This window comes from Odocoileus virginianus, chromosome 5 (genome assembly GCF_023699985.2).
Source record: "Odocoileus virginianus isolate 20LAN1187 ecotype Illinois chromosome 5, Ovbor_1.2, whole genome shotgun sequence".
NCBI classification, from domain to species: domain Eukaryota; kingdom Metazoa; phylum Chordata; class Mammalia; order Artiodactyla; family Cervidae; genus Odocoileus; species Odocoileus virginianus.
The window spans coordinates 41800531-41913615 of NC_069678.1; the positions used below are offsets into that span (position 1 = coordinate 41800531).

The 113085-nt window shown below is 41.2% G+C and overlaps 2 protein-coding genes across 7 annotated transcripts; both read left to right on the forward strand.

The window, feature by feature from the left end:
- Window positions 1–1857: 1857 nt before the first annotated feature.
- Window positions 1858–44127, forward strand: MCOLN3 (mucolipin TRP cation channel 3). Of its 4 annotated transcripts, none has more exons than XM_070467819.1 (13): window positions 1865–2409; window positions 7949–8178; window positions 12406–12573; window positions 21106–21259; window positions 22559–22643; window positions 22718–22814; window positions 28134–28233; window positions 31226–31338; window positions 31420–31569; window positions 35038–35139; window positions 35248–35370; window positions 36486–36692; window positions 41894–44127. In XM_070467819.1, the coding sequence occupies exons 1-13, from the start codon at window positions 2334–2336 to the stop codon at window positions 42026–42028; spliced, it is 1740 nt and encodes a 579-aa protein (XP_070323920.1). In that variant the 5' UTR covers window positions 1865–2333; the 3' UTR covers window positions 42029–44127. The 4 variants fall into 4 exon arrangements, 3 of the variants coding, with proteins under 3 accessions (XP_020746985.2, XP_070323920.1, XP_020746983.2); XM_020891324.2 differs by lacking the exon at window positions 1865–2409 and adding an exon at window positions 2426–2783; XR_011487809.1 differs by lacking the exon at window positions 41894–44127 and having other exon boundaries at window positions 1858–2409; window positions 35248–36106; window positions 36486–36568.
- A 7815-nt stretch (window positions 44128–51942) lies between these two features.
- On the forward strand, window positions 51943–112405 carry MCOLN2 (mucolipin TRP cation channel 2). 3 transcript variants are annotated; one of them, XM_020891319.2, is made up of 14 exons: window positions 51943–52075; window positions 68419–68578; window positions 75105–75278; window positions 77468–77621; window positions 86058–86142; window positions 86789–86885; window positions 88817–88916; window positions 94264–94376; window positions 95569–95718; window positions 97121–97222; window positions 97326–97448; window positions 107156–107362; window positions 109124–109245; window positions 111600–112405. In XM_020891319.2, the coding sequence occupies exons 1-14, from the start codon at window positions 51999–52001 to the stop codon at window positions 111634–111636; spliced, it is 1701 nt and encodes a 566-aa protein (XP_020746978.1). In that variant the 5' UTR covers window positions 51943–51998; the 3' UTR covers window positions 111637–112405. The 3 variants fall into 3 exon arrangements, with proteins under 3 accessions (XP_020746978.1, XP_070323921.1, XP_020746980.1); XM_070467820.1 differs by lacking the exon at window positions 51943–52075 and adding an exon at window positions 52910–53053; XM_020891321.2 differs by lacking the exon at window positions 51943–52075 and adding an exon at window positions 53447–58328.
- Window positions 112406–113085: the final 680 nt, after the last annotated feature.

Sequence of the window (113085 nt, forward strand, 5' to 3'; positions counted from 1 at the left end):
TAAGTGTGTTATTTAGCCTCCATATGTTTGAATTTTTAACAATTTTTTTCCTGTAATTGAGATCTAATCTCACTGCACTGTAGTCAGAAAAGATGGCTGGAATGATTTCAATTTTTTTGAATTTTCCAAGACCAGATTTATGGCCCAGGATGTGATCTATTCTGGAGAAGGTTCCGTGTGCACTTGAGAAAAAGGTGAAGTTGATTGTTTTGGGGTGAAATGTCCTATAGATATCAATTAGGTCTAGCTGGTCCATTGTGTCATTTAAGGTTTGTGTTTCCTTGTTAATTTAGGTTTAATCCTTTTGGTTGGAAGATCCCCTGGAGAAGGGAATAGCTACCCAGTCCAGTGTTCTTGCCTGGAGAATTCCATGGACAGGGGACCCTGGCAGGCTACAGTCCATGGGGTCGCAGAGAGTCAGACTTGACTTAGTAACTTTCTTTATTTCATCTACCTGACACCAAAGCCTGGCTTTTTCTATTCACCAGCCTACTTAATTCAGCTCTTAACTAGGACTAGCACTTAGGCCTGCAAAACCCTCTAAAGTTCAGATTGTTCCTGAACAATCAAGCATTTCAAACTCCCACCATCACTGTTATGGTGGAGATAGTGCAAAATGTGGAGGCATAGGGGCATAAGAGATTAAATTCCAAATTGCACTTGAGGATTGAATGTGCCAATTATACCCTTGTGACTGCCTTGTTCATAGTACTTGGAATTTGAGTTCACAAAGAGCAAAAAATTCTTGTACCCCATTGCAAGAAAAGATATTCCCATTTATAAACTACCTATGCAAATTATTCTGGTTTCAGATTGGAAAAGTTTTTATAAAATATCTAAAAGCTTTTGATATGATTTGAGGAACGACCTGTTATGGAAATTCAGTGACCTTAATAAACTAGCTCAAAGCCAAAAAAAGAAAGAAATCAATGAAAACAAATCCAAATTGGTGTCATTAAAAGTAATCTAAGTTCCTGATTCATTAGTCCTGATGAGTTCAATTAAAAAAAAAAGAATTCATGAAGAAAAAGATTATGGTTGGAGATCTATTCTCAAAAAAGTTGTCCATGACACATTAAAGTGTCCACCCAGATAGTTATAGGGACCATTGCAATGAGATTTTACAGTGGAGGGAGAAATGGAACTCAGCTCCTAATACAGCATGGGCAAGGGGAAATTTGCAGGGTTGGGGGTCAGTGTATGGAAAATTACTAAGAGAAAATAGGGCTAAGGGGAGTTCTGGCGAAATTAACGTAGCAGGATTCTTGTTGAAAAAGAGCCAGGACAATCAGACATCACCTGGGGAAGGGTGGAAGATGAGGAACTTGATCATATATTGAGGATCATCAGATACTAGGGTGGGTGGGGGGTGTTCCTAGTTAAACTGACTTAGTAAAGTTCTTGGTAAAACTGGATTCTACAAGGAAGTGCACAGATGAGCCTAGGAGAAGGTTTCAGGAACCTGACTGAAGTCTGGCCAAGCAAAGAATCTTCACTTCAAGTATTTCCAGTCACATTTCTTTCAAGAGCTTTTCAGGGCTCTTTCAGACCCGACATCCAATTTAGAAGAGTCTAGTCAACATCCACTAATTTCATAGCAATTCTCCCAAACTGAAAGGCCTAGAGAGGGTATAAGCCTCAAGTTTGAAAGATCGTGCCCTTCCCGGTTTGTCTACAAAAATTAGAATAGAAGGCTGCTAAAGAGGACTGGGTACTCACATGCCTCCAGGCATTTGACATCCTGCCGGGCTCTTTTACGCACCCACCCTTCCCCGCAGCCCCAAGTAGAGAGAGGAAGCTAGGAGCCCGTGCCCTGGCACCGGGGCAGCGCAACTCTGGAGCAACCTGAGAAACCCGAGGAGGGCGGAGAGGATCGTTTACGCAGACGGGGAGGGGCGCGAAGGGAGTGAGGCGTCCAGAGACCCGGATGGCCCCGGGCTAGTTCAGAAGGCCTCCTGCGCTCCAGGTCCAGAAAGACCGCTGCAGAAAGGGGCGTGGGAGGGAGGGGAGCTGCGGAGGAGGGTCACGGGTTCACTCGGCCGGCGGAGGGAGGATGCCACCGCTGCTGGGCTCACATCGAACCCCGGGCTGAGCTGGACTTCAGAGGCTTCTAGAGCCGGCTCACCTGCGGCGGCCCCAGCCGCTAAGCAGGCCCCCTACCGGCCCTCTCTGGCGCCCCGCTTCCCGCGCCGCGGCCGCAGGTGAGCCGAGCCCAGCCGCACCCGGAGGCATCAGGTGTCGTGGGAACGGCGCCCGCGGCGCAAAGGGAGAGCCCGCCCCGTCTCCAGCCACCCGTGATACCCGGCGGGAGGGTCGGGTCCGACGGCGGCGCCATGGAGGGGACACAGGAGGGAGCGGGGTGCGAGCTGCAGCGGTTCGGCCCCCCGGCTGCTCAGCAGCCCGCTCAAGGTCAGTGGCGCCCCCCGGCTCGGTGGCGGTCTCCTGGTGGCACAGCCAACCTCTTCGGTCTCGGAGTGCTGTTTTATTAGAAGGAAGGGGGAGGATGTACTTGGGACCAAAGCCAGCGTCCCCGCGCGGGGAGAAAGCAGTCTCCAGTCGGTCGTGAAAGGAACTCTCGTCCTTGTCATCAACTGCGAGGCTGTTACTATTTACACGTATTCTTCGGCTTTAACTTTCTGCAGTTCTCTACAGTTAAGCCTCTCCTCGCCCTGAATAAAGAACCTTAGGCTGTTCTTTTGTAGATTTTAAGAGCAAACCCAGTATCGCGGATCGACTCTCCTGACCCGCGTCTCCACGGACCCTGCATCCTGCGCGGCGCCCAGGTGGGTGTGCAGGGTTTGAGGCGACTCGCCCTCAGCGGCGAGGGGTTCGGACAGTCTCCGTTTTTAAAAAGTGCGCCTTCAGACGGGCTTCTGTGACAGTAAAGCGAAGGTTTGTAGCGAGTTGAGCGGTCAGTCCTTGTGAATGGAACATCTTTTTCGTAAGCTTGGTGTGCGATGTGCTGAGTAAGTTAATTGTGGTTGGCTTCTTTTTCACTTTGTTCCTATGGGTTACTGTTACACGGCGTGTGGCTAGTTTGTTTATAGTTTAATTTCCCCTGTATCAAAAATAGAAAGGGCTGAATGTGAGCTGCCATTCACTAACAGAGGCTATATTATCAACAGTTCCATTAGTTTGTTACTGTTCATGTGCGAGTTTCCATGAACTGGCATGAATCAGCTTCCTTGTAAATCCCATAGACAGTGTCTTTAAATGCTGATGAAAATCTTAATACACCCTTTTGAAGAAGGAAATAAAATGTTCTTGAGTGAAAATCCTAAGGGATTATCTTTTTTCTCTCCCTATGTCTTTATCTAGGAGTTACTGTACTCAGACTTTGACAGGCATTTAAACACACACAGCAACCATACTTTAATGAATTCTGTCATAATTACTTCACTTTGAAAGTGTATTGTATTAGTACACTTTGACTCTTCCCCACATCCCAATCTCTGAGTAGAATTTTCAGTAAAAATATCACACAGAATCAGCCTTTCTGTTCTGTAAAAAAGAACAATACTGTCTGTAGTGTTTTGTGGTATTTTATTTTGAAGAAGTTTCCATAATATCAAGATTAGTCTGAGGGACAGTCCAGGATAGGTTCCAGTTTACAAAGTGACTTCTTTATCACTTTGGATAAGCTGACTATGAAGACAGTAAAACCAACCCTATCCCTTTCAAAGGGACAAAAAAAAAAAAAAAAAATTATGAAGTGCTTTGAAAAGTAAAATGTGCTATGTAAATATAAAGGTCCTCCATAAAAAGCTAATGCAAGTGATGTTGCTGATTGGGATTTGGACTTAAATTGAGATTCTGAGTTCTTTGCAGACCTCCTTTGTAAGTCCCCAGCTCACACTGCCTCTTAAGAATTTTGTTGGCTGTTTAGGAAGCTGCTATGTCTGCTGGGGCTATAGGGAAAGTAAGGCTGATGGTTTAGTGTTAGACCCTATGCAAGGGCTTTATTTTCATTTTCTCACTAGAAACACATGAAGGTGTAGATATTCTTATTCCTGTTTTGCAGAAGAGAAAACTGAGGCTCAGACAGGCTGAGTGACTTGTATACGGTCACAAAAGTGTCTCAGTGTAGAACCAGGATTAGAAACAAAACAGGATCTTTGTTCTCTACATCACATTTTTTACCTTTAACTCAATGGTTTAAAAAATTTTTTTTCATATAATCTGATAAAACTGTATCTCCCCAGGAAAATTGCCAATATCCATATATATAGAAAATTTTGCACATAATTTCAGAGTCCAGCCTGCTTTCTGAAACCTTTCCAGTGCTTTCAGGACACCCTACTCTGTCTGTTACTGATTGAGGCAAAAAACATATACATACTATATATTGGTATTATAATCTTCTATTAACAGCAGCCCTTTGAACTTGGTAGTTTTCAGTTGGGTAAAAATTCATTCAGTGACTGAAATAAAAAGAAAAATGACTTGCTATGTTCTAATTGATTCTGTAAACACCAAAATGCAATTTTTTTATAGTTTTAATCACATTCTTTTTATTTTTTAAATTTTAAAAAATTGTTTTATATTATAGTTGACTTAAAATGTTGTGTTAGTTCCAGATGCACAGCGAATTGATTGTGGTACATATACATGTATCTATTGTTGTTTCAGATTCTTTTCTCATATACATTATTACAGAATGTTGAGTGGAGTTCCCTGTGCTATACAGGAGGTCCTTGTTGATTATTTTATTTATAGCAGTGTATATATGTTGCGGCTTCCCTGGTAGCTCAGTGATAAAAGAATCTGCCTGCAGTGCAGGGGACTTTGGTTTGACTCCTAAGTTGGGGAGATCCCCTGGAGGAGGAAATGGCAACCTGGTCCAGTGCTGTTGCCTGGGAGAATTCCATGGAAGGAGGAGCCTGGTGGGCTCCAGTCCATAAGGTCTCAAGGAGTAGAACAAAGTGACTAAGCGTCTGCAGCAGGGGCAGTATGTATATGTTAATCCCAGCCTCCTAATTTAACTCTTCTCACCTTTCCCCTTTGGTAACCGTAAGTTTGTTTTCTGTGACTGGAAGTCTGTTTCTGCTTTGTAAATAAGTTCATTGTATGACTTTTTTTCCCCCTTAGATTCCACATCTAAACGATATCACATGATATTTGTCTTTCTCTGATGTCATTTAGCATGATCATCTGTGGGTCCATCCATGTTGCTGCAAATGGAATAATTTCTTTTTTATGACTGAGTAATATTCCATATATGTATTCATGCCACATCTTCTTTGCCTGTTAATATGTTGATGGATGTTTAGGTTGCTTCTATGTCTTGGGTATTGTAAACAGCACTGCAGTGAACATTGGGGTGCATGTATCCGTTCTAACCATGGTTTTCTCCAGATATATGCCCAGTACTTGGATTGCTGGATCACATGGTAGCTCTGTTTTTAGTTTTTTAAGGTACCTCCATACTGTTCTCCATAGTGACTGTGCCAAATCACATTCCCTTCAGTAGTGTAAAAGGGTTCTTTTTCTTCACACCCAGCATTTATGTTTGCAGATTTTTTGATGCTGGCCATTCTGACTGGTGTGAGGTAACATCTTCATTGTAGTTTTTTTTTAATTGGAGGATAATTGCTTTGCAGTGTTGTGTTGGTTTCTGCCTTACAACAACAGGAATCAGTCATAAGTATGCATATATCCCCTCCCACCTGAGCCGCCCTCTCAGTCCCCACAATCCCACCCTTCTAGATTGTCACACGGCACTGGGCTGAGTGCTTGTGCTGTCCAGCGGCTTCCCACCAGCTATGCATTCCACACATGATAGTGTATATATTTCACAGTTCATCCCACCCTCTCTTTACCCCACTCTATCCACAAGTCTGTTCTGTATGTCTGCATCTTTATTTCTGCCCTGCAAATAGGCTTATCAGTACCATTTTTCTGAATTTCATATATATGCATTAATATGCAATATTTGTTTTCTCTTTCTGACTTACTTCACTCCATATAACAGGCTCTAGGTTTTGTCTGCCCTCAGTTCAACTGACTCGAATCCGTTCCTTTTTATGGCTGAGTAATATTCCATTGTATATATGTACCACTTCTTTATCCATTCATCTGTCAGTGGACATCTAGTTTGCTTCCATGTCTTGGCTGTTATAAATGCAGTGAACTTTGGGGTACATGTGTTTTTTGAATTATGGTTTTTTTAAGGGTATGTGCCCATTAGTGGGCTTCCCTGGTGACTCGGTGGTAAAGAATCCTCCCGTCAATGTTGGAGATGCAGATTCTATCCCCAAGTCGGGAACATCCCTTGGAGAAGGAAGTGGCAACCCACTCCAGTATTTTTGTCTGGAAAATCCCATGGACAGAGGAGCCTTGTGGGCTGCAATCCTCGGGGTTGCAAAAGAGTCAGGCACAACTTAGTGACTAAAAAACAACATGTTGGGATTGCTGGGTCATATGGTAGTTTTATTCCTGGTTTTTTAAGGCACCTCTGTACTGTTCTCCATAGTGGCTGTATCAGTTTACATTCCCATCAACAGTATAGGAGGTTTCACTTTTCTCTACACCCAGCATTTATTGTTTGTAGATTTTTTGGTGATGGCCATTCTGTCTGATGTGAGGTGATACCTCATTGTAGTTTTGATTTGCATTTCTCTAATAATTAGTAATGAGCTTCCTTTCACATGCCTCTTGACCATCTGTAAGTCTTTGGAGAAATGTCTATTTAGGTCTTTTGCCCATTTTTGATTGGGGTTGTTTGTTTTTTTATATTGAGCCACATGAGCTGCTTCTAAATTTTGGAGACTAATCCCTTGGCAGTCACATCATTTGCAGATATTTTCTTCTATATATTTTTTAATTTTTGTCTGTGGGTTGTCTTCTCATTTTGTGGTTTCCTTTGCTGTGCAAAAGCTTTTGAGTTTAATTAGGTGCCACATGTTTATTTTTGTTTTTATTTCCGTTACTCTCAGAGACAGATCAAAAAGGATAACTGTGGCAATTTATGTCGAAGAGTATTCTGCCTGTGTTTTCCTCTAAGAGTTTAACAGTATCCAGTATTACCTTTGGGCTTTCCTGGTGGCTCAAAGGTTAAAGCGTCTGCCCGCAATGCGGGAGACCCGGGTTCAATCCCTGGGTCAGGAAGATCCCCTGGAGAAGGAAATGGCAACCCGCTCCAGTATTCTTGCCTGGAGAATCCCATGGAGGGAGGAGCCTGGTAGGCTACAGTCCACCGGTCACAAAGAGTCGGACACGACTGAGAGACTTCACTTTCAGTCTTACCCTTTAGGTCTTTAATCCATTTTGAGTTAATTTTTTTTTTTTTTTTTTTTTTTTACTTTTTGTGTGACCATTTTGCATTTATTTATTTATTTATTTATTAAAAAAAATTTTTTTTTTTTTAGTTGGAGGCTAATTACTTTACATCATTACAGTAGTTTTTGTTATACATTGAAATGAATTAGCCATGGATTTACATGTATTCCCCATCCCAGTCCCCCCTCCCACCTCCCTCTCCACCCGATCCCTCTGGGTCTTCCCAGTGCACCAGGCCCGGGCACTTGTCTCATGTACCCAACCTGGGCTGGTTATCTGTTTCACTCTAGATAATATACATGTTTCAATGCTGTTCTCTTGAAACATCCCACCCTCGCCTTTTGAGTTAATTTTTGTGTATTGTGTTAGAGAATGTTCTAATTTCATTCTTTTACAGGTAGCTGTCTAGTTTTCCCAGCACTGCTTATTAAAGAAACTGTCTTTTTGCCATTGTGTATTCTTGCCTCCTTTGTGGTAGATTAATTGACCATAGGGTTTACTTCTCGGCTTTCTGTCCTATTTCTTGATCTTTGAAAGTGCAGTTTAGAACAATGGTGCTAATTTGAAAGCAGATCTTTTCTTTGGACTCCATCAACTATCCTGCAAAAACAAAGAACATAGATGTTGCCTTTACTTACAGTTTTGTTTTGTTTTGTTTTTTTCCTCCTAGAGATGGCAAATCCTGAGGCTGCTATAAGTAACTGCAGCTCTCATGAAGAGGAAAATCGCTGCACTTTTAACCAGCATACATCTCCCTCTGAGGAACTTCTATTAGAAGACCAGATGAGACGAAAACTCAAATTTTTTTTCATGAATCCTTGTGAGAAGTTCTGGGCTCGAGGTAGAAAACCCTGGAAACTTGCCATACAAATTCTAAAAATTGCAATGGTGACTATACAGGTAGGCACCTCAGATCATGAGTTTAGTAAAGTCTTCTTTTACTAATAAAGATGACTATGTGTTTTGTTTTGTTTTTAGATTACTTTTAACTATATGCCTCATAACAATAAATTAGGAGATATACAATATTAAACTCTTCCTCTTCCATATTTGTGAAAGAAGACTTTTTTTTCCCCTAACTTGTTTCTTTTTTTTTTTTGCCCCCCTCCCCCCCGTTTCTTTTCATCTTTCATTAAATTGTGATTTTACTCACATAGTGTAACTAGATTTCAGGAAAAGAAAATTTTAATATTTTGCTTCCAGTCAAGAAATTTAGCTGAAGGTTTCTAAACCAACTTTGGAACCTAGCTATTGCCCAATTAGATAATTCTTTTTGTTCCTAGATAGTTGCCTGAAAATTTCTCTCTCTCCATAATTATTTGGATTCTCACATCCCTGTGATCATGTGAGCCCTGAAGTGGAAGAATGTGGAGCTGATTAAAAGAAGTAACATAGGTAGTGAAATATGAGACTTCATTTTAGGAGATGTTGAATCTCATTTCCTTGGCTTCTCTTAACATTTTGGGAGGAAATGATGTTTTGTGATTTTTTTATATATATTTATGATTTACTCTTGTGAAGGTAGTTCCTGCTAGTGAGAGTAATTATCTCTTGTTTAAAGCAAAAGAGCAAAAATAAAAATGCATTTCAATAGGAAAAATAGGTGATTTATTTTTTCTTAACTTGGTGAAAAATGCATATGTAAATAAATGACTGATATGTAAGGAGAATTTTTTTAAACTCTGAAATCACGCATCTTAGCTCATTATTGAGGACAAATTCTTCTCGATTGTGAGAAGCTGGCAATCATATGAAGTTGGTGAAATTCTTTTATTCATTTATTTTTTAATTGGAGGATAATTGCTTTACAATTTTGTGGTGATTTCTGCCATATAGCAATGCAGATGAACCGTAATTATACATATATCCTCTCCCTCTTAAACCTTCCTCCCCTCTCCCACCCCTCTAGGTCATCAGAGCACCAGACTGAACTCCCTGTGTTGTATACTTCTCACCAGCTATCTGTTTTACACATGATAGTGTATATATGTTGATGTTACTTTCTCCATTCATTGAAGTTGATGAGATTTTTGCCTAAGTTTCTGATGCTAGATGTTGTGTAAATGAAGCTGACATTTGAGTGATTATCTTGTTCCAAGACATTATTTTTGTTTAATTTCAGCAAAACTTCTATTGGATAAATACTGGACTCCTTCAGTTTACAGAATAAGGAGCTGATATTTATAAAGTTTTTTGAATGCCACGTGATGAGTAATGACTAGTACGGCCAGTGGCAGAATTAATACTTTAGAGACATGTGCTCTTTCTAACTATCAACATAAAAATGATTGTTTGATTCCCAATATACTTGACAAGTTGGAATTGAAATTCTTAATTTCCAAGTGATAATGTATGTCACAATAGTGAAAGTATTTCTCTATGTTGTTTCTGATAAGTCGGAGGGGAAGCCTGTATCAGTTGAACATAAATATATTCTACTGGTGATGATAAGTACCACTTCTGTGTTTACTGTGTTTCAGGCTGAACAGCATCATAGTCAGTTCTTAAATCAGAGGTAGGTAGTGGATCCCCACTATACAAATGAGAACACTTATGTTTAGTAAAGTAAAATAACCTGTCATAGTCAGGAAACTAGAAGAGTAGAACTGAGACTCAAACTCATATTCTATTCTAAGACTTATATTCTTAATTACTCCTAAATCTTTTAGGGAGCTCCTCTTAACTTTGTTGTGTCTCCTAAAGCAGTCAAGAGGAAATCTGACTAACAGTTTAAGATGTTAAGCCTGTTAGTATTAAGCATATAAAAGGCATTTAGGTATTTTTTTTTTTTTTAAGTAACTGAGGGTTTTTCCTAACAGACTCTTGAGAGTCCCTTGGACTGCAAGGAGATCCAACCTGTTCATCCTAAAGGAGATCAGTCCTGGGTGTTCATTGGAAGGACTTGATGCTGAACCTGAAACTCCAATATTTTGGCCACCTCATGCGAAGAGTTGACTCATTGGAAAAGACCCTGATGCCGGGAGGGATTGGGGGTGGGAGGAGAAGGGGACGACAGAGGATGAGATGGCTGGATGGCATCACCGACTCGATGGGCATGAGTTTGAGTAAACTCCGGGAGCTGGTGATGGACAGGGAGGCCTGGTGTGCTGTGATTCATGGGGTTGCAAAGAGTCGGACACGACTGAGCGACTGAACTGAACTGAACTGAGCTGAGTGTTTCCTTAATCTACATTGGAGCAATCTAGCAAATATTACATAAAGACTTGGAGCAACAGAGGGTGACTCGATGACAGATTTCCTCTTTTCAGGGAAAAGATGGTGGCATTTCTGTTAAGTTGGAGATTTTGTATCTGCAGCAGCAAAAGAAAGATGTCTGTGATGATAGGTAGCCTAGGAAAAGTTTCCCTTTTCCCACTGCCTGACCCATTCTCTGATTTATAGCAGTTCTCTCTCTGCAGTGCCCCTCCTGTCTGCCCCTAGGTCCTTGAGGTCAGGGACTGTGTCTTCACATTGGATGCTAAGGACCTGGCTCAGTGCTGGCTTGTGGAGGCACTCATATATTTGCATGAATTGGTAAAAGTATCTTTGGAAATTTTCTGGAGGCTTTTTGATCATCATCTTCAACAGATATAAAATCCCTGGACTATAAAGCCATCATCTTCCTAAGATTAAAGAGGACACAGTTTAAAGAGACTCTTTAGAAATGGAAGTCAAGTTAGGTAAAGAGTGATGATGTGAGGGGACAGGGCATACATCACAAGGGTAGGTGAGAGGGGAAAGGATTGGTCTAACTGTCTCTGTTCTTCCCTGATAAGATCCTGCATACTTTGTGTAGCATGATAGTGTAGTTAGAGCTTAGATTTAGTTTGTTAGACTTGGGTTCGAATTTTGACTATACACTTGCTACCGACTGACCTTTTAAAAATTATTTAACTTGGGTCTTTATGCATCTGTGAAGTGGGAGTATTAGGAACTATAATGTGGGATTGGTATGAAGAAAGTATCTGGAATAGTGGATGGAACATAGGTTTTCAGTGTTGTTCCCTTTTCTATGCAAAATATATGTTATCCCCTCATTTTGGGATCTAAGTCAGAGTGTATATTCTAAATTTACAGTGTGTGTGTGTGTGTACGCGCATGCATCAGAGAGAACAATAGAATTTCATGTAAAACTCTGGGGTCAGTCCTACATGACTATTAAGAATATGTTTAAAAGCTGAAAGTGAAAATTGCTCAGTCATGTCCACCTCTTTGCAAGCCCATGGCCTATATAGTCCATGGAATTCTCTAGGCCGGAATACTGGGGTGGATAGCCTTTCCCTTCTCCAGGGGATCTTCCCAACCCAGGGATCAAACTGGGGTCTCCTGCATTGCAGGTGAATTGTTTACCAACTGAGCTATAAAGAAAGCCCTAAGAATATATGTTAATATACTTTAATTTAGAGATGAGTTGAAAGAATATTTTTATTTTTAGTCTTACTGTCACAGTTTTGGTAACTAGTCCTAGAAATATAGTTTGATTATAAGACTTAAACTTAACATATTTCTTAGGTTTTATTGTACACCTGCTTCAAGCCTTCTTGTTGTCCTGAAGAATTCATTTGAAATCTACTTGCCCTTCAAGCTCCTGCAGCATCTGACTTCAGTGTTTCTGCTCACATTTTTCCTGTTTCTCTAATTGAATTATGCTGGTGTCCTCAGTGTCCCCCTCAAAGTGCTAAGTTCAACTGGACCTTCTTAGCCTTCTCCACATGCTCCTCCAATGTCCCCTGCCCGAAGTTATGCACATACTACAGGGTTTCTATTATTCTTTCTTCCCTTGGGGAAACCTTCCAGCTTCCTTAGTCAAAGTTATCTTGCTTCTCTGAGCTAAAGAACTCCTAAAGGGCTTCTCAGAGCTCCTAAAGTTTTTATTGGTGGGGACAGTGTCATAAGTGAGATCGTACATGAAAATAAATGTTGAAAGTATGCAAAGTCAGTTTCTTTAGTTTAAAATTAGAAACCCACCTTATCTTTCAGGACATATTAATTCCCAACTGCCCAATGTTTAATTTCTATAGAATATATTAGGAATTAATTACGTATTGAATCTTGAATAGATGAATTAATCATTTAGTGGAGACCTTTATTTCATTGCTGTTTCACCCTCTTTTTCTTTCTTTTAAGCTGATCTTTTTTGGCTTGAGTAACCAGATGGTGGTAGCTTTCAAGGAGGAGAACACTATAGCATTCAAGCACCTCTTCCTAAAAGGATATATAGATAGAATGGACGACACATATGCAGTGTATACACAAAGAGATGTGTATGATCAGATCGTCTTTGCAGTGAACCAGGTAAGTCAGGCACATGCATTCCTTACTTGGGAGAAAGATTAGACTGGAGAATTGTTAGCAATGTGCAAAATAGAAGCTGACATTCAGGTGTACAAGGGTGAGCATTTTTTAATGAAAATAAATGTCTTGTATGAAGCCATTAATTTTTGTAACTTTGCCAACAAACTTTTACAAAACTATAAGTTGAGAAGAGCTTTTGTTTAGTAACAGAGAGACAGAAACTTTAAAGACTTAATTAAGAGAGTCAGATCTAGGGCTTGGCATAGGAACCTCAAAGATTTAAAATTATTAACCATGACCTTGATTGTAAGTAGTCATTAGGTTTTCAGAGTTTATATTTTCAGGGACCCTGAAGAAATAATGAGATTATTAACCTCGCAGAATGTGTAGAGTAACCAAGACCTGAAATTCATTTAAAAAATAAGAAAGGCCTTTATGTCACATAAGGCAATGGTTCTATTGTAACATTAATTAACTGCCTCAGAAAGGAAGCTTGTTTTTCATACAGGTGGGTCAAATTTCTACTCTGAGTTTTTAATCAATTTGTTTTTGTTACAAACAAACAGTACTTTCTCAAGTCCGAAAATCTCCTATTTTGTAGGAATCTTTGGCAGAGCTTGACATCAGCATTTCCAACCTGAGTTAGTACTGCAGACAACATTTCTGCAGTACTCACTGCAGTATATATAAAAATTATAACTCTTCTTCACAAATTGTTATAGTGTAGTTCAGTTCAGTTCAGTCGCTCAGTTGTGTCTGACTCTTTGCAACCCCATGAACCGCCGCACGCCAGCCCTCCCTGTCCATCACCAACTCCCGGAGTCCACCCAAACCCATGTCTATCGAGTCAGTGGTGCCATCCAACTGTCTCATCCTCTGTCGTCCCCTTCTCCTCCTGCCCTCAATCTTTCCTAGCATCAGGGTCTTTTCCAATGAGTGAACTCTTCACATGAGGTGGCCAAAGTACTGGAGTTTCAGCTTCAGCATCAGTCCTTCCAATGAACATCCAGGACTGATCTCCTTTAGGATGGATTGGTTGGATCTCCTTGCAGTCCAAGGGACTCTCAAGAGTCTTCTCAACACCACAGTTCAAAAGCATCAATTCTTCAGCACTCAGTTTTCTTTATAGTCCAACTTTTCACATCCACTGGAAACTTTTCATGACCACTGGAAAAACCATAGCCTTGACCAGACGGACCTTTGTTGGCAAAGTAATGTCTCTGCTTTTTAATATGCTGTCTAGATTAGTCATAACTTTCCTTCCAAGGAGTAAGCGTCTTTTAATTTCATGGCTGCAATCACCATCTGCAGTGATTTTGGAGCCCAGAAAAATAAAGTCAGCCACTGTTTCCACTGTTTCCCCATCTCTTTGCTATGAAGTGATGGGACCGGGTGCCATGATCTTAGTTTTCTGAATGTTGAGCTTTAAGCCAACTTTTTCGCTTTCCTCCTTCACTCTCACCAAGAGGCCCTTTAGTTCTTCTTTACTTTCTGTCATAAGGGTGGTGTCATCTGCTTATCTGAGGTTATTGATATTTCTCACGGCAGTCTTGATTCCAGCTGGTGCTTCCTCCAGCCCAGCGTTTCTCATGATATACTCTGCATATAAGTTAAATAAGCAGGGTGACAATATACAGCCTTGACATACTCCTTTTTCTATTTGAAACCAGTCTGTTATTCCATGTCCAGTTCTAACTGTTGCTTCCTGACCTGCATCTAACTGTTGCTTCTTTCCTAAGAAACCTTGACAGGTTTCTCAAGAGGCAGGTCAGGTGGTCTGGTATTCCCATCTCTTTCAGAATTTTCCAGTTTATTGTGATCCACACAGTCAAAGGCTTTGGCATAGTCAATAAAGCAGAAATAGATGTTTTTCTGGAACTCTCTTGCTTTTTCAATGACCCAGTGGATGTTGGCAATTTCATCTCCGGTTCCTCTGCCTTTTCTAAAACCAGCTTGAACATCTGTAAGTTCACAGTTCACGTATTGCTGAAGCCTGGCTTGGAGAATTTTGAGCATTACTTTACTAGCGTATGAGATGAGTGCAATTGTGAGGTAGTTTGAGCATTCTTTGGCGTTGCCTTTCTTTGAGATTGGAATGAAAACTGACCTTTCCAGTCCTGTGGCCACTGCTGAGTTTTCCAACTTCATTGGCTTATTGAGTGCAGCACTTTCACAACGTCATCCTTCAGGATTTGAAATAGCTCAGCTGGAATTCCACCACCTCCACTAGTTTTGTTTGTAGTAATGCTTCCTCAGGCCCACTTGACTTCACATTCCAGGATGTCTGGCTCTAGGTGAGTGATCACACCATCGTGATTATCTGGGTCTTGAAGATCTTTCTTGTACAGTTCTTGTGTGTATTCTTGCCACCTCTTCTTAATATCTTCTGCTTCTGTTAGGTCCCTACCATTTCTGTCCTTTATTGAGCCCATCTTTGCATGAAATGTTCCCTTGGTATCTCTAATTTTCTTGAAGAGATCTCTAGTCTTTCCCATTCTATTGTTTTCCTGTTTCTTTGCAGTGATTGCTGAGGAAGGCTTTCTTATGTCTCCTTGCTGTTCTTTGGAACTCTGCATTCGAATGGGTATATCTTTCCTTTTCTCCTCTGCTTTTTGCTTCTCTTCTTTTCACAGCTATTTGTAAGGCCTCCTCAGACAGCCATTTTGCTCTTTTGCATTTCTTTTTCTTGGGGATGGTCTTGATCACTGCCTCCTGTACAATGTCAGGAACCTCCATCCATAGTCCATCAGGCACTCTGTCTATCAGATCTAGTCCCTTAAATCTATTTCTCACTTCCACTGTATAGTCATAAGGGATTTGATTTAGGTCATACCTGAATGGTCTAGTGGTTTTCCCTACTTTCTTCCATTTCAGTCTGTATTTGGCAGTAAGAAGTTCATGATCCAAGCCACAGTCAGCTCCCGGTTTTGTTTTTGCTGACTGTATAGAGCTTCTCCATCTGTGACTGCAAAGAATATAATCAGTCTGATTTCGGTGTTGACCATCTGGTGATGTCCATGTGTAGAGTCTTCTCTTGTGTTGTTGGAAGAGGGTGTTTGCTATGACCAGTGCGTTCTCTTGGCAGAACTCTATTAGCCTTTGCCCTGCTTCATTCTGTACTCCAAGGCCAAACTTGCCTGTTACTCCAGGTGTTTCTTGACTTCCTACTTTTGCATTCCAGTCCCCTATAATGAAAAGGACATCTTTTTTGGGTGTTAGTTCTGTAAGGTCTTGTAGGTCTTCATAGAACCATTCAACTTCAGCTTCTTCAGCATTACTGGTCGGGGCATAGACTTGGATTACCGTGATATTGAATGGTTTGCCTTGGAAACGAACAGAGATCATTCTGTCGTTTTTTAGATTGCATCCAAGTACTGCATTTCAGACTCTTTTGTTGACTATGATGGCTACTCCATTTCTTCTATGCAATTCCTGCCCACAGTAGTAGATATAATGGTCATCTGAGTTTAATTCACCCATTCCAGTCCATCTTAGTTCACTGATTCCTAGGATGTCCATGTTCACTCTTGTCATCTCCTGTTTGACAACTTCTACTTTGTCTTGATTCATGGACCTAACATTCCAGGTTCCTATGCAATATTGCTCTTTACAGCATCGAACCCTGCTTCCATCACCAGTCCCATTCACAACTGGGTGTTGTTTTTGCTTTGGCTCCATTCCTTCATTCTTTCTGGAGTTATTTCTCCACTGATCTCAAGTAGCATACTGGGCATCTACCAACCTGGGGAGTTCATCTTTCAGTGTCATATCTTTTTGCCTTTTCATACTGTTCATGTGTGTAATTTTCATGTTCATAGTGTAATTAGGGCTTTTCATTTTCCCAGAGACAAACTATAGGATAAAATACATATTTGTGACACTAAGACTTTCTGATAGCATTCAGATTACAAAAATTGTCCAGAAATCTATAATAATAGAAGTAAACTACATGCATTGTTAAATAGAATTATGTCATACAGTTTGTAAGGTCAAATAGTAGTAAAATTCTGGAGATACTAAGTTTTGAGAATCTTGTTTTAAGATTCCTAAGTTTATCTAAATTACTCTGAAGCAAATTAGTAATTTGTTTTTGACAGGAGGAGTGGGTAGAGACAAGAGATAAACAGTTCAATAAATTCTTCCTAAAACATTTTTACCTCTATTATTAAGGTTAAAAGCAGTCGTAAAGATATAGTATTTGGCATTCAGGCAGTTCTGTTTATCAGATTTCTTTTTTTTTTATAGAATTGCATGTAGGTAGATTCCTTGTGCTAGTAAATAGGTAAATACTACTTGGGGGTAGAGTTTACCTTGGGCAAGTGACTCCCTACCATCTACCAAGCACTATCATGCATTTTAAACTGAAGGTAAAAAAGTATCTTAACCATAATATTAGTGAATAAAGTGTTTGTGGTTAATAAGGTCAGTTATTCTACATGATTCCAGAGAAGTGAATAGGGGAAACACGGACTGATATGAAAGAAACATCTTTGTCTGCTGTAAGGAAATACCCTGATAGTTGAGGTGATAGTCACCAAGAACTGACAGGTAAGACAGTAGCATCTCAGTCCTTAGAGTTATATCCATGACTAGTTTTCCTGAAGAGTGGAGCCCTAAAATGTCATCTAACTGAATCATCTCTAGGGCTTATTCTGATTTAACACTGGTTGTAACAGCATCACTCTTGTTTAGTATGTCTGTTTATGTATTGGAATGTCAGAGACCTAGTTATTTTAATGCTGTATCCTGGCTTTCATCAGTCATGTTTGGGTCGACTTTACTGGGTTCCTTCTTTCAGCTGCCTCTTGACTTAGGGCTGTCCTCAAAGGTCTGTCCTTTTCCTGCAGAAATTCCCCCACTGTCACCCATCACCGAGACAGATGTTTCCAAAACAGTTGCTCACACTGTTGTGTGAAGAGAGCTCACAAGCTCCTCAGAATCACTGTGTTCAAAGCAGGTGCATGTTCTTTTCCCACCTACTTCTCAGAGCTGCTTCTCTTTCTGATCAGTTGCTTAGATTTAAAGGTCTCAGGATCTTGGGACCACTTACTTTTTCAGCTCAAACACAGTCTATAAATCCCTACTTCTAGTTGGTTACCCTCTTTCCCTCCCACCTGTTCTACCACTTCTTGGCAGTTTATTCTAAATGATTCACCTGAAATCACAGATTTGACTGTGGGGTACTCCTCATTTCATAATAGTGTTCAGTGCCACATATTAATATATTTATTCCATGAAGATGGAGGTACATACCAGGCACTCAAATGTTTGTGAATGAATGAATGAGCTCAAAAGATTCATGTGTTCAGATCAGGTAATCACAGGGAGACCACAAAAAAAAATGCATTTGTAATCAAGGAACAAGCTGTTTAATCTGCTTTACTTTGGGTGCCACATTTCTCAGGTAAGGATTTTTATATATTTTTATATAGTCTCCCAAAGGATGCCCTAGGACCCATGAATCTGTGTGAAAAACTAGTTCTTTCAAGGTGGAGCTGCAGAGGCAAGTGGGGACAGATGCCAGCCTCATTAGAGCCCGACAGAAGTCACAGCCACTTCAGTGCCCCATTAGTCAGTGCTAGAGGTCACCTGCCTTTCAGTGATAGTCCTATACCACCTGCCGCTCCCAGAGTCTTTTGACTCAGGCTCCAGATTGGCCCTTTAGCTGGCCACAGTTCTGCTACTTGCCCCTGACCATTGTTGACTGGAAAAAAAAAGCATAACCTAAAAGTTGAGAATTATGTTTTATTCAAGGACATCACCGAGGACTGTAGTCCAGGAAGGCAGCCTCTCAGATAGCTCTGAGAGACTATTCCAAACAGGGTTTTTGCAGAAAACAAAATGAAAACCATGTAGTGGAACATCAAAAGATGACTGCTAATCACAAAAAAAAAACCCCCAGATATCTCAAGCTAATGATTTTCTGGGAAGATGAATCTGGCCTAATGGCAGTTATTGCTTTGATATACATCTCAACCATCCAGGGCAAGTATCCTGTTTTTCTCCATCCTGAATTCCCCTCAGGGCATACCCTCAGCACCACTGCAGTGGCTGAAGGCTTGATGGCTGGCAACACTTGTTGTTTATGGGAATGGCAGGCAACACTCTTTGTCCACACCTTCCAGCTCTGTAGGTGCTCAGACCTCACGTGCTGTCACATCAGTCATATCCAACTCTTCGTGACCCTATGGATAGTAGCCCACCAGGCTCCTCTGTCCATAGGATTCTCCAGGCAAGAATCCTGGAGTGGGTTTCCATTTCCTCCTCCAGAGGGTCTTCCCAACCTAGGGATCAAACCTGAGTCTCTTACATTGGCAGGCAGGTTCTTTACTGCTAGTGCCTGGGAAGCTCTCAGACTCTATAAGGAGCCTTAATTAAGACAGCAAGGAAGTCTGGCTGTAGAATAACTTATAAAAATAGCGTGTACCTGAAGGCCTACAGCTTGGATCTTTTGTGTTTCAAGATCTTATAAGGTTTAAGACACAAGTTTCTATGATAGGAGGTTCAGATCTTTAAGTAATTCCTGTCTGGACTGCTTCACAGGGAGTGGGCACTCAGAAGGGCTACAGGGGCCCAAACAGGTGTGACCCCTGCCTGCCTTTCTGGCTTTACTGCCTGTTACATATCTCACATTTCAGGCATATTGGTCTCCGTGGTACCTTACCACATTCAATATCTTTTACTTCTTTTTTCATTTGATATATTGCATTCCTCTTACTCCCCCATGTCCCAATATAAAACTACCAATTGGACTCTGAGTAGCTTTAGAAAGACTTAAGGCACTTATTTCCTTGTATGGGAAATATCTCAAAACTAAATATGTCTAGCATTATACTATTTCCTCTAGATGCAAGACATGATACTATTTAATGATTTATGCAGCTTAATTATGTTACTATAGATTTCTGGCGCATTTTCCCAGTCCCAGTGCTAGCAGAAATGTTGGTGCCATAACAAATCCTATCCTAGCAGTTTACCATCTTCCTGTGTGTAGATGAGCTCTAGTGGGTGAAGATCCTCTGTCATATTATAGTTTTTCACCTCACCATTAACTTGACAAATATCTGAGCATGTCCTCTGTGTATTCTTGCCTGAAAGCTGGGTTTGCCTCTTGGTGGATATTGAGCAAAAAGAACCAGCCAAGCCAAAAATCAGAAGGAAGGATTTATTAGTTGCAGCAAATAAGGAGAACACCAGGGATCTTTCTCAAAGCAGTGTCTCCTGGGACTGTAAAATTGGGAAACTTTTAAGTTAAGGACGCCTGCATATTTATGAAGGGGCCTGGGCAGTCGACGAGTCCAAGTTTTAGTTGACGGAAGTCATGAGGGTCAGGAAAGGTTGTGTTACGGGCTAATCTTTACCACTGAAACAGCACTGGGAATCTTTACAATGGATGTGTTATCTATGCTGTTGTTACTTCTCTTGTCTGATAATAGTCATTTGTTTCTATGTTCGTTTGTCCCCTCAATATTATTAACTACTAAGGTCCTTAAGGACCAGCATTTGATCCAAAAAGGCCGAGGCCAAAAATGCCTTCTCTTAGAGCAAAATCACCCGCATTCTCTTTCTCCAGGGACCGCCCCCTGCCCAGCCTGTCTGCTTACAATATGGTTCTAAGTGCTGAGGTTAGTGCAGTGGGCTTAATAAATTCCTTGCCCTGTGGAACTTAGATTCTAATGGAAGAGATGGATTTTAAACAAATTTAGCAAGATAATTTGATTTCCAACAGTGATGACTGCTATGAAAAAAAAATTAGGTGGCATGAAACATGAACAGTAGTCTCAAGATGATCAGAAAAGGCTTCTCTGGGGACTTGAGGTGTGAGGAAGAATATTTCAGGCTGATGGAGTGGCAACAGCGAAGGCCCTGGAGGCTGGAAAACGTTTAGTATGTTTAAAGCAAGTGTGCAAAGGAGTAAGGGAAGAGCCAGAAGTACGGCTTTCTAGGCCCTGGAAAAGAGCTTTTAAGTTTATCCTGAGGAAATCATGTGAGGACTTTCAGTAGGGGAATATTGCTTAAAACTGACTAAGCTGTATTCTTGCAAAGATAAAGATTAAAAAAAAATTATCTTTAGAAGAAGTTTTGCTGGTTAGTCTGAAACAGTTTTATCCCACTTCCTATTTTATAGTAAAGCAGAACTCTTGACTATAGAAAATAGTTCAAAGATAAAGTTTGTACTCATATTAAATGTAAAAGTCCCTTCCTAAACATAGTTCTTTAAAGGAGGAAAGAACTTGAAATGTTATTTAAGGTTAAATTCAGCCTTTAATTTTGCAGGTAAGAAAGCAGAGGCTGATAAAGTTTGTGACTTGCTCACAATCACAGAAATGAGACTTGAACCCAAAACTCTAATTCACAAGTGCTCTTTGCCCTCTGCCATCCCAGTGCACGGTAGCATGTCAATTACTTTCCAGTCTCCACCTGGACAGGAGGTGGGAACCTACCGTTTCAAAGGCAGGGAGGGAGGGGAATCATGGCTTCACTTCTGCCTGCCTGGGTGCTCTCATTTTCTGTTTCTCTTTTTGGTTGAAGTACTTGCAGCTATGCAACGTCTCAGTTGGGAATCATGCATTCGAGAACAAGGGCACGGAGCAGTCAGCCCTGGCAGTCTGCTGGCACTTCTACAAGCAAGGAAACATCTATCCTGGAAATGATACCTTTGACATTGATCCAGAAATTGAAACTGGTGATATTCTTCTATAAGCTAGAACTTCCATTTTTAACTCCTTGATTTAAAGTCAGTAATTTCATCTCTGAAAATATTGATTTGGCCTGTGCTATTAAGTCATAGTAAGAACAATATCAGTTATGCCAGGTACTTCACTATAGCTCATGATTCTTAAACAAACCAACAAACAAAAAATCAACAAGACAAGCTTATTATTATCCTAATTTTAGAGAAGACTAAAGTGTGGCTCAGAAGGTTTAGTAATCTGCTCAAGGTGGACCTACTAAGAGATAGTGCTGAAATTTGACCCAGGCTGTGCTCTTAGCCATTTTATTCCATAACCCCTCTTCTGGATAAGCCAGTTTAAAAGATAGATATTGCCCTTATAAAACAAATGTTTGCAAATTCTTGAATATATAATATATAAAACTTTGTCCCCTCAATAGTACTTCACTATTCAGTATCTTTGGGGGTAAGTTGAGGAGTAATGAGATTCCCTCGTAGTTCTGTCAGAGATATGCCTGCAGTTCAGGAGACCTGGGTTCAATTCCTAGGTCAGGAAGATCCCCTGGAGAAGGTAATAGCAACCCACTCCAGTATTCTTGCCTGGGAAATCCCATGAACAGAGGAGCCTGGTGGACTACAGTCCATGGAGTTGCAAAGAGTCAGACACAACTTAGCAACTAAACCACCACCAGTGAGAATCAGAATTTAGAATAGCATAGCTTATTCCTATTAACAAAGTTCTATTTACAATTTGTATCTAAAACATTAGCTTATGTCATTGAGTTAAAAAATAAGTACTTTTAGCAGTAGCCACTGGGACTTTTTCTTTGAGAAAACTAATAAAGGATTATAGTACTGACTAGTAAAAACCTTCTAAGATGCTGTCTTCCTTTTTTTTTAAGTGTTTATTGAGGGAAAATTGTCAACAAATAATATTTTTTAAAAATAGATACTTTAAACATAGAAAATTTTATCTTAGACACTCTAGGTACTTCAAATGTATGCATAGGAATCAAAAAGGGAGAGGGGCCTCAAAATTTAGGCTGAAAAAGACAGAAAGGAAGATGGCCTTCTATACAAGATTAGTGAAAATAGAGTTCAGATCTTCCTCTACCTCCATCCACTCAAGAAATGTTATAGTCACATCTTACAAACAAATAACCATGTGGTATGGATGTTTAGATTTAAAAATCTTAATTCACAAAAATGCCAGAATCTGAATATTCAGTTTTCATTAGATGATCCTTTCAAGATGCAGTTTTCTATGTTTATTTCAGGTGCTATATTATGTTTTGTTCCTTTCTATGGCAGAATGTTTATTTGTGGAACCAAATGAACCTTTTCACATTGGAACACCAGAAGAAAATAAACTCAACTTAACACTGGACTTTCACAGGTGAGGGAGGCAGGTGGGAGGGAACTCCTGTTTGTGTGTACGTTTTCACTGCACTAAAGTCTCCTGTTTTCCAGACTCATAACAGTGGAGCTGCAGTTTAAACTGAAGGCCATTAACCTGCAGACCATTCGTCATCATGAGCTCCCGGACTGTTACGACTTTACTCTGACTGTGAGTGTGGGCTTGGCTAATTTGATTCCTGTCTGGAGAAAAATGGTTTTATCTAGTTATGTGTTCCATCTACTTGTGTTGAGGGTTGATCAAATGTATAGGGTGTTCTTGTCTTAATTGGATATGCACAGAGGAGACATTGGTTCAGCTAGCTCTGTTAGTCCTTTCTTAACTGCATTTTCACTTTCCGAGGTTTTAGTTATCATGGTCAACCTCTGTCTGAAAATATTAAGTGGGAAAATTCCAGAAATAAACCATTCGTGTATTTTAAACTGCTTGTCATTCTGAGTAGCATAATGAAAACTTTCTGACCCTCCTCACTATGCATCATCCTTTGGTCCAGTGTATACCATCCATTAATCACTTAGTAACCCTCTCAGTTATTTACGTATCACAGTACTTGTGTTCAAATAATCTTTATTTTACTTAAGAATGGCCCCAAAGCTGGTGATTCCAATAAGCCAAAGTATTTCTTTAGGTGAAAAACTGAAAGCTCTTAACTTAGTGAAGACAGAAAACCAATTGTATGTTGCAATTGTTTAAGCTACAAGAAGAAGAAATCTATAGGTGACATTGTGAAGAAGGAAAAAGAAATCCATGCTAGTTTTACTGTTGCAGCTCAAACTGCAAAAATTATGGACACAGTGTGATAAGTGTGTAGTTAAGATGGAAAAAGGCATTTAATTTGTACAAGATACTTAGACCACATTCATGTAACTTTTATTATAATATATGTTATAATTTTCCTATTTTATTATTGTTGTTTAGTTGCTGAGTCGTGTCTGACTCTATTGTGACCCCATGGACTGTAGGCTCCCCTGTCCATGGATTTCCCAGGCAAAAATATTGGAGTGGGTTGCCATTTCCTCCTCCGGGGGATCTTCCCAACCCAGGGGTCGAACCTACGTCTCCTGCATTGCAGGTGGATTGTTTACCACTGTGCCACCAGGGAAGCCCACTTTATTATTATTATTATTATTGTTTTTACTCTCCTGTGCCTAATTTATAAACTTGATCAAAGGTGTGTATGTATAGAAAAAATATTATATATGAAGTTTGGTATTATCTGTGATTTCAGGCATCCACTGGGGATCTTGGATAAAGGGGAGGGACTCTTGTACCCACTTGTTTAGTTGTTAATCATTGGTCTTCTGTACCTCAATGTAAGTTCTCTGAGGGCAGGGACCTTGTCTTGTTCACTGCTGAGTCTTCAGGACAAAGAACAGCATCTGGAAAACAAAAAGAACAGAGGTTTGTAGGTTTGTATGGTTAGCTCTCAGCAGTCGGTGGCAGTCTGCTTAAGATCATTGCCAAGGGTTCTTGGTGCTGAGTTTCCTCACTGTGGATATTTGCAGCCAATGGAAGTTATTGCTCACAGTGCCTCCTGCATGCTGCCTCTGAAAGTTCTGGTTAGTTTCCTCTTCTCTGCATTTCAGTTGCAGATGGAGCTTTAATGCTCTCTATGGAGCACAAGATGCCTCTCATGCTGGTTCATCACCTCACAAGGATCAGAGTCAGTAACGCAGTGCTGAGGGGCATATGCAGGACAGCATTTGCTAACGGCTTGCCTTCATATGGTCCAGATTTCTTAGTACCACAGTAATAGTTTGTATCAAAAGTTATGTCCATGGTACTCAACTAATTGGCTGTTAGAAATCAAGCTTTCAGAAACTGAGATTAAATATATTTTAGGATGTCATATAATATAATAATTATGCATATTGTTTAATAAGAAAAAGCAATAATTCTGTAAGACTATATTTGGGCTACACATTTTGATCTTAACAGTAACTAGCAAGTTGTGAGTTTTCAAAATTACATGATTTTTTTAAAAATTGAGCTGTTATTCACAGTCTTCTCTCTCACTGTCTGCCTCTCTCTTATAGAGAAATGATACTTTTAAAAAGCCTTATAATCTTTTAAGGCTTTGGTCAACTGAGACCTTCTTCATGGACCTCTTTATGATTCCTCAGTTAGAAATACATTCTGTGCTTTGAAGCCTTAGATTTTGTTTTTGTTTTGTATTGTATGTCTTACTACTTTCTCCTTTAAGTTTTTCTAGATGCCTATCATCAGCTCCACTAGAATGAAAGTTCCCTGAAGGCAGGAGCTGTTTATCTTTTCATCTCTCAGAAAATATAGTAGGTGACTCAGATATTTGTTGAATGAGCAAGCAAAACACTAGTGAAATGTAGATCTTTTCCCATGACGCACTACAACGTGAAGCATCCTGGCCTTTAGCCACATGCAGGTGTTATATTTTTGCCATTCTTGGAGAATTATCCACAGCTATGTCTGGTCATTGTGTATTTAGCAGTGCATCTCATAGAACTGTTGTGGAAACTATATCCTATCAGGTAATTTGATAATAAAAGCCATTAGTGTGACTTCTGCCATAAATAAACATGAGCTGTGGCAGTATATCCCTGATGTAAAATACAAGACTTTGGAGTCAAACAAATGTAGAGTTTAATGTTAGCTTACCAGTTAGTAGCTATGTAATTTTAGGCAAATTATTTAATTGGTGTGAGCCTCAGTTTTCTCATTTGTAAAGCCAAATTAATGCCCACCTACCTGACAAAATTGTTGTCAAGATAAAATACAACACATATGAAGGACCTACCAAATTATCTGGTATGTGGTAGATGTTTGAGTCAACAGCTATTTATTAAGGTTACCTTGTGTGTGCCCAGTTGGGTTCATAATATGAAAGTAGTGCATTAGCATTCATTCATAGGAGTTTGATGAATTCTTGCAACTTGTATTTTGAAGCTCTTTATTAAGTGTATAAACATCTAGGGTTTTTTGTGTTCACTTGAACTGACTTTTTTATCATTGTGAAATGGCACTTTTTAACCCTTATCATATTCTTTGCTCTAAAATTTACTTTGATGTTAATATAACCATTCCAACTTTCTTATAACTAGTGTTAGCATGGCATATCTTTTTTCATCCTTTTAAATTATTTCTATCTTATATTTAAAGTAGGTTTCTTGTTACACAATATATAGTTGAGTCTTGCTTTTTTAATCCAACCTAACACTCTCTACCTTTTAATTAAGGTGCTTATATCATTTAAATTGCATGAAATTATTAATATGGTTTCTTTCTTTTTCTGCCCTCTTTTGGATTAACTGAGTGTTTTTTTAGGATTCCAGTCTATCTCATATGTTAGCTTATTAGCTATAACTCTTTGTTGTGTTATTTTATAGTTTGTAGTACACCTGTTTAACTTACTACAGCTTACTTTCAAGTGATGGTGTGCCAGTCATGTATAACATAAAAACCACCTGGTGTGGTTTTCTTTCTGCATAAAGGGCTTCCTTTAATATTTCTTATAATGCAGATCTGCTGGTAATAAGTTCTTTCAGCTTCTGTATGTCTGAAAAAGTATTTCACCTTTGATTTTTAAAGGTAGTTTCATGAGGTATAGACTTCTAGCCTGGCTGTTTTTACTCTGGAACTTTAAAAATTTTGCTCTTTTGTTTATATTGTTTCTGATGAGAAATCTGCTGTCTTCTTCATCTTTGTTCTTCTGTATGGGATGTATTTCTGCCCCCTCTGGATGCTTTAAAAAATTTTCTCTTCATCTCTGATTTCAATGGTTTGATTCTGATATACCTTTATGTAGTTTTCTTCATGTTTCTTGTATTTGGGGTTCATTGACTATCTTGGATCTGTGGGTTTATAGTTTTTATTATGTTTGACATTTACTCAGTGTTATTTCTTCAAATATTTTTATATCTCTTTGCCCTTACTTTTCAAAGATTCCAATAACGTGTATATTTGGGCACTTGAAGTTGTCCTCTTCCTTTTATTTAATTTTCTATTATTTTCTCTGTGCTTCACTTTGAATAGTTTTATTGCTGTGACTTCAAATCACTAATCTTTTTTCCTATATTATCTAATCTGTTATTAGTTACACTCAGTATTTTTTCTTTTTTATTTAAAGAATTCAGTTTCTTCTAAACCTTGCTTAGATGTGATTGACATTAAGTCAGAGTTTATTCGATATTTAATGAGCACCTATTATTTGTAAGACCCTGAGGCTCTTTGTGTGGGCAAAGAATGGTTTATTCTTGGCAAAGATTTCTGACTCATTCAGATAGTACTGAGCATCTTCCTTGTGTGAGGCTGGGTCTCAGCAATGATAAAGATGGGCATACATTATCAATATCCTTGGTTGCTTGTCATGGGAAGAAATTTATAGTCTAACATGAGGGGAAACAAAGTAACTAGACTTGCTAAGTTTGTTTGTAATCTTTTGTCTGAAGTGATATCTGATTACCCCACATGAAGATTTTCAATTAAACTCATCTAAAAGAATCCACCTGCAATGCAGGAGACCCAAGTTTGATACCTGGGTCTGGAAGACCCCACTGAGAAGGGAATGGCAACCCACGCCAGAATTCTTGCCTGGAGAATTCTATGGACAGGGGAGCCTGACAGGCTACAGTCGATAGGGTCACAAAGAGTTAGACACAACTGAATGACTAACACAACAAATGGCAGACTTGAAAAGAACTTTCCTTTTACTTTAGGACTTGAGAGAAGAGACACCAAAAATGAAAACAAAACCCCCAAAGCAGACTAATTTCCTTAGTTTGCCTTCCAAGTGTCTGCAAGGAGAAGGTGGGGGGAGCCTGAAGGGGAAGATGGTGGAAGAGCTATGAAAGGTGTTCTGGCATGGCTTTGTCCTGTTGGTGCCCGGTGTCCCAAAACAGTTAGCACCGAAGCCAGACACACTGTTGGTTCCCTGTGACCACATCCTTTGTGATATTGTACAACGGTTCCAGAGTGACAAAGAAAACGAATCTTAGAAGGAAAAGTGAAAAAGCTCCACCTGAAATGTTTCGAGACAGAAATAATGAACATCTGTGTTAGTAAGAACAACATTAAAAATCTATCCCTAGCCAAGGCTGTGCTGGAGGAAGGGGAAAAACGTGCTTGTACTTGCTCAGGAGGACGTCTAGAGGTGCTTGGAATGAGAGGAGGGGGAAGTTCTCTTGTTTTACAAGTGGTTCAGGGCTTGAGTACTATCCTAGAAACTTAGGATTTTTAGAGACTAAACATTCTTTATGGAAAATCTAACTCAACTTTCTCAGCTCACAGAGAAATAAAGGGAATTTCCTGAGGTTGAACGGAGTTAGCATCAGGTGAGAGTTGAGGGTCTGGGTTTCCTGTAACTTTGGGAGAATTGTTTCCTAATGAATGCATAGCAGCACCTTGGCTTTAAAAGTAGTAAATTAAAAAAAAAAAAGATTTAAAATAAAATAAAAGTAGTAGATATATTTTTGACTCTTTTCCTGTTCTTCACAGATAACTTTTGACAACAAAGCCCACAGTGGAAGAATTAAGATAAGTTTAGATAATGACATTTCCATCAGAGAATGTAAAGACTGGCATGTATCTGGATCAAGTAAGTAATGAATTTTACTAGTTTTCAAAATGGTTAATAAATAATATTAAATGGTTATTAAATTACTGGTCCCAAGGATATGTGGAACATCTAATGAAAGAATTGGATCATGTCCAAGTCCCTAATGCATTTTAGTTATCTAATGTTCCAAGTAATTCATAAGTTATTAGTAATGTAAATGGTTTTTCTTTCCTTTTCCATGAGCCTTCACTGGCTAGTCCTTACCAAAAAGAAGTGCTTATAATTCCCCCCAAAACAAAAATAATTACATCTACTCAAACCAATATTTATTGAGTGTTTATTGCATAAGTACTTTGACCTACACTTTCCTTACTTCCGTGTTTTAAAATATCTTTGAGATAGGTAGCATCCCTTTTTCACAGATGAAGAAACTAAGGCTCAGAAGTGAATTTTGGTGTCAGTGGTTATACATCCAGGGAGAAGTCAGGTAGAATTTGACCCTGAAATATCCCACACATTATAATTATCTTCTATCCATGTCAAAAAGTAGATGAAATAAGGACAGAGTATAGTCCTAGAAATATGGACACAAACTCAAGTGTAAACTGAGTATCCCTGAGAATTTTGGAGCTGAACTGGATCAAACCAACTGGAAAGAATTGATCTTAGTTCCTTGTAGTGGTGTGTGATAGTGTGTTGTGCTTGACTTTAATGATTAGGTCAGAGGGTCTTGGATTCTAGTGAGCAAAAAGCACCATTCCAAGTACCTGCTAAGATGCAGTTTTCCCAGCTTCACACAAGACAGTCAGTAGGTCTGGTGGTGAGACCCAGGAATGTACAGAGAGTCCTTATTCAGACCATACTTGGATAATAATTACTTTAGGGTTCCTTACTAATGGATTCACAAAGTTCAGAAGTAGTAATAAGATAGTGAGAATAAATGAAATAAAATGTCTTCATTTTAGTATTCTTTTCACTAATAGGTAACTTCAAATATATGAAGATCTGGACTCACAAACTTCAATTATAAAATTTCAATCACAAAATTGTTTATTTGAAACACAAGTCTGTTTTGTCATCTGTTAACGTCTTAATACTTCATACACTTGGGAATAGGAAAAATGAGAGCATATGAAGGTGCCTGGCACATAAGCTTTCTCGCAAATGTTTGTTTCTTGGATTTTAAGTTTTCCTGAAGTAGATTTAATCCTTCATAGAACATTTAGATGCCTCTTGACAAAATTATGGGTTGCTTCTTTCCATCAGCAGAGAGCAGCCCAACTTGTTAAGTAAGACATGCGCTGTGAGAGAGCATGTGCCGGCCACCCTCTGCTTTTCACGTAGCTGTGCTTCTGCTGGGAGGACTGATTGCCAGAATCTCTGTGTGGGTGGCTCTGCCTTGTCATTCAAGTCTCAGCTAAGAGCCACTGCCTCTAGTGAGGCCTTCCTTCACTGTGTTGTACAAACGAACCTTTCTTCTCCCCCTTCCCTCTCCCAAAGCTCCCTCAGCAGTGGTGCTCAAATTTTAGTGTTACCTGGAGAGCTTAGGAAAGCAGTTTTTTATTTAGTAGGGCTCGGGTAAGGCAGGAGGGGGTTCATTTCTAACAAGTTCCAAAGAGATGCCAAGAACTACTAACAGAATGACAGATGCTGGAGACAAACTGCAAAGGTTTGAACACTGACTCTGCACTTACTGGCCATGGAATCTTAGGCAAGTTCTGTGACCCCTCTGGGCTTCAGTTTTCTCACCTGCAAAGTGGGGATAATCATACCTACCTTGTGGGGTTACTGTGAGGTGCAGATGAGTTAAATTTTCAAAAATGCTTGAAACTATGCCAGGTAGGAAATACACTTAGTAGCTGTTTGGATTTACTTTCTTCCTATCACTTACTCCTGTCAGGAAGTAGTTTGTTCATTTACTTCTTTACTTTTTTCTCTTATCTCACTGGAGTAGAAGTTCCACAAGGTCAGGGACTCTATCTGTCTTGTTCACCATTGTATTCTCAGCATGTGAAAATGCACCTGATGCTTAATGAGTATTTTATGCCTAGATAAGTATATTTAAATAGGATATGCAGGAACCCTTACTGTATTAAGAACAAAAGATGACGGGTGATAGTTAAAGATCTTTGATACATGGTTTTGAGGACTTTAACCTTCTTTAAATACTAACAGAAGAATCTGTATCAGAGCCTTTCTGTGTGTTATCTTTGTGGAAAGAATACTTGAATTTTTAAAATTATTCTAAGCATGAGTGTGAAGAAGGATCCATATAAAACTTGAAAATATTTCTGAAGGATGGGAAAAAAAAAGACTTGACACATTATGTTTTTCATCAAGTGATTTAATGTGAACATGTCAATTCTCCCTAGATTAATCTATAAATTCAGCATGATTCCCCCAAAAAATTAACAGTAAGATTTTTATTGGAATTCGACACTTTGATCCTGAAGAAATATGGAAAAATAATAAGCAAGACAAGCCAGCAGAAATTCTAATAAAGTAATGAGACATATTTCTCTTAGGCATTAAAACACACAAAAAAATTGGAAAGGGAAGATATGGTACTTGAATACATTCAACAGCCATTTGGTACATGATAAAAATGGCATTTCACATCATTTGCTCCTTTTATTGGTAAAAATTAATGAATACTGATGTCCAATGATGAAGAAGATGTGGTGATGTGTGTAGGTATGTAAACTGGCATAATATTTTTAGAGAGCAGTTTCTTAGATCTATTTTTAGAAAGATGCACATGCTTTAACCCAGCAATTCCTTCTTTGGATATTCATCCACCTAAAGAATCACCTGAACCTGTGCACAAAGAGGACCTGGAGCATGGATTGTAGTAGTGAAAACCAGATTACAGCCTGAACATCCTTACAAATAAAGTATTGTACATCTGTACTGAAACAATGCAATGCAGCTGTTAAAATAAATGAGGCTAAAAATGGGGGGAAAAAGAGTAGAAGTGAATGTCACCACATTGATGTTCCATTACATAAGCAGGTAACCTTCTTTCCTCCAGTTCAGAAGAACACTCATCACATGATGATCTTTGATGTCTTCATTATTCTGACATGCTTGGCTTCGTTAATCCTGTGTGTTCGATCTGTGGTGAGAGGACTTCAGCTTCAGCAGGTAGGAGTCACTGCTTTCTAGGAATGCACTGGTCGTTTTGATTGACAGAAATTCACCATGCTTTCCCTCTTTTCCCTAAAGGAATTTGTCAATTTTTTCCTCCTCCATTATAAGAAAGAAGTTTCTGTTTCTGATCGAATGGAATTCGTCAATGGATGGTACATTATGATTATTATTAGTGACATATTGACCATCATTGGGTCAATTCTAAAAATGGAAATTCAAGCTAAGGTAAAATTTTTTCCTATTTATGTCATTGTTAGTATCAGATTTGCCTTGACTGTCATTTATTTTTCCAAAATGTAAGGATTCACAGAGTACAAGATTTTTTTCAAACCTTGTTTTGAGTAAACCTGAAATAACAGTAATTTGTAAGAATCTAGTCAGGAAATATTTTAGACTGTTTTTCAAAGTGTGATTTACAGACCTCTGAATCAGGGTCATTTGGGTATCTGATAAAATACCCCACGTTAGACCTACTGAATGTGAACTCTGGGGTTGGGGCCTATGAATTCTTGCACACACTTAAAGTCATACACACACCAAGATAACTAAGGTAAAAGATTTTTGTTGTTGTTCTTACAAGGAATGCCAGAATCTTCAATAGAAAGGGTTGGACTGTGCGCAGGAGCTGGCGAGTGAGGCCACAATTCTATTGTGCAAGTCCTTGCAGTTGTTCCTCTGTACATTCAAATTGAGAATATTCCCATTTTCTTACTGTTACCATTGATGTACTACAAGGTTTTCCATTTTAAGTTAGGACTAATCCAGATTGTATATCAACCCTCCCCCAAAGCAATAAAAGAAAAAAAACTAATACTGTTCAAACCAATCTTGTTCAGTTTATGTTTTTCTATCCTCAACTGCAATTAAGGATGAGTATGAACCACATGGGGAGCCTGTTTTGGTTCAGATTCCTGGGCAGAAATCTCAAATGCAATAGCTCAGATATGAGAAGAGCTTATTTCTCCCTCATGTAATTGTCAGGGTGGGTTTTCCAGCCTGGCACATTACTCAGCTCCACACAGTCATTCAGGAATCTAAGTTTCTCCCATCTTTTTCTCCGATGACCATTGAAGGCTCACCCAGACTGCATGATTGATGCTGGATTGTCTCATGAACAGGTGCAGCCCATGGAAGGGAAAACCTGGTGTGGTAGGTAGTAGGTCTCTTACAGTCTTATGCCTTGGCCCAGAATGGCAGCCTTCATTCTGTCCAGTCCTGCTGGAGAAAATTTAGTCACATGTGACTGCAAGGGAGCTGGGGGAGACAGCCCGCACATGTACCTCAAAAAGAGAGAGTGAGTTTAGAAGCCATGGAGCAGCTGTCACTATCTGCCAGGGTAATATATATCATTGAAATAGATATTTAACTTTAGGGAACAAATAAAGAGAAGTAGGGGGAGATTTGCAGCAAATCTTCATTTTTACTAATCTCACCTACCATTAACTTCAGTGAGCCCTTAATGGTGTCCAGCAGTCTTTCTACATTTTTCTAGACCATGCATTCCCCCTGCTTTCTAGCTGATCATTTCATATTTTTTTCTCACTTGAAACTTCTAATACCTCTTTCCCATCCTTTCTTTCAGCTGATGACCCCACTTTCTGTTTCACAAAATGATAAACAGAATTGAAATTCTACAAATTCCCACTTCATTTATCTACCCATCAGCATCAATGCCCTATACACCTTGTGTTTTCTCTTACTGTGGATATAATATTTAGGTTACTATCCAGGGCCAACTCCTCCACGTGCCTATCAGATGCTGTCCCTACTTGCTTGTTCCAGAGCATGGCTCCAGCTATTCTTTCTCTGTTTCTTATGCATCCTTAATTTTCTGTTCTCTACCATGGCATTTTCATGAGCATGTTTTCTTGTTTTTTTTTCCTTTCTAAAAAGACAAAATCTCAACCTATCTTCTCTCCAGCTACTTCCCCATTCTCTGCTCTCCTTTACATAGCAAAAGACCTCAAAAAAGTATTTAGTACTGTTTCTGACTCTGTTCATCCCATTCTCTCTTGTAACTGTTCTAATCAGGCCACATGGAAGGTGTGTTTTCCAATGAACTGTAACTGTTGCTGTGTCTGACATTCGGTGATTTATCCCATTTTGACCCATTAGCTTTTTAACATTGCAAGCACTTTCTTTGTTGATGAGTTTCTTCACTGGCTGTCACTTACCTAATTTTTCTCCTGAATCATGGCTGGTCTTCACTTCCCTTTGCTGTTCCCTCTCATTTCACCAAGCTATTTAAGTAACAGAGCTTCAAGGCACCATGCTTAGACACCTCATTTTTCTACCATTGTTTTGTGATCTTATCCTATCCTATTGCCTTAAATAGTACCTATTTTCCAATGATTTTCAAATCTGTTTCTCCAGTTTGGAATTATTCCCTGACCTCCAGTCTCAAACTGTTTCTTCCACATCTTCACTTGAATGTCTACTCAGCTTCACAAATTTAACATACCTAAAACAGTCATCATCTCAATGGACATGAGTTTGTGCAAACTCTGGGAGTTGGTGATGGACAGGGAAGCCTGGCGTGCTGCAGTCCATGGGGTGGCAAAGAGTTGGACATGACTGAGTGACTGAACGACGAAACTACTCCACCTCCATAGTCAAAACTCACTTCTCTGTGGCCTTTCAAATTTCAGTTAATGGCAGCTCTTTTCAGTTGTTCAAAGAAAAAACCATAGATTCACCCTTGACTCCTCTTTTTCACTAATTCCCTCTCCTCCATATCTCATCCAAGAGAAAATCCTATTTGTCTACCTTCAGAAATCACCTCATCACCTCCACCATTCCCAGCCTGGCCCAAAGCACCATCAGCTCTCATCTGCATTATTGCAGTAGCCATCTCTCTCTTCCACAGTCTGCTGTCAACCATAGAGCCAACATTGGATTACAGCACTCCTGTTTAGAGCTCTCAATCTCCCCCATCTATTCAGAGTAAAAGGCAAAGTTGTTAAATTATACTTGTGAAACTCTAAAGTACCTGTATGCAGAGTACATCATGAGAAATGAATGTCTACTCAGCTTCACAAATTTAACATACCTAAAACAATCATCGTCTCAATGGACATGAGTTTGCGCAAACTCTGGGAGTTGGTGATGGACAGGGAGGCCTGGTGTGCTGTGGTTCATGGAGTTGCAGAGTCGGATACGGCTGAGCGACCGAACTGAACTGAACTGAACTGAAATGACTACCTGCTCCCTCACCTTGGTGACTCCTTACTCTTCCTTATTGTTCTCTAGCCAGACCCACTACCTTGCCAGATGCCCTCCTGCTTTTGTGCCTCTGCAGACACTGGTCCCTCTGCCTGGAAAGCTCTTCCCCTAGATTCTTGCTTGGTTTGCTCCCTCACTCCCTTCATTTTGCTCAAATGCCACCTTTTCAGTAAGACCTTCCCTGATCACCCCTTTTGAAATGCAGTACACAGCCATCCTCTGTCCCCTCCCCTGAATTTTCTCCTCACCACTTACCATCCTTTCATGTATGAAGAGTTTCGCTAATTAATTTCTATCATCTCTCTTTACATAGACTAGAATGTAAACCTCATGAGGACAGGGAATTTTGTGTGTTCACTACTTTGTCCTTAGCACTTAGAATGGTGCCCAGCTCTTTGCTACTCAATAAATAATTTTTGCCCCAATGAATTTCTGCTATATAACTGACAATTTTTTTCCACTGTGTTTTAGAGTCTAACAAGTTATGATGTCTGTAGCATACTTCTTGGGACTTCTACCATGCTTGTGTGGCTTGGAGTTATCCGCTACTTTGGTTTTTTTCAGAAATACAATGTAAGGAACTCCACAGATCTCCAAGCTGTTGGTATTTCTCTTTTAAAGTTACTGCACTGCTTTGTTTGAAGGACAAAGGGATTCTAATGACCTCTTTTACTTTCCCAGCTCCTCATTCTCACCCTCCAGGCGGCACTGCCCAATGTCATCAGGTTCTGCTGCTGTGCAGCCATGATTTATTTAGGCTATTGCTTCTGTGGATGGATTGTGCTGGGGCCTTATCATGATAAGGTACTGATAAACAACTTTCTCTGTTGCTATTAAGCTCTCAGGGTAGTACCAGTGTCTTCTTACTCTTTTAAAATAAGCTCCTTTTACTTTGTGACTCGGCCTTAGAATGTTGAAGGTATTGTGTCTGTTGCCATGTTTTTAAACTGGTGAGGTAAGACCAGGTGGCACTCGTGGCAAAGAACCTGCCTACCAATGCAAGACATGTAAAAGATGTGGGTTCAATCCCTGAGTCGGGAAGATCCCCTGGAGGAGGGCAGGGCAACCCACTCCAGTATTCTTGCCTGGAGAATCCCATGGACAGAGGAGCCTGGCGGGCTACAATCCATGGGGTCGCAGAGAGTTGGACACGACTGAAGTGACTGAGCACACACACAAGGTAAGACCGATGTAAGACGATGGTTGATTCAATTGTTCACCTCAGCTCCTTTTGTGAACTGTGTCAGATAGTTAAGTCCTTCCAGTGAAGCCAGGTTTGACAATTTGATTTATCAATATATATTGATGGGCTATTTAGGTAATTTTTATTGAAATGTGACTTTATTTTTAAAAGTAGTATAAGGAGAAACTTGTAGAAATATTTGAAAATTTTGTTTACTAGAGTTATATTCTTGACTATAATACCATCATCTTAAATGGAATGAACTTTAGAACAGAAGCATGAGCATTCCTGTTCGAGACCTGAATTCTCTGGAGAAGCATTTCAAGGATCTCTTTCTACAGAAAAGTAAAGGAGAGGGTAAGGGCTTGACCCAGAGGAGCTGGTCTGTACCTTCAGTGTTTTTCTTCTTCAGTTCAGGCTCCTCCTATGAAGAGGAACATCAAGAAGGCGCTCCTTGTTCCAAGAAAAACTGTAGGCATGTACATACTATGTAGATCAAAAAACAAATGTCTATAGGAATGACTTTTCCTGGTTGTCTCCATTGTGTACATGTTACTAAAATTTTTTTTTATTTTCTCTTGTTTAAAAAAAAAATGCCTGTGGTTACCCAAGGGTATTCGTTTGAAAGGGTAACTTGGGATATCTAGTTCCTCTATTTTTATTATGGAGTCATGATCAAAGTCTCCGGTGGGAGGGAACATGAAATAAACTGAATTTTTTTTTTTTCTTTTTGCAGTTCCGTTCTCTGAACATGGTTTCTGAGTGTCTTTTCTCACTGATAAATGGAGATGATATGTTTGCCACATTTGCGAAAATGCAGCAAAAAAGTTACCTGGTCTGGCTCTTCAGCAGAATTTACCTCTACTCATTCATCAGCCTTTTTATATACATGATTTTAAGTCTTTTCATTGCACTGATCACTGATACATATGAAACAATTAAGGTAGGTTCATCTAGAACCACGAGGAGTGACATTTTCCTAGAACTTGTAGAAAGTCAATAAAATACAGTACCTAACGGGGAGGAGATCAATGGAATGGTAATTTCTTCAGAGTAGAAAAAAGGACTTCAATTTTAGATCCTGAGAAACAGAATTTCTGAAATGTTGAAAGTTTTGTCTTTGAGTAACTGTGTGTTTTCAAACAAGCTTTCTAATCTTTTATTAGCATTATAAGGATCATTAGGTGTTGGGGAGTGAAACATGGCATTTCAGATGATCACAATTTTGTGGGGTGCTTTTAAAATCCAATTTTCATGAAGAAAAATAGACCTTTTTATTTGAAGTGTGCTGTAACTGAATGCATCATTCTGCTAGGCACTTCTTGGGACCACCCCAGAGGCTTCATCTCCAGAACAGTCAGGGAACTGATAGGTCAAGAACTCACCATGTATGTGTTCCACATTTAGGAGCATGATTTGAAAAGCTGTTATTTAGTCCCTCAGTTGTGTCTGACTTTCAGTCACTAATACTGTTATTCACACTGGATTTTAAAAATCAGTTTGAGTCCTTTGAAATATGGAAAGGCAGAATAAATATCCACATGTATTCAAATTTCTAATAACCTTCCCACATGGTGCTAGTGGCTCAAGAACCTGTCTGCTAATGCAGGAGATGTAGGAGACTTGGGTTCGATCCCTGGGTTGGAAGATCTCCTGGAGAAGGAAATGGCAATCCACTCCAGTATTCTTGCCTGTAGAATCCCATGGACAGAAGAGCCTGATGGGCTACAGTCCATGGGGTTGCAAAGAGTCAGACATGACTGAAGCAACTTAGCCTGCACACACATGTTAGTAGTAGCACATTAGGTATATTATTGGCATAGACACTTCCATTTGGGGACATCTGTTTCTGAACATGAGAGGGGTAATGAAACATGATGTCATGTGAATAGATAAGGAGAAAGATGATCACGAGTTGATGGATTATATATTGGTAATTACATATACCTTGTTCAGGCAACCAGGGCTGTAACATCATTCTTACTGAATCAGATGTCAAGAACTGACTGTCCTCAGTGCTCACTTGACTGACTTGCTTAGAGTCACCAAGGAGACTGGAAAGAATGTAGTTGTACCTGTCCAAATCCCTTCTCACGATGTGCTAAAAGTTCACTGCCTTCACCTCTGCATAGAGAAAGCTATATGTTCTCGCCACTACTATTCAACATAGTTTTGGAAGTGTTGGCCACAGCAATCAGAGCAGAAAAAGAAATGAATCCAGATAGAAAAAGAAGAAGTAAAACTCTCACTGTTTGCAGACGACATGATCCTCTACATAGAAAACCCTAAAGACTCTACCAGAAAATTGCTAGAGCTAATCAATGAATACAGTAATGTTGCAGGATATAAAGTTAACACAGGGAAATACCTTGCATTCCTATACACTAACAATGAGAAAACAGAAAGAGAGATTAAGGAAACAATACCATTCACCATAGCAACAAAAAGAATAAAATACTTATCTACCTAAAGAAACAAAAGACCTATATATAGAAAACTATAAAACACTGATGAAAGAAATCAATGGGCCAAAGAACTAAACAGACATTTCTCCAAGGAAGACATACAGATGGCTAACAAACACATGAAAAGATGCTCCACATCACTCATTATCAGAGAAATGCAAATCAAAACCACAATGAGGTACCATTATACGCCAGTCAGGATGGCTGCTATCCAAAAGTCTACAAGCAATAAATGCTGGAGAGGGTGTGGAGAAAAGGGAACCATCTTACACTGTTGGTGGGAATGCAAATTAGTACAGCCACTATGGAAAACAGTGTGGAGATTTCTTAAAAAGCTGGAAATAGAACTGCCATATGACCCAGCAATACCACTTCTGGGCATACACACCGAGGAAACCAGATCTGAAAGAGACACGTGCACCCCAATGTTCATCGCAGCACTGTTTATAATAGCCAGGACATGGAAGCAACCCAGATGCCCATCCGCAGACGAATGGATGAGGAAGCTGTGGTACATATACACCATGGAATATTACTCAGCCATTAAAAAGAATTCATTTGAATCAGTTCTAATGAGATGGATGAAACTGGAGCCCATTATACAGAGTGAAGTAAGCCAGAAAGATAAAGACCATTACAGTATACTAACACATATATATGGAATTTAGAAAGATGGTAACAATAACCCTATATGCAAAACAGAAAAAAGAGACTCAGATGTATAGAACAGACTTGCGGACTCTGGGAGAAGGCGAGGGTGGGATGTTTCAAGAGAACAGCATCGAAACATGTATATTATCTAGGGTGAAACAGATCACCAGCCCAGGTTGGATGCATGAGACAAGTGCTTGGGGCTGGTTCACTGGGAAGACCCAGAGGGATCGGGTGGAGAGGGAGGTGGGAGGGGGGACTGGGATTGGGAATACATGTAAATCCATGGCTAATTCATTTCAATGTATGACAAAAACCACTGCAATGATGTAAAGTAATTAGCCTCCAACTAATAAAAATAAATGGAAAAAAAATAAATAAAAATAAATAAAAATTAAAAAAAGAAATCAAAGAGGACACAGATAGATGGAGAAATATACTGTGTTCATGGATTGGAAGAATCAGTATTGTGAAAATGAGTATACCACCCAAAGCAATCTATAGATTCAATGCAATCCCTATCAAGCTACCAATGGTATTTTTCACAGAACTAGAACAAATAATTTCACAATTTGTATGGAAATACAAAAAACCTTGAATAGCCAAAGCAATCTTGAGAAAGAAGAATGGAACGGGAGGAATCAACTGGCCTGCCTTCAGGCTCTACTACAAAGCCACAGTCATCAGGACAGTATGGTACTGACACAAAGACAGAAACATAGATCAATGGAACAGAATTGAAAGCCCAGAGGTAAATCCATGTACCTATGGACACTTTATCTTTGACAAAGGAGGCAAGGATATACAATGGAAAAAAGACAACCTCTTTAACAAGTGGTGCTGGGAAAACTGGTCAACCACTTGAAAAAAATGAAACTAGAACACCTTCTAACACCATACACAAAAATAAACTCAAAATGGAATAAAGATCTAAATGTAAGACCAGAAACTATAAAACTTCTAGAGGAGAACATAGGCAAAACAGTCTCCGACATAAATCACAGCAGGATCCTCTATGACCCACCTCCCAGAATATTGGAAATAAAAGCAAAAATAAAAAAATGCAACCTAATGAAACTTAAAAGCGTTTGCACAACAAAGGAAACTATACGCAAGGTGAAAAGACAGCCTTCAGAATGGGAGAAAATAATAGCAAATGAAGCAACAGACAAAGGATTAATCTCAAAAATATACAAGCAACTCCTGCAGCTCAATTCCAGAAAAATAAATGACCCAATCAAAAAATGGGCCAAAGAACTAAACAGATATTTCTCTAAAGAAGACATACAGATGGCTAACAAACACATGAAAAGATGCTCCACATCACTCATTATCAGAGAAATGCAAATCAAAACCACAATGAGGTACCATTACACGCCAGTCAGGATGGCTGCTATCCAAAAGTTTACAAGCAATAAATGTGGGAGTGGGTGTGGAGAAAAGGGAACCCTCTTACACTGTTGGTGGGAATGCAAACTAGTACAGCCGCTATGGAGAACAATGTGGAGATTCCTTGAAAAACTGGAAATAGAACTGCCCTATGACCCAGCAATCCCACTTCTGGGCATACACACCGAGGAAACCAGATCTGAAAGAGACACATGCACCACAGTGTTCATCGCAGCACTGTTTATAATAGCCAGGACATGGAAGCAACCTAGATGCCCATCCGCAGACGAATGGATAAGGAAGCTGTGGTACATATACACCATGGAATATTACTCAGCCATTAAAAAGAATTCATTTGAATCAGTTCTAATGAGATGGATGAAACTGGAGCCCATTATACAGAGTGAAGTAAGCCAGAAAGGTAAAGACCAATATAGTATACTAATGCATATATATGGAATTTAGAAAGATGGTAATGATAACCCTACATGCAAAACAGAAAAAGAGACACAGGTGTACAGAACAGACTTTTGGACTCTGTGGGAGAAGGTGAGGGTGGGATGTTCTGAGAGAATAGCATTGAAACAAGTATACTATCAAGAGTGAAACATCTCCAGCCCAGGTTGGATCCATGAGACAAGTGCTTGGGGCTGGTTCACTGGGAACACCCAGAGGGGATGGGGAGGGAGTGGGTGGGGGAGGGGGTCAGGGTGGGGGACACACGTAAATCCATGGCTAATTCATGTCAATGTATGGCAAAAACCACTACAATATTGTAAAGTTATTAGCCTCCAACTAATAAAAATAAATTGAAAAAAAAAAGAAAAGAAACGAAAAAATAAAAAAAAGGAAAGCTATATGTTATTCAAGGGTGATGATATCTGAGGTCTCAAAGAGTAACGTGAATGGACAGCTCTTGACACAAGCCTAACACTCTTAGTTTAAATGTTAACCTCTTTCCACGGACTCGGGGCACTTGTCATATGGACGAGTCCTTTCTGATTCTTTCTGTCCCAGGTCCAGTTCTCGGGATCTTAGATCCCGAACTGAAATAAATATTAGACCCTTATATAAATCTGTCCATCTGGAAGAGAGACTCCAAAAGGGTGTGCAGGCTGGATTTTCCCTGGAAGGAGGTCTCAGATTCAGATTCAACATGTCCATTTCAGGTTGACTCAGATCCATGAAAGAGAGCCCAGGAGGGCACTGCAGAATCTTAGACCCACTTTTCCTTAGCCAAACCTAAGAGTGGCTCTAGAGGCTCCATCGCCATGAAAATACGTGGAAGCGAGTGAACTATCCCTTTAGAAAAATCCGTACCTAACCCACCCCTGTGGGTTTCCCAGGTGGCACTAGTGGTAAAGAACCTGCCTGCCAATGCAAGTAGATGTAAGAAATGCAAGTTCGATCCCTGGGCTGGGACGATCCTCTGGAGGAGGGCATGACAATCCACTGCAGTATTCCATGGAGAAACCCAGGGACAGAGGAGCCTGACCATAGGGTCGCACAGAATTGGACACGACTGAAGCGACTTAGCATGCATCCCACCCCTGTAGCCAAATGATCCACTCTGAATTTGAAATAAAGCTGTTCTAAAGGGACTTACTAATGAAAACTTTTTTTCTTTCTTTCTATATAGCATTACCAACAAGATGGCTTTCCTGAGACTGAACTTCGTTTATTTATATCAGAGTGCAAAGATCTGCCTAATTCTGGAAAGTACCGATTAGAAGAAGACACTGCAGTATCTATATTCTGCTGTTGTAAAAAGTAGCTGTTAGGCTAATCTGTGCTCTGGAGGGGGTATATTATATAAATGAGTTGGGAGATAAAAATGGGTATTATCAGTTGTAGTATGTCTGAAGACTACTATTTTGAGCAAATTGATGACTATAATTCATCAAGAACTATGTTTATATTTTTAAAGCAATATTTAATGTCTATAGCTTTGTGCTAGGTTTATTTAAAAAAAAAAAACCCACTTTGATGAGGAAAACTTTTGGATTCTTGTCCTGTTTGCTTTGCCATAGTTTTAGAATACGTTTCCCATACCTTTCTTTACTCTCGCTTCCAGTTATTTTGACTATGCTGACTGTGTCATCAGTAGAAACATTTCCTGGTCTGATGTCAGCCAAGTCACTAACACTGACCTGGACCATTCTCAGTGGTCATCTGAGAGACGGGAAGGTTGCTCTCTATCCAGTAATCATTGGTGGCTCAGATGGTAAAGAATTTACCTGTAGTGCAGACCTGGGTTTGATCCTTGGGTGGGGAAGATGCCCTAGAGTAGGAAATGGCAACCCAGTCCAGTATTCTTGCCTGGAAAATTCCAAGGACAGAGGAGCCTGGTGGGCTATAGTCCATGGGATCGCAAGAGTTGGACACGACTGAGTGACTTTAACTTTCAAAAGAAATAATGAGAAAGAAAAAAGTCACCAGCTAACAGTCACATATTTGGTTCTGAAGGACAACAGTTATTTGATACTGTTTTGATTTCTGGAGAAGATCAGATATTTTTGTATTCACGTATAGGTTTTCTCCTTTCCTATAGTATTAAAGGACAAACTTAAAAGAGTATTCTGTATATCTGTGAAAATTAAAGTGCATACCAAATGCATATGCAATCCCACAAAGATCGGTTTATTGGTACTTGCACAGCCTTGTGAAAAGTGCATGATGTACCAGGTCCCTTGGCGGCACATTCATTCTCACAGAAAAGAGTAGGGTCTCAGGGTCACTAATCATGGTTTCATGGGGAGAAGTTCTATAGCGGACATGAAAAATGTTTTGGAAAACAATTATGTTCAAAATTTTAAAATAAATGGGAAATGTATGCCTTAAAAAGACACAAAACCAAAGTCTCCACTCCTTGCAGACTGCTGATTAGAAGCTTCAGGGATTTTCACAACATAAGTCTTTGTTTTGTGTGCTATTTATTCAAACAAATTAATTCAGTGATGTGATGAGAAATAAAGGTTTTCTGAAAGCAAGCTCTTTTTTCCAAGGAAATTGATTATTTTTTTATTTTAAGGGCTAAGTGAAGGTAACCTCAAGACACTGAAATCTTATTGTTTAACACAATAACATTCATAATAATGACTCTTGGTGTCAAAATGTGAGATTTTGCAATGAATATAAGCTATTTTGTAGTACCTGTGGCTTTAAAAAACTAGAAATCTATAGGTGAATTTTTTTTTTCTTCGTCCTAATATTTGTGTCACAGTCATTTTTGGAATTGGCTAGAATGCATTGAGTTTTGAGATTGTGTTCATTATCTGACAGATACTTCTTTTTACCCCTTGAGAAGTTTTTGGATTGGCAGTAATATTTCAGTGGAAATGTGAGACCGCTGACTTACTACTCTGAGGTTTTGCTTTGCCCTGAAGTCACTATGTTCATCCTGTGAAAATACAGCCAATGACTTGGCACCTTCACATCTTTCTCTTGATTGTTCAAGATTTCTCATTGTCAGGAATCTGTGATAAACTCCAAGGCCTAATTTTTAGTAATCATCCTTATGGTCTTAGCTGGAAAGCTTCTAAGTTTCTCACCGTTAGGTAGGATATGGGCTGTAGATTTTTCACAGATGTTCTTAATCAAGTTGAAGATATTTCTCTCTGTTCTAGTTTGTCAACAATTTTTAAAATCATGAATGAGTATTGGATTTTGTCAAATGAATTATTTGCATCTATTGATATTATTGTGATTTTTTTTTTTGAGCTTACTGATATGATGAATTATATTAGTTTGAGTTTAGAGTGTTGAACTAACTTTGCATACCTGGAATAAATCCCAGTTGGTTGTGGTGTTTGATTATTTTTATATATTGTTGCATTCAATTTGCTAATCTTTTTTGTTGAGAATTTTGCATCTATGTTCATGAGAGATATTGGTGTGTAGCTTTTTTGTTTGTAATGTCTTTATCTTTTTTTTGTTGTTGTTATCAGGGTAATGTTAGCTTCATGAATATGCTAGGAAGTATGATCTTTGCTTCTGTCTTCTGGAAGAGATTATAGAGAACTGGTATAATTTCTTCCTTAAATGTTTGGTAGAATTTACCAGTGAACCCATCTGGATTGGTGCTTTCTACTTCAGAAGATTATTAATTATTGATTCAATTTCTTTAATAGACGTAGGCCTATTGGATTGTCTGTTTCTTCTTACAGGCCAAGAATAGACCCACATCAATATAGTCAACCAATCTTTGACAAGGAGCAAAGGCAATACAGTTGAGCAAAGACAGTCTTTTTCACAAATGGAACAACTGGATATTTACATACAAGAAAATGAACCTTGACATAGACTTTACATCTGTCACAAAAATTAACTCAAAATGGATCATAGTTGTATATGTAAAATGTAAAATTGTAAGATTCCTGAAAAAAAAAATAGAAAAATCTGGATGACCTTGGGTTTGGCAACAACTTTCTAAATATAACATCAAAGGTACACTCCATGAAACAAAAAATTGATGTTAGGTTTAATTAAAATAAGAATTTCTGCTTTACAAAAGACACCATCAAAAGAATGAGAAGATAAACCAAAGGCTTGGAGAAAATGTTTGCAAATGACACATGATAAGGGACTTCTTTACAAAATATACAAAGAATTCTTCAAAGTCAACACTAAAAAAACAAAAACTTGACTGAAAAATGGGCCAAAGACCTTAGTAGGCATCTCTCTAAAGAAGATAAACAGATGGCAAATAAGTATACAAAAATGTGCTCAGCATATGTCTGTAGGAAACGGCAAATGAAAACAACAGTGAGACCACTGTATACCTAGCAGAATGGCCAAAATGTAAACCCTTGACAACACCAAGTGCTGGTGAGCTGTGTAGCAACAGGAACTCTCATTTGCTTCCAGTGGGAATGTAATATGGTACAGCTGCTTTGGAAGAAAATTTTGACACTTCATTATAAAACTAGTCTTACCATATAACCCAGCAATTATGCTCCTTAGTATTGATCAAAATGCACTGAAAACTTTTGTCCACCAAAAAACCTGCACGTAGATGTGTAGAGCAACTTTATTCATAACTGCCAAAACTTGGAAGCAATCAAGACGTCCTTAAGTAGGTAAATAGATAAATAAACTGTGCTACATTCAGTAATAAACTATCATTCAGTGTTGAAATAAGCTACTAAGTCGTGAAATGACATGGAGGAACCTTAAGTGCATATTCCTAAGTGAATGAAGCCAATCTGAAAAGGCTACATACTGTGTGATTCCAAATACACAACATTCTGGAGAAGGCAAAACTATGGGGATAGTAAAAATATCAGTGGCTGCTAGAGGGTGGCAGGAGAATAATAAATTGGCAGAGCACAGAGGATTATTAGGGCAGTTTCTTTATCCTTTTGGGCTGCTATGATAGAATACCATTTTTATGGTGGTTAATAGCTTGGAAAATCCCATGGACTAAGGAGCCTGGTAGACTACAGTCACAAAGAGTCAGACACGACTGAGTGAATTCACCTCACCTCATAAGCAACAGAAGTTTTATTTCTCACAGTTCTGGAGGCCAGGCAGTCCAAGATCAAGATGCTGACAGAAAAGAAGAATGGAACTGGGAGGAATCAACCTGCCTGACTTCAGGCTCTACTACAAAGCCACAGTCATCAAGACAGTATGGTACTGGCACAAAGACAGAAACATAGATCAATGGAACAAAATAGAAAGCCCAGAGATAAATTCACATACCTACAGACACCTTATCTTCGACAAAGGAGGCAAGGATATACAATGGAAAAAAGACAACCTCTTTAACAAGTGGTGCTGGGAAAACTGGTCAACCACTTGTAAAAGAATGAAAATAGAACACCTTCTAACACCATACACAAAAATAAACTCAAAATGGAATAAAGATCTAAATGTAAGACCAGAAACTATAAAACTCCTAGAGGAGAACATAGGCAAAACACTCTCCGACATAAATCACAGCAGGATCCTCTGTGACCCACCTCCCAGAATATTGGAAATAAAAGCAAAAATAAAAAAATGCAACCTAATGAAACTTAAAAGCTTTTGCACAACAAAGGAAACTATACGCAAGGTGAAAAGACAGCCCTCAGATTGGGAGAAAATAATAGCAAACGAAGCAACAGACAAAGGATTAATCTCAAAAATATATGAGCAACTCCTGCAGCTCAATTCCAGAAAAATAAATGACCCAATCAAAAAATGGGCCAAAGAACTAAACAGACATTTCTCCAAAGAAGACATACAGATGGCTAACAAACACATGAAAAGATGCTCCACATCACTCATTATCAGAGAAATGCAAATCAAAACCACAGTGAGGTACCATTACACGCCAGTCAGGATGGCTGCTATCCAAAAGTCTACAAGCAATAAATGCTGGAGAGGGTGTGGAGAAAAGGGAACCCTCTTACACTGTTGGTGGGAATGCAAACTAGTACAGCCGCTATGGAGAACAGTGTGGAGATTCCTTGAAAAACTGGAAATAGAACTGCCCTATGACCCAGCAATCCCACTTCTGGGCATACACACTGAGGAAACCAGATCTGAAAGAGACACGTGCACCGCAGTGTTCATCGCAGCACTGTTTATAATAGCCAGGACATGGAAGCAACCTAGATGCCCATCTGCAGACGAATGGATAAGGAAGCCTTGGTACATATACACCATGGAATATTACTCAGCCATTAAAAAGAATTCATTTGAATCAGTTCTAATGAGATGGATGAAACTGGAGCCCATTATACAGAGTGAAGTAAGCCAGAAAGATAAAGACCAATATAGTATACTAATGCATATATATGGAATTTAGAAAGATGGTAATGATAACCCTACATGCAAAACAGAAAAAGACTCACATGTACAAAACAGACTTTTACACTTTGTGGGAGAAGGTGAGGGTGGGTGGTTTTGAGAGACCAGCATTGAAACATGTATATTATCAAGTGTGAAACAGATCACCAGCCCAGGTTGGATGCATGAGACAAGTGCTCAGGGCTGGTGCACTGGGAAGACCCAGAGGAATGGGGTGGGGAGGGAGGTGGGAGGGGGGATCGGGATCGGGGAATTCATGTAAATCCATGGCTGATTCATGTCAATGTATGGCAAAACCCACTACAATATTGTAAAGTAATTAGCCTCCAACTTATAAAAATAAATGGGAAAAAAATAAAAAAAATTCTAAATTCAAAAAAATAAAGACTCAACTCTTGGATGAAAAAAAAAAAGATGCTGACAGATTCGGTTCCCAAGCCTGCTTTCAGGTTCACAAACAGCTTTTTTGATTGGTTGTTTTTGCTATGTCCTCAAATGGCTGAGGGGACAAAGGAGCTCTCTGAAAGCTTTTTTTATAAGGATACTGATCCCATTCATGAGAGCTCAACCATTAGGACCTAATAATCATGTCCCAAAGGTTTCATCTCCACATGCGATCACACTGGGCATTAGGAATGAACATATGATGTTTAGGGGAACACAAACATTCAGTCTAGAGTAGGTAGTGAAACTATTCTGTATGAAACGGTAATGATGGATACATGTCATTCTACTTTTGTGAAAACCCAGAGATAACACAATTCAAAAAGAGTGAATCCTAACATAAAGCATGGACTTGGGGTGAAGATGTGTCACCATAAGTTCACCAGTGTACCACTCCAGTGTTTGATGTTGCTAGTAGGGAATGCTGTGCCTCTGAGAGGGCAGGGAGTAAATGGGATTCTCTGCTTTGAAAAAGTCTTATTTTTTAAAAATTAAGAATATTCTGTGACATGTGGACACAGTGGCCCTTTTGTTTATGTATTGTCTGTGACTGCCTTCACCTTAAAAGGGAAAAATTTAGTAGTTGCCACAGAGACAGTAGAATACCCTTTAAAGCCTCAAATATTGACTATCTGGCCCTTTACTGAAAAAGTTTTCCAACCCTTGATTCATAAGATAGCTTGCTGAAAACTGACTTGGTCATGTAGAAAACCCAAGCTGCCTTCTTCCCTCTCACTAGATGCCAATTTGAAGTACAATGGACTTTCATATGATAAAGCTAAAAGGCTGTAGAAAATGCAGAAGAATATTTGTGACCTATGGGTAGAGAAAGAACTCTTAAGATTGTAAAACCACAAGCCATAAGGATTAATATTTGATGTACGGCGAAAGTCACCACAATATTGTAAAAAAAAAAATTCTAATCTTGGTTTCAGAAGATCAAAGTTAACTTCCATCCAAGGAGGAACACCATGGGCAAAGTTAAAAGACTTTTAAAAAGTTAAAAGACTTTCCAGTCTTCCAGAAGACTGGAAGAATGTCTAATGTCTAAAACTGGCAAGGAATTGATACCTAGCATATGTACAAACTATCTGCACATTAACAAAAACTGGAAAGGATGTGAAAAGTAAATAAAAAGCGCCAACTTTCCCCACTATTTTATTGTTTCTGCCACATAAACTTCACTGAATATTGTTCTTGTCTATTCCAGAAAATTTTTACTATTAGCCTGCCTCATGTTTTCTAGACTACTTAAATCCGCTTTACCATTGTGAATGTCAGTGAAAGTTGTTTTTGTTTGTTTAAAGGTATATATATTTTTAATTTATTACTTTTTATTGAAGGATCATTGCTTTACAGAATTTTGCTGTTTTCTGTCAAACCCCAACATGAATCAGCCATAGGTATACATGAAGGCAACCTGCTAGAAAAATTTTTTAAAAAGTTGTGTACATTTAAACTTCTATGTTAGAGTACGTTATTGAGCAACAGTCTTCTGTTATTTGTTTATTGGTCATTATAAATTTGAATCAGGGCACAGAACTTTTTGTACTGTCAAATACAGAACAGAACACAGACATTTGAAAGGAACAAAATAGCACAAAACAATGACTATTACTGCACAGTGAGAAATGAGCCAAGATCTTTACCATAAACAAAGTGTCTTTTTGAAAGTGAAAAACATAATGCCAATTGTGAATTAATTTTCTAATTTAGAATGGTCAAGATTTGGTGTGCCTAGAAACAATAATTTATATCTTAACGTGTGATATTTACAGCTTTCAGCCATCTGACTCCCAACTATCCTTCAATCTCACACTGCCCGCCTCTTGTCCATCCCCAATTCCCTCAAACACTCAGTTTAAACATTTCCTAGAACCTTGCTACTTAAAGAGTGATGGGCGGACCAGCAGTATCAGCAGCATCTTCTAGTTAGAAATGCAAACCCTCAAATTCTATTCCAGACAGACCCACTGAATCAGAGTCTGTTTATATCAATTTGCTGATATAAAAAAGTGTTATCCCAGTTTACGGTATAGGGACTGTAGTTCCTAGTGGAGTCCTAAAATCTTGAAGTGAAGGGTTGTCTCTTTATAGTGGCTTTATTTGTTTGTTTTTAAATCTTTTTATTTTGTATTGGGGTATAGCCGATTAACAAGTGATAGCTTCAGGTGAATAGCGAAGGGACTCAGCCATACATATACATATCCATTTCCCCAAACTCCTCTCCCATCCGGGCTGCCTATAGTAGCTTTTGTTTTTAATTAAAAAGGCTTAAAAATTCTTTAGCATAAAAATTGTATATATAGACATATATCTGTATAAATATAATATTTCTTACTTAAAACACAAACTTCCTCCAACACTCTCCAGCCAAGCTACAGTCTGCCTCCTTAGACCAGCGTCCACGTCCTTCCCACAAGAACAGTGCTGCAACACTTCCTCTCCTTTTCTTCTAAAAAGGAACCTCACCACTGCTGCACCCACCTGCAGGGACTGTGAATACACAAACAGGATCTTCCAAGTCTGTCTAAACCCAGTGGGCACCTCTAAGGAAACAGGCTCTAAACTACGGCTTTTGCCCAATGGCCTCCTGAAAGTGACTTCTGGATGTAAAGAAACAGTGTTGCCTGCCATTTCAGTTCTACAAGGATCAAGCCATGAACAGGGTACCTTGAGGGGAATTCAGGATGATGAAAAATAGCTTTCTGGGCTTGGATACACCCAGATAGTTAAGATACATATCTAAGGGAAAATGTCAGTGATCCCAGATTCTTCTCATGCATATAAAAGCACTAAGATCATTAACTTGTTTGTTCTTTGTGATTAGCAGTGATCTTTGGATGTTCACCCACCCCAGTAAAAAATTTGTGCACATTCTGGCTCTTCCCCTACCTCCTATTGAAAGGAAGCACAGTCCTAAGGAGACCCAAATAACAATAATGTAGCAATTAAGCATAGTTGGGGACCTTTAGTTCCTTCTCAAGGGCTATAGATAATATTCTGAGCCGTAGCCTGTGAGTTGTCTTATAGATACTGAAACTCCTACCAGGTGGAAGAAGTTGCCTATATGGTGACCAGACTAGACATGACATAAGCTGCCACAATTCCGAGAACTGGCCTCAAAGAAGTAAAAACAAACCCACCCTGGAACTGAAGATTAACTGTACCTAAAACAATCAAGGTGATGTTGGTCAAACCACTGATGACCAATTTCAAGATGACTATCAGAACTGAGTGAACTGTTTTTGCCTGTAACCCCTTTCACTCTGTCTGGAAAAGCTCTTGCCCCTGATCATGTGGAGATGGGGGAGCTGGCCTTGGGACTGGATGTTCCCTTCCCCACCCGACACAGCATCGTAAAAAAAGCAAACTTTCCACCATCCTGGCCTGTTCATTGGCTTTTGAGCTGTGAGCAGCCAGACCCAGCTTTTGGTCACGCTATTAGTCAGACACGACCGAGTGACTGAGCATACACATATGCGTCAGCTCCTCAGAGCTATCTGATGGGCTGTTTCCTGGACTATTGTCCTCAGTAAAGTTCTCAAGCAAAACTTAACTCCCAACTTTTGAGTCCTGTTCTCTTCTTTCCGTGGACAAGGGGGTCAATTACGTGTCCTTTTATATACATGATGTGTGTTCAGTCGCTGCAGTTGTGTCTGACTCTGCAACCCTATGGACTGTAGCCCATCAGGCTCCTCTGTCCACGGCATTTCCAGGCAAGAATACTGGAGTAGGTTACCATTTCCTTCTCCAGGGGATCTTCCCCATCCAGGGATCAAACCTGCCTCTCCTGCACTGCAGGCAGATTCTTTACCAGTGAGTCACGGGAGAGACCCTTTATATATGTTACTTACTTCCAACTGCTTCTATCTGGAGATGCATATTGGTAGAATATTCTTTGCCCAAGTTAAACCCAAAGGTCTTTTAAACAGTTACTAATTGGAACAGCCTGGACCTCTCGGACTTTGCCGCTTCTGCGGCTACCAATAGGAATAGGGCCCCTTGGAAAAGAAGCTATTGGCCGGTTGGGACTTTCAAGTCAACATAACCCTCAGCTGAAAGTGGCATGTGGGTAAGTGACCGTGACCCTCCTTTCCAAGATCCATGTCCCGTTTCCAACAGGCGTCCTCCTTAGAAGCTCTGGGAGGGTAGAGCATCCGTGGCTGCAGACCAGCATGTGGTCTTATCTGGGGGTCCTCAGTGCTGAGCCCTGGGCTTTGCACTCATTGAAAGCGTCCGGTGTCTTGAACGCATCAAAATACAAATGACTTTTAAAAATGGTCAAAGGACGGATGTCAGAATCAAAAGAATGCAGAAATCAAGGACGGATAGTCAGGCGCCCCGGAGGGCAGGGAGTGCGCAGCCCGGCCGCTCGGGGGCGGTGTGGAGGGCGCGGCGTCCGCCCAGCGTTCACCGCCCGCGCCGCCTTTGAAGGTGCTTCTCGCACTACCGCCCGGCAGCCACTCAGGAGGCCGCCTTCTCCCGCCGCTCTGGTCAGCACCATGGCTCGCGACGTGGAGGCGCTGGACCTGCCGGCGTGGAGCAGGGTCTCAGGTCCGTCCCAGGGGCCCCAGTGCAGGTCAGTACCCTAGGGGCGATGGCCGTGGGGCGCCCCCCTCCATCCTGCGGTCGCTCTTCGGGGGGTCCACAGCCACCCCCTCCCTCCCCGGGCTGCTCTCCTCCTCGGGTCTCCTGGCGCGCGCATCTCTGCTTTCTCTCTCACCTCCCGAGCCTCGCGGCCGGGGGCTCGAAGAGGCCGGCTAGAGCGGAAAAAGTGCTCCAGGACACCAGGTTGAGACGCTCTCCGGACGTGCTCCGGCCGGGAGCTTGGAGACCAGGCGGAGGTGGGGAGTCGCGGCGGCGCCGGACGCCTGGCCACGCGCCCCTCTCCTCCAGGCGTACGCCCACCAGCCTGGTGACCCAGCCGCCGGCGCCGCCTGAGCGACCCCGCGACTCGGTGTGCCTGCTCTCCGACCCGGGTCCGCGGGCACCGGGCGGCTGGTGGAAGAGTGAGAGAGAGAGGAGCTAAGAGGAGGGGGCCCTCTAGGAGGGGTATGACTTCAGGGGAGGCGGTCCCGCAAAGCCGAAATGGAAAGTTTTGAAGGCGCAGGCATGGGCGGGCAGCCCTGTCCGTTTCCCCAGGCCAGGAAGCCAGAGGAAAGATCAGGTGTTTTTAGGTTAACCGTCAGAAGGCTCCTGATCTGTGTCTTTCTAGATATTGGACTCTGAAGAAATCCTCATCAAGTAGATGACTTTCCTGTTCTAGACTAGAGCTTTCTTGCTGCCTTGCTTATAGTAACTGCTTGCAGTTAGTTAAACCAGGCTGGGCTTTGCCTTCCGGAACAAACAGGCCTTTTCCTCAGGTGGGAGGGTTATAGTGTGGTTAACCCCAGTTCCTCTGCCTGCATGAAAAGGCGTACAGTTCAGACCCGGGGCTCTGCCAGGGGGCCTCACCTTCTTGGTCAGAGCTCCAGCCACCCAGCCGTGCAGCTGAGCTGGGAGGCGCGGACAAACAGGCCTTCGCTCCCCTTTTAATGATCGCAAAACAAATACAGTGGTAGGTCCTTAAATTTTCTTAAAATAGTGCGGAGACATTCCTGACTGTCCTGCGTGGCGCTCTCCATATTATTACAAATGAACTTAATGGTAGCAAGGAAAGCAGAAATCGTGGGGAGGATTTACTTCATCTCTGGTCGCTGCCCAGATAAGTATTTACCTAATTCCAAGTAACTCTGGTATGTATTTTTTTAGACTTTTACGGACCAATTTTGAAGTAGATGACAAAATTTTGGTGCAGCTTTTCTTGAAAACTTGATACCTGTGAATGTCATATCGAAATAATTGAGTATGCTTGAGCTTCCGAAATAATTGAGCTTCTGAGGTGGTACTAGTGGTTAAGAACCGGCCTGCCAAGGCAGAAGATGGTAGGTTTGTTCCCTGGGTTGGGAGGATCCTTTGGAGGAGGGCATGGCAACCCACTCCAGTATCCTTGAGAAGAATCCCCATGGACAGAGGAGTCTGGTGGGCTACAGTCCACAGGCTCATAAATGGTTGGAAACAGCTAAAGCAACTTTGTATGCACACATGTAATTTATAAACTATCTCTCTTAATGCTGAGTGTTTGTTTTTAATAAAGCATATGGATAGGAATTAAACAATGCTTCCATCTACCATAGCCATAAAATTCCTGTTGTAAACATAGAGAACAAGTTGATCCTGGGCTTATTTACTATCTTTTGCTTGGGCTGATGAACAGACTTATGCTTATGATGGGTATGTTGTGTATAATCTTTAATTCTTAAGTTCACTTTAGTTTTTTTCTTTAGCATATTTCCTTCAGGAATTAAATGGTTTTATCATGTCCAGTGAGCATCTTCAGAAACTCCCATTCTTAGAGAACACGCACCTGGGTGCGCACATAAATAGGTTTTGAAGGGATTCTAATTTGAAATATACACACATCTGGTTGTGCTGTACCAGTGGCACAGAGGATTTTGTTTCACCTCAAACAGAATGGAGGGTGCAGTCAGTAAGAAAGAGGTAGGAAAGGTTGTCTTATGGATGTTAGGATGCAAATTCTGATGTGTTATGTTAAGGGGATTAACTATATGGTTCTTGCAGAGGTGGGGTATGAACTTCACTCGTCAGAAGTGTGTGTCCACAGAGATGCTCATCATCTCTGTGACGCACTAACCACGCAGCACAAGTTTGGGGAAACCTGGTATCTCCTTCTGATCGAGGTTTTAGCTCATTTTCCTCTTCATACTTGAAGTGAAGTTAAACTCCATTACTGTGAACTCTCGTTTCTACTTTAGTATTGTTGCTCACTCACCCAGTCATGTCCAATTCTTTGTCAGCCTTTGGACTGTGACCTGCCAGGCTCCTCTGTCCATGGGATTTTTCAGGCAAGAATACTGGAGTGGGTTGCCATTTTATCCCAGGAGGAGGGATCTTCTCACCCCAGGGATTGAACCCAAGTCTTTTGCATCTCCTGCATTGCATATAGATTCTTTACCTGCTGAACCACTGGGGAAGCCTGCATTAGTAAACCTGCCATAAATCAGGCCCTGTGGTTTGGACCCTTTAAAAATAGGCACATTTCCCACACATCTCCTGACCATTTTCTTGCAGAGGACATCATAGTAGTGCAAATTTCTCCTGCACATAAAAGCTGGTAAATCCCAATGAAGAGTTTGAGGAGGCCACATGCTCCTCCTTTTCTCCCAAGGAGGGGCATATCAAAAGTGTTTTTAACAGTAAGATGATACATGTGAAATGTCTTAATGAAGCAAGTGGGAAGAATGGGGAGACAAGTAATGTACAAAGTGGCAGAGAATACAGAACTGAAAGTCAGGGCTGATCATATATGTCAACTAATCTCTTTGACTAGGTCTCTATCTGTGAAGTGAAACCTAGAATAAGATAGTTCTTCAAACAGTGGAAAAACAGGTCGGTTCTTGTGGCTACAATTTTTCTAGTGGCCAAAGAAAACCCTTTCAGCTCTGAAAGTTAAAAGTGGAATCTTCTTTGAGACTGGGCTGTTCTCTTTAGCTGAGGCTTGAAGTCCAAGCCCCACGTGTCTGTTCCTAAGAATGAGCTCAAAAAAAAAAAAAAAAAAAAAAAAAGAATGAGATCACCCTTCAGTGAGTTCTCACATCATGGGTTCTGAGCTTCATAGAGAAAAGTAGTTTTATTTCCAGACTTCATTTTCTCTATCACACTGCAATATTCTTCTCAGTACCAAATGTGTAAAGCCATATTTTGGTTTGTTTGCCTATTTGTTTGCTTTGGCAGTCATCCAGGGTGTTTTTCTTCCCACTTTCCCCAGCCTGCCTCCAGCTGGGCTTTTGCTCTGTTCTGAGCTTGGGCCCCACCTCCTTTTCCCTGTGTGAGGAGAACCTTGCAGATATGTTGCCCATAGATATTTATTCCCCCTCCACTGGGAAGACTGCTTCCTTTTTTCTCCTTTGAAGCTTGTGTTTTGTTATCTCCCCTGGAATACATCTAGTGATTTTAGCCTCAAACATTTATCAGATAAGAGTTGGTGACTAGTGAGGCTAAAGACTCTGGAAAATTGTCCTTGGTATAATTCCAGAAGACCCACAGTTTAAAGGGTGGGCTTAAAAAAAAAAAAATCCTATCACCTATAGCAACTAGAGGGAATCGCTAGAGATAGCGTGAATCTAGGGTCTCCTCAACTGTCATTGAGGTGGGCTTGTCCAAAGATAAGGTAAACTCATCCCATTGTTAGGGGAAAAATGAGAAATTATAACTTTGTTGTTGCTGTTTAGTCGTTGTGTCTGACTCTTTGTGACCTCATGGACTGTAGCCTAACAGATTCCTCTGTCCACAGGATTTCCCAGGCAAGAATTCTAGAGTGACTGGCCATTTCCTTCTCCAGGGCATCTTTCCAGTCCAGGGATCAAACCCGTGCCTCCCGCATTGGCAGGCAGATTCTTTACTTCTGAGCCACCAAGGAAGCCCAATTATAACTTTAGTTATAACTTTATTACTTCTTTTAATGTTCCTTCTCCTTAGGGAGTGTCATCAGCATGACCCTGTTATATCAAGCACTTACTGAAAATGTTAGAGAAAGCAAAATGTAGGCAATAGTGTAATTGCACTCATCTTTTCCAACTTTTACTGCATTTGGAATCCTGTATTGCTTAGAAATGGAGTTTTGCTTTGGTTTTCTCTCTGACATGGAGAGCTGATTCTTCAGGCTATGTTTTCAGAACACAAGTTCAGAACAAGCACTTTGAAAATGCCAAGCCCTAGTTTTGCTTTCCTGCTGACCTGAGGCAGCAAAGTGATGATAGGAGATGATTTTATGGGAACTTGGTGGCACAGTTGTCTTTAGGGAAATTCCTGAAAGTCGTAGCATGCTCATCTTTTATGGGTGACTCTACAGGAAAACGAAAAGCCCCTAGTCTTTTTTCTGGGTATTTCTCAGAATTAGAATGACCATGTCATTTTTGAGTTCTGTCCTGAGAAGGTAACTACGGTTTCTTTCTTTGACTTTTTTTTTAAACTCACTTTAATTGGGGTCCAACTACCCTAGAGCCTGAGCTATCTGGACATCTTTCTCTTTTTCTCTCTTCTGAGGTTAGCATATCTTGAGAAAATAAGTTCATTGTAGGAACTAGAGTGAAAAAACAAACAAACAAATCCATGTGGAAGTTTGGGATTGGGCTAAAATCTTCCATCTGCCAGATTTTCTAGGACATTCACCCTAGGGTCAGCATGATCATTGCTGTAGAAGCCCCGAATTTTAGTCTGCATTTCCTTCCCCTGATTCTCCTCCTCCTATCCACTGCTCCCAAACTAAGGGCAGGGAAATACTGGATTATCTGATATGTATTATTAGACTCTGTGAAATAGCTTATTTTAACTCAGAATGATAACTCGAGAATTCATGTTAATCACCCCAAATCAGGAAAATATGGAAAACTTGAAGAAGAAAATTAAGATTACCTATGATACTACTTCACAGAGATTACTAAAAAATTTTTTCTGGTTTATGCACTTTTAGACTTTTTAAATGTCTACATATAGCAGTAAATGTCCACATTTTTGGAAAAATGAGATCTCAACATATTTATTTTGTAACTTTGAAGAAATCTAACAGTATGTTGTAGACATCTGTAAGTCAATACAGAGTTACAAAGAGGTTTGCAGTGAATGTTTTTTGTAACCATGTTTTTGACTGGTTATTTAAACACTTGTAATATAAATCCATAGAGTTTTAATTCGAAGATCACAGATACTCTTCTGATCTCATTCTCTTCTACCGCCAAGTGTGCTTGTTTACATTTCCTTTCAGTAGATGGTGTGTGTGTGTGTGTATGTTATTGATAAATAAAATTGAAGATAGATTTTAACCATTGTGACTGTTAGTAAGTTTGTTGTTAAATGACTATTGGCCTGTTCCAATCCTTTATATGTAACAGGAAAAATGTTGAGTTGACCTTCCCTTATTAATAATTTGGAGCTCTCTACAGGTAATGGATAATAAGCTTTTGCCTGTTTAAATATAATGTAGACAATTTTTCCCCCCAGTATTTTTAATTTCTTAAAGTCATAAATTTTTGTGTTAAGATCTGTAAGTTATGTTCATTGGCTTCTGAACTTTCTCATAATTAGGCATGTTAAATTATATTTTAAAAAATTCTATCTTATGCTTCTATCAACTTTATTTTTCAAATGTGCCCAAGTTTTACCTTTGCATTTGGTTTGAGGGAGGACTCTAGCTTTTTCTCTCCCAGTGCATCACAAGTTTTCATAACAATTCATTGAATAATTCATTCTTTGGACGGACTTCAGGAATATTAATTGAAACAAAATAGTTTTTTTTTATCAGCAAACCAAGCAACTAAACTACCTAAAACCCTCTAATGTATCTTGGCTAAGATATTTTCAGTATAGTTTACATCTAATTTTTTGTATCAATTATTTTAGATTTTCTATTATATTTTTTATTTTATTTGTTGTTATTTTATTTTTGTTATTATTATTTGATCTTAATGGATGCTGGCCAAGGAAAAGTTCACACAATTAGGATTGTCATCTTTTTTCACTGACTCATTTCTTTTTTCCAAAAAATGTTCGCTGAGCATCTATCATGTGTTACATAGTCTGCTGTATGCTGGGAATATAGTCATAAGCAAGACTGGGTCTTCGTGAAGTTCTCTTGTAAGAAAGACCAAAACAAAGATTTCAAAGTCAATTATGAAGGAAATTAAGTGATGACAGAGGCTGTGGAGAAGTCCTATTTTAACAAAGTGATCAAGGAGCACACTCTGAAGATGTGTCGCTTGAGCTAAGAAGTGAAGGTGAGAGGATCTGAATGTGTGGCGCGTTGGGGGGATGGCAGTAGGGTAGGTGAAGTGCCAAGTGCACATGCCCAGAGCCGGGAGGGAGGTGAGGTGGGGTGGTGAGGAAGGGGAAGAGAGGGCATGGGAAGGAATGGGCAGGGAACTTTTAGGCCATGGCGAGAGGACTGGATTTTACTCTGAGAGCAGGGGGAAGCCACTACAGGGTAGAGGAGTGAGGTCTGCCTTACACCTTTAGAATTACTCCTCTGGCTACTATGTGGAAAATTGGGAAACCGGCATAGTTTTCTGGTGAGGGATGATGATGCTGGGATCAGGGAGTCTGCAGTGGGTGTAGAGAGAAGGGAGCCACTCCACGTTGTGTTTTGAAGGAAGACTTGCTCAAGTAGGTGTGAGGGTTGAAGAAGAGAGAAATCAAAGTGTGACTCTGGAGCAAAAGTTCCTGTACTTTACTGCATGTTAGAATCACCTGGAAAGCTTATCAAAATCTCCATGCCCAGTTTATACCTGTGTGTGTGCTAAGTTGCTTCATTTGTGTCTGACTCTTTGCGACCCTATGGACTGTAGCCCGCTAGGCTCCTCTGTGGATGGGATTCTCCAGGCAAGAATACTGGAGTGAGTTGCCATACCCGCCTCCAGGGGATGTTCCTGACCCAGGGATCGAACCTGCATCCCTTGTCTCCTGCACTGGCAGATGAGTTCTTTACCACTAGCTCCACCTGGCTTATACCTGGTCACCAATTAAATCAGAATGTCTTGGCACTGAAACCTTTAAAAAATCCCCAGATGATGACTGTGCAGCCCATGTGGAGGACCACTGACAGAATGAGGGTTTGCAGCTGAAACATCTGGATGAATGTGTGTAATCATGGCATTGAGCACATGTGCAAAGAAGAGGGTGGAGTGTTGGTAGGAGGAACCTCTTAGTCATGTGGGTGGAGTTTCAAGGAAGAGGTTGGCTAAGGGAGTCTGTTTGAGAGAGACATTTGCTGGAGATGTGAATGTGAAAGTCCACATCATGTAGATAGTATTTAAAGCCACAGGACTCCAAGAACTCTTCTGAAAGAGAGGATAGAAGAGCTGTGAGCTGTGTGTCCTGAGGCACTCTGGCATCTGGAAGTCAGAAGGAAGCGGAGCCAGTAAAGGAGACTCAGAGAAGCTCAGTAAGGGAGGGAGAAAACTAGGATGGTGGGGTGTCCTAGAAGTGGAGAGATGAAGTTGTTCCAGGTAGTCAGCTGGATCAAGTGCTGCTGAGCCACCAAACTGAGGCCTGAGAAGTGGCCATGGAATCTGCAGCAGGAGATGGTTCCCTCTGAGGGTGTGCAGAATGGAAACCCAGTGTTTGCTCTAGACAATCTGAAGCACAAAGGTACCTCGACAACATTAAATGCTGGGTTCATTCCATCACATGTCTCTATTTGTTTTTTCCTTCTAATTCCAATAACATGACCATTTAGAAGTCTCCTAAATTTATTGCATAGGGTGCTGTGGTCTGCCAAATTGTCACACTTTTAAATAAGAGAAATTATGTTGGAAACATTAGTTTATTTGAATATGCCGTTTTTTTCCCTTCATTCCTGACCATCTTATAGGCCATGGCTCTTTAAGAAATACTAACTTAGGGATCAAGAAGGAACACTGGAAGAGAATTCTTATGGGATTCTTGGATCTGATTCTTATTCTAAATTGGATTTTTATAGCTGGGGGCAAATTGCAACCCCTGGGCACGTTAGTTGCCTCATTTGTGAAATGAAGAAATGTGAACAGGTAATCTCTAAGGTAAGGAGTTCAAACTGGGTGCACATTAGAATCACTTGGGGAGCTTTTTAAAAGCCCCAATGCCTAGGCTGCATCCACACCAATCAGGCCAGAATCTCTGAGGGGAGAAGCGGGGTATCAGTACTTTTGAGGTGCCCCAGGTGACGTGGTGTAGAAACAATAATCTAGCTCTAATACTGAATTATACATGCATTTCTGCCCTCAAAATCAGGAAGAGGGGAGGAATGAATAGATAGTGGATGGCAACGAACAGTGTCTGTCCTGGGGGATCTCAGACTTCCTCACACAGGAAGGGATTGAAGGCTACTCTCCACAAAAATGAGGGAGTAAAGAAAGAGGTGTAGATGGAATCCAGGAAATGTGGAATCCAATTTGGGAAGGAGGCGAAGAGAATTTCCAGACTGATGGCCCCTGAGAAGGGATTAGAAAGCAACCCATGTAGCTGGAGGGTTTCTCTGGTGGCTCAGACGGTAAAGACTTTGCCTGCAGTGCAGGACAGCTGGGTTCGATTCCTTGGTTGGGAAGATCCCCTGGAGAAGGGAATGGCAACCCATTTCAGTATTCTTACCTGGAGAATCCCTTGGACAGAGGAGCCTGGTGGGCCCTAGTCCATGGCATTGCAAAGAGTTGGACTGAGCAACTAAAATATATGTAGTTGAAATAGGAGGATGAGGGCTATAGGAATGGTATCTCTGGAGAATAAGAGAATTGAAAGGATGCCCAGCTTGGTTGACTGTACTGAAAAGGAGCTGGCAGATTCATCAGCATTTGATGCTAAAGCCCTGGTTGGTATGTGGAAAACTAAGCAAATGAGGAAAAAGGCAAGTAACTCCAGAAAGAAAATTTTGTAAGTGAGAATGTAAAATCACAGTGTACTGATGGCTCAACTCTAAAGAGTATTTGCATATTCCCTTCATAAATTCTGAATGTTAATTTATCCAAAATTTTTATTAAAACTTAGTTGGGAAGATGAATGGGGAGGTAAACTGTGTATGTTGCCTGGTGGGGGGCAGCTATAAGAGCTATATCCTTATTTTCCTCAGTAGGATATAAATGGATAATATCCCAAAGAGAAAAAAATTATGGAATAATATTATTTAGAAATATTAAAGTAAATATCAACAACAAAAACCCAAATAAAAGTGGTTGTCCCTAAGGGCAGAACCAGGAATGTGGTTCATTGCAGTCCATTTAAAATTATGTGCACAATTAAGGTGAGGGGGAAAATGACAGTGGGACCAGATCCTGGAGAGCTACCGAGATGTCAGTTCCTGGAAGGCATCCTGGTAGTACTCTTCACTGTGATGAGGATGCAGGAAGAAGATAGATTTGGGAAATGAGCTACAGAGATGTCAGTTTCTGGAAGGCAGCCTGGTAGTATTGTTCACTGTGATGAGGATGCAGGAAGAAGGATAGATTTGGGAACTGGTTCACCCTGCTTCCCTTGCCCTGTCCTCTGTGACTAAGAGGTACTAGTTGTGAGTTAGCAAAAACATTTTTCTCATACTGCTGCATGATGCATGATATCTATATAGATATGATAGGAGAAGTGTTGCCTGTCAGTGTTATTTTCCATTTATTTGTTGGAGCCAGAGGAATAGACATCAATTTCTCTCAACATCAGCTGGAATAACAAAAGAGCAACCACCTCTCAGGTGGGGCTGCTGTTCTAAAACACTCGAGAAATCATCCCAAATATTTTTGATAACTTATCCCCATCAGTTAAAAGAACATCTACTCTCTCTGAATGGATATTTACTTATATATTGTATGTAAAACTCTTGAGAGTCCCTTGGACTGCAAGATCCCACCAGTCAATCCTAAAGGAAATCAGTTCTGAATATTCATTGAAAGAACTGATGCTGAAGCTGAAACTCCAATACTTTGGCCAGCTGATGTGAAGAACTGACTCATTTGGAAAGACCCTGATGCTGGGAAAGATTGAAGGTGGCAAGAGAAGGGGACGACAGTTGATGAGATGGATAATATCACTGACTCAATGGACATGAGTTTGAGTAAGCTCTGGGAATTGGTAATGGACAGGGAACCCTGGAGTGCTGCAGTCCATGGGGTCGCAAAGAGTTGGACACGACTGAGTGACTCAACTGAACTGAACTGAGAACCATATATACTATAAGACAGGTAAAATGAGCATTTTAAGGGGTGCAACTGATGAGGGTGTTAAAAAGTCACTGCTGGGTGAAGTGACTTTATGGTATGATTATCATATCATCATTATATAATGTCTTAGGGTACATTATATACACTTAGGGCCAAGTTCATCATGTAACAATAGTAGATTTTGTTAGCATTTTAAATACTCTCTTGATAAATCTATTTATTTCCCAACTTCTTTTCAGATCAGATTTTCATTTCATCTTTTTTTAAACTCATGGCCAACAAATGTTGTGTTAGGGAAATGTTAGCTCTCCCATTTTCTTGATGTAAATTTAGATTTACATTAGTTTTACAAGGAGTCTGATGTTTTGCAAGAATCTTATTCCCTTGCTCATTTTACGAGGATTAACTAAAGTGGATAATATGCTCCAACAAATGCTTAAGTGAACCCATATAAACCCTAAGTGGTGGGAATGTGCTGCAACCCAATTAGGGCGCCACCTGCTTTGGGAACCTGCACTCTCCCCCCATATTGCCTCCTGTACTTAAGCGAAATACATGCATCTGACTTTCTGACCATGTGAGGGTATCTTAGGTGTATAATTCATACACTGAAACTTGTAAATCTTAACTTCTCTTTGCTTGGTTAATACAGTTAGAAGCCCTAGCCCTGTCTTCTCCACTGTTATCCCAGTGGACGGTCTTGCATACCTGCTCCGTGTGTCTGCACCCCACTTTGGAGCTCACTGCAGTAGAAAACAAGCTTTCATACCTCTTTTTCAGTAGGGTAAGGGCCTTACAAGCTGGAAAGAAGTAGCAGTCTGAGCTGGTTAGCATATTCACTGAGAAAATTGTGCTCATGGGAACAAGGTACCATCGCTGAAACTGATATGTGCATTTTTTCAAGGCAAAGGTCAAAAGCCTTCACCGGTTCCTCAGGAGTTTACCATCCTAGCAAGGTTAAGAATTGCCGATAATTTGTTCTGATTTGTTATTTTTCAAAACTTCAAGCTTCCATCAACTCTTTTGGCTGTTGATTTGCTAAAGTTGGAATTACCCTTGGTCATATGATTGCCTGAAAATATGGTCATATGTATGCCCTATGTTTAAAACCCTTCACCTGCTGGAGAACTAGGGAAAATACACAAATTGAGAAGAATAGGGCAAGAAAGAGCCTTCAGAAATGTGGTTTAGAAAGCTTACACGTTTGCATTTTCCTTGCGATACCAGAATTTTTTAACCTAAGTATCATTAATAGTTTTCTGTATTTCTATCATTCTATCATTAGTTGATCATATTTGACTAATACTAGCTTCCCAGGTGGCTCAGTAGTAAAGAATCCTCCTGCCAATGCCAGAGATGCAGAAGACATGGGTTCGATCCCTGAGTCAGGAAGACCATCTGGAGGAGGAAATGGCAACCCACTCCAGTGTTCTTACCTGGAGAATCCCAGGGATGGGGTTGCACAGAGTTGGACACGACTGAAGTGACCTAGCAGCAGGAGTAGCGCAGTTATTCTCTAAGTGTGTGTTCAGTTGCTCTGTCGTGTCCAACTCTTTTGCTGCCCCATGGACTATAGCCTGCCAGGCTCCTCTCTCCATAGGATTTTTCAGGCAAGAATACTGCAATGGGTTGCATTTCCTTCTCCAGGAAATCTTCACCTCCCCAGGGATTGAACCCATGTCTCCTTCACTGGCAGGCAGATTTTGTACTGCTGAACCATCAGGGAAGCCCTGTTGTCTACCTCAGTGAAAAACGTCGGGAAGGATACAGGAGTGTAAATAATTTAACACCACGAGCAATCCCCATGACATGATCTGGTTCTTTGCCCTTTTTTTTCCTTGCCCAAAGCTTATCTTCTTTAATTAGTTTTCTTAGTTTAATATTAGTGTCATTACCATTTCTTGAACATTTAGTGGCCATATTAATTGAAACCAGCAGCTAGAAGAATTACTTGAAGCCTCTTGGAGTAATTGGGTTGCATCAGTTTCCTTTTGTCTGTTCCAGAGCCCTCAGTGCTTACTTCAATTTGAGCACTTAACACAGTTTATTTTTATCTCTTCACATTTTACTCTTATCTCATCACACTTCTCCCTTCCACTGGACTGAGCTCCTGGAAGGCAGGAAAATGTCTGTGGCAGAGCTTGGCTCACAGGTATTTACCGAGCACTTGACCTGCTGCCCCTGTATTTCCACCACTGTTTTCCAGAAAGCAACCTCCTCTTTCTTCAGTACGGGGTTTCTCACACTCGAGGCCAGGGCTATGTTCTAAGGAGGAGTTTCCATGCCTTATTCTCAAGGTGCTATCACAACTTTTCAGATGCCCTTTTCATTTTATTAAGTGAAAAGACATTGTGACTCATCAGGATGAATACGTTACTGCATGGAGCCTCTGAAGTGATGGTGGTTAACGCTAAAGCCCACAAGGCTTCCACAGGCGTCTTCTCAGGGGTCTGAAGGTTCCTGTTGGAGGCTGTGGCTCTCAGGCACAGTTAAGATGCCACCTTATTCTTAGAAATGCCTCCCTCAGTGCTTCTTGTCAAGAGCCCTGTAGCATCTACCACTCCGTGTATTAGGACACGTAATGGGATTCCTTCTCTGGCTTTCTCCCTTGCTTCCATAATACAATTTTTTTTTCTTTTGAAAAAATTTATTATTTAACTGGAGGATAATTGCTTTACAATATTGTGTTGGCTTCTGCCATACAACAATGTGAATCAACCATAAGTATATATATATGTCCTCTTGAACCTTCCCCCACCCACCCCCCACCCCATCCCACCCTCTAGGTTGGCACAAAGTACTGGGTTGAGCTCCCTGTGTTGTAGAGCAACTTCCCATTGGCTCTCTGTTTTACACCTGGTAATGTATTAATATATGTTTCAGTTCTGCTCTCTAAGGTCCTCCCACTCTCTCCTTTCCTACCTTGCTGCGTCCAAAGTCTGTTCTCTGTGTCTGCATCTCTATTTCTGTCCTGCAGATAAGTTCATCAGTACCATTTTTCTAGATTCCATATGGTGCAACATCCATTGAGCTAATTGATTGCTTACATATTTGTGTTAACGAGTCTGTCTCTCCTATTGGATGCTGAACATCTGGGCTTCAGGGAACCTACTTATCTTTATGTCCTCAGCACCCAGTACAGTCGCTCAGCACTGCAAGTGCTCAGTAATTTGGTTAGATGGAATCAGGAGGTAACTATAGCAGGTGCAGGGAAAACACATTTTATTTTATTTTATTTTTTTAGTAGAAAAATCAATTTAATAGAAGAAAATTAATTTCATTGGCAAATCTTTCAGGAAAGCAATTGATCCATAAAGTGGAAAAACATTTTAAAATCTTCTTATACTTTTGAAATGAGACTCATTTTGGTCAATGATTTTTCATTTCTAAAAGTTTTTTTTTTCATTTTTCCCAAGTTTTTCTTACAGACATTTTAACCCATGTGTTTTTAAATGTGATAAGCATAGTTGTTTTTTAGCCTGTGTCTGATTCTGATATGCTTGGCTGTGTTTCTGCTGTTTCTAAGATGACTGTTTCATGCTACTTGGTTTCCTCATGGGCCTGGTATGTTTTAGTACCTGTTGGTCCATGTGTTTTATAAGCTATTTGCTGGAGCTCCCCAAGTTCCAGGATGAGCATCTAGAGAGGTCTACATGTGTTTGCTAAGAAAGGCAGGGCAATTCCAGTCTGAAGTCCCCTGAACCAAGCAAGCTGACAGTTTGGTTTGACCCAGTGCCTGGGTCACCCAGGCACGAGGCTCGAAGGATTGGGTTGTGACCCCCATTTCTCAGTATGGGTCCCTGCCCTCCTCTCAGTCTTCCTCTCTCCTTCCCTCCACCCCTCCCTCCCAACTTCCTTCCTTCTTCCCCTCTTCTTTCCAGCAAAATAAACTGGCCTATTAGTTCTGGAAATAGGAGGTCTAAAAATCAACTTAAAAATAGAAAATCACTAGCAACCGAGTATAAGCCTTAAAAAATCTTAAAATAACTCTTAAAATAGTCTTTTTTTTTTGGAGCATCTCTTTTTTTAAAGCTTCTTTTAAATTTGTTAGTCATGCTACATAAGTCATAAGTCAATATAAAATATTACAATATTTCAGGTGAAAAGATCCCCAAGAATGACCCCCAATTATGAAAAGTTTCTGAGAAATGAGTAGCTTGAATGATGGCTAAACTTAATAGAATTTGTTTATTAAACTTGCCATCAAGACATTTCTTGTTTCAAGAAACAGAAATTGAACTTGAGTCAGTTCAGTTCAGTCGCTCAGTTGTGTCCGACTCTTTGCGACCCCATGAGTCGCAAAGCACACCAGGCCTCCCTGTCCATCACCAACTCCCGGAGTCTACTCAAACCCATGTCCATGGAGTCGGTGATGCCATCCAACCATCTCATCCTGTCATCCCCTTCTCCTCCTGCCCCCAATCCGTCCCAGCATCAGGGTCTTTTCCAATGAGTCAACTCTTCGCATGAGGTGGCCAAAGTACTGGAGTTTTAGTTTCAGCATCAGTCCTTCCAATGAACACCCAGGACTGATCTCCTTCAGGATGGACTGGGTGGATCTCCTTGCAGTCCAAGGGACTCTCAAGAGTCTTCTCCAACACCATAGTTCAAAAGCATCAATTTTCGGTGCTCAGCTTTCTTCACAGTCCAACTCTCACATCCATACATGACTTAAACAGGCCTAAATCCCAAATTTGTTGGCTCAGTTTGAAAGTCTTGGAATGATGGCTTCAGGCACCGCTGGCTCCAGGAACGCAAACACTGTCGTTAGGCAATCTTGTTGGTTCTTTGTTAGCTCCACTCCTTGGCAAGCCCTTCTATGATGGCTTCCAGGAAAGGTGGTTAAAATGGCTTCTAGGAATTCTAGACTCAGTCTATGCTTTAGGTCTGTGATCCCCAGAGTTTGCTAATTATGCATTCAACAGTAAATTTTAAGCACATATCCCCAATGTGTATATATTTGTTTATATTAATAAAATATATGCTACTATATTGCCACTGTTATTTTATATATTGTCAGTAGAGCTCAATTTTCTTGTTTTTAAGATGAAGAATAAAATAGAAGTACTAATGTTTTCTGTTCTCCCAATGGATGTTTTGCACAGCCCACTTTAGGGACTACTTCGTGGAAAGACCACATCTCTTTCATTGGTTATAATTACAGTCCTGTGTCCACATCTCATTGGTTCTTTTTGGCCTAGGTTCAGTCATGTGCCCGTTTCTGAGTTCAGAGTCCTTGAAATAGTAAAAACAAAATTTTTCTAGTGTATGAGATGCCAGAAATATCTGACTAGGCATAAATAGAGAGATGATATTTTAACTTTAAAGTGATTTATAGTTTGGAATCTTATAATCACTGAGGCTCCATGGTTCAGTCATGTCTGACTCTTTGCGACCCCATGCACTGTAGCCCACCAGGCTCCTCTTTCCATGGAATTTTCCAGGCAAGAATATTGGAATGGGTTGCCATTTCCTGCTCCAAGTATGCAGATCTTTCTGACCCAGAGATTGAACCTGCATCTCTTGTACCTCCTGCCGTAGCAAGCAGATTCTTTCCACTGTGCCATCTGGGAACCCCCATAATCACTGCTCTATCATGCAAGATACACAGTCTTTTCAGAACAGAGTTACAAAACAGAGATTCTCTATTTCCATAACAATTTAATTCTAGTTCAGTTCAGTTCAGTTCAGTCACTCAGTCGTGTCCTACTCTTTGTGACCCCATGAATCGCAGCACACTAGGCCTCCCTGTCCATCATCAACTCCCGGAGTTTACTCAAACCCATGTCCATCGAGTTGGTGATGCCATCCAGCCATCTCTTAATTCTAGTAGTCTGTGCTAAATTTCTGGGGTTTCAAACCTAGAATATCATGAAAGTATCCCGTTTAGTTTTTGTTAATACTCTAGTAACATGTGAATGGTATATATTAAGATGTTGTAATTGACAAGTCTTGCAAATAAAATCCTATTTTTATGATTTTGATAGTGGCCATTTGGACCAAGATGGATAGCTATATGTAACAGCAAGTGATAGAGGATCCTGAATCATTGTCAGATTTCTAAAGTGAAAAGGATTTCACTGGTTGGAGAGAGTTTTGCTTTAAGAAATGGTAAAACATGTGAATGGAAAGTATTCTTCAGGAAATTTCAGGCTGTTCAGTGTATTTAAAAATTGACCTTCTTTGGCAGAGATGCAATGGCTCATCTTGATTCTGAGGTGAAAGAAGAATGTCTGAGAGAAGACCTGAGGTTTTACTTCATGAACCCTTGTGAAAAGTTCCGAGCCAGACAACAGATTCCATGGAAAATGGGTTTGCAGATTTTGAAGATAGTCATGGTCACCACACAGGTAAATGATATTATCAGTTCATTTGTTTTTTGTTCTTACCCCAAGTTGAAACTGTTTTTCCATGTTCTGCCACTTGACTTTTGTCCTGAAAAGGCCACACACTCATGTTCATAAACCTCTAAAATTATGTTGACTCTGGAGGGCAGGTGGTAGGTTGAAGTTCAGTTTAGATGACGACTTTGTTTTAGTAAGGGACTCTGAGGTCATCTCTCACGGGTTCTGTAAATAGAGACAGTGTTAGATCTGAAGTGGGGTAGGGTTTCTATAGCTGAATGAGGCACAAGGCTGGTGAAGGCTGCCTGGTCCAAAGTGATCTGTGTTCTTGAAATCTTTCATTTTTCTTCAGATATATCTTATTTAAATATACTTTTGAAGTCTGCACTTTGAACCATTTTGATTTTGGGTTTACAGAGTGCTAATGCTAAGTTTTCTTTTCATCAGTAGCTAAATGCTTAAGTAAACACTCCCCAACCTTACCCACTCCCCTCCTACCTCCCCAGGCAGGCCTGGGTAAGGCGGGGGAGTATTTGCTTAGGCACTTAGGAGTGTATCAGGAGTGTATAAAGGGTGCATTGGGACTTTTTGCCTAAATTGATATTGTTAAGTATTTTATTATCAATATCACAACAGTCACCCAAGTTGTCACCTAGTTTTTGGGCCTGAACCAGTTTTAGGGAGGCTTCTCTGTATATGATTACATTTGAAATGTATGTCCTTTAAAAAACAGTACTGATTTGGAATATTAGGCTCCATGGGCAAATAATCATTCTGTCATCAGTGTAAAAGTGTTTTTAAAGATGTGATTTCTGGAACACAAAAATAAATAGCTTCCTAAAAATAGCTCCATATGCTTTAGAAATGAGAGAGGCAGTTCCTGCCATAACTGAAGTTGCATCTTTATTCTTTGTTCATAAAGAGATCTTGTTACTACGTGACATGCCGCACCAGCTCATCACATTTTAGGGTAAGCAAGCTACTTCCAAAGAAACAAAGGTGAGAGGCAGGGTCACTCTTAAATGTACATGCTTAGATTTTTTTTCTTGAAAATTTTTTTTCATTTTAATTCTTGGTTTTGAAGTTTTAATTTTGGAAGCCTATAAAGCAGTGCATTGTTAGTATTACTTAAAAGAAAAAATAATGTCCCCTTTTGCTATTTGGTTTATTTTAATTTTCCCCCAACTACTTCTCTTGCCAAACTAGCTTTCAAGTTTTTGATCTATTATTATTATTAATATTCTAACTCACCTAGGCATAAAAGATCATCACCCTCTTAGACTTAGCATTTTGGTCCTGATAGCTACTGAATTGCATGGATTCATCCTTTAAAACTGCATCTCCGTATGTTTTGCCATATTCACTTCTTGTCTCCAGCATAGACTCTTACCTTGTTAGTTAATTTAAAATATTGACGTGTATGAAGCACCTCATATGCTCTGCACTGTCTTGGGAATATAGCTGTGAATGTGTTACCCCTGCTGACAGCTCACACAGAGCCTAGCAGTTCCATGTGCTAGGCACAGTAAGTGCTTTATGTGCGTTATCTCATTTCGGCCTCACTGGACTCCGTGAGTTAGGTTCAATTTTTACTCCCTTTGAATAGAAGAGAATACCGAGCCAAAGAGAGTTGAGTAATTTGCATGTGGCCATTCAGCCAGGAGGGGCTTCCCAGATGGCGCTAGTGGTAAAGAATCCTCCTGCTGATGCAGGAGACGTAAGAGATGTAGGTTCAATCCCTGGATCAGGAAGATACCCTGGAGTAAGGAACGACAACCCACTTCAGTATTCTTGCCTGGAGAATCCCATGGACAGAGGAACCTGGCGGGCTACAGTCCATGGGGTTGCAAAGAGTTGGACATGACTGAAGCAACTTAGCACGCATACATTCAGCCAGGAAGAGGCAGAGTCAGGGTTGGAGCCCTGGTAGTCTGGCTCTAGAGTCTGCACTCTTTTTCTCATATTGTTTCTTTCCCCATGTAGATCCTCAGAGTTTGCCCTTGAGAAGTACACATAAGTTAACCAGGCTGCTTCTGGAATTCATCTTATGCCTACCTTTCTTATCTCCAAACCTACCAGTCCATTCAATACTCATGTTAGATTAATTTTTCTTAGAATGCTTTTATGGTATCTCTTCTTCTCAGAATCTCCTGTGGAACTGTATTTCCCATAGGTCTAAATTTTGACTCTGTGGCCTGGAATTCACAGATTTCCATAGTCTCTCCTTCAACTTGCCTTTCCAACAGGTTTTCATTTCCTGTTTCTTCCCCATGTCCCAGCCAGATGGACACACTCAATGATTCTGGCCCCTGCCTTGTTTTTCCTCCGAGAACAGAGGGCCTCTTTTCTCCCTCATCTTTCAGCTGCTATTTGAAGTCCACCTCCCCTACCAGCCTTGCCTGATCACTCAACGTGTGGTTTTTCTTGGTTCACTAGTACCCTGTGCTGGCTACATCACTACTTTCACTTTTAATAAAATATTTCTGGGACTTGATCATTTACTTTTTGGGTGGGTCTGCCCTTTTTGGGTGGGTCTACCCTACCTCCCGTAATAAAACTGAGGTGGTTAAACTTGTATTTCCCTGTAGGGTCATTCTAATAAATTTTGCTACTTGGGTGATATATAATTGGAATGGAATTCTTGAATATCTTTCTTTCCTTCAAATCCCACTTTCCCCTCCTCTTCTTTTTCTGTCTCTTTTAGCATTCCGTTCTCAAGTCTAATGGAATGGGTGGTGTTTTGTCAAGGTTGATGGGAAAGAAACATCTTTTAAAAGACATTCCTACTCTGCATTCTGCAGTAATTTATAATCTCAAGAGAGGTGTCTACATTCTTTTGCTAGATCTGCTCTTTTCTTCCCGTATTCTTTGTATATTATTAGAGTGGTATCTTGTTTTTACCTGGCACAGAATATTTTCTCCTCCATTGATTTCATAATCAGGTCTTAAATTCACAATTTTTGCCAGGCTGCACTTAATGTGTGATTATTTTTCTGTTTTATAGTTTCAGCAAATCTTAAAATCTAGTTAGTGGGTCTAGAATGAATATTTTTGTCATTCCTTTCTTAAAAATAAATCATTTGACCAGTCCTTCATCATCTCTTCACCCTTGCTCTGTAGCGGACCAGCCCTCCATCATCTCTTCACTCTTGCTCTGTAGCATATGTTTAATTCTGCCATAGTAGGAAGGGGACCTCAGGATCTCCTCCCCAGGGTTTCTCTCTAGTGAGATGCTTGGGGAATCCTACCTGGACCTGGTTTGAGGCTATATATATGGATCTTGACTTGTTCTATGAATAATAGTAGGGAGGGAATTTCTTGTTCTTGATGCCAGATGGGGGTGGGTCCAAGCAGAGATTATACCTCCATATTCTCTTATTCCCAAAGTTGAGGTAATGGTCTTTGAATCTAAATAAGGTGGTGTTGGTGTTAATTGCTCAGTCGTGTCTGACTCTTTGCAACCCCATGGACTATAGCCGGCCAGGCTCTTCTGTCCATGAGATTCTCCAGGCAGGAATACTGAGGTGGGTTGCCATTTCCTACTCCAGGGAAATAAGATGGAAGCTGAAAATATCAGCACATTGAATGCTGCTGTGTTCATCAAGTTATTGACTCCCCATTTACTTTTTGGGTTTCTTTAGCCTAACTATGAGTGTGGGAAGAGGGACTCTCATGTCCCCTCTTCTAGAGTTAAGTTGGCAGCTTTTCAGTTTGAGAGGTTGTATGGCCAAGTGGTCAAGAGAACTAACAGGTGAGTCAAACAGACTTGCTGTCACACTTCTAGCTGTTTCAACCTGGAAAAAGTACCCAACTTCAGGTTGCAAGTATATAAAATGAGATGGACAGACTCAGTACTTGACTCTGACATTGTGATGGCCACTATTCCAGGTCCTGAATATATGTGCATGTGTATGTGTGCTGAGTTGTGTCCAACTCTTTGTGACTCCCATGCACCGTACCCACCAGGAATTTTCCATGGAATTCTCCAGGCAAGAATACTGGAGTGGGTTGCCATTCCCTACTCCAGGGGATCTGCCTGACCCAGGGATGAAACCTGAGTCTCCTGTGACTCCTTCACTGGCAGGTGGATTCTTTACCACTAGCACCACCTGGGAAGCCCATTCATTTGTGTATCAGTACGTAATAAAACCCCCAATCATGGTATATTGGTCCCTTGGTTTACTTTTTTAGCTTTCCTTTTCTAGCATTTCCTTGCAGGCACCACTGATAGACATCACGCGCTTGAAAGAACTTTAGCCTTTGGTTGCTTGATTTTCAGCACAGGTTGGATGTTGTGGGACTTCTTATCTATCTTCCTTAGAACAGCTGGGTTTAGCAATTGCTCAGTCTTTTGACTTGGTATTTGAGGAATGTGATCTGGTGAGGCTCAGATGCTAAAGAGTGTCATCTGTGTACATTCTTCAACAACAGTTGCAGTTCTGGAAAGTTAGCACCTAGATTCTTTCCTTGAAAGGGAGGCCCAAAATCAGAATTTTCTGCAGATGAAAATCACGCAGCATAACAGAAGTGACTTTGGAGTTAGACGTGGCTTTCATTCTAGTTTGGTGACATGGGCAGTGTAATGAGAGAAAATCTCAGTTTTTACATATGTAAAGTGGGGTTAACAGAAGTAACATTTTCATAGGGTGGTTGTGTTAGTAAATGAGATATTGCAGGTAAAGCAGTTAGTACAGTGCCTGGAGAATACTTGATAAAAAGTGATAACTATTTTACATTATTTAGCCTTTTAAAAAAGTCAGACAAAATTTGAAAACTAAAAAACATAAATCACTAAAGGGAGTATGTAAGTTTGCGTGTGCAAATTAGCATCTGTTCATCGGAAAGGTCTAGTAATTAAACCATGGAGTGACAGCAGGTAACACAAATATCAAGGTCATCTTGTTGAATTTGCTGGTTTCACATGACAACAGAGTCCCAAATTGTTTTGGTGACTTTAGCAGGGTAAAGGTTTGGGGCGAATTTTCTGGACTCTCACTGTCTTAGAAAGCAGATGAGGAGATAAAGTGGGGAGATAGAGAAGAGTGTGTGGGCCAGGGTTTATAAAGGTGTGACTTCTACAGTTACGTGTGTGTGCATGAGAGAGAAAGAGAAGCAGAGCACTTGTGAGACTGTATGTATGAAAAAGGGTATGTGAGATAGTACTTATGGGAGTGTGAGAGCCAGTGTGCAAGAGTGTGAGAGTGTCCATTTGCGTGTGAGTGGAGAGAGAGGCTGTGTGTGTGTGGAATGTCTTGGGTTTGGGGGTAAACATTTAGTGCCTGCTAATTTCCCCTCCTTATTAGATTCTAAGAGGAAAACTTTAAGGCAGAAAGAATACACTCAATCCTGTTGAAGAGAGCCTTTGGCATCTAACCCTGTGCTATGATACAGTTTAAGGGGAGTAAGTAGAAGTTCTATTACAAGAAGATGGGTGCTTGGTGACAATGAGTGTGTTTGGCATCACAGAGGTAGAGGGAGCCCTGTTATTCTGTGTGGTGCTTTGATGCTGTGGATCTTGGAGGCAGGAACTCTTAGGTGTAAATCTTATGTGAGTTCTTGCAGAGCTAGAGGAATTGAATTCCTTTGATGACAATTACCTCTTAGCCGGAGGAAGTATTATATCGGCCACTTTCAAAAATGTTTTTAAAAAGTCGCATGCCAAACACTTAGGATTTTTAAAAATGTTTGCAATTTCTAAATGTCAGATCATTTGGATTTGACTATCAAACAGTAAAGCACGAGAATTAGTGGTTTACTAAGTATGGTTGAACATAGCAGGCTTGAACCACACAGATTCACCTTTACATAGACAGAGATATATTTCAGTAGTAAATACAACAGTGCTACACAGTCCATGATCCACAGTTGGTTGAGTCCTTGAACCCTCAGGGTGGACTATAAATCATACTTAGATTAATCCCTATATTGTTCAAGGGTCAGATGTACATCAATTTTGAAAACCATTAATTTGAAATGCAAGTATAAGAAAAATGGATTCAAATTAGATAACCAAGGACCTACTGTATGTCATAGGAAAATATACTCAATATCTTGTGATAACCTATAATGGAAGAGAATATAAAAAATAATGTATATATTTATATAGATGTGTAATTGAATCACTTTGCTGTACATCTGAAACTATTACAACATTGTAAATCAATTATATTCAATAAAAATTTTAAAAAGAAATAAATAGCATATCTATTTTAAAAAAAGAAAAATGGATTTAGGCTTAACTTTGAATTTCTCCTTTCTCTTCTCCTCTGTCATTAAAGGCCAGTAAGGGTATTAGTCATTGAGAGTGGTCACTTCTAATTTTATGCTACTTCAAGTTGCTAATGTAGCTTGATGAGGTTGTTTCTAGGGGGAAGAATTCTTGTCTTTTGACATTGATGTGATTAACAAAAACCAAAGCAGTGAGATTTTTCTTGCTGATGTTTATAGGTGAGGGTTAATGATAGTAAGAAGGCATTTGCCATCCCTTGAAAGTGGTAAAATACATATATTTCTATTTGATTTTCTTTCCTAGCTTGTTCGTTTTGGTTTAAGTAACCAGCTGGTCGTTGCTTTCAAAGAAGAAAACACTGCTGCTTTTAAGCACCTGTTTTTGAAAGGATATTCTGGTTCAGATGAAGATGATTACAGCTGCAGTGTATATACCCAAGAGGACACATATGACAGCATCTTTTTTGCTATTAATCAGGCAAGTCTTTTGTTGCGAATTATTAATACCTAAACTTGAAGAATATATTGATACCTGACCTTGACCTTGACCTGCTGTCTTAGCAAAAAAAAAAAATTATATGTATATTCTGGTATATATAACATATTAAGATATGTAACATATTCTGATTTAAATTTTGCATAGTCTGCCAAAAAGTGTTTATTGTTATTTCTGTAGCTACATTTCCATACAATAGATTTTGCCAATTTAAATTTTTATTTTTTAAGATTTATATTTGTATTTACCCCTTCCTACCCACTTCTATTGGGAGATTACTTTATCCCAGATCAAATAGCCAAATAGCTAAAAACAGGCTTACATTCTCAGAAGGTTTGAGGAATGAGAGACCAAATCTAAGATTCTAAGTCTCAATTTTGGTGTTTTAGCATTAATAAGCCTAGCTGAACCCTAAGAATATGGAGTAGGATATGACATATCTAGACAGTATTGAGAAACCAGATTGGTAGGCCTGAAGAAAGTATTTAAAGGAGAGAAATACTTATTCTTTCTTGTTCATTCATTCATTCATCCATTTACTCAGTCCATAAATATTTTGGTACCTGATATGTACCAGGTACTGTTCAACACACTGGGGATACATCGTGAATAAGAGAGACAAAACCCGTGTCCTTATAGAACTTAATTCTAGAGGCGAGAGCCAGGCAAATGAAAAGAAGTGAAATAGTACTAAATGCTGATTCCTTGAAAACACCACTCCACCAAAAACAAACAAACAAAACAAAATATATTGAGAACAAAACTAAATTCACTGCTAACAGTAGTAACAGAGGTGCTCCCTTGATTATTTTCCGTAGGGTGCAGAGTGCAAGCTCCGGATACAGATTTTGAGGTCTGGTTTAAGGCAGATCTTTCAGTGTGAGGGGAGCTTGATAAGAATTGGGTAAAGGTCATCATATAATAGTTTAGGATTGGTGGATATAGCAATCCTATATCCCCAAACCCCTGTGAGCGTTTGGGGAGGTATTCAAAGTCTTGGAAGTTGTTAGACTGAATCTTCAAACCTGTCATTTGTTTGAGGTTTTTCAATGTTTCTGAAATAAACAATACAGTTATTGTTTTTAAGTTCCTGGGGAAAAGTTTCCTGGAATAATAAATCCATGTTAATAAAGACTCTTGTTCAGTCGCTAAGTTGTACCTGACTCTTTGCAACCCCATGAACTGCAGCACACCAGGCTTCCCTGTCCTTCACCTATCTCCTGGAGTTTGCTCAAATTCTTTTCCATTGAGTCGGTGACACCATCTCATCCTTTGTCACCCCCTTCTCCTCCTGCCCTCAATCTTTCTCAGTATCAGGGTCTTTTCCAGTGAGTTGGCTCTTCACATCAGGTGGCCAAAGTACTGAAACTTCAGTTTCAGCATCAGTCCTTCCAGTGAATATTCAGGGTTGATTTCCTTTAGGATTGACTGGTTTGGTCTCGGTGTTGTCCAAGTGACTCTCAAGAGTCTTCTCCAAGACCACAATTCAAAAACACCAGTTCTTTGGTGAGATGGGGGCCGGTAAAACCCTGTTAGTGCAGATAGGCAGATGGGAAAGCTGTGTTAACGTAAGCTGCGGGTGCAGATGGCTTGGGTCCTCAGAGGTATGTGGAAAATGATAAGTGGAATAAAGCAGGCGAGGAGACTGGACTGCCTGTTGATGCCTGTATACCAGAGATAGATGTTTATAATTTTCACTGGGTGATAAGGACAGGCCTCCTAGAGGCAATAATATTCTCATCAAGGTCTGAAGTGAACCTTGCAGATAGATAACCTGGGCTTCTAGGCAAAGGCCACATCAAAGGCCCCAGGCGGGAGTATACCTTGAGAGTTCCAGGAACTGCCTGGAAGCTCACAGGGCTTGGGAGGTGGTGGGTGGAGCCAGTGGCCCAGAGTGGGTTAGGAGGTCAGAGAGCTAGGCAGGACCTTGTCTTTGGCTCTGAGTAGTTGGGAGCCTCTGTCCACATGTTTACTTTGGTTTCAGGTACTGTAGGGCAGTGTGTTTTTACTCAACCCAAGAAAATTACCTTATGGTATTTTACTTTTGGGGAGTTCTGTTGAGGAATATGAGATAAACAAATGAAAAAAAGTTAAATGTATGTTCCATGTGCTGTAACTTCTGATGAAACTTGTTAGGCTCATAAGTATTTTTATTTAACTCTTTTTAATAGTTTCATCGGCTAAGGAACTTATCTCTGGGGACCCTTGGTTATGGAGAAAGTGAAGACAACAGGATCGCTTTAAAAGTCTGTAAGCAGCATTACAAGAAAGGGACCATGTTTCCTTCTAATGAGACACTGAATATTGACAGCGACATTGAAATAGGTAACGCAATGGTAATTTCATTTCTTGCCTTTATCATCTTCTGTGGTAAGAGTGAAAAACACCCTCGTGCACAGGCAACCCAAATGAAACCACTCAGCTAGTCTGCTTGAGGGTTTAACATTTGCCTGCCAAGGGCTTTGGCTCAGAAAACTGTGGGTCTGCTGTGATTGGACCAGAAACATTTGTGGATCTCTTTGGTGCAACTCAAGATTGTTGGGTTTAGGGTAAATGCACAGGTATTTCCTGTTTAAGTTTTTTTCTCCATGATGAGATGATTAGGCTTTTTGAAACCAAACCAAACAAAACAAAACAAAAGTGAGTCTGTATTTGTTAAATGGCATATTGTGGGTTAAAACGCTTGGTATGCTTGCTTTTGCATACACACTCATGCCCAGCCCTTCAGTCATGTCTGACTCTTTGAGATCCTATGGACTGTAACCTTCTAGGCTCCTCTGTCCATGGGATTTTCCAGGCAAGAATACTGAAGTGGATCATTTGTTAAATATATTAATGCTCTTCAAAGGAGAATTGTGATTAATAACTCATTTTCTCTGGAGATCGTTTGGCAAAAGTTAACATCTCATTAAGTAGAATTGTTTTATGACATGCTGTTAAGAATTTAAGAGCATACCATATGTAAATGCAAAGTATTTGACTTGAGGCTCTGGAGATTTTGTCATTCATTCAACAAACCTCTGGTGCACAGTTTCCACACCTCAAGCATTCAGTGTTTTATGAACTAGGGCTAGGGTTGCAGAGATAATCTGTCGTGGCTCCTCAATTAGCTAACAGGTCAGGAATCAAGGTCCTAGTAGCAGTGTAAATTTGGAGTGGTTTTATTAAAAAGAGAGCTTCATAGTTCATTTGCCCACATTTCCTGTAACTTGATTTTAAGGTGTCTTGGTAATATAATAGAGGGACATCCATATAAAACAAAGCTTCTCATGCTTTTTTTCAGCAGGATATCAGTTTAGAATCTTTCACGAGTAAATGTGTCCTGTCCTCTTGCCTCTGAAATGAACAGCCCCAAGCCAGCACTGTCAGGCTGCTTCCAGAGACCCATCAATAGCTAGTTCTGTGGCCAGCAGCCTTATCTCATTGCCTCACAGGATCTTCCTGGAGAAGGAAATGGCACCCCACTCCAGTGTTCTTGCCTGGAGAATCCCAGGGACAGAGGAGCCTGGTGGGCTGCCGTCTATGGGGTCACGCAGAGTCGGACACGGCTGAAGCGACCTAGCATCAGCGGCAGCACAGGATCTGCTATCCTGGGAGCTGTCTTGTAGTCAGTCTGCAGGGGCTGATCCAGCTTCACCCTGAATCTTTTTCCTGAGCTGTCAGCTGTGCTCCTGATCTTGGGCAGTTCCTGTAAGTGTGATGAGAGTCCTGAGAGGTGGAGCTGAAAGCTTGTCCAGTGACCCTCCTACAATAAGCTACTTACAATAATCTACTAGCCACATGTCCTTTTAAAAATGTGAGACTTAATTGGTTGAATCATATGATTGTTTTCCAGTGATTCTTATGTTGTTTTCCTCAATTGATTTTTGTTGGAAAAATGATTAAAGAATTGTGGCCAAAGTAGGTATCAGTGACTAGGTGAGACATAGTGCAGAAAGCAGGATTTATTCCCAGACTATCAGGCAGTGGTGTTCTTGGTCACTTCCTTTCTATCACATAGACCATTTTTAACCAAATAGAGAGAAGTTGATTATTAACTTGACTTTAAGAGACTGCTGAAGCCAGCTGATTGTATCTTTGGAGTTATTAAAAATAACTTGTCAAAGAGAACTTTTTGATGTATCTATTCAAAAGGTGTAAAGATATTCTTAAAAACACTTGATACTGGGTTTTAGATTTTCTGGTCTTAGACACCTTGGAGGAAGCCTGCAGACAGTATAAATATGGATTGAGTTTGACTTTATTGGTGTGGTGTTATAGTTTAAGGAGGTGAATTAGCAGAAGCTGTCCTAGGTGACTAATTTATGAATATTGTAGTATCTTTCCAATTAAGAGGAGCATCCTTCAGTGCGTTCAGTGCAGAGATCTGCTGTGCACTGCTTCCCCGGTGGGTTTATGTTTAGTTGCATGACTGATAGAACAGTTCAAACTAAGGGTTTCCCTTAATTCATGCTGAGGGTATATCCCCCCATCTGCTCTAGACATGTTGCTTTATTATTCAGCTTCACTGGAGACTGTTGTGAATCCTGTTAAAATAACTTTTTTTTTAACAACATTTAGATGGATTTCATTCTAATATGGTGCTTCACTTTCTATACTGCATTTTGAATTTCTTAAGTTGTCCTTTCCACATGTTCTTAACATGAAACATTATGACCACTTCATCATTCAGTTCAGTTCAGTTCAGTCACTCAGTCGTGTCTGACTTTGTGACCCCATGAACTGCAGCATGCTAGGCCTCCCTGTCCATCACCAGAGTCCACCCAAACCCATGTCCACTGAGTTGGTGATGCCATCCAACCATCTCATCCTCAGTCAACCCCTTCTCCTCCTGCCCTCAATCTTTCCCAGCATCAGGGTCTTTTCAAATGAGTTAGCTCTTTGCATCAGGTGGCCAAAGTATTGGAGTTTCAGCTTCAACATCAGTCCCTCCAATGAACACCCAGGACTGATCTCCTTTAGGATGGACTGTTTGGATCTCCTTGCAGTCCAAGGGACCTTCAAGAGTCTTCTCCAACACCACAGTTCAAAAGCATCAATTCTTTGGCGCTCAGCTTTCTTTATAGTCCAACTCTCACATCCATACATGACCACTGCAAAAACCATAGCCTTGACTAGACGGACCTTTGTTGGCAAAGTAATGTCTCTGCTTTTTAATATGCTGTCTAGGTTGGTCATAACTTTCCTTCCAAGGAGTAAGCATCTTTTAATTTCATGGCTGCAATCACCATCTGCAGTGATTTTTGAGCCCAGAAAAATAAAGTCAGCCACTGTTTCCACTGTCTTCCCATCTATTTCCCATGAAGTGATGGGACCAGATGCCCCATGATCTTAGTTTTCTGAATGTTGAGCTTTAAGCCAACTTTTTCACTCTCTTGTTTCACTTTCATCAAGAGGCTCTTTAGTTCTTCTTCACTTTCTGCCATAAGTGTGGTGTCATCTACATAACTGAGGTTATTGATATTTCTCCCAGCAATCTTGATTCCAGCTTGTGCTTCCTCCAGTCCAGTGTTTCTTATGATGTACTCTGCATATAAGTTAAATAAGCAGGGTGACTATATACAGCCTTGACGTACTCCTAGCCCCTGTCGTTGTAAGAACATATTCATTCCACCCTCCCTTTGTCTCTGGGAGGGTTGTTGTTCCATCTGCTCGAGTGTTCTGCCCTGTAAATGAGAAGCGTTTGAATGATGAGGCTGCTACTCCCATACAAGTTTGTTCTGTTTGAAGTTTGATAGTTTTTTTTACTTAGGGCTTTTGCCATTCTTAAAAAAAAACTCAATTCTTAGGTTTTGCTGCCACCAGGTGCATGAGTATAGCATAAGGTAAGACAGATTCCAGAGTTCTGAGTGTGTGTGAATGAAGTGTAACTCTATTATTACAATGAAAGAATCTGAATAATCAAGTAGACTTTTATAAGGCAAATTTTACAGTTAGTATTACATTGACTAACATATACTGCCACATTTCTCTGAATCTAAGATGTCATCAATTTTAAAAAAGACTCATCGGTTTTAGAAACAATTACAAGTGACAAAAATTAATGTCTTAGAATGAATGAAATACAGGAGAAAAAGACCTAGGATAGTATATCCGGCACACAGATTTTTAACATATTACTCCTCCTTTCAGAATATTGTCATTTACTCAGATCAGTTTAATTTAAATGTTATTTTTTCCTCTTCCTTTAGAATAAGTATGTTAGAGATAGAAGGGCCTTAAATGTCCTCAGTTTGAACTTCACTTTACAGGTGAGGAAACTGAGGCTCAGTCAGACTTGGTAATGCCGTGATCTAGTGACCAAGGGTCCTTGCTTAACCAAGCCCAGTGACATGGAGCTCACCTGGGAGCTTGTGAGACAGGCAGAATCTCAGGGCCCCTTAGAGGTGCTGAGTACACATTTCCATCTACACACATTAAACTTGGTAAGTACCAGCTCCATACTCCCCAGCTGAAGGCCTTTGACTTTGCACAGATCTCTCTCTTACCACCTTCACACATTTTCTACCACCCATCACCATCAGCCTTCAGCGTACCCTGTACATGCTGGGACACCTCTGCCCATCAGTACGCCGTGCCCTGCTGCACTTAATCTCTCAGTCATGTCTGACTGTTGGCAACACTATGGACTGCCAGGCTCCTCTGTCCGTGGGAATTCTCCAGGCAAGAATACTGGAGTGGGTTGCCATGCCCTCCTCCAGGGGATCTTCCAGACCTAGGGATTGATTCCAGGTCTCCCGCATTGAAGGCGGATTCTTTACCAGCAGAGCTAACAGGGAAGCCCCGCCCATCAGCATGTTCCCTTACAAAAGCCGCTGGGGCAGGCACTTGCCTCTCTCACTTCTTTCTCTCCTGAATCCTCCCAACCATCACCAGGGTCTTGCAGCTGCTGATGCCCTTGGAGAAACGTGCCACCATAATCTGCACGCCCCTCTCCACTCCCTGTCAGCCTGGTGGTACAGAGGTGAGGCCGTAGTCAAAGGCCCCCCCACGGCACCAGGGCCCACCCGTTTCAGCTTTCAGAAGTCACACCCCTCCTCTCTGAGCTCAGGTCCTCCCTGAACTCCAGACCCCTCCACTCACCCCACTGTGACTCGACTACTAAGGATTTCAAACCTGTTGCGTTCAAACAGAACATTTCAAACCTCCCCCACTCCGCCCTGCCATCCTGTTTCTTTCTTACTCTTCCTCATCCGAGAAAACAAAAGCAATGTTTTCATATCATGCCATCATATTCCCAGTTGCTCAAGCCCCAAACCTGAATGTGTTGATTTCTGCATTTCCATTGCCACCTCTGTACTGCAAACCTCCGTCGTTCTTGCTTGGATCTTCACCCACTGCCCTGTCCCTCAGCAATCAGAATGATATTTTTTTTAAACTTGGGGAAATGGAGTCATATCATTCCCTGGCCCAAAATCTGTGAGTGGCTTCCTGTTCTGTTTAGAATAAAACCCTCAAGTCCCTATAGTACTGGCCAACCATCTGCCTCCTCTCAGGCCCTCATACCCACCCCTAGTTCATTGTTCCCACCTCTTTGCTGCTTGTTAAACAAGTCAAGATCTTTCTGACCTGAATCTTAGTGTCGCTTAGTCGTGTCTGACTCTTTACGACCCCCTGGACTATAGCCTGCCAGGCTCCTCCATCCATGGGATTTTCTGGGCAAGAGTACTGGGGTGGGTTGCCATTTCCTTCTCCAGGGGATCTTCCTGACTCAGGCATTGAACCCCGGTCTCCTGCATTGCAGGCAGACTCTTTACTGTCTGAGTCACCAGGGAAACCCCCAGACAAGTCAAGAGTTTTCTGGCCTGGATGTTAGTGCTCACTTAAAAAAAAAATTTTTTTTTAATTGGAGGATAATTGCTTTACCGTATTGTGATGGTTTTATCCATACATCAACATGAATCAGCTGTGGGTATACATATGTCCCCTCCATCCTGAACCTCCTTCCTCTCTCCCACCCTATCCCACCCCTCTAGGTTGTCGCAGAGCACTGGGTTGAGCTCACTGCATCACCCAGCAAATTCCCTCTGGCTATCTGTTTTACATATGGTAATGTGTACATTTCCATGCTATTCTCTCCCTTCGTCCCAGCCTCTCCACATCCACAAGTCCATTCTCTGTGTTTGCGTCTCCACTGCTGCCCTACAGTGGAGCTTCATCAGTACCATCTTTCTAGATTCCATACATATGCCTTCATATACAATATTTGTCTTTCTCTTTCTGACTTACTGCACTCTGTACAATAGGCTCCAGGCTCATCCACCTCATTCAGATTGACTCAAACGAGTTCTTTTTTATAGCTGAGTAATATTCCATCGTATATATGTACCACAAGGTTTGTTCTGTCTGGAGCACTCCCCTTGGATCTGTGCTCAGCTGGGGTCCTTCCTCCTTCAAATGTCAGCTCAAACAGCCCCAGTGCCTCAAAGCCCCTCCCCAGCAGTTCTCCCCAGGAGGGCCACCCCACCCTCTGATCCCCCATGACTTTGCTCTGTCTTTGCAGCCGTGTGCATACTGTGAAATCGCCTTGTGTGTATTTTTCATTCTTGGTTTATCTCCCCACTACAGTGTAAGCTCCGTATGGACCTTGTCCATCTTGGTCATTGCTGTCTTCAGTGGCCTGGCCTCTGAAAGCTTTCAGCAGATATTTACTGAGCATCAGGTAGAAAGCTGGGGTCTCTTGAGTTTCTGAAATAGAAGCTCAGGGGTCAGCCTCATCAGTGTACTGGTGAAGAGCTCAGGCTCTGCAACTGAGCACATGTGGACTTAAATTCTGGTTGCCCGCCAGCCAGCTCTGTGACCTTGAGGAAGCTTCTTGGCCTCCCTGTGCCTTGGTTGGTCCGTCTGTAAAACGGCAGCAATAGTGTCCATCTCATCAGATTGCTTCAGGAGTTAAACAAGATGATGCATTAAACAAGAGAACATATTAAACCCCAAGCACAATGCCTGGCAGAGAGTAAGTCCCCATATGTGTTTGCTATTTTCATCATCATGAGTCTTTTTCTATAAAAAGTGAGTTTCTTTTGATTATCTAGCCTCACTGTATCAATCAAGGCCCAGTCAGGAAAACCAACACTGAATTGCTTCTCGACCCTAATGGTCCATTTGCAGAACACTGGGAGACACCCCCTATGACACCTGCCCTTAAATATTGTGGCTGTGGAATTGTCCACTCAGGTCCATGTCCTCAGTTTTGGACCAGAATACCTGATTTTCATAAAATGTAAGTGTATCCTCCATAGTTTGAGTGTCCTATATGCTGAGCAGTGTTTAACAGCCACAACAGTTATGCCCTTGCTCTCACAGACCTTGTCCTCTAGTTGAGGGAATAGATAAGCAAATAAAGAGTCAAACTGTGGCAGAAGATTCTCAGAGAACAACCCACGGGCCCTACCCAGATTCTCGAGCACCTAGCTAGTGTCTGGCATTGCAGAGGCCCTGACTTTCCTATTTTCGAGGCGGTGCCAAGGTGCAGCAACTACCCGGATAAGAGTCGGCCAGGCTGGTTCACACCAGTTCTGGCATCAGGGCTGGATGGCCTTGAAAGGCATTGACCATGAAAGGTGCTCATTGTCTCCAGGCCGCCTCAGTTTCCTGCCAAGGTGTTAGGCTACAAAACAATGAGACTAATTTTTATGTGAAGGTCTTGGAATCATTCTTATATGGTTTACAGCTCCTAATTTGTTTTTATTTGAATACAGTCTAAGTTCCTTTCCTCTCTCTTAATTTTTTTCTTTGGAAAAAGTATTGGACTAAACAGAAAGCTTGCCAGCTAGCACAAAGATGTCCTTGTATACCTTTCATCTAACCTTCCCAAATGCTAAACAAAGGTACTCAACCAAAAAAGTTAATTTTACCACATTTGCTTTATCATTCTTCCTACATATAAAAATTTCTCCTGAAACATGAGAATAAGGGACAGACATGATGTCTCTGCCTCTAAATACTTGTATAAAGAAAGAAAAGTAGAAGTGTTAGTTGCTCAGTTGTGTCCGACTCTTTGCGACTCCATGGACTGTAGCCCACTAGGCTCCCTCTGTCCATAGGATTTTCCAGGCAAGAATGCTGGTGTGAGTAGCCATTTCCTTCTCCAGGAGATCTTCCTGACCCAGGGATCAAAGCTGGGTCTTCTGTATTTCAGGCAGACTACTGTCTGAAGCACCAGGGAAGCCCAAAATACTTGTGTCTCTGTCCCCAAACTGTACAGTGTTCAAAAGCATGAGTTAACATGTACACAACAGTATAATCTACAAAGCCTATTCACATTTCATCAATTGCCCTAATAGTCTCTACAGCAAAAGCCACACCCAGCTTTCTGATCCAGCATCACATACTGTACTTAGGTGTCATGTATCTTTAGGCTCCTATAATCTGGAGAAAAATGAAATTTGGGGCTTTTTTGTTTTTATGATCTTAACATTTTTAGGGAGTAGAATGTCCCTCCCTTGAATTTTCCTGTTTCTTTGTAACTGGACTGAGGTTATGTATTTGGTATGGAAATGCCACACAAATGGTACATTATTTCAGGAGGCATATGATGTGTCTTTATCTCATTCCTAATGATGTTAACTTTGATCATGTGGCTAGGGTGGGACCTGCCAGGTTCTCCACTGTAAAGTTACTGGTCTTCCTGTTGTGATTAATAAATATTTGAGATGCTTTGGAACTTGGTGAGCCTCCTGCTTCTCATCACACTTTGGCCTTCTGGTTTTAGCATCTGATTCTTACCTGACAGTCACTGTGGTTCTTTCATGGCCCTAGACTGCATTCACCTAGACCTCGAGGCCCTCTCCAAGGACACTCAGGACTGGAAGAATTCATCGTTCTTCAGGCTGGAATTTTATCGGTAAATACATTTTTTTTAATTAATTTTTTTCAAATGTATCTTTTAATTGAAGGATAATTGCTTTACTGAATTTTGTTGTTTTCTGTCAAACTTTAGCATGAATCAGACATAGGCATACACATGTCCTCTCCCTTTTGAATCTCCCTCCCATCTCCCCCCCATCCCACCACTCTGGGCTGATACAGAGCCCCTGTTTGAGTTCCCTGAGACGTACGGCAACTAGAGAAAGCCCGCAAAGCAGCGAAGACTCAACACTGCGCCGGCTTTCTCTAGTTGCGATGCGTGGGGGTTACTGTCTAGTTGGGGTGCAAGGGCTTCCCATTGCAGTGAAAAGCACGGGCTCTAGAGCGCGGGCTTCAGTTGTTGCAGCATGTGAGGTCAGCATCTGTGGCTCCTGGGCTCGAGAGCACAGGCTCAATAGCTGTGATGCACAGGCTTCGTTGCTCTGTGACATGTGGGATCTTCCCAGGTCACGGACCGAACCCATGTCTTCTGATGTGGCAGGTGGATTCTTAACCACTGAGCCACCAGGGAAGCTCCAGTAAATACATTTTTAAGTCTCATTACCCAGGAGACAGGGATGGGGAAGGGAGAGTAGGGTAGGAAGACTGTGACAACTTATATCTAGTAATATGTTTTTATTCAGGCTCTTGCAAGTTGACATCTCCTTTCAACTCAAAGGCATTGACCTGCAGACGATTCATTCCCGAGAGCTTCCAGACTGTTACGTCTTTCAGAATATGGCAAGTGTCTACTTCACTAAGCCACTTTTTATCCTTTTCCTTGACTCCTTTTGTAGGTGCAGAGTGTACAATGTACCTGCCTATAGATGTATTAGACAAAAGTGTGTTTAAAACAGTTTGAATGACATGCTATAGCATCGTTGGTCCAGAGACTGTGACTTCTAAAAATGAGGCAAGCCTGTTCCAACCTTTTAAAGCTAGATTTCTGGGTTGAAAAGAGGAGTTTTCAAAGTGGACTTTGACTTCCTACTCTCCTAATACTTTTTTTTTAAAAAGTTTATGACCAGTGCTTTGAGTGTCTATGTTTTTCCTGCTTTCTAAGGAAGGTCTTTGCAAATGTTGTAGCAAATGTTTTCAAACCTCAAGGCAGAAACTGCCCCCTTGGTCTGAAGGCCAGTCTGCAAAGCCGCAATTGCTGCAGCTTTTATTTTTGGACGGGCGGCCATGTGCCATGGAATCCTTCCTTCCTACCTTCTTTCTTTCTTCCCTTCTTTCCTTCCTTCCTCCCTCTTTCCCCCTTCCCTCTCTCATGTTTAGTGATGGGCAAAACTGAATGCTAAACTGGATGTTATGTGTTGTTGCTGTTTTAGCAGTTTGGAAGTGTGCTTCATTTAACAACAATCGCTAAGTGCTCGCTGAGTCCCTACGAGGCAGCAGGCAGGGTGTCATGCTCTAGAGGTACCATGGCCCTCAGGAAGCTTATACCCTAGTGGGAAAGATAGATAGAAAAACAGGTCAACAAAGAAATAAATTATAAATTGTGATGTGTAAGTAGGGAAGAATGTCTGGAGCAGAAAGTAGCATGATTTATATCCTGGAGTGACCCGCACATTGCAAAACACATTGTGGAATCCAAGGTGAAGAGCTTGGAGATCTGATCATGTAGGTTCAGCTATGATTGAACCCATGATCACATCTATGATTGAACCCAAAGTGAGCATCTTTGAGCACAAACCACGTGCATGCTACACATTCTCAGTGTAATCCAAGAATATCTCCATGACCAAACCAGAGATTAGAGAATTAAGCTATACAAACCTCACTTCTGTACCTATGAGCTCGGACTAAACTCCCAGTAGTCCTGCCATTCAAGGCCTCATTCCCTCCAGGAAGGCCCCAAACATGCTTCTCTTAAGTTCTAACATACTCTGTATATGTCACTTATATACTTTAAATGCTTGATATATAATGTGAAAGATTGAGGGCATTTGGAAATCTTAAATTCAAACCATAACCTTGGAGCAATCTTTGCCATATCTGAAAACCTTGTATGTAACACTTCTGAAAACATTATATATAGTGCCTGAAGCAAATAGAAAAATAATCTCTAGCATAGTAAAAGCCTAGAATCTCATACCCAAAGGACTAAATTGAAGCAAATGCTTATAAATTCCACTCAGGGTAATAAACGACATCTTTGTGTTCTCTTGTCAGAAATTGGTGGTGAATTCTCATTTTCGTTCCTCAGACCAGTTGGCTGTTTTGCATTAGGGTTTCTCTGAATCTGAATGTGGGTTTAGTAGAATTTCATGTATACACCCCTTGAACCAGCATCTTTTTGGCACCAAGGACCAGTTTCGTGGAAAACAATGTTTTCACAGATGGGGGAGGCAGCACTCAGGAAGGATGGTTTTGGGGTGATTCAAGTGCATTACATTTATTGTGCACTTTATTTCTCTCATTATTACATCAGCTCTACCTCAGATCATCAGACATTAGATCCTGGAGGATGGGGACCCCTGCTTTGGACCACAGTTTTTCATTAATAATAGGCAGTTATGAAGGAATCTTGTGATGAGGACATTTTCATTGGTCTGATTCTTTTTGGATCAGCACACCGTTTGGGTGCCACTGGTGTTTTAAGCAGAACTGATCTAACGTGTCATAACTTTCTGCTGGGTTGTAACCTCTTCATCTGTTTGTGTCTCTAGATTGTCTTTGACAATAAAGCTCACAGTGGCAAAATCAAAATCTATTTTAACAGTGATGCCAAAATCGAGGAATGTAAAGACTTGAAAATCTCTGGATCTAGTAAGTATGTTACATGCTTGCCCATTGTGGATTGTGAATGATCCTTAACACTTAATTTGGGGATTTTGGGTATATAAAGGGTTTACTTGGATGATAAGAAGAAGAAAGAGCTCCAGAAAACCACACTTTGAATGTTTGCTTCTGTCAAGCATACTCTGAAGCTTTGCGTTTTTGTTCAGTTCAGCGAATGTGGATTATAGACCTCGTAGGAGAGGTTGTGTTGCCCAGAAGTTAGGAGCAGTTCCTACAGCCTGACTGCCTGGGCTTGGATGTTGGTTCTGCTTCCTGTGTCTGTGATCTTGGACAAATCGCTTCGCTTCTCCACGTCACAGTGGCTCTCTGAAGAGTGAGAGTAACAGTAGCGCTTACTTCCCGGGATGCTGAGTAGTCAGTGGATGACCGTGTTAAGCGAGCACGCAGAGCCAGCGTTGGCAGACAGTCATTGCTAGCAGTCTGGGACAGAAAGAAAACACCTCCGTGAGGGACGCTGACATGCTTAGACTAGCTTGTCCTGGGTCAGAGTAAGTGGCGGAGGCACAAGATATGAGGGTCCGGACAGCAAAGGCTCGCTTTGACAGGGCAGAGCGGACGCACAGCGCAGCGACGCTTCTGGGGAAAGGTCTGATTTGCCCTGGGCCTGTGACAGTGGGGGCAGAATCCAGGCCTTCAGAGCCCAGAGAGCAGCCTGTACAGACCTGGGTGGGCTACTCAGTCCTTACTCATAAGACACTTCTTGACCCACAGGCTGAAGTGGCCTCCCGAGACCCCTTTCTCGTTGAGGGGTTTGGATGATGTTAACGATGGGTGGTCAGTGTTTTTTCATTTACAAGTTTTGTTTAACCGAACCGGCCTTGGACCAAATCTTAGAACAAAATAAAAGGTAAAATACGTGTGGTTCCTGACCATTTTGTATTAGTTTTAAATTAGACTCATTTTGGGGTTTTTCAGCTATATGATACGTGTGTGTGTGTGTGTGTGCGCGCGCGCACACACGCGCTCAGTCATCTCTAACTCTTCGCGATCCCATGGACTGCAGCCCACCATTCCTCTGACCATGGAATTTTTGCAGGCAAGAATACTGGAGTGAGTTACCATTTCCTCCTCCAGGGGATCTTTCCCACCAAGGGATCGAACTCACTCTCTTGTGTCTCCTTCATTGGCAGGTGGGCTCTTTACCATTCATGCCACCTGGGCTGATGATTCTGAAGTTTTGGCTTTGTAGTTCCATTTGCTGACTCAGCCTCTGATCAGAACACACGCTTTTCGTTTCTGTTAAAAAGTGGTTACTACTCCTCAGCCTTCTCCGTACAGAAAGGCACAGACCAGATGTGAATTTTCCAAGTCCAAGTGGAGGCTGCAACTATTTTATGTGAACAAAGCTAACCCTTGTCGTATAGGAAATGTGGTTTGGAATAGTCATTTGACCAAATAAGTTAGTTAAACAGGTTTGCCAGAACCCCGTTTCCTTCCTCCCCACGGCACGCTGACCACACTGGCAAGTTTTCCCTGCGCCTTTCCTCAGAAGAGAGGAGCTCTAGCTCCCTTTTGTGGCCAGTGGGGAGAAACACACTCTCACATCTAGAAATATTTCCATATTCTTCTTCCAAAGCTGCACCGTGTAAAAATCAGATTCCATGACCAGAAGAGAGCAAATTTAAAATAATGTGACAAGTATTAGAAAGCTGAAGTTTGGAGAACAGATTAGAAAATGGATTTTTTTTTTCTTCTATGTAGGAAGCTGTCTGGTGGATTGATTGCCCTGGTTTTGGAGGAGGGGAAAAAAGGCAAAGGTGACGTCTTAGGGGGTCCTTGTGCTATTTGCAAAACATTCTGAGATTCATTCACATCCATGCACTTCCCTTGACACTTCTTTAGCTTTGTCGTTAATTGTTGTCTCAAGGTGAAATAAAAGATATCCAAAAAAAAAAGAGAGGATGACCATTTTCACATACAAACTCAAAGTTGCCTTTTATGACTTCTAATACCCATTCCCAGTACATCACTAAGCTGCATGTTAACTTGATTTGTAAATGTAGCCAATTACATTACATTACATTACATCCCAGCCGTTGAGCCTGGGAGCTGGAGGGGATGTGTACTGACAGGCAACAGTCCCCATCGGCAGGTGATGTGAATGAACGTCCTGGGGGAAGGGGTCCAGCAAGTGTGTGACGCTTTGGTCTGGGTCCCGCAGGTGGCAGTGGTAGTGTGTGGGGGACTTCTCAGGGCCCTGGAAGGACTGGGTGGTGGGGTAGGATTTCCCTAACCAGGTTGCCAGAAGCAACTCTCTGGATTAGAGTTTTGCAGACCCAGTTTTGGGAACTGCTCTTGTGGAAATAACTTAGTGTCAGTAGAATAAGAAAGCAGTTATGATGTTTGGGCTTCCCTGGTAGCTCAAGTGGTAAAGAATCTAACTGCAATGCAGGAGACCTGGGTTGGATCCCTGGGTCAGGAAGATCCCCTGGAGAAGGAAATAGAAACTCACTCCAGTATTCTTGCCTGGACAGAGGAGCCTGGTGGACTATAGTCCATGGGGTTGCAAAAAGTTGGACATGACTAAGCTACTAACACACACATGATGTTTATAAAATACTTTTTGTAACATATCAAACTAATCTCAATAAATCAAATTTTAAAAATGTAATACTTATTTCTCTGTTATGAGGGGTGATTTATCTTCTTAGTTCCAGGCCTCAGTTTTCTTAACTGTAAATAAGGCCCAATTCAAGCAGTCTTAGAGATTTTATTCTAGTTATAGGTCAGAAAGGAAGGTACTAGATGCTGTGCTTGCAGTTTTTTAAAAAGGATTTCAGCCCCATCTTCCCAAGAACTGCCCCTATTATCTCCAAAAAAAAAAAATGGTGGTCTTGGATTTGGTCAGGTTGTGTTCTTACCTACCTATTAGATAGTATCTCAAGATAACTTAAACTTGTGAAGTGGAAAATGCTAAAGAGGGAGGTGAGTGCTCCATGTGAGACACTAACAAGGATCATTTGCCTGATTTCCTGACAGTGCATGAAAGTGCTACAGCTATGCTCCCATGTGGTACCCAGGGCACCCGAAGCTAAGCAAGGCTAGACAACTCACTCAGTGAATTATATTTACTAGTTGGCCATACACATAATCCACTGGATGAGCTGCTCTCAGACACGTGTCGAGATTGCTCACGCCGTTATTATCTCTAAATCTGTGGACATGCTCCCGTCTTCCTCTACAATGCCTTCTCTGCAGAGGTGTCTCTATGGAGCACCCTGACTTCAGACATTTCTGAAGGTTGCCTGTCCCCAATCCTGCTTCCTGCTCCCCTGGCCTTTCTCCATCTGGTTCCTGAGTGTGTCTCCTCTCCTAATTCCCAGACGTTGCCACCCTGCTGCCCGCAGCCCTCATCCTTCCTAGTCTGCATTCCTGTCTGCAATCTCTGATTGGCTGGAACCCATGGTTTTAGTCGCCACCAAGTCGTCCTCTCTTGTCATGAATGTTCAGACTGAACCAGTGGACCCGAGACCGAAAAGAGGTCATTCTCGATCAGTCCTTCCTTACTCCCTAAGTCCCACTGAATCTCTCTTTTTCATCTCTTGCTGCCTTGTGCGTTATCCTGCTGTGTCTTCTCTGCCTCTGACGTTGCTCAAACCTTCACAAATTCCAACTTAGGTTATCGTCATCTGCTTATGTTCTGCTGGGGTCACTGTACTGATCTGTAAGCATGCTGAAGCATTATGCTAAGCACAGGCATTGTAGTATTGAACAAAATAGATCCAGTCCCTGCTTCCCAGAACCAATAATGTAGTGGGGAAGATGAACATCGAATGGTATACTAACTGCTGTGTTTGTTATTATGTGTATGGGGCAGTTCTAGATGCTTTTGTATATGAACTTACTGGATCCTCATGACAGCCCTCTAAAATAGTTTTTTTTTTTTTTCATTGTACCCATTGTTTTGGATGAGGAAACTGAGGCAACTTCCCCAAGACTCCACAACTTCTGAGTGCAGAGTCGAGATTCAGAGCCAGGTCTCAGGCTCCAGAGATTGTCCTTTTTCATTTTATACTGTCTCTGTGCACCTTGCTGCACTGTCTTTGAATATGCAACTACGAGTTCAGTGACCATCAAGCAAAGGGGAGTAAATGGAGCTATAGGTGTGTATACCTGTGGACAGGGCTATGATAGGGTTTGGAGGGAAGGGTTAATAGGGATGGGAATTTAGGGGATTCTGTTCTGAGGAGGAAAATACTCAAGGCTGAATAATCCCTGGGCGTGATGGGGAGGGTGCTGTTCCAGGCAGAGGCGCAATGTCCCTGCGAGGAGAGAGGGAGAGGGGGAGAGGGAGAGAGAGAGAGCGTGGAGCAGGGAAGAAGGAAGACCAGAGTGGCCTCAGGGTGGAGGAGCTGGGGGCTGGGAGAGAACAGCAAGCTGCCAGTGACGAGAGCCGTCGTTGGGATTTAGGTCAACACCACAAAATCTGAGAGAAGCTCAGCTTACAGTTTGGTCTTCCTCTAGTACACTCCCTGTGCTACTGGTGTTCCGGGATCCAGATCTCAATGCTCTGTGGTGACTAAATGTGAAGGAAATCTTTAAAAAAAAAAAAGGAGGGGGGAATGTATGTATATGTACAGCTGATTCATTTTGCTATACACTTTGTAAAGCAACTATACTCCAAAACAATAGAGACACAAATCTGGCTACTACTCTCTGTACTTTCATTCCAAGTGGTTGTTTTTCCCACATGTAAGAAGAGCTTATTGAATTGGCACTCTTTGCTGGGAAAGTGCGTAGTAAGATTGAGAAGCAGAAATGGGGACTTTGAGTGGTGGATTTTAAAATGTTTGTGCTGTGCCTAGTTAGTTGCTCAGTCATGTCCAACTCTTTGCGACCCTGTGGACTGTAGCCCTCTGTCCATGAGGATTCTCCAGGCAAGAATACTGAAGTAGATTGCCATGCCCTCCTCCAGGGGATCTTCACAACCCAGGGAAGCCCTTTAAAATGTTTGTTCCCTCATTAATGGAGAACTTATGTTTTTGATTTTGTGTGAGAGAACTCAAGAGTATGTCAGTAGTTTTGCCTCTTTTGAATAGGGTCCAAATGGACCACCTTCTATTGAATTCTACTCTACAGTAAATATTTATAAATACATTTTAGTGTATCTGTTAAGAATGTATATGTTTTTAAATGTATAATTTGACATCAGGGAATGATTGCCTTGTTTGTGAACCTCTGAATGAATGCAGTGTAATTTGTTTCTGATGTTGAAGCATTTATCATTTGATCTTATTTTCCAGGTGCCATTTTGTTTGGAAATTATTCCCAAGTAAGGTGTGTTTGACGTTTGAATTCTGTTTTTGTTTCTCAGTTCAGAAAAACACTCAGTATGTCCTGGTGTTTGATGCATTTGTCATTGTGATTTGCTTGGCATCTCTTATCCTGTGCACAAGATCCATTGTTCTTGCGCTGAGGTTACGAAAGGTAAATGTGTGTTGGAATATTCTCCCTCCCTTCCTGACCTCGGCTTTCAGCTTGTCCAAACAGTAGGGCCTTGACGTCGGGTTATCCTGCCCTATCTGGGGCCTTGACTAAATTAAATTCCTTTGAGTGATTGTCCTCCAACAAGGCATTAATCAACCTGGGGTGTAGAGAGTGAGTCCAAGTTCCTGGCATGTCAAGTAGAATCAGACAATTATCCTGCTTCAACCTGAGCTAATAAACACAGTTGCACAGCAGTGAACTTCTCATGATTTTGAATGCTTCTAGAATAAATGAGACCCTTTTAAATTTAAGAGTGATCTTAAGAACAGGGTAATAGCATGTGTGGGTTTCATCTTTTGTCTTCAGATCAGAGTTCATTTTGACAGGAAGGCATGGTAAATGGGTTATAATGATGCATAAGATATGTTATCCTATGTTTAAAAATAGTTTTAAAATTCTCCCCTGAGGTTCCTTTTACCTTTTTACCCTTAGGACTCTCGTGACCATATACTCTAGCACAAATTTTATCCCCGTGTGTGGCATGTGTATAAACACAGACTAGGGTCAGTGGAAGTAGGAAGTCATCAGAATAACACACGTGGAGCAAGAAAAACGGTCTTCATTCTATTTTCTACTTCTTGACCTGTGCCAGTTTACTTTGTAAATACCCAGTTCTCTTACCCACCCACCCGCACCCCAAGTCCCTTGATATTCTGAGTCCAGCGTCAGGGTCTGGGTTCTGCCAACGAGAGTGTGGGGCGCTGGGAGCCCACACCCGGGAGCTGGGCCGCCTGGACTCAAGGCCTGGCTCGGCTGCCCCGTGTCTCAGTTCTTTCCTCTGGAAGGAAGGGTCCGAGGCGCCTAGTTCGTAGGGCTGTCGTCTGGTTGAATGTGTTGGGAATATGTCAGGCGTTTGGAATGGACTCTGTGTCAGCTGTTCCAACCAGAGTCTGTTGGAGTGAGACGCGGCATTGGGTGCTGGAGTCACTCAGTTTACTGACGTGCTCGCCTCCAGCCGGGGTAGATGGCGCGGGGACGTGTGGGCTGTTATCTGTACCCTCCAAGTGAGAATCCATCCCGTTGGAAAAGGCAGTGTCATGCCATCGGACTTGAAAGAGCTCTGTTCTGCACTTTTTTCCTTCCAGAGGCCAGTGCAGTTTGTTAGAAATGCTTTTTTTTTTTTTGGCTGCAGAGATTCCTAAAGTTCTTCCTGGAGAAGTACAAGCGACACGTGTGTAATGCCGACCAGAGGGAGTTTATCAACCAATGGTATATCCTGGTGATTATCAGCGACCTCCTGACAATAAGTGGATCCGTGTTAAAAATGGAAATTAAAGCCAAGGTGAGGGCAAGCTATTTTAAATCTTTGGTTCTTTCTATTCTTTTGGGTGGTCTCACATACTCTTAAGATATGAAGTGATTCTCATGTTTTCTCTTTTCTCACATCCATAAAACTGAAGCCTCCTTTGACCTGGTTTTTGGTGAGCGGAAAATGAGGAGGTGGATGTTCTGTGGAAGGTGATATTCCCGTGAATGTCCTCTTGGGAACTTGGCAGCATCTTCAGAATAGGAATTGAATTGTGAGAGGATTGATTGCTTGGTCAGGCTTTATTTATTTTTTTAAGTTGCAAAAAGCAGCCTCTGACCCTTGACCCAATCACGCCGTGAGCCAGGGGTGCTCACCCATGACTGATGGGGGTTCTGAAAGAGGTTTTATTTGAGGATGATTTGAGTGCCTCTAGTTGCCCGGCCCTTGGGTAACGTAGTTGATTTAGTCTCCCAAGTCTTGACTCCTCCCCTCGATGCTCTGCCATCAGCTAGCAAATCTACACCAGCCTTCCCTCCTGACCTCTAGTACCTCCCTGTCATCCATGGCAGCTGCTCCGCTTCCTTCAGGCCGTCTTCCTCTCTGGTCTAGATCTTCTCATTGCTGCGGCTCCTCCTCCCGCCACAGCTGTCTCCTCACTGTTGCTTTGCCTTCAGCCTTGTGCCCCTCGGACCCATCCACCCAGCCGTCAGAGTCATCTTTCTGGCGTCTGTCTTGCAGTGACAATCCTTTCTGCCTCAGAAACCCCTCTGTGATGAAGTGGCCTTCCTTCAGTGTGGTCTCCAGGGTCCCCATCGTCCAGCTCTCCCCCCTCTCCCGCCCTCGCTTTCTCTGGCCTGTCGTGTGGGGCCCCCGCCTGAGGCCCTGGCTCAGCCTCTGTGGACTTGCAAGCCTCTCCCGGCCCGTCCACCAGACCTGCCACTCTGGGGTCACACCTGTGGGAGCCCTGTGTGACGAGTCCAGCCCTGTGCCTCTCACTGCACATAGCACATTATATTAGAACTGTGTTTGTGCGTGTGTCTCTTCAGTTAGACCTGGGAGTCCTTGAGAGCAGGAACTGTTAGCACGTCATGCTGGGGCTTTCTTTTAAAAGTGTTAATAGCTGGAAAGTATTGTTTGATATTTAGCAAACATCACTAGTTTATGTGCTTTAATGCCTAAGTCAGTGGTAAACGCAGTCTCTAGTTCAGAGTATTGTTTGAACAAAGATTTAGTTCAACAAATTGCAATACTAAAAGGAAATGAGAAATGCATTTGGAATTGTGCACTCTTATTAATTTTCTTCTTCAGTTTAAAAACTCTTAGAATCACTATAGAGAGGCAGGCAGATCATTCTTTTCCAGTCAGTTTCAAGCGAGGTGTCTGAGCTGAGTGGAATAGAATATTTTACTAATACATTTGTTTTTTCATTTCCTAGAATCTCACAAACTACAATCTGTGCAGCATTTTGCTTGGAACGTCTACGCTCTTTGTCTGGGTTGGCGTCATCCGATACTTGGGTTACTTCCAAGCCTATAATGTAAGGATGTGCAGCACCACTGGGATTCAGGTCCATTTCTTTGGGATCTGTTAGCTACTTTTTAATAACTCCCATTCTGCTGTTTTGTGTTTTTTATTTTCAGGTGCTCATTTTAACAATGCAAGCCTCATTGCCAAAAGTTCTTCGCTTCTGCGCGTGTGCTGGTATGATCTATCTGGGTTACACCTTCTGCGGCTGGATTGTCTTAGGACCATATCACAACAAGGTGTGTAGTCTAATTCTTCCTCCTGCATACGAGGCACTTGGGACCCTTAAAAGTGGGTTTCGGGACTTCCCTGGCAGTCCAGTGGTTACGACTCCACACTTCCAATTCAGGGGGCTCGGATTGCACCCCTGGTCAGGGAACTAAGATCCCACAGTGCTGCACAGCATGGCCAAAAGAATAAGTAAAATGTTTTTTTTAAAAGTAGGTTTCTAGCATTGACCTTCATCCTACTTCTCTCCAGCACACATGCTTGACATCAGTGAACACACATCTTTGCATTCATTTTCCTTTTCTTTCCCTTTCCTGGATGTTGAAGTGACTTTAGGATATTAAAACAAGAATGGCAGGAAACCGGAGACCACATTTATTTCATGGTTGTCTGGGTCTGGCTTAAGGGGTCACATGTTAACCCAGCTGGACACCACATAAGAAGTGTTAGGACATGAGATCACTATAATAAAAATGAAAGTTAAGTAAGGAAAAGCATTTCAAAATCTGTCTAACTCAAAGGGTTACAGTTTTCATCCAGATTAACTGAGGAGGATGGAGGAGGATAAAGACTGCCCAGAATGACCACGGTAGTTATGATTAGAAAGGTAACACATCTTGCCTTTGCAGGGGGCTTTGATTTCAGCATCATCTTACTGCCTTATTAAAGTTCAATATCTGAATTCTCAACTATTACTGGGCTGCTGTCAGTATCATAATTTCAGGGACAACAAAGTTCAGATGTTCTTGGTTTTTCTTTTTAAATGATTTTATTTATTTATGGCCGTGCAGGGTCTTCAATGCTGTGTGGGCTTGTCTCTATTGCAGTGAGCAGGGGCTTCTCTCTAGTCTTGTTGTGTGGGCCTCTCATTGCCAAGCACAGGCTCTAGAATGCTCGGGCTTCGGTCGTTGCAGCACCTGGGCTCAGGAGTTGCAGCTCCCAGGCTCCAGGGCAGGCTCAGCAGCTGTGGCCCGGGAGCTTAGCTGCTCCAATGCACGTTGGGATCTTGCCGGACCAGGGATGGAACTCACATCTCTTGCATTGGCCGGTGGATTCTTTAACACTGAGCCGAAGCTCTTGGGCAAATTTTAGATTCTAGTTTTCTACACACATATCTGGTGAGAGAGGCCAGGATCAAGAAGCCTGGGAGCTGGGAATCCTCAGCCATAGTTCTGGCTCTGCCGTCAAAAGCTCTGGGGCCTTTAGCGAGCGTCTCAACTTTCCTGAGACTGTTTCCTCCCCTTAAAAATGACTGGATGCTCGCTCAGTTGTGTCCAACTCTTTGCGACCCCATGGACTGTAGCCCACTAGGCTCCTCTGTCCATGGGATATCCCAGGCAAGAGTACTGGAGTGGGTTGCCATTTCCTTCTCCAGATGTTCTTGTTTTAAAATGATAAATTTGATTCAAAGATATAGCAGGAAATGAAATTTGGTAGGCTTTGTTTTCAAACCAAAAAAGTAAAAGCAATGATTGCATCTTATAGTTTTTTTTCCACCGGCCTTTGGCAGTTGGGACAATAGAAATAACAAAAATAAAAATAATAGCAGCTAACACTTGGGGTAATGCTAAGCGTTTCTCTCTTCTCTTTTCATTTAATTTTGTCAACAGCCCAGGGTACTGTCATCTTGACTTAGATGTCCTACAAGGAGAAAAGTAAAGATGTAAAGGATTGTATTGACACTGGTATATACAACTCAGCTTTAAGTCTTGACCTTGATAGTCCCATTAAAAAAAACCATGATCAAATCTGGTTTATAAACTCGTCACAAAAATTGAGCAATCCATAAAACTCAAACTTTTGGTATTGTCCTACTAAAATAAATCCTAGTAACTTGGAATCTACCCAGACTTTCTCCTCTTTAAGCATTACATCTAATTTGTCCAAAGAGAATTACCATTTTCCTACTTGAGAAACTGTATAGTCAACAAAGTGACCATCTCTGGGTTATTAGCAAATCTTGATTATCTTACTGCTCTTCCATTTCTATCCCACTGATTTAAAGGTGACTAATCAGTAAAAAGTGTTCTTTGATATGATCTCTCTGATCTGGAGAATTTACTTAGTGCCTAAGAAAATTAACTTTTTTCTTCTTTACTGGCCTCGCGGTCTGAATGCTTTGCCACAGTTTGGTCACTAGAGGGCAGTGTTGCACCATGTGGAATAAATACTGCTCTTCCGCGGCCGGGGAATTTATCCAGTGGTCCTGTGGCGTTAATGGCTCTATACCTTCCCTGGTAGCACCCCTGGTAAAGAACCCGCCTGCCAGTGCAGGAGATTTAAGAGACGCGGGTTCGACCCCTGGGTCTGGAAGATCCCCTGGAGAAGGGTATGATGGCAATCCACTCTAGTATTCTTGTCTGGAGAATCCCCAAGGACAGAGGAGCCTGGCGGGCTACAGTCCCTGGGGTCGCAAAGAGTCAGGCACACATCTTCCCTATCCCATCATTGTTCTGGAAGATGCTCAGAAATGTTGCTTTAATTTTACTAAACTAGCTACCATTCTCAAGTGCTATGTGCTACATAGTTAAAGTGCCCATGTTCTTTACCTCACTTGTTCTGTTAGCCCTCCCATTAACCCTGTGAGAAATATTATTATCTTTTGACAGAAAATAAGGATCTTAATACGTTAGATTCCTGGGGTTGAATAGTTAGTGAATGGGTGAGATAGGATTCACATCCAGGTCACCTTTACCTTAATACACATCCTTTGACCAATAAGCTGAAGGCTTTTCTTCTTTTCTTGGCATTACCTAAAACAAATCATTACAAAACAGCATTTAGTCTGACTCAAGAGTGGCCCAACCATGAGAGGAAAGCTGAGTCATCAGTCTTATTTCTTTCAATATGTGTCAAGGTTACCTTGTGAATGATGGTGTTCTTTGCTTTGTGAGTCTTGACTGTATTTTCATATCTTCAGTTCTGTCCTTTCAAAGAGTCCAGAGGATCAGCACTATCCAAGAAAAATATGAGAGCTACAAATGAAAGCCATGTCTGCACTTTTAAAATTTTTCTAGTAGCCACATTAAAAGCTTTTTTAGAGAAATGGATGAAATTGAATTTAATTATGCATTTTATTTAACCCAGTATATTTAAAATATGACTCCAGCCTGCAGTCAGTATAAAACATTGAGATATTTTACCTTCCTTTTTTAGGCACTGAGTCTTTGAGATCTGGTGGGCATTTTGTCCCAACAGCACATCTCGGTCTGGACTGGCTGTTGATCAGATGTTCCATAGTCACCGGAGCTGGTGGTGGCCACATTAGACATGTCACCTCTTGGCTTACGTCTCTTAGTTAACGCCAGTCTGTTACTTCTCCCCTGGAGGAGTAGAGAGATAAGAACTGTATCTCTGGGGTTGTATAGCAGGTCTGTTTATGGCTTCTATCTCCCATTCCTAACCACACTGATACATTCGGAAAACACAGAGTTGAGTTAATTCAGTGGATGCATTGCTCAATAGTCAGAGAAAACCTTCACTTTGGTTCTGGACTTCTGTTTTTTCTTCTCTATATTACTTCTTCTTTAAGTCTAAAGTTAAAATTGTTTACTACCCCTGCACATCTCTCTCCAAACCAATCCAAATGGTCAAAAATTTCAGGTTCTGCCAGTCAGTCACTATCTGTTGAATCAGAAGACCTTCAAGTATTGCCTGAAAGCTTGAAAAATGGCACCATAGCGAGCATTTTCTAGAATTTCTAGAATCACGGCTAGCTTGGGTGTAGAAGCTCAACCGTTCTTTAAACAAACAAACAAAAAAAACTAAAGAAAAGGTATCAGAAAAACCAGAATTTCACCCTGATGCTTGTCTGGCAGCAGGAATCCCACATTTTAGCTTCTGGGTTTCCTGTTAGACATCGGATTTCAATGGTTCAGCTGAAAGAGAATAAAAATACAAGTGTCCTGCCGACGTTTACTCCAGCACTAATGGACATTGGCACAACGCCCTTTCAAAATGTGTGAGCTTGGCGGGCTGGAGCCTGTTGCTGTTTAATAATTCAAAAAGGACTGGAAGAACATAACTCTAATGTGGCTTTGACGTTTCCAGAGTACTTTCTGAGGAATATACCAGTCTTGCATTTATTGTCCCCATTTTGCAAATGAAAAGACAAAGCATTGAAAAATCACTGGTCTTGGCTGACACCATTGCTAAAAGTTCAGTGGCCGCCGAGCTACACCTTCTTGCTTTCAAGGCCTCTGGTTTTAGCCAAGCACCTCTCTTATTCAAAACAACTATTAGCTGGTTAAAACATTTTATGTGAATGCTACATGAAACTCTTAGCACCAACTCTTGAAGCAAATTTTTATGTCACTCTCTGACATAAACCATTGCAAATTGCGCTTTCATTCACATGAAAGTTCTTTTTGGCTCAATTGAAAAATTATCATTTGTGGAACAAATGCTCGGGTTTTCACTGTGGTAGCCTGGAGGCCGTGGAGACGTTTTATGGAGATATCCATTTGATATTTATTCAGCATCTACTGTGCTTCCGACACTCTCCGATTCTTCTAGCCCAAATTCTTAGAGGATGGGACCGTGAATTATTGCTCTTTGCATTCCTCATGTCTCGTGTGGTACATAGAACATGGTAAAGGGCTCAGCAAGTTTGCTCAATGACAAGAAACAGACATAGCAGAACCTGCTTTCTGGGGACTTACACGCTTGCAAGAACCAAAGCAATTTCCTAGGAATGCATTTGTAGCCTGGAAGCACATTAGCACCTTATTTCTCTTTACCTTGGGTATTTTTTTAAATCTCTATTTTTAAAAAATTGAAGTATGGTTGATTTGGAGAAGGAAATGGCAACCCATTCCAGTATTCTTGCCTGGGAAATCCCATGGACAGAGGAGCCTGGCGAGTTACAGTCCATGGGGTCATAAAAGACACAACTTAGCAACTAAACAACATAATTGATATACAGTGTTTCAAGTGTACAGCAAAGTGATTCAGTTACACACACACACACACACACACACACACACATATGTATTCTTTTTCAGATCCTTTTCTGTCATAGGTTATCAAAATATATTGAATACAGTTCCCTATGCTAAATAGTAGGTCCTTGTTGTTTATCTGATTTATATATAGTAGTGTGTATCTGTTAATTCCAGTTTCCTAATTTATCCTCCTCCCCTTTTCCTTTTGGTAACCATACGTTTATTTTCTATGTCTATGAGTCTATTTTTGTTTTGTAATAAGATCATTTATATTGTATTTTAGGTTCCACGTGTACATGGAATCCACATATAAGTGATATCATGTGATATTTGTGTTTCTCTGTCCAACTTACTTAGTATGATAATCTCTAAGTCCATCCATGTTGCTGGAAACGGCATTATTTCATCTTTTTATGGCCAAATAATATTCCATTATATATATATTCTTTATGCATTCATCTGTTGATGACATTTGGATGGCTTCCATGTCGTGGCTGTTGTAAATGCTACAAACATTGGGAAGCACGTGTCTTTTTGAATTAGAGTTTTCTCTGGACATATGCCCGGGAGTGGGTTTCTGTATCAAATGGTAACTCTAGTTTTTTAAGGACCTGCCATACTGTTTTCCACGTTAGGTATTTTTCAAGCTCGTTTATTATTCTATGGATCTTGGCCACTGAAACTAGCTCACAGCCACTTCTTATGGTATGAAATGGTAGAGTATGTACCAATTACTTACCTTACTAGGTCTCTGTTTAACTTTTTGGCAGGTTAAAATAAATCTCACAGGCCCAGAGAAGAGGGAGATAAATAGCGTTAATGCTGAGATGCATATTGTGTCCAAATTGATTCTAAGTAACTGCACAGGAAACTAAGGGATGAATTTGCACTGTGCCCACCAACTCGCAGTTCTGGAACTTGAAACACAAACTGCTGGAGGTTCTTGACGCTAAAGAAAGGAATTGGCCAGTTTCCAAGAGAAACTCTGAGAAATATGGATTTAAAATTCTTTTAATTAATTAATTTTCGGTTGTGCTGGGCCTTCATTGCTTTCCGCAGACTTCCTTTAGTTGTAGTGAGTAGGGTCTGCTCTTGGTTGCGATGCTCAGGCTTCTCACTGTGGTGGTGTCTCTTGTTGCCTTGTGAGGGCTCTAGGACACACAGGCTTCAGTAGTTGTGCCTATGGGCTTAGCTGCTCCTTGGCATGTGGAATCTTCCCGGACCAGGGATCAAACCCATGTCCCCTGCACTGGCACATGGATTCTTAACCACTGTGCCACCAGGGAAGTCCTGAGAAATAAGGATTATTAAGGGTGCTGTCAGAGGTGTAATTGATGTTCATGGAAACCAACTTGAACTACATCGTCTTGAGGCTAGTGGTGGGGTGGAAACTAGTTACTCTGGGAACTGCCTGTCTTATTATTAAATTATCTGCATATTAATAAGTGATTTGCTCCCTGGATGTTCCCTCCAGGGCTCTGTGGAGAGTGACTTTAGTCCAGGTCTTCAGAGTTGTTGCCGATGTAGCAAAGCCATGGGCGTGATTCTTATTTGGAGTATGTCTCTATGCTCTCCCTTGGTTACAGAATTTACCCCGTGAATCTGTCATGGACTGGGAGTTTGCTAGCTGGTTGGGGTACAGAGAAGTGTGCAGACAACAATTAGAAGACCAATCAGTCATTTCTTCTGTGGTTCTTACTGATGTAGAGAACAAACTAGAGCTGCCAGGGCAGTCTGTCTTGATGTAAGACTGAAATAGCCCTTCAACACTGGCTCCATTGGGCAGAAATGATGATGGATGTACCAGATGAAGAGAATAAATCCCGTGATTTAAAGATGGAGAAGTGGCCCAGGTGCTGTGAGAGGAGGCAGACACACGATCTTGACACTGCTGTTCAAGGGATGACATGAAGCCCCATAAACGAGGAACTTACTCCAGGGTTCTTGGCTTGGATTTTTACTTTGCCTCCAGACTTTGCATTATTGCTAAGCAAGAGAAACGATCTGAAGGCTATGTTCTTTGAAGTTTAGATTTTACTGCAGCTTGGACTGGAGGCTGAAGAGGTTGGGGGGAGGAAGACTTTTCTGGAGTTTTCTGTAATAAATATTTAAGTGTGACATCAGAGAGGGGTAGAAAGAGTGGGTTAGAGAAACACCATACAAACAGACAAACCTTATTAGATTGTAGAGCAGGGAAAATAAATCCATTCAACACACTGCTTTTTTTTTTTTAATTGAAGTTTGGTGATTTACAGTGTTGGTTAATTTCTGCTATACAGCAACATGATTGTTATACATGTATATAGATTCTTTCTTTAAATATTCTTTTCCATTGTGGTTTATCACAGGCTGTTGAATGAGGTTCCCTGTGCTATTTAGTAGACTTTGTTGTTTATCCATTCTATATATGATTGCTTACATCTGCTAACCCCAACCTCCCACTCCAGCCCTCCTCCAAGCCCCTCCTCTTGGCAACCACAAGTCTGTTCCCTATGTCAGTGAGTCTGTTTCTTTTCCACAGATAGGTTTCTTTTGTGTTGTATTTTAGATTTCACATATAAACAACACATAGTTTTAAGCACTTGATTATTTTGGAGTAATCTTTTTCTGGTAGGAGGCTGGAATCGCAGACAGAGATAGAGAAATTTGGAAGGGAAGCCCATTTTCTGGGCTCAGATGGTGGGAGCTATTATTATGTTGCATGTGAATCCATATTGATAGCACAACTCCCAACTGGAAATGTCCCAGAGACATTCACAGGGACTTGTCCCCACAGCCACACGCGCTGACTTGATGGACGTACCGGCCCCTCCTCCCACTAAGGACAGAATAGGTTCTGTTACAGCTTTGCAGCAACCTGTTGTATCTGCATTTCTGAAAACTGTGTCGCCTTTTGCCTACTAAGTCATTATCATTCTTCACATAGAAACTTTTCACACTCATCTAATGTTTAACCCTCTGACCTCAGAGACTTCATTCATTAAGCACTTGCTGTTTACTTTCTGTGGATATGGCAGCTGGTGGTCAAGCGCATAAGCTGGGTGGGGGCTGCGAGCTTCCCGGGGCATTCCACACCAGCCCCTCCTCAGCTCTGCCCCCAGGGCTTCAGGTGTTCCGTCAGCCTCTTGCTAACTACCTCCTGTCGCTGCCTCTACTTGCCCCTTAAACTGGCCTTGTCTGGAACAGAGTCCATCAGAGGTTCCTCCCCCACCCTCCTGGGCTTACTTTCTCCCCACTTTCCTCTGGATTCCTTGCAATCCTGGGCCCCTGCACTTAGTCCGACTGGCCTCCTGGCCCCTGAACTTGTCTCATTCTAGGAGATCTTCACATGCCATGGAAACAGAGAGCAGATCCTATTCCTCTTCTGTCCAAGTTTTCACTCTTCTCTAGGGAAGCCGGGGTTAGTCTGAAATGTTTACAAGCCCAGGCAAGGCTCTGTGAGCGCAGCACACACTCTCCTTAGGCTCCAAACCTATTCCCCCCACATTCACTGAGCAAATTTCTCTTCCTCCTCTCATTGATGAGCACCTCGGCTTTCAGGCCTGACTTCTGAGGGCCACTTTCCTTAGGCAGCCCACCCAGCTCTGCCACAGGGGTTAGGTATGTTGGCAGTGGCCAGTCCACTGGTAGCTGGGGAGCCCTCAGAAGACACACCATGATTATTCATCCTAATGCACTTTTCCACCTCTGGTAATCTTGAGCTTTTAAAGCTCGAAAATTATCTGAATCCATGGTTGGAAAGGCTACAAAGAAACCAATTTTCTTGAGCCTCTGTCTCTGGCCCTTCCACCTTTGCTGGTGGTCTGCAGTTCTTTCAGAAAGCAGTTTAGCAGATTTTAGCCTTAAAATGTTAATGGTGGGCTTCCCTGGTGGCTCAGTGATAAAGAATCTGCCTGCCAATGCAGGAGACATGGGTTCGATCCCTCGTCTGGGAAGACCTCACCTCCTGCAGAGCAACTAAGCATGTGCACAGCTACTGAGCCCCTGCTCCACAATGAAAGAAGCCGCCGCGATGAGAAGCCTGCACGTCGCAACTAGAGTGTAGCCCCTGCTCACTGCAACTAGAGAAAAGCCAGTGCAACAATGAAGACCACACATGGCCAAAAAAAAAAAAAAAGTTAATACTGAGACCTAATAATAGGAAAAAACTCAGTGTCGAGAAATGTGCATTGTGTTGTTCTTTACAATAGCAAACATGATTAGGATGTCCCGTGAAAGGGAAATAGTTACAGTTGACATTTCCAACAAATGATCTCTGGGTATGAATAATACAAGACTATGTTAAGTAGAAAAGAAAGAAAAATCTGATCCAAAATGGTTAGGTGACATGACCACAAATATATAAAAAGTCATTGGAAAAGACCCTGATGCTGGGAGAAGGGGGCAACGGAGGATGAGATGGTTGGATGGCATTCTTGACTCAATGGACCTGAGTTTGAGTAAACTCTGGGAGACAGAGGACAGGGAAGCGTGGGTGCTTCTGTCCATGGGGTTGCAAAGAGTCAAACATCACTTAGCATCTGAACAACAACAACAGCACCATAAAGAGTGCAAAGGAAAAAAACTGAGAGAGGTGTCAAGAAATTATCTTTGTGAATGTAGAGGAGAGTTTTGAGTAACAATTTGCAATGCATGGTATTCCAGTGCCCTAAGGTGAATGTTAATCGTAATAAAAATGGCAGCAACAATGTCTTCAACAAAACCAGCTAACTAGATACTTCTCTACTTCCTTGGCTAGTATATCTCAGACTACTTTTGGTCTCCCCCCTCCACAGTTTGAAAATCTGAACACGGTTGCTGAGTGTCTGTTTTCTCTGGTCAATGGTGATGACATGTATGCGACCTTTGCTCACATCCAGCAGAAGAGCCACTTGGTATGGCTGTTCAGTCGCCTGTATTTATATTCCTTCATCAGCCTCTTCATATACATGATTCTCAGCCTTTTCATTGCACTTATTACAGACTCTTATGACACCATTAAGGTAAGCAGTTATCATTATTTCCTACCAAAAACTATTGCAAATTCTGTATAGATTGAAGCATAGGGAAATACTATAGTTTTTTACTTACTTAAAATACTATTACTTAGATTTTTGAGATTTTGTAGAAAAGGAACTTTTTAGATGCTGGAGGTTCATTTTAAATATGCATTTAGGACATTGTCCTTGGTGCCCAGATTGGGGTGGACTGGTTTGGAGGTGTAGTGGGAAAGAGAAAGGGAATGGGTAAAATGGGCCTGCCTGCCGGCTAAGTCGCTTCAGTTGTGTCTGACTCTTCGTGACTCTGTGGACTATAAGCCGCCAGGCCCCTCTGTCCATGGGATTCTCCAGGCAAGAATACTGGAGTGGGCTGTCATACCCTCCTTCAGTGGATCTTCCTGACCCAGGGATCAAACCCCCGTCTCCTGCATGGTAGGCAGATTCTTTACCACTGAGCCACAGGGGAAGCCCTTAAGAATGGACTGAATTTGGTAAATCAGGTAGTTGGGCTGTGAATCTTAGTGCTTACAGGCATACCTGCCTGTCCTGGAACTTTGGCTTTGAGTACTAAGTTTCAGTGATAGGGGTGACCATCTTCCTGACAACTGTCCACGTGTGGGCACACCTCAAACACTGGATGCCGCTCGTGTGACGCAGGTTTCCTTTAAGTTACAAAATCTAAGGCTTTTGTGGCCGTTTAGCTTCTTCCCTTCCCAAGCTACCCAGTGGACCCTGTGTCCTTTCAGACCGGGTCCATTTAACTGATCTGTAGCAGGAAGGAAGTTCTGTAGCCTCGGGCGGTGGTGTCCCGACCGCCTGTCGGGCAGCAGGTGGTCGTACTTGGAGCCAGCACCCTGTTTGGGGCCAGCATCTGAGCAAGCAGGGATTCCATATCCGTGTCCTGCGGCGTTGTCCTCTTCTTGAACCTTCTCAGGCTATCCCAGAACAAGCCAGTCCATTGGAAATACTCCTGAGCATTTTGTGCAGAAGGAGACACATGTTCCTGTCGGGATGGGTGCTTGGCTCCAGGAGGGCTGGCGGTGGGGAAAACAGCCAGGCCTCCTAATGTGGGTGTTGTCCTTGGATCTGGCAGTGTCCCTTTGAGGGCGCCAAGCCTTGGTGACCTGATGGGTTATCTCACTGAACATGAGGGGAGGGGTCTCTCAAGAGTCTCTGTGTCTGCTTGGAGGAACCTACTGCCTTCTACCTCACTAAGCGACCAGCTTCTGTAAAACTTCCCAGCCCGACTCCATATGGCAGTGTGGGGAAGGGCTTGCAGTGAGCACGAGCTTTAGACTGCTATTTCCTTCACTCCTTTAATTAACACGCCTCTAGGTTCCTTGGTGGCTCAATGGTAGAGAATCCGCCTGCCAGTGCAGGAGATGGGGTTCCATCCCTGGGTCAGTAGGATCTCCTGGAGAAAGAAATGGCAACCTACTCCAGTATTCTTGCCTGGGAAATCCCATGGACAGAGGGACCTGGCAGGACACGGCTTAGTGACTAAACCATAACAACAACAACCCTTTCCCCACTAAGGCTTGCTTTCTGGAGTTTTCCTCCGAATGGCTCTCTGTTCCCACGGTGGCCCTGGCTTGGCTTTCAAGGGACTCAGAGATTGATTGATTATTGTTAATATCAGTTCTTGGATCTGAGTTTGCAACGTGGGAGAGTTTTATTTTAGGAGAGGTGGGTTTGGTTCGTTGACAGAGGGAGCAATTGCTCATGCTGTATAAATAAGGTAACCACACTGTGTACTTTTTAAAGAAATACCAACAGAATGGGTTTCCTGCCACGGATCTTCAGGAATTCCTGAAGGAGTGTAGTAGCAAAGAGAAGTGTCAGGAAGAGTCACCAGCTTTCCTGTCCAGCATCTGCTGTCTGAGGAGGTCAGTATTGTGTCGAGTCAGGTCTCCATGCTCCCAGGATGAGATGCTCTGTTGCCTTAACAAAGAGTCCTCCCAGGGCAAACGCTGCGCTCAGAAATCAGCTGATTGGAGGAAACAATGCAGCCTTACTTTCTTTCCTCCCACTGAACTTGGCTTTAGAAATCTATTGTTTCTTATAAAAGGTACAAAGGTACATGACATGGTTGGAATCTCTTGGGAATGTTAAAGCCTGTTATGAAAAGGCATGAACTATGTCCCTGAAGTCAAGAGGGTGGGCTGGCCACAGGAAGAGGTCAGAATCCTTCATTTACAGGTGTAGCTCCAGGAATGTCAAAGATGTTTTCCCCTTTTCACAGTTGGTGGTACAAGTAACCTTCCTTGAGCAGAGAAGAAAATCTGCTTGAGAGGGCCTCTGTGTGTCCTTGGCTGCAAATACAAATCAGTTTCAATGACTCTTCGCTCACCATTGATCGGGGCACTTACATAAATAGTCTGGACCTCAGTGGCAAAGCCTCTGCACAGTGGGTTGGGGACGAGAATGGGGGACACATGAAGATAATCTTCTTAACTGTGCCCATGTTTGTTTTCACCTCAAGTCAGGGATGGGGGTTGTTAGCTAGCTAAGTACCCCCGACTCACATCTTTTGAGAAGCATTCGCTAAACCAGTCCTGAAGGAAGAGGAAGAACATAATTGCTACTTAAAATCACAGGATGTATTTTTCATTAATCAATTCGTACTACATCTTGGGATTTGAAATGGTATGATGGAGCACTTCTAAATAACGTCTAGTAAATATGAAATGAGATCTTCTGAGAAGAGTTAAGTTTTTACAATCACATTTTATCCTCTCAGAGCATTAAAATGTTGCCATGGAAGCAGGGATAAAGGGAAATTAATTTTCTTAATAGGCAGCTGCCTCCTAAGGGGTACCTTACATAAGGGTCCTTTTCTAATTAGAAAGTTGCTTTTCTAATATGTAGTTAACCATAAATTTAAAAAAATCATCTCAGAATGTAAAATAGTTGTGAACACTGGACAGTAATGGACAGGCTTTTGGTGCTTGATCTTTGTACCAGAAAAAGCCCCAGAGGGTTGTTAGATGATTTCTCGTGCAGCCATATGAAACAAGTGAAAGATTTAAAGAGTGAACTGCAGGACTGATTGATAAGATTGAGTCTGGCTGGTGAGAACGGAGCAACATCAGCAGGCAGTTTTCCCTAAGATGAACTAAGACTTGTGGAGAAGGTGTGTTTGGTGCGAACAACAGTCTGCTCATTTCATAGTGAGCAATGAGAGGATTATTAGAACAGGAGGGTCAACCAAAGGAAACAAAGTGAAGAACAGGATGTTGAAAGTTTTGAAAAAAGGAGGAGATCAAAAATAGAAACAGAAGTGGCTATTACCAAAGATGGCCATGGGTGATGTTGGCTTGATCGGTTTTAGCTGAATAATCGGATCAAAGCCTGGAATCCAGGGGGATCTGGCTGGACCCTGCATAGAAACAATGAAGGTCATAGGGTCTAATGAAAGAAATGGGTTGTACTGAGGCCTTGGAACAAGTGATGGTTTTGAAATCATCGAAAATTAAATATACCTGGATGTGTTTAACACAGCTGGAAGCTTAAGAATGAAATAAAATTGAGGAAGGTGACAATTCTATGAGTCTAGGACTCACTTTATGACTGGAGAGTACATGCTGGAGAAGAACCATAAAGTCATCACAAGTATTGGTGTCTGGGCCCCTCTCCAGTGCCCATGACATGCAACCCAAGTATCACAGCTCTGCCTCCTGCAGAGCACGGCCAGGTTGCTCTTCTTCAAAAAAAGCAGCCCAGCAACCACCACAGACTCATTCTCTCTTGAATAATTGACAGAGCCTCTAGCCTGATGGTCAGAACGCCTGGGTTTTCATTCTGGATCCTGCCAATTACTGAATGTGTCCCCTGACCTTTCCTAAGCCCCTGGGTCCCTCTGTGGCATCATTAGGGCGGAACAAGTAGCCTCTGCATCCTCTTCTGGTTCTATGGGGAGGTATGCTTCTGGTCTGGTTCTCTGGAGGGGTGTGCTGGTTTGAGAAGATGAGGTTAATCTTTCCCCTTCTCTACCATAGTGAAGGAGGAAAATCTGCAGTTCCAGCCATGGAGATGTAGGGTGGACAGCTCCTCAAAATTGCCAGGAGCATCTAGTCAAACCCCCAATAATGTAAATTGTCCTTAAATTTTCTTCCACTTATATGTTGCACTCAGCATGTCAGTAACTTATGTATGCCTACATCATAGAGCATGTATTCCTGTTCTATCTCAAAGAGTTTTAAGTTATTGCTCTCTTTACTTCTCCCCCTTTCTGTTACAGGAATAGAAGTGATGACCACTTGATACTTATTAACTAAAATTCTCCTGCTGACGATGATCAAGTTTCAGGTCTCCATATTGAATGACAATGTAGAGGGGTCCCAAATGGCTTGGACCAGCACTTCCAAAAACACCGATTGTGGATGGGGAAAGAGGACTGTCAGCTGGCTGAATAGAACTGAAGTTCCAAAGTTCCTTTTTATAAACTTGAATCATGAAGAACAGACCACAGTCACCTCCTGGGCCTTAGTGTCATAGAGCAGTGACAGTGAAATTCTGTCTTGGTCTTTGAAATTATGATGTCATATTTCAGAGTGTATAAAATGATGATATTTAAAGCCATGTATTTAAAGATGTGAGTTTATCATCAAATACAGGTTTGTCTTAAAGTGATTCTTGGGTGAGAAGACATTTATTAATCCATGGTCTGCACAAAACAGAAACTGGTTGCACTACCAACTTAGAAACTCAATGCTGGAGAACTATTAAGCCAGGTAATGCACTTAAATCAACAAAAAGACCTCTTGCAGTGGACATCTCTCGGCCTATGTTTTCCTATGGTCTTCTCAGGATGATCTGAAGAAACTGTTGGTAAAGTCAGTGGGAAGAATTGGAAACAAAGTTGTTTGGCCACCTTGTCACTTGTGCTCCTTGTTGATTGTATACCCTGGATACGTGGACATTATACTACAGCAGTGGCCTCTCACTTCAACACCTGAACTCCACTATGGTGGGGATTCACCCCTGTCAAGCAAGGAAGGTGGTATTTTTTTTCCCCCAAATAAATTAAATTTATTTTTATCATAACATATGGAACTATTGGACTTCCTGGTGGCTCAGACGGTAAAGAATCTGCAATGTGAGAGACCTGGGTTCCATCCCTGGGTTGGGAAGATCCCCTGGAAAAGGGAACAGCTACCCACTCCAGTATCCTTGCCTGGAGAATTCCATGGACAGAGGAGCCTGGCAGGCTACAGTCCATGGGGTCACAAACAGTCAGACACAACTGAGGTCTATACACACACAAAATGCTTTGCTAAACTTATCATTTTAGTTATAAACTTCTTTACTTAAAAAAAAAGTGTTGAGTTACATTCAACTTTTAAATTAAAGACTGTTTAACCTGTGGTTCTAGGGCATCCCCATGCAGAAGCAGTGTGCAATTAGATCACTTATTCACTCCAGATATACCCCTAGTACATCATTTTTCTCTGAATAGAATTGCTATTAATGCCTTTTATACAATTTGAATCGAAGATTAATGATGGTCTTCCATGCTTATTTTTTCTTTCATTGGCTTTCATGTTTCCTTTTATTTCTTTTCCCTCCAGCTGAACAAAACACTTTCAGGAAGAAAAATCTTTTTTCAAGGTTACCCTGTGTCTGTGGAAACATTGTTTTCTCTCTTTTTAATGATTTTAAACAATTGTCACCTTGACAACTCTGTTATCTATTTGGATTTTATTGAAAAATATTTTCTTATAACT

Bases quoted from the DNA above. Each gene is read 5' to 3' on its own strand.
- MCOLN2 (XM_020891319.2), top strand. From the start codon at position 51,999: ATGGCTCGCGACGTGGAGGCGCTGGACCTGCCGGCGTGGAGCAGGGTC. The intron at 88,917-94,263 runs GTAAGTATGTTA...TTTGTTTCTCAG, and splicing joins CTTGAAAATCTCTGGATCTA to TTCAGAAAAACACTCAGTAT. The intron at 94,377-95,568 runs GTAAATGTGTGT...TTTTGGCTGCAG, and splicing joins TTGCGCTGAGGTTACGAAAG to AGATTCCTAAAGTTCTTCCT.
- MCOLN3 (XM_070467819.1), top strand. From the start codon at position 2,334: ATGGAGGGGACACAGGAGGGAGCGGGGTGCGAGCTGCAGCGGTTCGGC. The intron at 22,644-22,717 runs GTGAGGGAGGCA...CCTGTTTTCCAG, and splicing joins TTAACACTGGACTTTCACAG to ACTCATAACAGTGGAGCTGC. The intron at 28,234-31,225 runs GTAAGTAATGAA...TCTTTCCTCCAG, and splicing joins CTGGCATGTATCTGGATCAA to TTCAGAAGAACACTCATCAC.